A 144,179-nucleotide genomic window follows, 5' to 3' on the forward strand; every position below is an offset into this window, starting at 1 on the left:
AAAACCAATGGCATTTCTCACAGAACTAGGAAAAAAAAAAAAAAAAAACCTCACTATTCATATGGAAACACATAAGACCCCAAATAGCCAAAACAATCTTGAGAAAGAACAATGGAGGTGAAGGAACCAACCTTCTGGACTTCAGACTATACTACCATCAAGACAGTATGGTACTGGCATAAAAACAAAAATATAGACCAATGGAACAAGGTAGAAAGACCAGAGATAAAGCCATGCATCTATGGCAATGATAATCTCTTCAGTAAGTGGGGCTGGGAAAAAACTGGACAGCTATGTGTAAAAAAATGAAATTAGAACACTTTCTAACACCATACATAAAGGGTGGGGAGAAAAGTGGGAGGGGATTCAAGATGGGGGGACACATGTATACCTGTGGCCAATTCATGTTGATATATGGCAAAAACTGTCACAATACTGTAATTATCCTTCAATTAAAAATAAATTTTAAAAAAGAAAGAGAGAGAAAGAATCCACCTGCCAATGCGGGGGTTCAATCCCTGGTCCAGGAAGATCCTACATGCCGTGGAGCAACTAAGTCTATACACCACAACTATTCAATCTGTGCTCTAGAGCCCATGCTCCACAATAAGAGAAGCCATCACAATGAGAAGCCCATGCACCACAACAAAGAATGGACCCTGATCTTCTCAACTAGAGAAAAGCCCACACAGCAATAAAGACACAACACAGCCAAACAAACATAAATAAATTCATTTTTTAATAAAAGCAGTCACATACTGAAAAAAGTTTCTTACAAAGCATAGAATTTATAGAACATTAGTGTCCAGGATATGAAGAGAGTTCCTACAAATCAGTAGTAATGAAAAACAAAATGCCCCAGTATGAATTGGTTGATGTATTTAAACAGTTATATATCACATGCACAGATATACCATTATGTCCACTACTGTGGGCAAAATCCCTTAGAAGAAATAGAGCAGCCCTCAGAGTCAATAAAAGAGTCTGGAATGAAGTACTTCAGTGCGGTCTCAAAAATGACAGAATGAACTTGGTTCATTTCCAAGGCAAACCATTCAACACCTAAGTAAACCAAGTCTATGATCCAACCACTAATGTCAAAAAAAGCTGAAGTTGAATGATTCTATGAAGACCTATAAGACTTTCTAGAACTATCACCAAAAAATATGTCCTTTTCATCATAGGGAACTGGAATGCAAAGTAGAAAGTTAAGAGATATCTGGAGTAACAGGCAAGTTTGGCCTTGGAGTACAAAATCAAGCAGAGAAAAGGCTAACAGAGTTTTGCCAAGAGAACAGACTGGTCATGGCAAAAACCCTTTTTCAACAACACAGGGGACAACTTTACACATGGACATCACCAGATGGTTAATACCGAAATCAGGTTGATTATATCTTTGCAGTCAAAAATGGAAAAGCTCTATACAGTCAGCAAAAACAAGACTGGGAGCTGACTGTGGCTCAAATCATGAACTCCTTATTGCAAAATTTAGACTTAAACTGAAGAAAGTAGGGAAAACCACTAGGCCATTCAGGTATGACCTAAATCAAATCCCTTACAATTATATAGTGGAAGTGACAAGTAGATTCAAGGGATTAGATCTGATAGAGTGTCTGAAGAACTATGGACAGAAGTTCATAACATTATACAGAAAAGACAGTGAAAGTGAAAGTTGCTCAGTCATATCTGACTCGTTGTGACCCTATGGACTATACAGTTCATGGAATTCTCCGGGCCAGAATACCGGAATGGGCAGCCTTTCCCTTCTCCAGGGGACCTTCCCAACCCAGGGATCGAACCCAGGTCTCCTGGATTGCAGGTGAATTCTTTACCAGCTGAGCCACAAGGGAAATCCAAGAATATCAGAGTGGGTAGCCTATTCTTTTTCCAGGGGATCTTCCCAACCCAGGAATCAAACTGGGGTCTCCTGCATTGCAGGTGAATTCTTTACCAACTGAGTGAGTTACAAGGGAAGCCCAAGGCAGTGATCAAAACCATCCCCCCAAAAAAGAAATGCAAAAAGGCGAAAGGAGGAGGAGGCCTTACAAATAGCTGAGTTAAGAAGAGAAGCAATAAACAAAGAAGAAAAGGAAAGATATATCTATTTGAATGCAGAGTTCCAAAGAATAGCAAGGAGAGATAAGAAAGCCTTTCTAAATGAACAATGCAAAGAAATAGAGGAAAACAATAAAATGGGAAAGACTAGAAATCTTTTCAAGAAAATCAAAGATACTGAGGAAACATTTCATGCAAAGATGGGCACAATAAAGGACAGAAATGGTATGGGTCTAACAGAAGCAAAAGATGTTAAGAAGAGGTGTGCAGAATACCCAGAACTATATAAAAAAGATTTAATGACCCGGATAACCATAATGATGTGATCACTCATCTATAGTCAGACATCCTGGAATGTGAAGTCAAGTGGGCCTTAGGAAGCATCACAACAAACAAAGCTAGTGGAGATGATGGAATTGCAGCTGACCTACTTCAAATCCTTAAAGATGATGTTGTTAAAGCGCCACACTCAATATGTCAACAAATTTGGAAAACTCAGCAGTGGCCACAGGACTGGAAAAGGTCAGTTTCATTACACTCCCAAAAAAGGACAACGCCAAAGAATGTTCAAACTACTGCACAATTGCATTCATTTCACATGTTAACAAGGTCATGCTCAAAATCCTTCAAGCTAGGGTTCAACAGTATGTGAACTGAGAACTTCCAGATGTACAAGCTAGATTTTAAAAAGGCAGAGGAACCAGGGATCAAATTGACAACATTTATTGGATCATAGAGAAAGGAAGGGAATTCTGGAAAAATATCTACTTCTGCTTCATTGCAGAAGCCTGGCATGCTTCAATCTGCTGCTGCTGCTGCTAAGTCGCTTCAGTCGTGTCCAACTCTGTGTGACCCCATAGATGGCAGCCCACCAGGCTCCCCTGTCCCTGGGATTCTCCAGGCAAGAACACTGGAGTGGGTTGCCATTTCCTTCTCCAATGCAGGAAAGTGAAAAGTGAAATTGAAGTCGCTCCATCGTGTCTGACTCTTAGCGACCCCATGGACTGCAGCCTACCAGGGTCCTCCATCCATGGGAATGCTTCAGTCTAAGAGGTCCCAAAGAGCAGGACATGACTAAGAGACTGAACAGTAACACTATGAGCCAAATATTGTGCCAGGTGCTAGAGATAAAGGTTTGAGCAGCATATGCTTACCACTATTTTGAAGCCTGAAATCTGGGATAGAGGAAGAACATTAACCAATTAATGTACACATGCTTCTAGAGTTAGGACAAAGATGAGGAGTGCCCCCCAAAATATAATGAGAGACCTGTGGTGTAGAGAGTTAGGGACCATGCCCTATCAGAAGTGATATTTGAGTGAAGCCAGAAAAATAGTTTTATGAGTGCATTTATATGAAAGATCCAGCATGGGCAAAACTAGAAAGACCAGTAGTATACTAGTGAAAGTGACTACTGGCTGCTTAGGGATGGTGGATGGGGGACTGGAGTCGGTAATGACTAAAAGGTATGAGATTTCTTTTTTAAATGATTAAAATGTTCTAAAATTGACTGTGGTGATGGTGTGAAACTGTGATTGTACTAAAAATTATTCAATTGTATACTTAAATGGACAAATTGTATGATATATAAATTATGTTTCAACAAAGCTGCAAAAAGTTCTGCTAAAAATTTTGCTTAAAAAGAGCTTCCAAAAAAGTGGGCAAAATAACTACAGACATTTCACTAAAGAAGACATACAGATGGCTAACAAACACATGAAAAGTGCTCAACATCACTCATTATTAGAGAAATGCAAATCAAAACCACAATGAGGTAGCATCTCACGCCAATCAGAATGTCTGTCATCAAAAAGTCTACAAACAATAATGCTGGAGAGGGTGTGGAGAAAAGGGAACCCTCTTACACTGTTGGTGGGAATGCAAACTGGTACAGCCACTATGGAGAACAGTGTAGAGATTCCTTTAAAAACTGGAAATAGGACTGCCATATGACCCAGCAATCCCACTGCTGGGCACACACCCTGAGGAAACCATAATCTAAAGACACACATGTACCCCAGTGTACATTGCAGCAATATTTACTGTAGCTAGGACATGGATGCAACCTAGATGTTCATCAGCAGACAAATGGATAAGGAAATTGTGGTACATATACACGATGGAATACTACTCAGCTATAAAATGGAATGCATTTGAGTCAGTTCTAATGAGGTGGATAAAACTGAAGCCTATTATACAGAGTGAAATAAGTCACAAAGAGAAACACAAATACTATTAACACATATACATGGAATTTTGAAAGGTGGTAACGATGATCCTAAATCCAGGGTAGCAAAAGAGACACAGGTGTATAAAACAGACTTATGGACTCTGTGGGAGAGGGTGAGGGTGGGATGATTCGACAGAAGAGCATTGAAACATGTATATTACCATATGTAAAATAGATGACCAGTGCAAGTCTGATGTATGAAGCAGGGCACCCAAGGCTGATGCTCTGGGACAACTCAGAGGGATGGGGTGGGGAGGGAGGTGAGAGGGGTTCAGGATGGGGTGACACTGTGTATCCGTGGCTGATACATGTTGATGTATGGCAAAAGCCATTACAGTATTATAAAGCAATTGTCCTCCAATTAAAATAAATTAATTAATTTTTTAAAGTCCTCCAATGCTTCCAATTGTGCTTGTAATAGACTCCAAATCCCCAGCTTTAACCTACTAGGCTCTTGCCAGTCTCTCAGCTTTCAGTCTGGCACCCTATCCTCCAGTCACACTAGATTTTTTCTGTTTCTAGTATATCCCAAATTTGTCACCACAGTAGAGTTTTGGATTTAGTGTTTCTTCCCTGGAACTCCACGCCTCCACAACCTCTTTGGTTATTAGTGAATAACCAGACAGCCTCGTCCCCTTACTTCCCAGGTGCTCTAGGTCAGTGAAGTCCTCTTCCCTGGCCTTCCTTCCTACCCTTCCAATATGTATTCTGACTTACAATTTGGGATTAGCAACACTTTCTAAATATTCCTATTGTTAAGACCACCCAAGAGAGCTTTTATTGTAGGGCCTGGGTCCTCCTGGCAAATGCTGCGTTTGCCTGAGGCTTCCTCTCTGTAGATGTTAAGTTTCACACAGGATTCTGTAACTTTTTCTTCAGCAATAGTTTGAATTCAAACTCAGGTAATAAACAAGTTCTTAGCTTTTAGTGATATAATTAGGGAGAGTTATAAATGGGCAACCTAGCCCAGGAATGCTAGGACTGGTACCTTTGAGAAAAGTCATGACTACAAAAGTCCCATGAAGAGAAGCCCCTTAACACCCATCCTGGAGCAGACCTGTCCATGGACAGGCCTTTGGCTGTTGCTCGAACTTGTTGAATTTCTTCATGGTGTTCCTTCTCTATCTTGGGACTGGACGGCATAGACTCAATGTGTCTCAGGAAACTGCAAGCTGCAGGAGTGACAACTGCCTGTACTTTGTAGTCTGCCTAGCATGTGCGGTGTTAGCGTGGGCTGCAACCCTCTTGGTGCCTTTTGCCTTCCCACATAAGACTTCCTTTTATTATAATTATTAATATATCTGGTGAATCTGGCTTTCTGTGTCCTCAAAGTACAAATAACAGCTCTCACAACTGGAAGATCAGTCTTGAAGCAGTGGAAAGTTTATTTACCTGCCTTTCAGCAGCTGCCCTTCATCTCCTTGACTTTGCTGACTTCTGACTTCTCCCTGAGGACCTTATTTGTTTTTTAACCCTCTCAAGTGGAGGCTACATGTTTTTCACACCTCTCTTACATTAGGCTAGGCTTTACATTTCTCTATGGAAGCTACTTCTCCACTATTTCTTTCTCTCCCTTTTGGGGAAAAAATTAAAAACTGCTCCTTTGACCTTCATGCTCCTTAGGTGTACAGGTAACCATGTCTTTGTCACAGTCATCTGCCTTTTCCTAGTCCTCCCACTTTCATGATGGCTATAGCTTCTAGCTCAGCCTTCTGCACTCTGTTCCTACCATCATGCTCAAGGGACGACTCATTTAATATGATGAACCTCAGGTCCTTGACATTAACCTCCACTTTACCTTAACTACACATTCTTGAAGTCATATGTGAGAATCTGACATCACCTGAGATTATAGAGTCTCCAATTGCCCTGATTTCAAACACCCTATGTTTGAGTCACCAGCCGGGCCTTCACCACACTTGGTTTACTGTCCACAGTCCTATAATTTTATCGTTCAGATACCAACCTATTGGACTGCACCCTTTTCTCAGTTTCCATCATCTCCTTCCTGTCTTTACTTTCTGCGTTACCAGTTTATTATTGTTATTACTTCCTAAAAAGTATCTTTGATTCATTTCTTCTCTTCTTCTACTACACTTGTCTGGCAAAATCAACTCTAATTGAATCGAATTACCCACATCATCAGTGCCTATGCCTATGCTTCGTTTTATTGGGTTGGCCAAAATATTCATTTGGGTGTTTCCATAACATCTTACGAAAAAACCCGAACAGCTTTGGTGGCCCACCCAGTATCAACACAAACCTTAAACAGGCACCCAGCATTACCCAGAACGTCTTCTGCATTTCCCTTGGTAAGTTTGTTTTCCATTCCTAGACACGAGTTTCACTGCTTCTCCTTCTTTTCCCATGTGCCAACATGCAACCTCTGTTTCCACTCAGTGTTTAGAAAAGAACTGCCTCCATCATCTCACAGCAGCAAATCAATAGCTTTAATGACAGCTTTAGCCTTCTTCCCTCCTGACAAAAACGTGAGAGTATCCTAACATCTACATAAGGCCAACCTACAGTGGTTTATCATTAGCACTCTAACAGACTAACTGAACCCTCACACACATGCTACTCTGCTTTGAGCAGGTCTCTGTTCCTCCTGTCATTACTTCATTTATATGTCTCCTTTAACAAAACTTCTGAGAACAGCTGCTATACATGCTGCCTCTGTTTTTTCTCTTATCAATATCCACTGTGGTTTCTTCTATTTCCACAGAGGAAGCTTTAGCTGCAAATCAGCTTGTCTCTCAGTATCAAGCTTGATACTATTCCTCTGTTTCTTATGTGACAAAACTATCATGAATTGCGTATCTTTTATCAGACACTATGAATCAAAAACTATTCTCAAAACCCTAAAATAAACTACAGAAAGAAAATTCCAACAAAGTCAATCACACCTTTTGCAGAGCATAATTATGAGAAGAGTACCAGAACCCACAGTACCTCAGAGGCTGTTCAGTGTGATTTGTGCTGCAACACATTGACTGAAGGTTTACAGTTTCGTCTGTCCAGGGTTAACTGTCAGTGCCTTACTCTAAGTCCAAGAGCACTCTTAAAATATATCAGAACCAAGTACCATTATAGGAAATTAATGCTGACCGAGGCCAGGGTGGCTGGGGTGGGAGGTGGGCATGACAGTGCTGCCTACTCCTCCGGCCCATTCCTGGAATGCTGCTGGGGTTAAGCTGGGGCTCAGGCCTCAGTGATGATCAGCTGCTCCATCAAAGAAACTGCAAGAATTATTTTGGACTGCTACCTGCTACTCAATGCCAAGATGGTGAAACTTAAGGTCTCCATTCAGAAGAAGTAAGTCAAGAAAAACCCAAGGCTCACGTGCTCCTGAGCTGCTGTGAATGGCCTCGGTGTTCCTTACCACTGTTTTGTGTAGGATGTCACTGAGATCTCTGAAATGGAGCCTCCGGCTGCTGTCACTCTTGAGTTTCCCAGATGGGTTGGTACCTCAGTCTGCCCTACTGCAATGTGATAAAACAGGCGAACTGGACATACTTCTATGAGTATGAGCCCAGTTACAGATAAGACTTCTGCTTCACACTTTGAGAGTATTCAAACTGCTCTCATTAAAACCCATTTCTTGTCATCCTGGTGACCTCACACCCCTCAGATGTGAAGGCTAGGCAGGCCATTAGACTTGTGAGGTTCTTACATTTTTCTTTTTAGGCCAACAGACTAAAAGGAAGACAAAGTGTTAGCATTATTCTTAGAGGATGAACACTTCCTTTATGTGGACATAATAAGACAAGGTGAAGCTCCAGTACTTTGGCTACCTGATGTGAAGAGCTGACTCATTGGAAAAGACCCTGATACTGAGGGCAGGAGAAGAAGGGAGTGACAGAGGATGAGATGGTTGGATGGCATCACCAACTCAATGGACATGAGTTTGAGCAAACTCCAGGAGATAGTGAAAGACAGGGAAGACTGATGTTGCCCTTGACCTGTGGTTTATTTTAACAACAATCAAGTTAGGCCTTTTGAAGGTGATATTCAGTGGAATTAAATATCTTATAAAGGAATGGGATGTTTTTGTTAATAAAACTAATAGGACCAAACAGTTTGAATATGTAATTCTATAGATTAGAGCTTGTAAAATGGATTTCACTGAGTTATAAGCTCATTTGTCCATAACAACAAAACAATGTGGAGTATTATTCATTGAATAATCTAGGCAGTTCAGAATTTTGTGTATATCTTACATGATTATGAGTTTAAAAAAATATTTAATTCTGTTTAGAAATAAATGAAGTTACACCAAGAAAAATTTCATCTGTTATTGGTCATTTAGAAAGTATTTCAAGATGCTGCAGTACTAAAGAATTAACAATTATTATTTAGTATTACTTAGAATTTTGCACTTTATGGGTGTTTGAATGTTTTGGTTGTTTCAATACTGTATAAAGAGTATAAAATTTTTCAGTTACAAAAAGAATTAGTGTTGAGGGAAGGAAGGAGGGGCAAATAGGGGTAGTGGATTAAAAGGTACATATTATGTATAAAATAAATAAGCTACAAGAATATATGGTACAACACAGGTAACATGGTCAATTTTTGTAAAACTATAAATGGAATATAACCTTGTAAATTGTAGATCACAATTTCATATGCCTGAAACTTACATGATAATGTACATCCACTATACCTCAACAAAGGGAAAAAAAGAACCTGGGAAAAACTAGTGGTATATGGAACAAAATTAACTAAATAAGCCAGGCAATGTGCTTACTACTAGGGATGTAGAAATGAAATGACACTCCAGTCCCTTAAGAGCTCAAATTCTAATGGGAAAGACAGCAGACTAATAAGACAAGAGACTGGTTCCAAATAGGAAGAGAGAGTAAGTCAAGGCTGTGTATTGTCACCCTGCTTAGTTAACTTATATGCAGAGTACATCATGAGAAATGCTGGGCTGGATGAAGCTCAAGCTGGAATCAAGATTGCTGGGAGAAGTATCAATAACCTCTTTGCAAGGACATATTCTTCATATCTCTTATTTATATACCTAGGAGTGGAATTACTGGGTCATATGGTAACACCATGTTTAACAGTTTAAGAACTGCACACTGTGTTCCAAAGCAGCTATGCCATTTTGCATTCCCACCAGCAGTGCACAAGTATTCTGATTTTTCCACATCGTTATCAATAATTGTTATCATCTATTTTTTTTTTGATTATAGAAATCCTAGTGTATGTAAAGTAGTATCTCACTGTGAGTTTTTTTTTTAATTTATAATATTACTTTCAGGTGAACAGCAATGACTTAAGATTTTTACAGATTATACTCCATTAAAAGTTATTACAAGATAATTGCTCTATTCTCCTGTGATGTACAATATCCTGGTTTCTTGTCTATTTTATGCATAGTAGTTAGTATCTCTTAATCTTCTGCCTTTAATTTATCCCTCCCCATCCCCCTTCCATTTTGATTACCACTAGTTTATTTTCTGTGTCTGTAAGTCTGTTTCTGTTTTGTATACATTTGTTTGCATTATTTTTTAGATTCTATGTATAGGTGATATCATACAGTATTTGTCTTTCTCTGACTGATTTATTTCACTAAGCACAATATTCTCTAGGTCCATCTTCAGTGTGGTTTTGATTTACATTTCCCTAAAGACTAATGTTGAGTATTTTTTGGTATGTTTATTGGCTATTTGTATATTTCCTTGAGAAATGCATTTATATATCTTTTGCCGCCTTTGAATTGGGTTATTCATCTTTTATTGTTCAGTTGTAAAAGTTCTTTGTATATTTTGGATACAAGTCTATCACCAGTTATATGATTTGCAAATATTTTCTCCCATTATGAGTGGTCTTTTCACTTTCTTGATAGTGTCACTTGAAGCACAACAGTTTTTAATTTTGATGAAATCTAAGTTATCTATTTTTCTTGCTGTTGTTGCTCGTGCTTAGGTGTCATACTTAGGAAACTATCACCAAATACAAAATCATGAAGATTTACCTTCATGATTTCTTCTAAGAGTTTTATAATTTTTGCCCTTCACTTAGCCCATTTTTTAAAACTTTTTATTTTGTTTTGGGGTATAGCTGATTAACAATGCTGTGGTAGTTTCAGGTAAACAGTGAAGGAACTCAGCCATACATATATATCTATTCATTCTCTCCCAAACTCCTCTCCCATCCAGGCTGCCACATAACATTGAGCAGAGTTCCATATGCTATATAATAGGTCTTGTTGGTTGTCCATTTTAAATATAGCAGTGTGTATGTCCATCCCAAACTCCCTAACTATCCCTTCCCCCATCCTTTCCCCCTAGCAACCATAAATTCCTTCTCTAAGTCTGTGAGTCTGTTTCTGTTTTGTAAGTAACTTCATTTGTTTTACTTCTTTTTAGACTCAACATATAAGGGATGTCATACAATACATCTCTGTCTGACTTACTTCAAGCAGTATAACGCTCTCTAGGTCCAACCATGTTGCTATAAAGGGCATTATTTCACTCTTTTTAATAGCTGAGTAATATTCCATTGTATATATATACCACATTTTCTTTATCCATTCCTCTGTTGATGGACATTTAAGTTGGTTCCATGTCTTGGCTATTGTAAACAGTGCTGCAATGAACACTGGTGTGTGTGTGTGTGTATATATATATATATATATATATAGTTTTGGATCATGTTTTTCTCTGGATGGATGGGCTTCCCTTGTGGCTTAGCTGGTAAAGAATCCTCCTGAAATGGCAATGCAGGAGACCTGTGTTTGATTTCTGGGTTTGGAAGATCCCCTGTAGGCGGTAAATGCTACCCACTCCAGTATTTGGCCTGGAGAATTCCATGGACTGTATAATCCATGGGGTCGCAAAGAGTCAGACACGACTGAGTGACTTGCACTTTCTCTGGATAAAGTGAAATCCCAGGGTAGGGATTATAGGATCATATGGTAACTCTATTTTTAGTTTTTTAAGAAACCTCCATACTATTCTCTATATGCAAATAACTATCATTGTGTCTTTTCCCATATCTTTGTATTCTTTCTTTTCTGCCCATTTTATATTGGCCAATATTGAATAACGGTGGTCGTAGCAGGAGCCTTACTCATCCCTTGCCTGAGTGAGGATGTTTCTAATGTTTCCTCATTAAGTCTTGTGGATTCAGACAATTATCATTGAACTAAATCTTAAAACGATGCAAGAGCAATCCAGAGAAAGTGGTGGAAGGAATTGTGGGGGCATTTGTATCAGTTGGGAGGAGGACATTCTTGTCAGGGGTAATAGCATGAGCAAAGACTTCATGTTGAGGGACAATAAGGGTATGTGTAAAAAACAGCAAGAAATTTTGTGTTGTGTATCATAAATTTTAAAAGTAGAGAATAGGGAGAGAAGAGACTGAGGAGCTAGAGAAGGACCAATCCTACAGGATCATAATGGCCATATTAAGAAATTTGAATTTTATTCTTTTTACTTTGGAAAGCCATGAAACGATTTCAAGTAGGGTGTTGACACTGTCTCTGAGGGTCTTTATCATACCTTTTTTGTTAAAAGATGTTTAATTATTTTCATGTTTACAGTATGTCTGACTAGGTAATGAATCAATAGGAATTCCAGAAACACAGCAAGATTCTCTGGTACTTTCTTACTGTTGAAAGCATCTCCTCGGTCAGAAAGGCCTTCTGTCCACTCTAAGTCAGGTAAAGCATGACTACGTGTCCCCTGTACCAACTGCGGTCAAAGCATTTACCAAGTTGCTTGGTAAATGTACAAGCAATTACAAGTTACTGTAATTGTCCACTGGCTCATCTTTCTTTCTCTTCTGAGTTCCTTGATGCCACGAGGAATGCTTTTTATTTCTGAAACCCATTGAGGGTATATAATGGAGCAGATTTAATAAAGGAACAAATAAATGTAGTTGTGGGTTGGCAGGGAGAGAATTATAGAGGAGTTAGGAGAAGTAATGTCATACAGATCATTAAGGACAGAACTGGTTAGAAGACTGTGTCTCAGGTCTCTCTTTGCTCCCTCCCTGTACCTTAAAGTTGCTGAAGTGGGTAAAGGTGCTTTTATACCTTGTGCAGTCCTGGTGCATGGAAAAGCTTTATGGCATTATTGGACTCACACTCTCTAGCTCTCCCTGAACTCTGTTATGCTGTGCAAATTGGATGGGGCATGCAGTTCCTCTCTATCCCTTGTTTGCTGCTGAAAGCCTGGGTGGCTGGGAGCCATCTCTCTGAATAAAATAGTCAGACTATGGGGGGAAAGGGAGCGAGCCTATGAGTAATGACGTGCACAGAGTTCTGGACAAAGCCTTTAAATTTCATGATGAGCTCAATAAAATGACTTCAGGATATTTTAATCCCACAGTTTTGATCCCATGTTTAGGAACAAAAACATTTACATCTCTGAAACTAACTTGAAAGTGTATCTAAAAAGTTTTTTCCAGAGAAAACCTCATTAAATAAATTTAACATTTTTATCAATTTTCTGCACCTTACAGTTAATTGTTTCAATTATTCCCCATCTTTACTCTGATACAGTGCTGTTGCTGTTGTTCAGTCACTACGTCATGTCCAACTCTTTGTGACCCCATGGACTACAAAGTGCCAGGCTTCCCTGTCCTTTATTATCTCTCAGAGCTTGCCAAACTCATGTCCAGTGATGCCACCCAACCATCTCATCCTTTGTCACCTCCTTCTCTTCCTGCCCTCAATCTTTCCTAGAATCAGGGTCTTTTCCAATGAGTCAGCTCTTCCTGTCAGATGGTCAAAGTACTGGAGTTTCAGCTTCAGCATCAGTCCTTCCAACAACCAATCAGAGTTGATTTCCTTTAGGGTTGACTAGTTTGATCTCCTTGCAGACCAAGGGACACTCAAGAGTCTTCTCCAGCACCACAATTTGAAAGCATCCGTTCTTCAGCGGTCAGTCTTCTTTATGCTCCAACTCTTACATTTGTACATGACTACTAGAAAAGCCATAGCTTTGACTACATGGACCTTTGTTGGCAAGTTGATGTTTCTGCTTTTTAACACCCTGCCTAGGTTTGTCATAGCTTTCCTTCCAAGGAGCAAGTGTCTATTAATTTCATGGCTGCAGTCACTGTCCATAGTGATTTTGAAGCCCAAGAAAATAAAATCTATCACTTTTCCCACTATTCCCCCATCTATTTGCCATGAAGTAAAGGAACTGGAAGCCATGATCTTCTTTTCTGAATGTTGAGTTTTAAGTCAGCTTTTTCACTCTGCTTTTCACCTTCATCAGGAGACTCTTCAGTTCGTCTTTGCTTTCTGCCATTAGAGTGGTATCATCTGCATATCTGGGGTTGTTGATATTAGTCCCAGCAATCTTGATTTTAGCATGTAAATCATCCACTCTGGTGTTTCCCATGGTGTTCTGTGCATGTAAGTTAAGTAAGTGGGTGATATGCAATATGCAACCTTAATGTACTTCTTCCCCAATTTTGAACCAGTCCATTGTTCCATGTCTGGTTCTAACTGGTGCTCCTTGACCTGCAAATGGGATTCTCAGCAAACAGGTAAGGTGGTCTGGTATCCCAATCTCTTCAAGAATTTTCTACAGTTTGTTGTGATCCACAGTCAAAGGCTTTAGCATAGGCAATGAAGCAGAAGTAGAAGTTTTTCTGAAATTCCCTTGCTTTCTCTAGGATCCAGTGAAAGTTGGAAACTTGATTTCTGGTTCCTTTTCCTTTCCTAAATCCAGCTTGTATATCTGGAAGTTTTCAGTTCATGTACTGTTGAAGTCTAGCTTGAAGGATTTTGAGCATTACCTTGCCAGCATGTGAAATGAGCACAATTTGCATGGTAGTTTGAACATTCTTTGGCATTGCCTTTCTTTGGAATTGAAATGGAAAATGACCCCCAGTCCTGGGAAACACTGCTGAGTTTTCCAAATTTGCTGGCATATTGAATGCAGCACTTTAACAGCATCATCGTTTAGGATTTCAAATAGCTCAGCTGGAATTCCATCACCTCCATTAGCTATGTTCATTGTAATGATTACTGAGGCCCACTTGACTTCACAGTCTAGGCTGTCTGGCTCTAGGTGAGTGATCACACCATTGTGGTTATCCAGGTCATCGAGAACTTTTTTGTATAGCTCTTCTGTGTTTTTGCGCCTCTTCTTAATCTTTTCAATTTTTAATGGTGACAAGCATTTTTTATACTAAAATCAATCTTTTTATCTGCATCATGGTCTTTCATGACCACTTTTCCTGCCAGGCTCAATTTTGCAGGATCCAAATTTTGTCAGTTTTCATTCTATTAAATATTTTTTTATAGTCAATTAGTTAAATCTATGATTTTTCTAGTAGTCATGTATGGATGTAAGAGTTGGACCATAAGGACGACTGACTGCTGAAGAACTGGTGCTTTTGAATTGTGGTGCTAAAGAAGACTCTTGAGAGTCCCTTGGACTGCAAGGAAATCAAAGCAGTCAATTCTAAAGGAAATCAACCCTGAATGGTCATTGGAAGCACTGGTGCTGAAGCTGAAGCTCCAATACTTTGGTCACCTGATGCAAAGAGTTGACTCATTGAAAAAGACTCTGATTCTGGAAGAGATTGAGGGCCGGAGGAGAAGGAAGTGACAGAAGATGAGATGGTTGATGGCATCATTGACTCAGTGGGCATGAGTTTGAGCAAACTCAGGACAGTGAAGGACAGGGAGGCCTGGCTTGCTGTAGTCCATGGGATTACAGAAAGTTGAACACAACCTAGCAATTAAACAATAAATGTATTGTCAGTTTTCACTACTTTTAGTTGTCTTGTCTTATTTTCTGTCATATTTAATTTTCCTAAGTTAATTGGGAGTTTTCAATGTTACCAATTGTTCAGTCGCTAAGTTGTGTCTGATTCTTTGTAATGTTACCAGTACAATCTGATTGTTTTCAAAAGATTGTTTAAGACAGTGTCATGCATGAAATTAGAGCTTTCCCAGTGTTATTATGTGGGAACTGGATAAGAATTGCATAGTTTGGGTTTACATCTGGAAGCAAAAAGCAAGATAAATGAGAATCTGGGTTTTCGGATGGTTCAAAATAATAGAGTTCAAAGAACATGCTTTGTGACAAATATGCTGGCTTTTTAAAGTTAGAAATCTTTGTTTTGTATTGTGCTAAGTCGTTTCAGTCTTGTCCGACTCCTTGCGACGCTAATGGAACATAAGCCCACTAGGCTCCTCTGTCTATGGGATTCTATAGGCAAGAATATTGGAATGGGTTGCTGTGTCCTCCTCCAGGGGATCTTCCCAACCCAGGGGTTGAACCGCAACTCTTACATCTCCTCCATTGGCAGGCAGGCTCTTCACCACTGACGCAACCTGGGAAGCCCCACCAGTATTGAGTTGGCCAAACATTTCCTTCCGGTTTTTAAGTTAAAATGAAAGATGCATTTTTTAATTTTCACCAAGAACTTTATTGAACAATGTACTCATTGTTCACCACCATTTTGTTCCACTACCTTCTGCCATTTTTTCAGACAATGATGGAATTCCATCCTCCCCAGACTTTTTATCTCTTTGAGCAAAGAACTATTCCAGGTGCCTTTTACAGTCTTCCAGGGAACTGTAAAATTTTTCCATTAAGAGAATTTTGTAAAGACTGAAATAAATGGACATCCAAAGGTACACTGTCTGGTGAATACAATGAATGAATCAGAACTTTCCACCTAAGCTGTAACAGCTTTTTCTTGGTCATCAAAGAAACATGTAGTCTTGCATTGTCCTGATGAAAGGTTATGCCTTTTTTGTTGACTATTTCTAGATGCTATTCATTGACTGCTGCCTTTAATTGGTCTCTTTTGTAGCAGGTACTTGTTGGAATTAATCTTTTGGTTTTCCAGCAGGAGCTCATAATAGAAAACTCCCTTCCAATCCTACTTTATATTCAATATCACCATCTTTGGATGAAGATGGGCCTTTGGTATGGTTGGTGGTGGTTCATTTCCCTTGCTCCATGATCTCTTCCATTCCACATTGATGTACAGTATCTACTTTGCGTTGCCAGTCACAATTTGTTTTAAGAACAGAATACTTTTTATGTCTAAGTAGAGAACTTCATGTGGAAATATGGTCAAGAATTTTTTGTTTTCATTTAACTTATGTGAAACTCAAACATCAAAGTAATTAACATAACCAAGCTGGTGCAAATGATTTTCAATGCTTTATTTGGATATTTTGAGTATGCCAGCTATCTCCCACATGGTATAACATTGTTTGATAACAATTAATGTCTTGATTTGATTGTTGTCAACTTCAACTGTTCTACCAGATAGTGGAGCATTGTCCAGCAAGAGATTTTCAGCATAAAACTTTGCAAACCACTTTTGATATGTTCAATCATGGCATTTTGTCCATACACTGCACAATGTTTTTTTTTTTTTTACATTTCAATTGCATATTTACCTTTCTTGAAACAATAAAGCATAATATGCCAAAAATGTTGCTTTTCCCTTCCATCTTCAATATTAAAATAGCTACACCAATTTTGATAATTTTTTAAAATGTACGTGACAGCACAGGTGTCACAGTATAATGTAGCAAAATTGTTTCAAATAAAGTTAAAGACAAGGAAGTGCTACTAGAACCATCTTACACAGAAGAGCTACTAGAGTCATCTTACACAGAAGAAATGTACAAAAAAGCTCTTAATGACCCAGATAACCATAATAGTGTGGTCACTCACTTAGTCAGACATCCTGGAGTGTGAAGTCAAGTGGGTCTTAGGAAGCATTGCTACGAACAAAGCTAGTGGAGGTGATGGAAATCCTAAAAGATGATGCTGTTAAAGTGCTGCACTCAATATGCCAGCAAATTTGGAAAAGTCAGCAGTACATGAACAGAGAACTTCCAGGTGTACAAGCTGGATTTAGAAAAGGCAGGGGAACCAGAGTCAAATTTCCAACATCTGCTGGATCATAGGGAAAGCAAGGGAATTCCGGGAAACATCTACTTCTGCTTCATTGCCTATGCTAAAGACTTTGACTGTGTGGATCACAACAAACTGTGGAATATTCTTGAAGAGATGGGAATACCAGACCACCTTTCATGCTTCCTGAGAAACCTGTATGCAGGACAAGAAGCAACAGTTAGAACTGAAGATGAAACAATGGACTGGTTCAAAATTGGGAAAGGAGTAAGGCAAGGCTGTATATTGTCAGGCTTCCCTTGTAGCTCTGTTTGTAAACACTCTGTCTGCAATGCAGGAGACCCAGGTTCGATCCCTGTGTTGGGAAGATCCCCTGGAGAAGGAAATGGAAACCCAGTCCAGTATTCTTGCCTAGAGAATTCTGTGGACAGAGGAGCTTGGCAGGCTACATACAGTCCATGGCTCACAAGAGTATATTGTCACTCTGCTTATTTAACTTATATGCAGAGTACATCAAGCGAAATGCTATGCTGGATGACTCAAAAGCTGGAATCAAGACTGCTGGGAGAAATATCAACAACCTCAAATATGTAGATGATACAGGCATAAAGTGAAGAGGAACTAAAGAGCCTCTTGATGAAGGTGAAAGAGGAGAGTGAAAAAGCTGGCTTAAAACTCAACATTCAAAAAACTGGAAGATCATGGCATCTGGTCCCATCACTTCATGGCAAACAAATGGGAGAAAAAGTGGGAACAGTGTCAGACTTGTTTTTCTTGGGCTCCAAAATCACTGTGGACTGTGACTGTAGCCACAAAATTAAAAGATGCTTGCTTCTTGGAAAAAAAGCTATGACAAACCTAGACATTATATTAGAAAGCAGAGATGTCACTTTGCCAACAAAGAGGCATATAGTCAAAGCTATGGTTTCCCCAGTAGTCATGTATGGATATGAGAGTTGGACCATAAAGAAGGCTGAGCACTCAAGAATGGATGCTTTCAAACTGTGGTGTTGGAGAAGACTCTTGAGAGTTCCTTGGACTGTAAGGAGATCAAACCAGTCAACCCTAAAGGAAATCAACCCTGAATATTCACTGGAAGGACTGGTGCTGAAGCTGAAGCTCCAACACCTTGGCCACCTGATAGGAAGAACTGACTCCTTGGAAAAGATCCTGATGCTGGGAAGGATTGAGGGAAAGATGAGAAGGGGACAACAGAGGATGAGATGGTTGGATGCCATCACTGACTCAATGGATATGAGTTTCAACAAACTCTGGAGATAGTGAAGGACAGGAAAGCCTGGCATGCTTCCGTTCATGGAGTCGCAGAGTCAGACACGTCTTAGGGCCTAAATAACAAGAAAAAAGAGCCATCTTATGGAAAAAAACTGAATGAACATTTTCGTCAGCCCAAAAAATGTGAAAGACTTATGGTTTCTGTACTTTCTTGTTATTCCATTTTATTTTTTCATAAATACATGAAAATTTCTCTAATAAGGTAATTTTCCCCCAGTTCTTCTAAGGGGATTTTCTATCTAATGCTCTTCTATTCAAGGTCTCCTGTATGAATTTCTTTATGGTGGGATTTGGGCTTTTCTCATAGCTCAATTAGTAAAGAATCCGCCTGCAATGCAGGAGACCCTAGGCCAGCAAGATCCCCTGGAGAGGGGATATGCTACCCACTCCTGTATTCTTGGCTTTCCCTTGTGGCTCAGCTGGTAAAGAATCTACCTGCAATATGGGAAACATGGGTTCAATGCCTGGGTTCAGAAGATCCCCTGGAGAAGGGAGAGGCTACCCACTCCAGTATTCTGGCCTGGATAAATACATGGACTGTATAGTCCATGGTGTTGCAAAGAGTTGGCCATGACTGAGTGACTTTAACCACCACTATGGTGGAATTTTGTTTATGAAAATAATCTTTTTTAAAAACTTAATTAATTAATGACGTGTAGAGTCTTCATTTCTACTCAAGGGCTATTCCTTAGTTGTGTGTGGACTTCTCATTGTAGTGGCTTCTCTTGTTGTGGCCAGGTGCTTGTAGGCTGAATAGTTGTGGCACATGGGCTTAGTTGCCCCCAACATGTGGAATCTTCCCCAACCAGGGATTGAACCCATGTCCCATGCATTGGCAGGTGTTTTCTTAATCACTGGACTACCAGGGAAGTCCTATGACAATAATCTTCAAAGGCCTTTTTCAAATTTCACATTGAGGTCCAGGAGAAGAGTAAAGTTAGATTTATTTTTGCAGTTGATTTCAGATACTGGACGTGAAACAAACAAAAAAACCAACAAAAAAACTTGACTATCCATTTCTATTTACCTTTCTCAAAAAAAAAAAACCAAAAAACCAACACTTTAAAAAAGAGAGATTATAAAACAAAGTTCTGAGGAACTGATGAAGCAAGACAGGGCTTGAACTCTAGGATTCCAGAATTAGAACTATCTAAACTCCTTATATTGTCTCCCTGCTTATTTAACTTCTATGCAGAGTACATCATGAGAAACGCTGGACTGGAAGAAACACAAGCTGGAATCAAGATTGCCAGGAGAAATATCAATAACCTCAGATATGCAGATGACACCGCCCTTATAAGAAAGTGAAGAGGAACTAAAAAGCCTCTTGATGAAGGTGAAAGAGGAGAGTGAAAAAGTTGGCTTAAAACTCAACATTCAGAAAACGAAGATCATGGCATCCGGTCCCATCACTTCATTGAAAATAGATGGGCAAACAGTGGAAACAGTGCCAGACTTTATTTTTTTGGGCTCCAAAATAACTGCAGATGGTGAGTGCAGCCATGAAATTGAAAGATGCTTACTCCTTGGAAGGAAAAGTTATGACCAACCTAGATAGCATATTGAAAAGCAGAGACATTACTTTGTCAACAAAGGTCCGTCTAGCCAAGGCTATGGTTTTCCCTGTGGTCATGTATAGATGAGAGTTGGACTGTGAAGAAGGCTGAGCACCGAAGAATTGATGGTTATGAACTGTAATGTTGGAGAAGACTCTTGAGAGTCCCTTGGACTGCAAGGAGATCAGCTCTGGATTTCTTTGGAAGGAATGATGTTAAAGCTGAAACTCCAATACTTTGGCCACCTCATGCGAAGAGTTGACTCATTGGAAAAGACTCTGATGCTGGGAGGGATTGGGGGCAGGGGGAGAAGAGAACGACAGAGGATGAGATGGCTGGATGGCATCACTGACTTGATGGACGTGAGTGTGAGTGAACTCCGGGAGTTGGTGATGGACAGGGAGGCCTGGCGTGCTGCGATTCATGGGGTCACAAAGAGTCGGACACGACTGAGCGACTGAACTGAAACTTCCATTCTGGAAGAGCATTTGGTTTGGGGAGCGCTCAAAATACCATAAGATCTGATAAGAGTAGAGCACAGATCTTCACCACCTGCCTATGAACTATTGCTCTATTAATGCTTCATAGTACATCCTCCATTGTGGCCATCTTGCTGTTGCCTTGAGGCTTAAATAAACAAGTAAAGGTTTTAAAAGCTATCATTTTTTAGTGGGTAATTGCAATGGTTCCTCCAGTTAGGATACATTCCTGGTAGGGTTGAGATAGGAGTTAGTCTAACCTGCTGTGGAAGCACGTAAATTAAACCAGCGTTTTTCATATTTTTTGGTTTCAGAACCCACCCCTATACGCTCTTAAAAATTACTGAGTTCGTAGACTTTTTATGTGGGTTAGTTACATGTATTGATATTTAGTGTCTTAGAAATTAAACCAAAGGACAATTAAGAACATTAAAAAAATAACGAAATACATTGTTAACATAAATACTTATTATGAAAAATACATACTCCAACAAAACTTAATGAAAGAGTGGCATTACTTTAAATTTTTGCAAATATGCGCAATGTCTGCCTTAGTAGAGAATGGCTGAATTCTCGTATCTGCTTCTGCATTAAACTGCTACAAGTTGCTTCGGTTGAAGGAGACGAAGAAAATTTAGTCTTAGGCAGTAGCAAGAACTGGAGACCCTCTGAAACGTCTTGGGGCCCTGCAGGAAACCTATGGCCACCGTTGAAAGCTGCTGAGTTAGATCAGGAGGCCTGTCGAGTCCTGAAAGCAGAGAGGATAGCTAACATGCCCAAGCAGAGAGCGAGGCGGTTCACGAGCGGACTGTGGTGCAGGGCCAGCAGGGATCCCTCGGCTCGGGGTCGGTCGGTTCCGCCGTCGCCCGCCATTCTGGGACCCATGTCCCGTTCATGAAGAGCAGCGCAGGCGGAGAGACGTGCCCGTCAGTATCACATTGAGCGAGCAGTCACCGAGCCGCGGAGGAGAGAGCGCGAGCAGCTCCAGCGGGCCCGCGGGCGGGCCGCGCCCTCGGAGGCCCGAGGCCCGCAGCGCGCAGGCGCGGCGCTGCCCCGGAACGGTAAACAGTGCCGTCACGTGACACGGCCACGCTCCAGCCGCCGGGCCGCCGCCGCACGCAGATGGCCTCGGGGTCTCGCGCCGCTGCACGGTCCCCACGAGGCGCGCTCTGCTGGGGCGCTGAGCGGCGGCGGCTGCACGAAGGCTGAGGAGGGCGGCGCGGAAGCCGGGGCGCCGGGGTTCGCGGCGTCCGGCTGGCCGTGAGGAGGAAGCGGCCTCGGCAGCGACGCCTGCGTCCCGCGCGTACCCCCTCTCGGCGCGCCGGCCCCCTCCTCCGCGCGGCACGGCCACCATCTTCCCTCGCTGCCTGAGGTAGCGCTTGTCGGCGGAGCTGGTGAGTGGCGGCGCGGCGGCGGCCGGCGACGCGCGGCCCTCCCCTTCTGCCCCGCGCCCCGCGGCCTCCCGCCCTCCGCCGGCCGGGCTCCGCGCTTCCTTCCCGCGCAGACCGGGACGCCCCCGGCCTCTTGCGCAACGCCTCGGCCTGCCCGCGCCGCCTCGGCCGCCCGGGACCGTTTGGGCCGCGGTGGCGGGGCCGCCCGGCGAGGGTCGGGCCGCGGCCTTCCCGCCGGCTCCGCACCCCCGCCTCGGGTGAGTCCCGCCGCCGCGCGGGCGCTCGGGCGGGGAGGCGCGGCGGCGCGGCCCGGAGGCCCAGCCCGCAGGCCTCGCCCCGGCTCTGCAGTGTAGAGCCTGGGGCCCGGGTCCGGCCGCGGAGCCGAGCTGGGTCCCCACCGCCGGGACTCGGGGTCGGCGCTCCATCCTCCCTCCCGCAGCTGCGCGCTTTTGTGGTCGGGCCCCAGACTGTCGCCTCCTTTTGCATAGTTTGAAGTGAGGAGGAGCCCGGAACCTGGCCTTCGACAATACGTGTAATTTAATGAACCACTTGTCGACCCGTGGGTGTTAATGGTGCTAAATAGCTGGTCACCTGACCGGGGGTGGGGAGGACGGAGAAAGGGGGAGAATGCTGGTGCCGCACAGCGCCCTTGCTTCTCCCCAGCCCTGTATCGCGGGGTCCGAGGGTTCGTTCCCATCTTTGAGTTTTTAAATGCTGTTTTTCAAGACTCTGATTCTAAGAAGAGTGTGTGATTATTGGTGCTGTTCAGGAATTATTTGCATGATCATGAATAGTGATTACTGTAGACGGCAACAACGCTTTAATATCTTCCCGGTCCTAATTTTCATTGCGTTTATTGATAATTTAAAATGAAACAGGTAATAGAGCCTTTGCAAATGCGATTTTTACCTAGTTATTTTAAGCTAGTTGGGGGGTGGGGAGGTACTTAAATACTACATTGTTTTTATTTAGTTACTATTTTGGGTTCGAACTTGTCTTCCCTTTTCTAAGCTGGTTGAGATCTTCCAAAATTGTTTCCATTACTTATTCATTAGCTACCATTTTTTGAATCTTGAATGAAGTATTTGGGATTGAGAAAATGTTTGTAGATGTGTTTTTCTGGTAGGCGAGAGAGGAGTCAAAGAACCAGGACATTTTTGCAGCATTCTTATGTTATTGAACTTGTATCTTCATTCTAGAGCACACATGGTGTGTTGTGAATATTATTGTTTCAAATAGTGATTTCTTTACCATTATTACCACTTAGACCTTTCCTTTATTATTTCTACCCAGTTTCTGTTTACTGGACATATATAACGATATTGAATTTTCCCTCCATCAGCATCGTCGTCATCACTATTTTAAAATATATACTCCATTTCCCCATGATAGTAACAGAATTGAAGGAAGTACTTTTTCACAGTTCTTATTGTGCTGATGAAAACAGTAACAGTTCAGTCAGTTCCTTAGCAGCAGAAAGACATCCACTCAACCGAGGTGAGCCTCTTGTTAAGTATGCAGAACTACAACCTTAGAGTGTAAGCTTTATTTGGTAGCTGTACCGGAGATTTGTGAGGAGTTAGTGATGGATGGAGGAGCCTGGTAGGCTGCAGTCCATGGGGTCGCAAAGAGTCGGACACGACTGAGCGACTTCACTTTCATTTTTCCCTTTCATGCGTTGGAGAAGGAAATGGCAACCCACTCCATAGTTCTTGCCTGGAGAATCCCAGGGACGGTGGAGCCTGGTGGGCTGCCGTCTATGGGGTCGCACAGAGTCGGACACGACTGAAGCGACTTAGCAGCAGCAGCAGTAGCAGTGATGGGACAAGTTTCCCCGTTTCATGCAGCCATTTGTTGAAGAACATGGAAATGTAACTAATACTGCTTTTGCATCCATTGGGAGGATAGTGAATTTCTTAACGATCGCACTGAATTAGTTACGCGTTCAGTGCTCTTGGGATAGACGTCAGATACCTGTCTAGCTGATTCTGTGACATATTCGTCTGTTGCATACTCAGATAAGTCAAATCTATGAGAAGTGGTCTGTGTAAATGTAGGTGAAAAATCACATTGGTTCAAAGCAACGTTCAGGATGGAGATATGTAAAGGAAGTTGTCTTTATTTATTTAAACCGTAATGTTAAAATCATAATTATTTTGAGTACTAGAATCGGAAAGGGTTGATAATTTTTGACTTTATAATAGCAGTTAATAAAACTTTTTAAAATTAATTTTTCACTGAAGGATAATTGCTTTACAGAATTTTGCTGTTTTCTGTCAAACCTCAACATGAATCAGCCATAGATATACATATATCTCATCCTTTTTGAAACTCCCTCCCATCTCCCTCTATAGGTTGATACAGAGCTCCTGTTTGAGGCAGTTAATAAAATTATTTTTGATGAAAGTTAGTTTTGGGTACTAAAATATAAATAATGGTTATCTTTCTTGACATGGTAACTTTTTACCTTTTTGATATCTCTTGGTTACTTAAAGGTGTTTTTTTTTTTTTATCTTTACAGAGATATCTCATGAAATCTTTTTTAGTTAATAATTTTTAAGGATAATAATCTGGAGGTAAGATCTTTATTATATTTTAATGAGGAAATATAGTTATTGATTAGCCTCTCAGGTTTGTGGATCACCACCAAAGTGTTAGGGAGTGCAAGGTTCTTGAAGTGCTGACTTCTAAATGTTTTTATTCATTTACATTTCATCAATTCTTTTGGACTTGTGGTTGCTGGATTTCTTTCTTGGAACAGTACATCTTAGGCTCTGTTTCTTTCATTTTTTAGAGCACCCTCTGAGAATCCTGTAATATCTTTTCAGAAGTGTAGATATCTTATTTTTTAACTACAAAAATGACTTGGCAAATTTTTACATATTTCTAGCACTTGCATTTTTAAGAACAGTAAAAAAAAAAATTCTACTTTAATGTTGCCCTTTAATTACGTAATGATATTGACAGTATTGATTTGATTCAAAATATTTGAGACTCAGGTACTATTTGTATTCTCATGGAATGTATTCTAGGTTGAGAAACCAGATTCAGATGGGCGCTGTTAAATCATTGAATTAGAGTTAAAAGAGAAGATATTTTAAGAGTTACAAAACACATTGTATGAGGAATTGCCAATTGTATAGACTGGGCAGTTATTGCCATGGATTGTGTATTTAATCTAGATCATTTTTAATGATCAAGATTTAAATATTTAGAATCATTTGTATAATGGAGTGAGGGTGAAGAGAAACAGTTAAGCAAAAACTTAAATAGTATCCTGACATTTTATCTTTTGTCACAGTCTGACTTTATTAGACAGAATTTTGAATGGCATAGTGGATTGTACACAAAGGCTTAGGTTTTAATTCACTCATAATTTGTGTGAGATGGTCACATGAAAACATTCTAAAATTGTAGACTTTGAAAATAAATTGTGAAATTTGTGGTTCATCATTTCCACAATGATGATGTACACACTAAAGATATCTTTTATTTTTTATATGTAGGGAGTGGCTAAGTGCATATTTCCCAATTTATTTTGGAAGTGGGCATGTCACTTTGTTTTCAGTATTTTAAGGATTTCATTAATGATATAAAGATTGATATGTGTTATGCATGTAGACTCCATAAAGTATAGTAGGTTAAAAGTGCAGGCTTGGGAATCTTGCTGCCTGGATTCCAGTTTGGGTATAGAGACATACCTCTTTTATTGTACTTTAAACAGCATTTGCTCACTTTGAGTCTTCTATATCACATTTCGTTAATTCTCACAATATTTTAAACTTTTTGTCATTATTGTGTTATTGTTTTGTGATTGGTGTTGATGTTAATGTTGTCATTTTGGGTTACCACAAACCACAACCCTAATAAGATGGTGAAGTTAATTGTAAATGTTGTGTGTGTTCTGACGCCTCCACTAACTGGCTGTTCCCTGTCTTTCTCCCTCTCCTTGGGCCTCCCTAGTCATTGAGATGCTATAATATTGAAAGTAGGCCAATTAATAACCCTGCCATGACCTCTTAACTTTGCTAGTGAAGAGTCCATGTCTCTCAGTTGAAATCGAAAGTTAGAAATGACTGAGGTTAATGAGGAAGGCATGTTGAAAGCCAAGATATCTCCCAAAGTAGGCCTCTTGTGCCAAACGGTTAGCTGAGTTGTGGATGCAAAGAAAAAGTTCTTGAAGAAAGTTAAACGTGCAGCTCCAGTGAACATATGAATGAAGAAAGTGAAAGGACCTTATTGCTGATACAGAGAAGGTTTTAGTGGTGTGGATAATCAAACCAAACACAACATCCTCTTAAGCCAAAGTCTAATCTAGAGCAAGGCCTTAACTCTCTGCTGTTCTTTGAAGGCTGAGAGATGTGGGGAGACACAGAAGAAAACTTGAAGCTAGGAGAGGTTGGTTCACGAGGTTTGAGGAAAGAAACTGTCTCCATAACATAAAAGTACAAATGTGTGAAGTAGTGCATGCTGATGTGAAAGCTGCAGCAAGTTATCCAAAGGAACTAGCTAAGATAATTCATGAAGGTGGCTACCCTGAACAACAGATTTTCAGTCTAGTCAAAATAGCCTTCTATTGGAAGAAGATGCCGTCCTGGATGTTCATAGTTGGAGAGGAGAAATCAGTGCCTGGTTTTAAAGGACAGGCTGGTTCTCAGTTAGAGACTAATGCAACTGGTGACTTCAAGTTGAAGCCAGTGCTCATTCTAAAAATGCTAGGGTCCTTAAAAATTACATTAAATCTACTCTGCCTGTGCTCTGTAAATGGAGCAACAAAGCCTGGATGACAGCACATCTGTTTACAGGATGGTTTACTGAATATTTTAAGCCCACTGTTATCCTGTTGCTTAGAAAAAGGTTCCCAAGTGTCACTGCTCATTGACCTGGTCAGTGCACCTTGTAATGCCTGCTCACACCAACATCCGTTCTGCATTTTAACCCATAGATCATGGAGTCACTTCGACTTTCAGGTCTTACTTTTAAGAAATACCTTTTGTAAGGCTCTAGCTGCCATAGATACTGATTCCTCTAAGGGATCTGGGCAAAGTTAGATCAACGTTCAGAGGAGTTTGGAAGAAGTTGATTCCAATCCTCATGGATGGCTTGGAGGGTTTCAGAATTTCATTGGAGGAAGTAACTGCAGATGTGGTGGCAATAACAAGAGAACTAAAATTAGAAGTGGAGCCTGAAAATGTGACTTAATTACTGCAACCCTGTAATAAAATTTAAATGGGGGAGGTGTTGCTTCATCCATTGTTCCTTATGAATGAGCAAAGTCAGTGGATTCTTGAAATCTACTCCTGGTGAAGATGCTATATAGATTGAAATGACAATACAGGATTTAGGTATTACATTAACTTAATTGATAAAGCAGCTGCAGGATTTGAGAAGACTGACTCCAGATTTGGAAGAAGTTCTATGGTGTGTAACGTGCTATCAACAAGCATGTCATGTTACAGAGAAATTGTGGGAGGAAGAGCCAATCGGTGTATCAGATTTCATTGCTGTCTTGTAAGAAATTGCTGCAGCCACCCCAACCTTCAGCAGCCACCAGCATTGAGGAAGGACCCTCCATTTGCAGAAAGATTACAGCTTGCTGAAGTTTCAGATGATGCATTTCTTAGCAATAAATTATTTTTAATTGAGGTTTGTACATTGTATTTTTAGACATCATGCTATTGTATACTTAGTAGACTAGACTATAAACATAACTTTTATATGCAATGAGAAACCAAAAAATTGGTGTGACTTACTTCATTGTGTACAATACTCACTTTATTGTGGTGGTCTGGGAATTGCACTGCAGTATCTTTGAGGAACACCTTTCCTGGGTACATGACCAGGACAAGTTTTATATTTTATCATTGTTTTAGTAGTGGTACATTTATTTTTTCTTACTGCTACTATTACCACCTGTTAGAAATTTGCTAATAGTGAACATGCTTGGTGAATTGACAGCTTAATTGATCTACATAATGGTCTGGGCCTCGGTTTGCTCATTAGCAAAATAGAGTAATCTCATCTACTCTGTTTCTCAAGAGTTGTGAAAGACTAGTGAGATACGCATGCAGTACAGTTAGCATAGGGCCTCACACGTAGTACACGTGAAGTATGTGTTAACTTGGACTGCCATAGTTTTGATGACGAGCTGCTTGTACTATTTCTGTGGTTAATCCATAGTACTGATGCTTCCGATAATGACAATAGGGCATCATAGTTGTAAATTTTAAAGGTAACTTTTTCACTGAGGGCTAAGTAATTCTGCTTTTGCCAGTTTCAGCTTGAGGGTTCGTTTTCTAGGTTGTTAGGTCTTCTCTGATCTTAGTATGGCAGTCATCTTGGATTCTTAAATATTCTTTTTACCTAATAAATTCAGTAACAAAGTTATGATCCTTCTTTTTTTTGTTAGGTAGTTTTGCACATAGATTCTAACTAAAGAAACTGGACCCGAATTTGAAATGGGCTTGTAGAGCAGGTGATGAGGTTGCATTGCTTTGTAGAAATGTACGTTTTAGAATTATGTCAAACTACTCATATTAACCATTTAGTGATTTTTCTTGACTCTGTCCCGAAAGGATAATTTATTCTTCTTTAACATTGTTGTATTAATGGTGGTGAAGAACTGACCTTTGTGTCAGAGGTGGTTTTGAGTTCTGTTACTTACTTACTCTGTAATATTGGGTGTAACTTGGCTCAGCTTTAGCTCACCAAATTGTGTGGCTGTGAAGTTTAAAGACATTATATATTTAAGTTAGCTTGTTGCCTGGCACATAATAGTCCATGAATTTAACTGTAAAGAGATAATACTAGGTAGTGGTTAAGTGTATTGACTCTTGAATGAAACATTTGGGATTCAAATTTCAGCTCCATCACTGACTACAGCAAGTAATTTAATCTCTCTGATCCCAATTTTATTTATTTCTGTATAATCAGGATTATAATCTAGCATTGTCGAGAGGATTAAATTAGTAAGTGTAGAGCAGGATTTCTTAACCTCAGCACTGTTTTTTGGCTGGCTAGTTCTTTATAATGGGACTTTCCTAAATGCAGTGGAGTATGTTTACTAGCTGCCAGTATCATGCGTGCCCTCCAGTTTTGTTGACCGAAAATGTCTCCGTACATGGCCAAATACCCTCTGGAGAGGCGTAATTTCCTCCGCTGGAGAACTGCTGATGTGGAGCAGTGTCGACCAGAGCACATTAAGTTTTATATTTTATCATTGTTTTAGTAGTGGTACTTTTATTTTTTCTTACTGCTACTATTACCGCCTGTTAGAAATTTGCTAATAGTGAGCGTGCTTGGTGAATTGACAGCTTAATTTAAACTGTGGTGTAGGGCTTGGAAGGAACCCAGGGCCTTTGCATTTAGGTCTTTACTTGAATTGTTGTTCCCTATTTATGTGTGGATCACTCCCTCATTTCAGGTTTTGGCTCACATGTTGCCCTTGTTAGCAAGGCCTTCATTTACTGTCATACATAGAAGGCCTTTCTCTTCTCACCACTGTTACAGTGTTTAATTATTCTTCATAGATTTTATAATGTCCTGATACATGTTTGTCCCCTCCTCTACATTCTTATGTGCATGCGCACACACACGACTTTAATAGCTTTAGTGGTTTATTGTTAAGCTTACTATGTGTGTGTGTGTGTGTGTGTGATTTTTTTTTTTTTTTAAAGAAAATGTGATAAAATACATAATTTTATTTTGAGGATATTTCTGAGAGTTTGGGGTAGTTTTAATTCACTCTTAATAAAGGGGATTTTGGTAGAAGTGTAGTTTTTTTCCACTGATGCTTTTTAAATCTTTTTGCATTTTGTGCATGCAGGAAACACTTAGAAAACAATATATGTTGGTTTTATCCGTGTAAACAAAATTTGGCTGCACTGTAATTCTCTTACAGATGAAACAAATGGGAAATATCTTTGGACTCAGATTCAGCATGTTAGTACTAATACTTATTTTTGGTTGTATTCTGAGTCTTTCTAAATCTTCCATTAGGACCAAACTCTACCTTTCATAGTCAGCACCTGCTGTTCATCTGTTTGAAGTAGTCCCTGGACTGTTAGGACCCAGCTCACATTGCCTGCTTAGCCTTTCTTGGCCCCATGGATTTTACCTTGCTCTGTGGTGCCATCTAAGCCCTTGAGTTTGACCCTTTCATATTTTGTTGTGATGTTTGCCTGTTGTCATATCTGTTTATATGTTTATACTTCGTTTTGCATCATAAGTTCCTTGAATTTGATAATAGGGTTTGTTTTCAGTGGTATACTTATGATAGTACTTTATAGTAGATACTTGATAAATACATGCATAGAGGAATAATTTTGAATTAAGAAATTATTCAATTCTCTGACTTATGAATCTTATTGTCATATTTGAGGTGTGACTGTGAACCCCAGAAGTAGTTTCTGATTTTAATATATATGTATTCCCTAGTTAATATCAATTTAATTGCATAAATACCTTTCATTAGCATCTTAAAATATATCCTGGATAGGTAGGTTTGTTATGTTTTAATTATTAACTTTGTGATGCCAAATATAAAGATGCATTTAAGTACAATTTCAGTGTAAGAAACAGGAATTTGTCTATTTATTTATTTTTTGGCTGCAATGCCTGGCTTGTGGGATCTTAGTTCCTCTACCAGGGATCAAACCCCGGGCCTTCAGCAGTGATCCTCCAGAGTCTAAAAACTCTGGTCTGGTTGTGTGTGTGCTCAGTTGCGTCTGACTCTTTGTGACCCCACAGACTGTAACCTCCCAGGCTTCTCTGTTCATGGGATTTTTCTGGCGAAATAATGGAATGGGTTGCCAATTCCTTCTCCAGGGGATCTTCCCCACCCAGGAATTGCACTTAAGTCTCCTGCATTACAGGTGGAGTCTTTACCACTGAGCCTCTGGGGAAAAAAGGAATTCCCAGAAATTTGTTTAAATCAAGCAATTTGTTTAATTATAATAAAAGGGACACCAAATCATCTCTTAAATTTCTCCTTTATTGGATCAGTTATCTTTGTCTATCTGCATGGCTAGGTATTTCAGGACATTGTATTTTAGGTTAGTGTTCTTTGGGTTTTTTTTGACCTTATTTTGAAGTAGTTTTAGATTTATAGAAAAGTTGCAAACATGGTGTAGAATCTAGTTTTCTTGATTGTTACACCCGACATAATGCTAGTGTCTTTTTTTTTTTTTTCCTTCAGTGTTTGTTTGACTGAATTGGGTCTTCGTTGCAGCGCTCCAGTTTTCCTGTGGCTCTTCGGCTCAGTAGTTGCAGCCTGGAGCTTTGTTGTCCTGAGGTCTGTGACATCTGAGTTCCCTGACCAGGGATCAAACCCTGTCCCCTGCATTGAAAGGTGGATTCTTGAAGTCCTAATGCTAATTTTTTTTTTTTAATCAAAACTAGAGATTAACATTACTATTAACTGAACTCCAGATTTTATTCTGATTTCACCAGTTTTTCCACTACTCTCTTTTTTCTGTTCCATGATCCAGATCAGGATACCACATTGCATTTAGTAGCTTAGGGTATTTGTGTTAAGTAAGTTAATATTTCTACAGTTGGCTAACATTTGTTTTACAATTTAGCATGGAGAGTTTTTATTTTTGATACTGAGTACTTGATACATAAAACTGATTTTTAAAAAAAAAATGATTTATACTTCCAATCAGTGTTACTTTCGAGACAATCTTGCCATATGGCTGTATATTGTGATTTTTTGGCATTGTTTGGAATTGGCTCCAAAGCCTGTTGGAACAACTTACGAAATTCAGTCTTATCAGTTTATAACAATTGCACAAAACACTTCTGTTGAAATTGTCTTGTTTGGACCCATAAGTTTGGGGTGCTTTATACCATATTTTGTCTTGTAAGATCCCCAGTTGCCTTGACACATTCAATGTGTCTTGGTAACTGCTTAGTGATCACTTGCTGAATAAATTAAAGATATTAAAGAAATGTAACTTTGCTATACTGGTCTTTCTCGACTTTTACGCTGTTTTCCTAATCTGCTTATTTAATCCAGGGCAGCATACTTTATAAGTCATACTAGTTTTGTCCAAAAAGAAAAAAAAAATTGGAGAATTAGGTTCACCCATCTTATATACAGTGTGCTTTACTTTTTTTTTTTTTAAATTGATCTTTAAAGACTAAATATTGTCTTCTGTTGAAACTACCATGTATACAATAGATAGCTAGGGGGAACCTGCTCTTTTGTGCCGCGAGCTCAGCGCGGTGCTCTTCGGTGACCTAGAGGGATGGGATGGGGGCTGGGATCCGGGTCCAGGAGGGCGGGGATATATATGTATATACGGCTGATTTGCTTTGTTGTACAGCAGAAGCTAATACAACATTGTAAGGCAACCATGTCTCAATTAAAAAAAAAAAAAGCGGCTATACCAGAGGTTCTGAAGAGTCTTTTTAGTAAAAGAGTTTGGGATGGTTCAGTAGTAGTATCACTAAAAAAAATATTGCTTGTTTAGAATGGGCTGGTCTTCGGTGTAGCTCGGTGATTTCAAGCTGTATAACTGAATGTCGTGAATGTACCCCAAATGCACATGATCAGAAATTGGTGCAACAAAGACTGACCTTGGGTGAAATTTGTAGAATTTCCCAAACTTGTGTTGCTGTGGGAATAAGTGCATAGTTAGTAGATTCAACATATAAATTTATAAAGAAAGATAACTGTTTCTTGAATTGGAATTGCCTTTTTTTCTTTGTTTCACCTGGAATGCAACTCTGAAGAGGAGTTTGTTTTGGCTCGTGATTAACTTTGGATTCTAGCATATTCAGATAAACAAATTTGTTGGTAGTTCTAGCTAATTTGTAAACATTTAGTAACATTTTTGTGAATTATGTTTAATTACCAGAAATTTATTATACTAAAATTTCTTTGGAATCTAAAAATATATTAGTGGAAGTATTGAGGATGTATGATAGTTGAACCAATTGAACCTTTCTTAGGTACTGAGATTAGATAGCTTCAAGAAATTAAAACTGTTCCTGACTTTTCATCACTATTGTAGCTCAGTTTTCTCTAAATGTTGTAATTAGAGAATGCATGTAAGATAATCAGTAAAATAGTTAACATTTTGGTGCTTTGTTAATATTTCAGTGTAAATAATTTGCAAAATTTGAGAAGAGATACTGAAATCTTATATTTAGAAGAGGATCAACTTTTGTAAGAGGCCATTTTTTTCCTTTTCTTTAAATTTTAAATTGAGTTGCAGTTAAACTGCATCCATTTAAAATGAACAGATTGGTGAACTTTCATGGGTATGTGTACTCAGTCAAATTTCAGGGTATATGTACAGTCAAATTTCAGGACATTTTCATCATCCTTCAGAGTACATTCCTGTTATTTGCAGTCAGTCCCTCTCTTATCCAAGGCCCTAGGCAACTACTGATTTGTTGGAAAATGTTTTTAAAAGAAGAACCTTAAAGGAGTCAAATCTAGTTGGAAAATGTTTTTAAAAGAAGAACCTTAAAGGAGTCAAATCTAGTTAGTTTCTACCTTTGTAGAAGGCTGTCTTTCTACCAGTATGAAAGGGTTAGAGTTACAGCAGTGGGCCATATAGCCTTAAAATCTAGGTTTGGATGTTTAGGTCTGACTTCAGGGAATATGTTTAAATGCCTTTTGTTTCCAAAACTAGGATATTAATAGAGTCTGTTATTATTATCACTGGGAATAAGTGAATTAAAAATGTAGGTAAAATGTTTAGCAGCATATAATATACACCCAGTAAGTTTGTAGAGTGTTTTTGAACTCCCTCTTCTCATTTTTATAGGATAAAGAATTCAAGGACAGTTTGAGGAAAGTTTGGTAGAATTGGAGCTAATGTTTGTAATTTTGAAATCCAAGATGTTGTAGGTTAATTAGTGGAATTTTCTAGCTAATTAAATATTACTAGATCTTATTTCGGAGAAGGCAATGGCACCCCATTCCAGTACTCTTGCCTGGAAAATCCCATGGACTGAGGAGCCTGGTGGGCTGCAGTCCATGGGGTCGCTAAGAGTCGGATATGACTGAGCGACTTCACTTTCACGTCTCACTTTGATGCATTGGAGAAGGAAATGGCAACCCACTCCAGTGTTCTTGCCTGGAGAATCCCAGGGACAGAGGAGCCTGGTGGGCTACTGTCTTACAGGGTCGCACAGAGTCGGACACAACTGAAGCGACTTAGCAGCAGCAGCAGATCTTATTTAGTTGACTCTTCCCTGTCACCCAAAATACATTATTAGTTCATTATTCTCTGAAACCAATAATAATTCAGCTTTTGATAATTAAGGCTCCTCTAGAGCTTGAAATGACCTTTGTTGAGCAATGTCTAGGTACAGTTTGAATAGGGGATTAGCTTGATATCTGTATGAGCCCCACATAGCTCACTAAGACAAATTTAAATCGGATACATTTCTTTTCTTGACATTTATTTTATCTTAAAAGGGATGCTCCCTCCAAGTGTGTGTGTGTGTGCACATCTGTACCTGCGTGTGTGTAGTTTTTTGAGTTTTGATTTGTTGGGTTTAATTAATAGTTTCTTTCCATTTTTTTCTTGTTGTCCCACAAAAAAATTTTTGTGTTTCTTTAAATAATTTAAATGCATTGTAAATAAAGCAAGGGTGTTTACAGTTTTAATAAATATGGGACAGTACTTTAAATGATTTGATTTTAGTTCTTTTATATGACCTTTACTAATAAGCAGTGTCTGAGTCTTAAATTTGAAGAGAGTATGGTTAAAAACATATGGTTTTTATGATTTAAACCATGTAATTCTTTCAAATGTGTCAAGTTAATGGACTATATATTCATAGGTTTTTTCTCTAAAATTAATTAAGTGAACCTTCAATAGGGTCTCTGTTAAAATGAAATTCTACATGCATGATGGAGAAACATTGTTTACCAAAGATTGGTTCTACATGTCCAAATGTATATTCTAAAAGCAGTGAGGATTTTTTAAAAACAATTTAGAAATAACCTAAGTGTGTTCATAGACTCAAAACTATTAAAATAATTTGGTTTTAGGTGATTATCAGTTGATAGCTTTATTTCTTATGGTATTTTTTTTGTCTTTCTATAGGGCTGAAAGACACACAGAAGTCTTCATGGATATAGTTGATACATTTAATCATTTAATTCCTACTGAACACTTAGATGATGCCCTATTTCTAGGATCCAACCTGGAGAATGAAGTCTGTGAGGATTTTAGTACAAGTCAAAATGTCTTAGAGGACTCGCTGAAGAACATGCTCAGCGATAAGGATCCTATGCTAGGATCTGCAAGTAACCAGTTCTGTTTGCCTGTTTTGGATAGCAATGATCCCAATTTCCAGATGCCTTGTTCAACAGGTAATTCTTACTTTTTTTTTTTAGTCTGCAATTTAAAATAAAAGGAATTTTCAGCAGTTTTTTTTTTTTTTTTTTTTTTTTTTTGATGAGGGTAGTACATTTAGGATTCTTTCCTTTGGATTTAGAGCTCCTTTTCTAGTCATCAGAATTAGAATTTAAATTTTCTTCCAAAGAATGTGGAGTTATCTTTGAGGATGTTGTGGCTATAGATAGGGTAACTGTAATTTATTATCCAGAATGGGATGCCTTTTTTGAGAATCATAGGGGGTGCTGTTAATAATTACATTATGACAACAGGTATAAATTGGGACTCCTAGCAGATAGTGATTGCCTCATAAGTTGCGACGTGATGTCATCCTACATCTGTTGGAGTCAAGGGAAATGGCTGAATTGACCTTTCCCAGTGCCCATCCTAGCTCTTATTGTGTGTTCCCATTTCAAGTCTTTTAGTATTTTGTACTTGTGTAATATCTCAAAAACCAGAGAAAGAGCTCTAGGCCTGTGCTGTCCAGCATAGCAACCACTATCCACTTAACTGTTAACCACCTGAAATGAGTCTCTCTTAGTTGAGATGTGCTATAAATTGCACATTTTATTTTAAACATTCATTGTGAATAAAAAGATTATAAAATGTTTCATCAAGTTTTAAAAATGTAGATTACATGTTGAGGTGATATTTTGGGTATTTTTGGTTAAATAAAATATTAAAATTAATTTCACCTGTTTTTAGTTTTTTTTAAGTGTTTCCTTGAAAATTTAAAATTACTTATGTGGCTTGCATTATATTTCCACTGGACAGATGACACTTCTTTCGGATCTATAGTTGAAGTAACTGAAAGTAACTTTCAGAGGATAACTTTCTGTACTGCTAATCAAATTCTTAATAAGAGATTACTTCAGAGATCATATTAATATGTGGAAAAATATGTAGGTTTTTTTTAATAAAGCAGAGAAAATATTACAACAAACTTTGGAGCAATTAGCTATTCTGTAAGCTAAAATTAGACAAAGGAAAAACAGCTTCACAGGGAGAAGTTAGGTTTTTAGTTCAGGTTTATGTGGTAGTGTTCTGTTTTGCAATGACTCAAGACTTACGCACTACAGTTTTTCAGTAATTTTCATTACCTTTTTAAAATTTTCTACCTAATGTTTTGATATAACAATACTTAAAGTTTGGATTAGGTGGCCTGCTATTTATTTGTAAATTTTTCAGATTACTCTGACTCAACACTTTGGCTTCTAAGAATCTTTCATTTTAACAACTCTTTAATACTGAAGTCTTTTGAATTGTTTGCTAATAATGGTGTATCTCTGAATTATATACATTATGTTGTGTTATCGCATAGGTTTACATTGTTTTTTGTTGTCATTGTATTAAATGTTTTAAGCTTTTAAAATTTTGTTTTATGTATGCATTGTTCCTGTGTCAGTACAGTATATCTAATTATTGTCAAGCACTTTTGACACTGTTTGGTTATATGCACAAAGTTTCACAGCTTAGTCTGATTTCAAGAAGAACGATTATTGAATACTTAAATGCTTATTACTAGAAGTACAGTTACCCTTAAGGATGTTCTATTAGGCCTGGAACTGGCAAATTTATCTTTTAGTCCCTGAGTAATACTGGTGTTCTTACTTACAGTCTTTTTTTAAAATTTCTGTTGATGTGAAAAGTTTTTTTTTGCATATGAAAAGTCTCTTTGGCTGAATATTTCTTTTGCTAATAGAAGACTTAGAACTCTATATTAAAATACTTAAATTTTTTTGAGTTCTGGTTAATACTTGTTTACAATTTCATTGTAAACTTTTAACTTTTTTATTAAGAACCTACAAATAGAAATATTTTCTAAATTTTCCTGTTTTGTTTGCTACAGTTATTTATCTTGGTTTTAAAGGAAAACTGTGTTAATATATATGGTATGCATCCATACACTTTGAAGATATGTAAGGAAATATGTGTGGGAAATTTTAGGATTATAAAGTTCCTTGTAGGATTGCTTAGATTTCATTGTGCCATAAAGCAGTGGATTTATCTTGGATTGTTTCAAAATTTCTTTGGTCCTTTGGGATATTTGGTTCAGTAAAAGGCCAACATATTTTCTAATGACAGCAGAGTGGAAAACATTAAAAAAATTTTTTTGTAAACTATTTAGTGAAACCCTATTGTAACTTTAAGCTGTTCACAGACTGCCTCAGCTTTTTGATATAAACTAAAAAGGATAAGCTTCTTAGCCAGATGTTTGTACTTGGCTCTCTAGGTTTTTACTAATTGTCTTGACTAAAGCTTTGCTGGATAATGGCTCTTTAGTATTTCTCAGGCCATCGAGAGTTATAGATTATGGTTATTTTGTATCCTTTGTTTTAACAGTGCAAAAGATAGCAAACAATAGCTGCTGTTTTGTTCTCCTATGCTGACATAGATTGGTTGCTGTAGTTGTTAAAGAGCTACTGTTGAATGTCTTCCATTATATTTCTTATATAAATTTTTCATTATATTTCATCATCTCCAGAAATCCTAGAGAAACTTTAAGTTATAAAAATAGGAAAGACACATGGAGGATCACCTTTAGTGCGTCAGATGCCCAGAGTTAGGATGCTTACTGTTTAATCTTGAGAGATAACCAGTAGATTTCTGATCCTCTTTTGGATGCTTTTGACTCTAAAAGTATTCATGTAAATGTAGTGTTTGCATATGGTTTTTAGATTTGCCTGGTAATAAATTTAAAAAATATTCTAATAATTGAGGAAACCCTTTAAATTTGGAAAGTGTTTGATCTTGATGAACAAACCAATTATTTGTATTCTTAAAAATTCTTGTTATCTTTAAAATAAAAGTAATATTTTCCCAAGTAATAGGTTCAAGATATTGACTATATTGGTTAAATATACTACATTAGGAATGTATTAAAAATCATTGAAGTGCTATTTGAAACACTGACATTGTCAGTATAATAAATGTTAATTTTATCTTTTACTTTACAAACAACCATGATTCATAAGTGTGAAACAAATCTTGTATTTATGAAACTGTTTCTTTATGTGATAGAAGAGAAATGTTCAGTGGCTGTAATTTGATTTATTTCCTTGAGACCAGGAGGAGGAGGGATGTGCTGTAGATAATATGGATATTCAGAGCACCCTTTCATTCAGGTAGTGCTTGTAGCTACTGCATCCTTGTGTGAAACCAGGATGTCCTTTCCAGGCTATATCATTACTTAAAAAACCATCATTGACTGAATTAAAAAAAAAAAAAAGTCCCTAATGTAGCATGGTTTTGGAGATTAAAAGCATCAAACAGTCATTGAATTCAATAGCTTACATATTTGCCAAGAGGTGATTCATATCGTGTGGTTAGGTGTTTTTTCAGTTGTAAAGAAATTCATATTGTATAGTTTTTTCAGTTGTAAATTTCTTCTACCATATATATGGGATAGTCGTTTCCTATCAAGAATGCCACTGGTGATTTATGACATCAAGTAGAGTTGTTTAATAAGAATTTTAGCTTGTGCTGCTTTTCTTCTGAGCAAAATATTGTTAATACATGTTAAGACTAGTTTTACAAGCTTCTCAGCAGTAATGTGATTTGGGCCTTTTTTTTTTAACACACAAATTTTTAACTTTTAAACATAGTCCTGTAGTTAGGGGCTCCTTCATTATTAAAGGCAGAATTCATCTGTGTAATATTAAAAAAATTATGGTACTTGTTCTGAAAAGATGATTGTTCTTTTTGCATCACTGAGATTTGTTTAAAAGGTATTTACAGCTTTTTATGGCTTCATGCTACTCTTGGACAACATTTCCAGTCAGTACATTGAACTAAACACAATGGACCCCTGGTTCAATAAGATTCAGTTGTCAGATAGTAGTTTTTGTTTTCCTTATTTGTACGTTGTATGTGGGGGCAGCAGACAGTGCCGATTTATTACATTTGCAGATCCAACTTCACATACTCATTTGTTACATATTTGTACTGGGGTCTTTTTTCCACTAATATTATTTTTCTGAATAGTAGTGTTCACTGATTTTTTTTTTTTTTTAAACTTCTGTGCTTTAGTGAACATCTTTTTGCTGTTGATCTTTTGAGTTACACTTGAACAATAAAATACAAATTTAGTACATGTAAAGTAGCTATGCAAATGAAATGACAGTATATTGGTCACGACAAAATGTATACCCTTTAGTTGAATGTTAGTAAAGAGTAACTGATCAACCTTGTAAGAACATTCATAGCCTTTAAGAGTAGAGATTTTTTTCTGTTGAGATTGATGATTAATATTATATGCTTTGAGTTAGAGGGGTTTCAGTGAAATTTGGGTGTGTATGCATGCTGAGTCTTGGGACCCCATGGGCTGTAGCCTGCCAGGATCCTCTGTCCGTGGGCTTCTCCAGGCAAGGATACTGGAGTGGGCTGCCCGTGCTTTCCTCCAGGGGATCTTCCCAACTCAGGGATCAAACCCACGTCTCTTATGTCTACCTGCATTGACAGGGGGTAGTTCTTTACCACTAATGCAATCGGAAGAACAAACAAAGGAGAGGCAAACACCTTGTACAATCAGTGGAGAAGAGAAAATACTGGAAAGTGGAAACAGTAGGACAAAACAGCAGCCATAGATTTTTGAAAGTTTGTCACTTGGACAAGAGATTTGACTTTTTTACGAATAATGGGAAAAAGAGGGGGCAGAGTTTGATTGGCTGAAAGGGAGAACTTGGGATTCCTTCAAGATAGAATGATAGGTTCCCTGGGGTTATGGGATTTATGCCTTTGCTGGGTGTGACCCCCTTGGCCCAGGTCTTTCATTGGGGCATTTTGTCCCATAGAGTTTCTGTTAGGTGACCTTTCATGGCCAGTGTACTCCCAGAGTCCTCTGTCATTGTCTGTCCCAACATAAAGTGCCTGTTGTTTCTTACTAAAAATTAAATTATGTTTACTTTAATACTAAATCTTGTTTGTAGACTTAATGTATTTCATTGCTTCTTTAAATTATTTGAAATACAACTTGAAAAGCATAGTGTTAACTACTTTTATGTAAGCAACTTTCATTGCTCTTAATTCACTGTTTCTTTCCGTCTTATTTCTTATTCCCTCACTGTATTCAATTTAGACATTTTAAATAGATAGTCAATTCTTCACAAACATGTATTTTTCATTAATCATTGCCACAAGTCATCCTTAACTACCAAAATAACAGAATTGAACTCAGATAAATAAGCCCTTTAACACAAACATTAAAATGCCAGTTTCTAAATTCAGAAAATGAAGAGAGGAAATTTTTGGCCCAACCAGAGTTTCCCAGTTTACGGTTTTAGTTGGTATATTTTGTGGCCTTTCTGTTTTACCTCTGTTTGATTCAGTTGACTTTTGCTTTTATTAGTTTGATGTAGTATAAAGCAGAACATATTTTAATTTTACTTTACATTGACTGAGCATTTACTTTTCTGTCTTTTAAGTTTAAAATGTGGAATAAAATTAATCATGTGTTCATCACTGTATTCCTAGTATCTTTTGGTTTCTTCCTTTCCCCTGTTACTTAAAATTTGCTCTGTGTTATCATTATTTTTAGTTTCTGGCTGTCCTGGGTCTTCAGTGCTGCACACAGGCTTTCTCTGGTTGCAGTGAGTGGGAGGCACAGCCGTGTGCAGGCTGCTCTTTGCCGTGGCTTCTCTGGCATGGAGCGCGGGCTCCTGGGTGGGGGCTTCAGTCAGGGCTCTCAGGCTCTGTAGTTGCAGCTTGCAGAATCTAGGACAGGGGCTCAGCAGTTGGGGTGCGCTGGCTTAGTTGCCCTGAGGTGTGTGGAATCTTCCAAGACCAGGGATTGGCAGGCGAATTCTTTAAACACTGGACTACTAGGGATGTTCCAGTGTTGTTATTTTTTAGCTTGCATTTCTAAACTGTTATAGAACAGACTTCTTTACCTACGGTCCTGGGCAGACTTCTGAGTTTACTGAAACTACCTGCTTCCAACGCCCTCTGTCACTGTCCTGTTCTGTCTGTGTTTGCCGTGCTCCAGGCTTGTACACCTGTCATCCCCAAGTGTCTCTGCTCTCCTTGAGTGAAGCTGTTGTTTTCCTGGATGTCAGTTTCTTTAGCTATGCCCTCTTTACTTAATGACATCCTTAGTACATTTCTAATAATATTACACTTGACTAATAATTTGCCTTTGTAGAAACAAAATTGAATATCACTTACCTTAAAATTTTGTAACTGGTATTCCTGATGGGTTGGCTGCTTGGGTTTGTATGAGGTTTGTTGCTTTGTTAGGTGGCCTTTTCTGTACCCTACCCTGCTTTCAGTTTAGTTGCTCAGTTGTGTGTGACTCTTTATGACCCCATGGACTGCAGCATGCCAGGCTTCCCTGTCCATCACCAACTCCCAGAGTTTACTCAAACTCATGTCCATTGAGTTGGTGATGCCATCCAACCATCTCATCCTCTGCCATCCCCTTCTCCTCCCATCTTCAGTCTTTCCCAGCATCAGGGTCTTTTCCAATTAGTCAGTTCTAGCATCAAGTAGCCAAAGTATTGGAGTTTCAGCTTCAGCATCAGTCCTTCCAATGAATATTCAGGACTGATTTCCTTGATTGGTTGGATTTCCTTGCAGTCCAAGGGACATTACTAGCAAATCATTACTTTGCTAGTGTGTGAGATGAGCGCAGTCGTGCGCTAGTTTGAGCATTGTTTGGCATTGCCTTTCTTTCGGATTGGAATGAAAACTGACCTTTTCCAGTTCTGTGGCCACTGCTCAGTTTTCCAAATTTGCTGGCATAGTGAGTGCAGTTTCTCCAGTACCACAGTTCAAAAGTGCTCGACTTTTTTTTAAGTCCAACTCTCACATCCAAACATGGCTACTGGAAAAACCATAGATTTGACTAGATGGACCTTTATTGGCAAAGTAATGTCTCTGCTTTTTAATATGCTGTCTAGGTTAGTTGTAGTTTTTCTTCCAAGAAGCAAGCGTCTTTTAGTTTCACGGCTGCAGTCACCATCTGCAGTGATTTTGGAGCTTAAAACAATCAAGTCTGTCACTGTTTCCATTGTTTCCCCCATCTATTTGCCATGAAGTGATGGGACCAGCTCCCGGTCTTGTTTTTGCTGACTGTATAGAGCTTCTCCATCTTTGGCTGCAAAGAATATAATCACTCTGATTTTGGTGTTGACCATCTGGTGATGTCCGTGTGTAGAGTCTTCTCTTGTATTGTTGGAAAAAGGTGTTTGCTATGACCAGTGTGTTCTCTTGTCAAAACTCTGTTAGCCTTTGCCATGCTTCATTCTGTACTACAAGGCCAGATTTGCCTGTTACTCCAGGTATCTCTTGACTTCCTACTTTTGCATTCCACTCCCATATAATGAAAAGGACATCTTTTTTGGGTGTTAGTTCTAGAAGTGGGTGGGCCTCATCAAATCAGTTGAAGGCCTGAAGAGAAAAAAAAAGTAGGGTTCCCCAAGTACGGAATTTTGTCTCCAAACTGCCTTCGAACTCAAGCTGCAACATCAGTGCTTCCCTGGGTTTCCGGTCTACCCTGCAGGTGCAGGCTCACTAGCCTCTGCTGCTGCTAAGTAGCTTCAGTCGTGTTTGACTCTGTGCGACCCCAGAGACGGCAGCGCACCAGGCTCCCCTGTCCCTGGGATTCTCCAGGCAAGAACACTGGAGTGGGTTGCCATTTCCTTCTCCAGTGCATGCAAGTGAAAAGTGAAAGTGAAGTCGCTCAGTCGTGTCCGACTCTTAGTGACCCCATGGACTGCAGCCCACCAGGCTCCTCCGTCCATGGGATTTTCCCGGCAAGAGTACTGGAGTGGGGTGCCATTGCCTTCTCCGTCACTAGCTTCTACAATTATACAAAACTTTTCTTAAGATTAAAAACGTCTCAATCAGTCAGGCAAGCAATCTCATGTGCTCTCCATACACACACATTCCATTTTCTCTGTAAAATCTGACGAGAGGTAGGAGAGATTTGCAAACTCTGAGAAGTCTGCTAATAGGTTTATTACTAACAAAACTAGCAATATAACTTATGGGTTAAGAAATTTTGAACAGAAGGGAAGAAATGCCAACTGACCACAGAAGAAACAAACAACAGGGTAAAATTTAACACTGACAAAAGCTAGAGAGCAATACACAGGATTCTGAAATCCATTAAGTAAGAATTACTGGGTATCAGAAATTTTATATCCATTATGGCATGATAGAGGGTACTGACAGTGAGTTAGGCCAGAAATAAGGAATTAACTTAAGGACTAAATACTGAGAGGTCAACTTCACGCCTTCCCTGACTTCAGCACCCAGTAAAGCCGATAGCCAAGCACTGAACTCCAATCAAGGAAATATCTTCTTAACCCTAAACTGAAAGAGAATGAACAAGCTGCAGGAAACAAGACCACAACCTCATAATAATAAGGAGCCTCTCTCCCTGGCATTCAAAGATTCTTAAAATAACCATAGGATTATCCAGTTAAAGCCCACTTACCCCACAGCAAAATTTAACATTAATTTTCTATTTCCTCCTATTTTAAACAAGCAACCAAAAATAATCACTTAGGGGAAGTCTGCAGCACTATGGGAAATATCAAAATAAACAAATAGAAAAAAACAAATTTACACTATAAAGAAACTCTTACTATATACCTATCCCTGGAGAAGGAGAGGGCAGCCCACTCCAGTATTCTCACTTGGAGAATCCCATGGACAGAGGAGCCTACGGTCCATAGGGTCGCAAAGAGTCAGACATGACTGAGGCGACTTAGCACAGACACATGCACTATACACCTATGACAACAGAGGACTTTTTAAAAATGTTACAGATAAAGAGAACAGTTCTCAGAAACAGTAACTGTCAAAATTAAATATTTAAAGAGATGGAAAATATGTCAGTGAATTTCTGAAAAGACACAAAGCAAAACGATGGAAAAGATGCAAGAAAGAGATAAGAAAAATGGGCAATTAATTCAGAAGGGCCACCAGCTACTAGGAGTTTGCAGAAGAAAACACGAGAAAACTTCCCAGTACTAAAGGGATCACTCTTCAAATGAAAAGGCCCACCAAGTGCCAGCAAAAATAAATCAAAGACTAAACACTAAAAGATGAGAACATCCTAAAGCTGGTACAGACTGTGGCTCACATCATGAACTCCTTATTGCCAAATTCAGACTTAAATTAAAGAAACTAGGGAAATCCACGAGACCATTCAGGTATGACCTAAATCAAATCCTTTATGGCTATACAGTGGAAGTATAGTGAGAAATAGATTCAAGGGATTAGATCTGATAGAGTGCCTGAAGAACTATGGATGAAGGTTCGTGATACTGTACAGGAGACAGGGATCAAGACCACTTCCAAGAAAAAGAAATGCAAAAAGGCAAAATGGCTGTCTGAGGAGGCCTTAAAAACACCTATGAAAAGAAGAGAAGCAAAAGGCAAAGGAGAAAAGGAAAGATATACCCATTTGAATGCAGAGTTTCAAAGAATAGCAAGAGGAGAAAATAAAGCTTTCCTCAGTGATCACTGCAAAGAAATAGCAGAAAACAATAGAAGGGGAAAAACTAGAGATCTCTTCAAGAAAATCAGAGATACCAAGGGAATTTTTCATGCAAAGATGGGCACAATAAACAACAGAAATGGTATGGACATAACAGAAGCAGAAGATTTTAAGAAGAGGTAGCAAGAATATGCAAAAGAACTGTACAAAAAAGATCTTCAAGACCCACATAATCATGATGGTGTGATCACTCAGCTAGAGCCAGGCATTCTGAAATGCAAAGTTAAGTGGGCCTTAGGAAGCATCGCTACAAACAAAGCTAACAGAGGTGATGGAATTCCAGTTGTGCTATTTCAAATCCTATATGATGATAAAACTGCTGCACTCAATATGCGAGCACATTTGGAGAACTCAGCAGTGGCCACAGGACTGGAAAAGGTATGTTTCGTTCCAATCCCAAAGAAGGGTAATGCCAAGGAATGCTCAAAACTACTGCACAATTGAACTCATCTCACACACTAGCAAAATTCTCCAAGCCAGGCTTCAACGGTATGTGAACCGTGCACTTCCAGATGTTCAACTTAGATTTAGAAAAGGCAGAGGAACCAGGGATCAAATTGCCAACATCCGTTGGATCGTCGAAAAAGCAAGAGAGTTCCAGAAAAACATCTACTTTTGCTTTATTGACTGACAAAGCCTTTGACTGTGTGGGTCACAATCAACTGTGGAAAATTCTTAAAAGAGATGGGAATACCAGACAACCTGACCTGCCTCCTGAGAAATCTGTATTCAGGTCAAGAAGCAACAGTTAGAACTGGACATGGAACAACAGACTGGTTCCAAATCAGGAAAAGAATACATCAAGGCTATATATTGTCACCCTGCTTATTTAACTTACATGCAGAGTATATCATGAGAAATGCCGGGCTGGATGAAGCACAAGCTGGAATTGAGATTGCCGAGAGAAATATCAATAATTTCAGATGTGCAGATGACACCACACTTATGTCAGAAAGCGAAGAAGAACTAAAGAGCCTCTTGATGCAAGTGAAAGAAGCAAGTGAAAAAGTTGGCTTAAAGGTCAACATTCAGAAAACTAAGATCATGGCATCTGGTCCCATCACTTCATGGCAAATAGATGGGGAAATGCTGAGAGACATAATTTTAGGCTCCAAAATCACTGCAGATGGTGACTGCAGACATGAAATTAAAGGACACTTGCTTCCTTGGAAGAAAAGCTACGACCAACTTAGACAGCATATTAAAAAGCAGAGACCTTACTTTGCCATCAAAGGTCTGTGTAGTCAAAGCTATGGTTTTTCCAGTAGTCATGTATGAATATGAGTGTTGGACTGTGAAGAAAGCTGAGTGCCGAAGAATTGATGCTTTTGAACTGTGGTGTTGGAGAAAACTCTTGAGAGTCCCTTGGACAGCAAGGAGATCATCTAGTGCATCCTAAAGAAAATGAGTCCTGGATATTCATTGGAAGGGCTGATGCTGGAGCTCCCAATACTTTGGCCACCTGATGCGAAGAACTGATTCATTTGAAAAGACCCCACTGCTGGGAAAGATCGAGGGCAGGCGGAGAAGGGGACGACAGAGGATGAGGTGGTTGGATGGCATCACTGACTCAATGGACATGGATTTGAATAAACTGTGGCAGTTGGTGATGGACAGGGAGGCGTGGTGTGCTGTGGTTCATGGGGTTGGAAAGAGTCGGACACCACTGAGCAACTGAACTGAACCCACATTATGTACAATAATCTGCTTCACTCAAACTCTGTTGTTTTAAATCTCATGTGAAAAATACCTTCACAGTCACATTTAGGCTGGCACTTCACTAAATATCTGAGTACTGTGGCATAATAAAGTTAATTCAGAATATGATATTCTTTGAACTTTTACAGTTAGTTTATATGTGTTGTCATGAAGCTAGTTATAATCTCAAGATTTTTGGGAATGTCATTCATATAGGGAGTTTGCAGGCAGTCAGCTTATATAGTCCCCAGGTCTTTTCTCTCAGGGATTAGATATAAAGGAAGTTGATGAAATAGTTAATACCATGTGAATGTTAATGTGCCGGGTACTGTATAAAAGTACTTTGCTAGTGTTATCTCTTTGCTGTAGATAAGTAGAATTAATCCCATTTCATAGCTGAATAAACTGAGATTTTGAGGTAGTTAAGTAATTTCCAAAATTTATGAGAAGTCATAGTACTTGAACTGGAGTAGATTTTCTTTCTGCCTTCAAGTACATGAGTGCTCTTAAGATTAAGACTAGAAAAATTAGAAGATGTTTTCTTTTTTTGTTTTTTAAAGTTCTGTTAAAAGATCCAAGGAGGTGGTAGTAGATATTCAGTACATTTTTTAACTGGAAAAAAAAAAGTACAAAGAAGGGAGAGAAGTAGGGCTCAGTCGTGGGACCAGAGATTAAAGTAGTAAATAAAGTACTGTCTACAGGTGGGGCACTGCTTTGGCTCTCAGATTTTTCAAAGTTGTTGAAGAGGAGAACAGTGTAGGTAAAAACAAATCCAGTGCCCAGGGAAAGGGAAGCTATTTCTGATATTAAAATTAGACATTTCATTCACAGTTTGATTGTGATGTGATATGATAAAAGAAAATCCTTAACATATTTTAAGTGAACATCGGACCTTTTCTTGTGGTATCCCTCAATGTGTATCCCAGTAGAATTACAGGGACTAATGGAATGGTCTGACCTAGTCCTAGGTTCGATATTAGGTTATTTTTCAGACAACTCATCTTGGATATCATTTTCAACATCAAATTTCTGAGTATATTGATAACTTATCTTCTCTGTCTGAGAACTGTTGGCAATGCAATGATCTCTCACCTTTCCCCTTCTTTTTTGCCAGCTAAGTGCATAGAGAAGCTTTATTTATAAACAAACTGGGCTTTGATGGGATATGAAATTTTAAAGGCACTGGTAGTGACATCTTTGTGAATAGTAGGAGGCTGCTCTGCCCTCCCTGTGGAGAGGAGGACAGAGTCAAGATTTTTCTCAGAAAATGATTTTGGATTCTCTAACGTATAAATAGGAGAAGCCTAATTTCAGACGTAAGTGAAGATCATTTTATAGCCCATGGTTAAACTGGCAACTTGTTGAGTAAAATTCATAGTCTTCTAACCCCTTTAGTTCCAGTATGTTATTCTTGCAGTTTTCTTCCAGTCAGGCAGGATTGCAGAATCCTTTGTGGCCATTGTCACCATGAGCATTGCCTGGATTCTGTTTGAATCGGTTTAGCCCTGTGCTTTCTACTTCTGCCACTTGTACTTTTTCATACTTATTCTGTTTGCCTTAGTTGAGAATGTTCTGAAAAGATTTCTGGACTGGAGCTACTGTTTTTGGTACTGTCCTTTGTGATATCTTCTTCCCTAAAATACTGTTTTTCCTTAATTTTGAATTTTTTATCATAAACTTTTGTCTATGTCTCTAGGTCATCTTGAATGATAATTGATTACTCAGTTTATATTTACATAGCAAAGAGGTAAATTGTCATGGTATGATTATTTAGAAGTTTACTGAAATCAAGGAATCTAAAACGATGACATTGTTCTAAACACAGTTTTACTCCTTTTGCGTGGTAAAGCTGTTTTCCTGTAACTAGAGTTCAAGATTAGGATGAGAGCAATTTACTGGTTGGCTTGTACAACTCCAGTGAGTACCAGTCAGAGAATACAATGTGAATGATGCCCCTTTGAGTGGATAACAGCTTGGGGTAGTTAGTTAAAGGGAGTGAACATTAATTTCTATTTTTGGCATCCGGTCCCATCACTTCATGGGAAATAGATGGGGAAACAGTGTCAGACTTTATTTTTCTGGGCTCCAAAATCACTGCAGATGGTGACTGCAGCCATGAAATTAAAGACGCTTACTCCTTGGAAGGGAAGTTATGACCAACCTAGACAGCATATTGAAAAGCAGAGACATTACTTTGCCAACAAAGGTCCATCTAGTCAAGGCTATGGTTTTTCCTGTGGTCATGTATGGATGTGAGAGTTGGACTGTTAAGAAAGCTGAGCGCCAAAGAATTGATGCTTTTGAACTGTGGTGTTGGAGAAGACTCTTGAGAGTCCCTTGGACTGCAAGGAGATCCAACCAGTCCATTCTGAAGGAGATCAGCCCTGGGATTTCTTTGGAAGGAATGATGCTAAAGCTGAACCTCCATTACTTTGGCCACCTCATGCGAAGAGTTGACTCATTGGAAAAGACTGATGCTGGGAGGGATTGGGGGCAGGAGGAGAAGGGGACGACAGAGGATGAGATGGCTGGATGGCATCACTGACTCGATGGACGTGAGTCTCAGTGAACTCCGGGAGTTGGTGTTGGACAGGGAGGCCTGGCGTGCTGCAATTCATGGGGTCGCAAAGAGTCGGACACGATTGAGCGACTGATCTGATCTGATCTGATGCTTTCTTTAACAGGAGAAAAGGTACAGCTGAGAAATCTCATTGTAAGACCACTGGTTTGGAAATGTAGGCTAAAATTTGATTTCTGTCTGTGATTATTGAACTACTACCTCCTGGTGGTGGTGTACAAAAAGAGAAAACTATTACTTGTATTTTAAGTCAGAAAGGCAAGGTATTTTTTTTCTCTTGTCAGAGCAAAAATCGTTTGATAATTTCATCAGTTTTGTCAGAGTCTGGAAATTTTTTTTGTTGTTGTTATTTAAAGATGTAGAATTCATAAAATATGGCTGGTACAATATTTTGAAGAGAATACTTGTCAGATTTTAAAGATATCTTAAATTGTACTTAAAATACAAGAAGAACATAACAGACATGATTCAGTTTTGAAGATATATAAATTTGAAGTTTCTCTTTAACAAGGTTTAAATGGTCATATTTTCAGATTGGCTTTTCATAAGTTTTTTAAGCCCGTAACTCTGTTGTTTTAGAATATACTAATGCAGTGAGCCTAACCTGTGAGTCCTAGTTTTGTGCAGAGGTATGAAAGAGAAGTGTTTTTAAATCCTTTATCCTACAGTATTTTGAAAATTATGTGTTATGCTTCTTGTTGATCATCTTTTATTTTCTGAATTCTCTTACCTTTCTACCTCTTCCTTTCTTCTCAGCTGAATTCCTTTCAGCCTCATTATTTGCAGAATGTTTTTTTTCCCTCCAGAATTAATTGCTTATTCTGTCTATAATGAAAATTAGTTTTTATACCTTATCTGGATCATAGCTCAGAATTAAAGCATGTAAGCATATCACATTTGTATATAGCTAATTTTTTCCCTTTTTTCAATATTTATTTTTAATTGATTATTGGTTTACAGTATTGTTTTGATTTCTGTCATACATCAACATGAAGTAACCATAGCTGCACATATGTCCCCTCCGTCTTGAATCTCCCTCCTACCTCTTACCTGTTCCTACCTCTCTAGGTTGTTACAGATCCCCAGTGTGAGCTCCCTGAGTCCTACAGCAAACTCCCATTGGCTGTCTATGTACATATGTTAGTGTATAGTGTCCATGCTGCTCTCCATTCATCTCCCCCTCTCCTTGTTGTTCCCCACCCTTGTCGGTAAGTCTGTCCTCTATGTCTGCATCTCAATTGCTGCTCTGTTAACAAGTTTGTCAGTACCATGCTTCTAGTTGCCATAAGTATGTAGCTAATTTAAACAAGACTGTTAGCTCCTTAACAGTTCCACAACTATTTGCATTATTAAGTTTTTTCTTTTGTAGGTGATTTTGCAAGTAATTATGTTGGTACATATTAACGTAGTGGAATAAAAAAGTTTTATGGCACTGTGTGTGGGTAATGGGTAGTATTCTTTGGGCAGAAAGGCTAGTAGTCTATGATTTTGCAATTTGATAGACTAGGGTTCTTAATTTGATAATTTTTTAATGTGGTACCAAATGATAGAATATACTTGTAATTATCGAATATTGTTCCATGTTAGATGAGCGAAAGTTGGTACTTAGCTTACTTATTAATCAACATGAATGGCTTATAAACAGCTTGTTAATCTTTAAAGTGGTAAATTATTTTGCTTTGTAGTTTGAAAATAATTTGGGTATAAAGAAAGCTAAAGATCCTTGCTTTCTTCATCTTGATTTTGATTTTCTGTTCCTTTATCTAATTACTCCGATAATTTTATTCTAATTTTTTTCCCCATCAGGGAGAAAATGGAATTATGAAATCTCTCAACTTTTTACTTTGCTATCTTTTGATAGTGAAAAAGGAATTCTGATAAAAGAGCTGCACCTGCAGTTCTTATGAGATCTTGACAGGACTGTTTGACTGTCTTTTATTGGTCACAGAGAGAGATTAGCTTGTTTTAGGGCCCTACCCCTGGCCTGCCCTCCTTATCCTGGAGATGAGTGTACCTGCCAGCCAGAGGAGTTGAATTTCATAATTCTGTGGCAGTGGCTGCTGCTGCTGCTGCTACGTCGCTTCAGTCATGTCCGACTCTGCGCGACCCCATAGACGGCAGCCCACCAGGCTCCCCTGTCCCTGAGATTCTCCAGGCAAGAATACTGGAGTGGGTTGCCATTTCCTTCTCCAATGCATGAAAGTGAAAAGTGAAAGTGGTAAATCCCTGCTATTAAAAAATTAGGAAAATCTGGTTACTTGGATTTTTCCATATCAAAGATCTAGGCATCCTTGGTCTGCTGGCTGACCCTAGAAGTGCTTTATCTGTTCAAGGCTTTCTGTTCTTTTCCTGGTTTGTTGCTGTCATAGATTTGATTCTTATGAATTGTAACTCACTGGGTCATCTTGATGAAAAAGTTTTGGCCTTTTGGCCTAGGTTTAGGTTCAGCTGGGAGTTACAGGAAACTTCTAAGTAACAGTGGTAATAAAGGAATGCTGCCAGCAGAGAACCCACTTCAGTATTGCCTTTGTGATGGAGTTGCTTCACCATGAGTCACCCCCTCTTCCCAGGGCAGTCTGCATCCAGTTACTGTGCTATGGGGGTACAAAAGCTGGTGCCATCATAACAACTCCTGATGACTCACCTCAAGAAGTGATGATTGAACTCAGGAAGATCCCCCTCAGCTTTTGAGCTCCCCCCAAGGCTGGCTGAGGCCTTTGTTCCTGCTGTACCACATCCCAGCTTTTCCTTTGTTCCATCCCTGCTTCCTCCCTTCCTTCTGTAGACGTCTGTCCCAAGAGCATTCCCCAGTAAATCTTGTGCATGGCATGCTGATCTTCCCTCTGTCTGGCTTACTGGCATAGAGTTAAATACCACCACCTGTGTTAGATAAGTGCATCTTGAAAAAAAATAATTTATTTTGTCATGAAATAACTCAGAAGAAAGTAGCCAAGAGCTAATGGGGCTCCACAGTGTCAGGGACTTAAGTTCCCTCTTCCTTGCACTATCAGGTATGATCCTTGGCTCTAGAGTCACTTCATAGTTTGTGATGGCTCTTCCAGCTGTTGGGTTGGTGCCTGGCCAGTAAAAGGGAAGGTAAAGGCATGCCCCCTTCCTTTTATGATCACCTCCTGAGAATTGCATGTACCATTTGTCCTTTTATTCTGGTGGTTGTTACTTGGACAGTGGCCAGATCTGATAGTAGGGTAGATTGAAAAGTGTAGTCTTAATTTGGATGACCATGTGAAATAACAGGAATTCATGAATGAGGAAGGAAGGCTGAATGGACATTGAGCAGCTGCTAGCCAGTGGGCTCAGGCACAGTATCTTTAGTTCACTCTGTTCAGGTGCTGAGATCAGGACCTGTTTTTCATGATAGGTCTGTGCCAGCTCACAGATCTACCTGGGTTTAAATACTTGACCTGTTTTCAGAACTGAACCTGATATACTCTTCAAAGATTTTTTCCTAGGGTGAGTGTATGGTTTTCACTCCAAACTAATAGAACATGGTCTTAGTTTGTAAAATGACTTTCCAGGTAGCTCAAATGGTTTAGAATTTGCCTGCAATGTGGAGACCTGGGTTTGATCCTTGGGTCAGGAAGATCCCCTGGGGAAGGACATGGCAACCCACTCCAGTGTTCTTGCCTGGAGAATCCCATGGACAGAGGAGCCTGGTGGGCTACAGTCCATGGGGTTGCAAAGAGTCAGACACAACTGAGCAACTAACACACTTAGTTTGTGAAATTTAAGTCTTTGTTCATAGATCATCATCACCTGCTCATATAAAAAGTTTTAGCCCGAGAATGATTCTTGTATTGTGGCACCCTGAAGAGGGGGTGGGTGTCAGAATTGTTGCTTCTGTACCCGAGGCTTCATTTCATTAAGGGATGGTATCCAAACCTTCTGACTGTAAATGTTTATCAGTAAAACATTTTAAAGTGCCCATTCATCCTTATATGTGTGTTTATATACTTGTCCTACTTTGTTGTTGTTTAGTCACTCAGTTGTGTCAGACTCTTTGCGACCCCATGAACTGCAGCATGCCAGACTCTTCTGTCCTCCACTATCTCCCAGAGTTTGATCAGATTCATGTCCACTGAGTCAGTGATGCCATCCAGCCATTGAATCCTCTGCCACCGCCTTCTCCTTTTGCCTTTAATCTTTCTTGGTATCAGGATCTTTTCCAGTGAGTCAGCTCTTCTCATCAAGTGGCCAAGTATTGGAGCTTCAGCTTCAGCAGCCATTCTTCCAATGAATATTTAGGGTTGATTTTCTTTAGGATTGACTGGTTTGATCTCTTTGCCATCCAGGGAACTCTCAAGACTCTTGTCCAGCATCACAATTTGAAAGCATCAGTTCTTCAGCACTCAATCTTTATGGACGAACACTCACATCCATATATGACTACTGGAGAAACCATAGCTTTGACTGTACAGACTTTTGTTGGCAAAGTATGTCTCTACTTTTTAATATGCTATCTAGGTTTGTCATAGCTTTCCTTCCAAGGAGCAAGCATCTTTTATTTAATTCCTGTAGTCACTACCTAGAGTGATTTTGGAGCCCAAGAAGATAAAATCTGTCATTGCTTCTGCCTTTTCCCCATCTATTTGCCAAGAAGTGATGGGACCGGATGCCATGATCTTCGTTTTTTGAATGTTGAATTTAAGCCTGCTTTTTCACTCTCCTCTTTTCACCCTCATCAAGAGGCTCTTTAGTTCCTCTTCACTTTCTGCCATCAGAGTGGTGTCATCTGTATATCTGAGGTTGTTGATATTTCTTCTGGCAATCTTGGTTCCAACTTATGATTCATCCAGCCTGGCATTTCACGTAATGTACTCTGCATGTAAATTAACTAAGCAGGTACCTCGTCGTACTCCTTACTCAGTTGTGAACCGGTCTGTTGTTCATGTCCGGTTCTAACTGTTGTTTCTTGACTTGGAAACACATTTCTCAGGTCAGGTGATCTGGTACTCCCATCTCTTTTAAGAATTTTCCACAGTTTGTTGTGATCCACACAGTCAAAGGCTTTAGTGTAGTCAGTGGAGCAGAAGTAGATGCTTTTTTCTGGAACTTCCTTGATTTCTCCATGATCCAACGGATGTTGGCAATTTGATCTCTGGGTCCTTTGCCTCTTTGGAAACCCAGCTTGTATGTCTGGAGTTTCTTGGCTCACATACTGCTGAAGCCTAGCTCGAAGGGTTTTGAACATGGAAATGAGCATAGTTTTATTTATTTTAAATTTATTTTTTAAATGCGGAAAATTGCTTTACAATGCTGTATTGGTTTCTGACATATAGCAACACTAATCAGCTTTAATTGTATATACATCCCCTTCGCCTTGAGCCTCCTCTCCCCTCATCCTAACCCTCTAGGTCATCACAGCATCAGGCAGGACTCCTTGTATTGTATAACAGCTTCCCACCAGCTGTCTATTTTACACATGATAGTGTACAAAGTCAGTGCTACTTTCTCCTTTCAGTTCACCTTCCCCTTCCTCTGCTGTCCCCACATGTCCGGACTTCACATCTGTATTTCTATTCCTTCCATGCATACATAAGTTCATCAGTACCATTTTTCTGAATTCCATGTGTATGTGTTAATGTATGATATTTATTTTCCTCTTTCTGACTTAGTTCACTGTGTATAACAGGCTCTGTTTCATTCATCTCACTACCACCGACTCAATCTATCAGTGGATACCTAGGTTGCTTCCATGTCCTGGCTATTGTAAATAGGGCTGCAGTGAATTTTGGGGTACACGTGTCTTTTAGATTTGTGGTTTTCTTAGGGTATATGGATTAAAGAATTAAACATAAGACCACAAACTATACAGCTCTTAGAGAAAATCATAGGCAGTACACTCTTTGACATCAACTACAGCAAGACCTTCTGTGACCCACTTCCTAAAGAAATGGAAGGGGAAGAAAAAAAAATCAACATAACCTAATAAACATAGACGTTTTTCACAGCAAATGTTTTCTGTAATGGCTGTATCAATTTATGTTCACACCAACAGTGCAAGAAGGTTCCCTTTTCTCCTTATCCTCTCCAGCATTTATTGTTTGTAGATTTTTTGATGATTGCCATTCTGACTGATGTTGATTTGCATTTCTCTAGTAGTGATATTGAACGTCTTCTCATGTGTTTATTGGCCATCTGTATGTCTTTGGAGAAATGTCTGTTTAAGTCTTCTGCCCATTTTTTGATCTGTTTGTTTTACTGATATTAAGCTGTATGAACTGCTTATATATTTTAGAGTAATCCTTTGTCAGTTGCTTCCTCTGCAATTATTTTCTCCCATTCTGAGTATTGTCTTGTGTATTGTTTGCTTTGATGTGAAAAACGTCTATGTTTATTAGGTTATGTTGATTTTTTTTTTTTTTTCCTTCCATTTCTTTAGGAAGTGGGTCACAGAAGGTCTTGCTGTGGTTGATGTCAAAGAGTGTACTGCCTATGATTTCCTCTAAGAGCTGTATAGTTTGTGGTCTTATGTTTAATTCTTTAATCCATTTTGAGTTTATTTTTGTTCATGGTGTTAGGAAGTGTTCTCTTCATTTTTTTACATGTAGCTGTCTAGTTTTCCCACAGTTCTTATTGAAGAGGTTTTCTTTTCTTCATTGTATATTCTTGCCTCCTTTTGCAAAGGTAAGGTGCCCATAGGTGTGTGGGTTTATCTCTGGGTTTTCTGTCTTGTTCCCTTCTGCTGTATTTCTGTTTTTGTGTCAGTACCATACTGTCTTGATGACTGTAGCTTTGTCATATAGTGTAAAGTCAGGAAAGTTGATTCCTACAGCTCCATTTTTCTTTCTCAAGATTATTTTTGCCATTTGGGTTCTTTAGTGTTTCCATATGGGTCTCCTGGTGGCTCAGCTGAAAGAATCCACCTGCAATGCAGGAGACCTGAGTTTGGTCGCTGGGTCAGGAAGATCCCCTGGAGAAGGGAATAGCAACCCACTCCAGTATTTTTGCCTAGAAGATTCCAGAGATAGAGGAGCCTGGTGGGCTACAGGCCATGGGGTTGTGAAGAGTCGGACACTGCAAAAATTTTAATAGTCATTTCCCATTTCATTGAAATTACTGTGAGCAGTCTGTTTAAAAGTTTTTAAAAATATATGTAAAAAAAGCTACATTGATGACATCCTTGAGTATTGCAGAATGCTGAAGGCAAACAAATGCCATTAAAGGTGTCAACTTTTTTCATTTTATGAAATTCTTTTCTCTCATGAAGCTAGCAAGGAATCCTGTCAGTTTGATTAAATTTTGGTAAAGTTTAATTTCTTTTTAGTTTTTAACTCAACAATATACATAGAAGTATTTTCTCTCTGGACACAGATTGATTTTGTATGCACTCCTTTAGGTCTTCTTAGGACACCACTGGCAAATGTATACTTAAGTCTAATGAAAGCTCTTATACAGGTGTCTGTTGAAAGAAATGGTAATGCATTTTATTTAGAGGCAGTACTGTTTGAATATATAATGACTATTTCTTCATACCTTTCCCCCGAAATGTTTTACCAAATGTTTTGTTAAGTGTTTTGTTTGCCTGACAAACTTTAAACTTCATTAAGAATCGAGGAACTCCTAGTAAAATGTCAATATTTGTAGCTCATTCAGTATATTAATATAATCCTTGATCTCACCTTGGTGTCTTACATGTATTTTTCTTTTGCTTAATTTTTCTTATCTTTTTTCTTAAAGATATTACCTTGTATTGTATATCTTTTTAAAAGCCACTTTAAATCTGTTTTGAAAAAAGATGGACTATAAATCACTTATATGCTGTTTAGATATCTTAATTAAGGACGTACTTTCATCTTGGCCTTTTTTTGTCCTGAAACTTTGTAGTTTGAAAACTGAAGACATACTGAAGCAAAGAATAGTAGAATATACACACATTTACCCATCACCAAGATTCACCTCTTAATGTTTTGCTGTATTTTCTGCATCTATTTATCAGTTTACTTATTTATCCAGTTCTTCTGTCCAATTAGTTTAACTTCACCATGTATTTCCAGAAAAAGGATTTCTACATAGCAGTGTCTACACTGAAAAAATAGTTTCCAAAAATCTCGTACGTATCCATATTCAGATTTGCCATTTTCCCCCTAAATACCATTTTCACTTGATTTGCAGTCAAGGTCCTAGTGTTTAGTTCCATATCTGAGGCCTCCCACACACTTTTCCAGTGGTACTGACTTTGAAGAGATAAGACCAAAAATGTCTATAAGGATTATGCCAAGTTTTGGATTGTGTGTGTGTGTGTGTGTGTGATGTCAGTTGGCTTGTTCCTCTATTTCTTCAATTTCCTGTAAATTGTAAGTTAGGTTTTAAATAAACTTGATGATATTCAGGTTAATTGTAATTTGGCAAGACTCATGGATGAAACTATGTAGTTAATATTACATCACAATAGAAGTTTTACACTGTTTAGTTTTGATGTTAAGTTTTGTTGCCGGGTTAAGGTGGTGGCAGCCAAAGCTCTCCATCCTGAATATTTGAGTTATTAGCAAGTAATTTGTAGGGGTATAACTTTGCAGTATGGAAATATTTAGTTCCTCAAATAGCCTTTATGGTTTTGTGCAGCTGTTGATGGTATTTGGTGGAATCAGTTATAGCAAATGATGATTTTCTAGTTCTGTCTTTTACATTTTTTATTGTTACTGCCATTCTTCTGGTTAAGACAAGTTTTCCTCCTATTTTTTCTAGGTTTAAGGCTTAACAGTGATAGAAATCTTTTTAATCAAGTTTGATACACACAAGTCACAGGATAATTGTCAAACAAATGACTTTGACTAATGGGCAAGCAATGTTGTCTTTAATATGGAAATATTCATATGATATTTTAGGAAACTAGGTATTGCGTGTAAAAAATTTCCAAAGGAGCAGATAGTTTTAAAGCCATTTTTTATTTTAACTACTTTGGATGGGTCATTTTCTAAAATAATTAGATAGCGCTTCCTTTTTAAAAGACAATATAATGAACATAATTTAACTGTTGATTGCATTATCCTAGGAAATAAATTATTATATAATTCATTATTAGGGGCTTCCCAGGTGGCTCAGTGGTAAAGAATCCATCTGCCAATGCAGGAGCTGTAGTTTGATCCCTGGGTTGGGAAGATCCTCTGGAGAAAGAAATGGCAACCCACTCCAGTATTCTTGCCTGTGAAATCCCATGGACAGAGAGACTGGCGGGCTGCAGTTCATTGGGTCACAAAAGAGTCAGACACAACTTCGTGACTGAGCACACCATCATTCATTATTAGTGTTATCCTTAGGTATTGTGTTAGTAGGTGGGACTTTCGGTTCCTACATTAATTGAATCTGAGACAAATACACCTGGAAAATTTTTTTTAATGGTTTACTTCTCTTTTTTAATATGATGTCTGTGGACTTCATGGTGTATCTTTCTCAGACATGTGGTGTATTCTCTCCATCTAATTTGAGAGTCCAGGAAACAGATTACTAGAAATGTGTGAAATAAATGTAAGATTGTCCATGCTTATGGATATAGGTGTCTTATAAATGTAACATGTGGCAGAAATAAACTTTAGTAGTTTTTCTCTAAGGACTTCTATTTACTTGATTTTCCTTAGAAAGGGTTCTAGAATTAGAATTTTAACTAAAATGGACTTGGTAAAGGATCTCTCAGTCCATTATTGCTCCAGGAGCCCAGAGGGGCTATTGAAGATAACAAAGTATTTACTGACTCAAACTTATATTGTAGAATGGAATGAGGTATGTTTTATGCTATATAGTTGCTTGAAGCTAAATATGTAAAATATTAATTCATTTTTTACTCATTATGACTCTTAACCTAGGTATATGTAAGTTTATCTACTACAGTTATGTTTATTAGAATTCATTACTTATATTTTCCAAGTTACAGCAATTCTTTTATGTGTTCTAAATTTACTGCAAATTGATACTTTTTCTTTAAGTTTTTAAAACTTTTCAGTTTTTTGGTACAACTGGCATATAAAGTTGTATGGTATTTTAAATGCATATCTTGGTGATTTGATACACATTGTTAAAGAATTCTCTCCATCTAGTTAATTAGTATATCCATCACTTCATATATTTACCTTTGTGTGTGTATGTATGATAAGGACATTTAAGTTCATTTCATCCTGTATAATTGAAAGCAGTTTCAGTTATGCAATAGAGTGGTATTGAATATAGTCACCATCCATGCTTTTACATTAGCTCCTTAGACCTTAATCATTTTACAGCTGAAAGTTTGTACCCTTTTACCAACCTCAGTCTCATTATTTCCCCTGGGAAACTACCTTTTTACTCTTTTTGTCTAAGTTGGACCTTTTTTTAGATTCCGCATGTAAGTGATTGCTGTGTAGTATTTGTGTTTTCTTTGTCTGGCTTATTTCACTTTCTGCAGTACCTTCAGGGTCCATTCGTGTCATCCCTAATGGCAGGATTTCTTCTTTCTCATGACTGAATAATATTCTACAGAGTATATATTCCACATCTTTATCTAGTCAGCCTTTGTTAGATGAGGTTGTTTCTGTATCTTAGCTGTTGTAACTAATGCTGCAATGGATGTGGGAGTGCAGATATCTCTCCAATATCCTCTTTTCATCCCCTTTGGATATACACCCAGCAGTGAAATTGCTTCATTGTATGGTAGTTCTAAATGCTTGTTCAGTCATGTCCTGCTCTTTGAGACCCCATGGACTCTAGCTTGCCAGGCTCCTTGTCCATGGGATTATCCCGGCAAGAATACTGGAGTGGGTTGTCATTTCCTCCTCTAGGATATCTTCCCAACCCAGGGATAGAACCCATGTCTCCTGAATTGTGAGGTGGATTCTTTACTGGCTCAGCGGTAAAGAATCTGCCTACAATGCAGGAGTTGTGGCAGAAGCCGTGGATTCTATCCCTGAATTGGAAAGATCCCCTGGAGAAGGAAATGCAATCCACTTCAATATTCTTGCCTGGAAAATCCCACGGACAAAGGAGCCTGGCAAGCTAGAGTCCATGGGGTCACCAAAGAGTCAGGCAGGCCGTAGTGACTAAAATAACAACATGGTATTTCTATTTTTAGTATTTTGGGGAACTTCCATAGCGATTGCAGCAGTTGACATTCCTGCCAACAGTACAAGTGTACTTTTTCTCCACATCCTTGACAACACTTATATTTCTCTTATTTTTTTTGAAGATAACCTTTCTGACAGGTATGAGGTGATATTTCGTTGTTGTTTTTATTTGCATTTCCCAGATGATTAGGGATTGTTGGCACCTTTTCATGAATTTATTGGCCATTTATTTGAATGTCTCCTTTGGTAAAATGTCTATTTAGTGCTTCACTCATTTTTTAATTGGATTATTTTCTTGCTGTTGAGTTGAATGAATTCTTCATATATTTTTGATACGAACCTCGTATTAGCTGTAGGATATGCAAGTATTTGCTCAGGTTCTGTAGGTTGCCTTTTCATTTTATTGATGGTTTCATTTGTTGTGCAGAAGCTTATTAGTGTGATGTAGTCACACTTGTTTATTTTTGCTTTTGTTGCTTTTGCTTTTAGTGTCAAATCCAAAAAATTACTGCCAAGACCAATATCAGGGAGCTTTTTCTCTTATGTTTTCTTCCAGGAGGTTGTATGTTTTCATGTCTTATGTTCATGTCTTTAACTCATTTTGTGGTGATTTTTGTGTGTGGTATAAGATAGTGGTTTAGTTTCATCCTTTACATGAGCTATTCAGTTTTCCCAACACCATTTATTGAAGAGACTACTACTTTGTGTATTTTTGGCTCTGTTGTCATAAATTAATGACGGTGTATGCATGAATTTGTTTCTGGGTTCTCAGTTCTGTTCTGTTGATCAGTGTGCTTGTTTTGATTGTTTTATGGTATGATGGATATATGGTATGTATGATATAGTTTGAAAACGGTATAGCTTGAAAACAGGAAGTATGATGTCTCTAGTTTTGTTCTTCTTTCTTAAGATTGCTTTGGCTGTTCAGGGTCTTTTGTGGTTCCATACAAATTTAGGATTGCCTATTCCATTTCTGTGAAAGAGCCATTGGAATTTTGTTAGGAAATGAATTGAATCTGTAGATTGTTTGGGGCATGTTATTAATAGATATTTTGTTGTTCAGTTGCTCAGTAGTGTCTGACTCTTTGTGACCCCCATGGATTGTAGCCCACCAGCCTTCTCTGTCCATGTAATTTCCCAGGCAAGAATACTGGAGTAGGTTGCCATTTCCTTTTCCATTATTAGCTATGTTCTTCTCCAAATATCTAAAACATTAAAATGTAGCACAGGCAGTGAAGATTTCATTTTTGGTAAATTTCAGTCTTCAAAACCAATAGCTTTATCTTTGGTTTTCTAAATTCTTGATGTTCTTGATGAAGATTCTTTAATCTTCATCTTTTAAAAAATATACATATAATTCTTTTTCCACTTGATGCAGTTTACTAGATACCCCAGTTTTTCTTTTAGTCTTCACATCAGCAAGAATATCAATAAGAAGATGAATTAGGTTGTTCAGTTAAATTCAACCTAGTGAAACTGCTCTGTTAACTTTGTTCCAGCATCCACTTACAGATATATATCCAAAAGGAATGAAAACAGGGACTTGAATACTTGTACAACAATGTTCACAGCAGTATTGTACCCAACACCCAAAAGTTATAAACAACTCAAGTGTCTGATCACTAAGCAAAAGCTGATTTCCTCCTTGATACAAAGCATCACAGAGCACGTCCACATCATTATTTAGTTTGGACAGAAAGAAAGAATATCCCTGAGGAGATTCTGCCAACTGTTGTTGTACCAAAGAAACATCCTGTTTTAGTTTCTCGGCCACTTCTCCAGATTTCCATGGGTAATAATTCTTTTTTCCTATTTTTTCCTTCTAAAAGTCGATAAAGCCTGTGAGTAGAATAATCCTTGGTATCAAAGGTATTCCCAGGATTTATCTGCTGAGATACTGATGGGTCTGTTAGCGTTTTCAGTCACAGCTGGGGCATCAAATTACTTTGACTAAGTACTTGAACCAAGTTTTCAAGCAGACAATTCATGTCCTAATGCTTTCTCAATTCAGTTTCATGTGATGATTGTACATGTTCAAATGATGCCTTTTGTTTTATCAGCTGATTTAAAAATAACTTTTGTCTGGCTGTGTAATAGTCTTGTTTACTCTGCAGATCAAATCTCCCTTTCCAATTGGCATATTCAATAACTGAACACTTTTTTTTTTTTTTACCATAGCAGGCAAAAATTTTGTCTTTATGTGAATGATTTGTTCGTCAAGTATCAGAACTTCACTGTTGAAGCTAGGAATTTTAGCATCCATATTATCTTTGCCAAGAGCCTTGCTAGTGAGGCTATGAAGATTCTTCTTTGCCCATTTTATACTTGATTTCAAGCTCAAATTATTTGCTTACAAGTGAATTAACTGATGTTGAGCAGAAATGTATGTCAGCTGAAGTCCATAGCAGCCCAGGAGATGACTTTTACTGATATTATATACAACATTAAGTAGAATGTAAACTCCATGAGGGCAGGAATTTGTCACTGTTTTCTGATATATCTGTAATTCCTGTAACAGCAGCTGAAACATACAGTGAATGTTCAGTCTTAAGCACAGCTTGGGTAAACAGATGCATGAATATATACAAAAATTCAAGGTTTCCAAATTTTTATCTCAAGAGATTAAAACCACCTTATAAATCTGACTCCAATCAGGAAGTTACCATGAGTAACAAACAGAATAACAAACCTCTACTCCATATCACCATTCAGGTATGATCTAAATCAAGTCCTTTGATTATACAGTGGAAGTGAGAAATAGATTTAGATAGAGTGCCTGATGAACTATGGACGGAGGTTCGTGGCATTCCACAGGAGACAGGGATCAAGACCATCCCCAAGAAAAAGAAATGCAAAAAAGCAAAATGGCTGCCTGAGGAGGCCTTACAAATAGCTGTGAAAAGGAGAGAAGCGAAAAGCAAAGGAGAAAAAGAAAGATATACCCATTTGAAAGCAGAGTTCCAAAGAATAGCAAGGAGAGACAAAAAAGCCTTCCTCAGCGATCAATGCAAAGAAATAGAGGAAAATAACAGAATGGGAAAGACTGGAGATCTCTTCAAGAAAATTAGAAGTACCAAGGAACAGAGATGGGCACAATAAAGGACGGAAATGGTATGGACCTAACAGAAGCAGAAGATATTAAGAAGAGGTGGCAAGAATACACAGAAGAACTGCACAAAAAAGATCTTCACAATCCAGATAATCATGATGGTGTGATCACTCACTTAGAGCCAGACATCCTGGAATGTGAAGTCAAGTGGGCCTTAGAAAGCATCACTACAAACAAAGCTAGTGGAGGTGGTGGAATTCCAGTTGAGCTATTTCTAATCCTGAAAGACGATGCTGTGAAAGTGCTGCATTCACTATGCCAGCAAATTTGGAAAACTGAGCAGTGGCCACAGAACTGGAAAAGGTCAGTTTTCATTCCAATCCCTAAGAAAGGCAATGCCAAAGAAATGTTCAAACTACGACATAATTGCCCTCATCGCACACACTAGCAAAGTAATGCTCAAAATTCTCCAAGCCAGGCTTCAATAGTACATGAACCGTGAACTTCCAGATGTTCAAACTGGATTTAGGAAAGGCAGAAGAACCAGAGATCAAATTGCTAACATCCTCTGGATCATTGAAAAAGCAAGAGAGTTCCAGAAAAATGTCTGTTTCTGCTTCATTGACTATGCCAAAGCCTTTCACTGTGTGGATCACAATAAACTGTGGACAATTCTTGAAGAGATGGGAATCCCAGAACACCTGACCTGCCTCTTATTGAAACCTGTATGCACGTCAGGAAGCAACAGTTAGAACTGGACATGGAACAACAGACTGGTTCCAAATAGGAAAAGGAGTATGTCAAGGCTGTATATTTTCACCCTGCTTATTTAACTTATATGCAGAGTACATCATGAGAAACGCCGGGCTGGAGGAAGCAGAAGCTGGAAACAAGATTGCTGGGAGAAATATCAATAACCTCAGATATGCAGATGACACCACCCTTATGGCAGAAAGTGAAGAAGAACTAAAAAGCCTCTTGGTGAAAGTGAAAGAGGAGAGTGAAAAAGTTGGCTTAAAGCTCAACATTCAGAAAACTAAGATCATGGCATCTGGTCCCATCACTTCATGGGAAATAGATGGGGAAACAGTGGAAACAGTGTCAGACTTTATTTTTTTGGGCTCCAAAGTCACTGCAGATGGTGACTGCAGCCATGAAATTAAAAGACGCTTACTCCTTGGAAGGAAAGTTATGACCAACCTAGACAGCATGTTAGAAAGCAGAGATATTACTTGCCAACAAAGGTCCATCTAGTCAAGGCTATGGTTTTTCCAGTGGTCATGTATGGATGTGAGAGTTGGACTGTGAAGAAAGCTGAGCGCCAAAGAATTGATGCTTTTGAACTGTGGTGCTGGAGAAGACTCTTGAAAGTCCCTTGGACTGCAAGGAGATCCAACCAGTCCATCCTAAAGGAAATCAGTCCTGAATATTCATTAGAAAGACTGATGCTGAAGCTGAAATTCCAATACTTTGGCCACTTGATGTGAAAAACTGAATCATTTGAAAAGACCCTGATGCTGGGAAAGATTGAAGGCAGGAGAAGGGGATGACAGAGAATGAGATGTTTGGATGGTATCACCGACTCAATGGACATGGATTTGAGTAAACTCCGGGAGTTAGTGATGGACAGGAAAGCCTGGCATCCTGCAGTCCATGGGGTCTCATTGAGTCAGACAGACTGAGCAACTGAACTGAACTGAAAGGAACTCCATATCACAGTAGCATTGGCTGACTCCTTCCAGAACTCAGAGTAAGAATCCTTATAGTTTTTAAAAGCCAGAGATTATAAGGAAGTATCCCAGCATGAAACAGGGAAACAACAGAAAAACTACCTGCTCAGAAAGATAGAATTAGTAATGCATCAGAGCTAAAGCTGCAATACAACAGATAAATGTTACTGTGTAAAAGAAACTTTGACATTAAATAGAGATTAAAAACAATCTTAATTGCACCAAAAAGAATAAAATACCCAGGCATTGTATTTGAGTTTTGATGCAGTTAGATTATGTTTTCAGTCTTCTGATGTTAATAGGAATTACATTGGTTGTTATAGGAGTTACAGACATATCAGAAAACAGTGTCAAATTCCTGCTGTCATGGAGTTTATATTCTGTTTAGTTTTGTGTAAACTATCATTAGAGTCTTGTCACGGGGTGCTATGGATTAAGGATGTTAATCAGTTTTACATACTGAAAAATATGTAATTCTCTAAGAACTTTTTGCTTAACCTCATTTGTCTCTGGTTTTCTTTTATGTTTGAATAAAAGCAAACAAAATATTATAGAACGAAGTGCCTTGTTAGGATCTGGTTCATTGCAATGTGAAAATAAATAAAGCTAAGATCCATATTATAGGAGAATTAGTCACTTCTTTTCACCCAGTTCCGGTTTATGGTAACATTCTCATTAAAATGCATTCCAAGCACCAGCAGCATGTGATTCCACAGTTGTAAGGTGTAATGATATGGCAAAAAGTGGTTGGTGCTCTTTGTTCATTTAAGAAAACAGTTGTTGGGTGCCCATCATGTGCTGGAGGATACAGTTGTGTTTGAGACAAAATCCCTGTTCTGGAGCTTCCAAGTAGAATGTAAGGTGATAGAGACTGTCTGGTTGGTTGTTTGGTGGCCAGCACCATCTCAGAGAGTTGGGCTGGTTACGGCAGGTCTGTGGGTGGAGGTGACCCAAGAGAAGCAGTGTGCTTGGACACATGTAGTGGCCAGCCTTTTGAAGATCATGGGTTCCTAGGTAAGGGAAGAACATTCCTTGTAGAGAAATAGCAAATGAAAAGTATACTTAATTTAAGTGGTTGTTAGTTAATCCTTTTGTCAGATTAAAATAATTCAATGTTAATAAGTAGTTCTACAGTTGACCCTTGAGCAGTGTGATTTAGGGATGTCAGCCTTCAGCACAGTCAAAAATCTTGAGTATAATGTACAGTCTGCCTTCCATATCAGAGGTTCCTTGCTGTCCACAGTTCCTCTGTATCTGTGGTTCCAAGTTCAGAGGTTGAGCCAACCATGAGTCATGTGATACTGAGTATTTACAGTTGAAAAAAAAGTTGTGAATAAGTGGACTCCCACAATTCAAACCTATATTCTTCAAGGGTCAACTTATAGTATCTCCTTGGGTTGTGCTTATAAGAATACCTTAATATTTAGTTTTTCGGCCAAGTTGAGTCTGTAATTAGTGGATTATGTAAATCAACTGTAAGACAGTGATTTCCAAACAACCAAGGAACAGATTCTGAAGCAGCTCAGTACTCCCCAGTACCCACTTAACACTCCAGTTTAACTTAACTCTTAAGTTTTCTGGAGTTGGCTGGGTTGGTGGCCAAGTGCCTCTTCTATGTGCTTCTTAGAATTATGGAGTGGAGCTAATTCAACTGAAAAATTGTTATGTACATTTTGATATTTTTCTTAATTTCATAATGTTGCCTGATAGTTAAAAAAAAAAACAAACAACAACCCTTTGGTACATTTTTTTGCCCTTATATCCTATACTTAGGTACATATTTAGATATTCATGAAATCAGATACTTAGGTATTTATGATATTAGGTTTTTGTGTTTTCTGATTAGGTTTTCTTTTTAAAAAACTTAATTAATTAATTAATTTGACTGTGCTGGGTCTTAGTTGTGGCACATGAAATCTATTTCCTTCACCAGGAAACAAACCTGGGCCCCCTACATTGGGAGCATGAGGTTTAGCCACTGGACAACGAGGAAAGTCCCCTCTGATTAGGTTTCTATTTTCTGTATTTCGTGGATATGATATGTAATTAACATAATGGAGTATCTCTTTTTCTCTGTGCTTGGTAGAAGGCTGAAAGAGTCTCTGTCAAGGTCCTTAGAATTGAATTTCAGTGTTAGCCACATATCATCTTTTATATTTATTCATCAGTATAGTTGTCTTGCCCTATTCTTTTTGTGTGTTTACTACAAACTCCTGGAAAGAATTTTAATGCTCTCACCCCCAGTATCTCTCCTCCACATTCTGATTTCACTCTCATCAGCTGCTCTGGGTTGCAAGCAGTGTCACTCTGCCAGATGCGATTTTTGGTTCACCATTCCTGGTTATTCTCTCACCTTCTTGTCTTCTCTCAGTTTCTTCTGATTCTCCTCTTCATCTTCTTGACCTCTAGGCACTTGAGTATTTCAGGATTCAGATTTTAAGCATCTTCTCTATTTCTACTCACTTTTTATGGTGAATTGAAAAGTGAAAATGAAAGTGAAGGTCGCTCTGCTGCTGCTGCTGCTAAGTCGCTTCAGTCGTGTCCAACTCTGTGCGACCCCATAGACAGCAGCCCACCAGGCTCCCCTGTCACCGGGATTCTCCAGGCAAGAACACTGGAGTGGGTTGCCATTTCCCTCTCCAGTGCATGAAAGCGAAAAGTGAAAGTGAAGTCGCTCAGTCGTGTCCGATTCTCAGCGACCCCATGGACTGCAGCCTACCAGGCTCCTCCGTCCATGGGATTTTCCAGGCAAGAGTACTGGAGTGGGGTGCCATTGCCTTCTCCCCCATGGACCTGCCAGGCTCCTCTGTCCATGGAACTCTCCAGGCCAGAATACTGGAGTGGGTAGCCATTCCCTTCTCCAGGGGATCTTCTCAACCCAGTGATTGAACCCAGGTCTCCCACATTGCAGGTGGATTCTTTACCCTCTGAGTCACTGGGGAAGCCCTAATTTTATGATTTAAAACACGCTTTGTAATTCAGCTCTTAAATATACATGCTCCAGACTCCTGTATTTACTTCTTTGGCTGTCTGTTGGGCATTTTAAGCTTAATGTATAACACTGAACTCGTGGTACCTGCTTCTCCAACTCCCAGTTCTCCTTGTACCACTTAATGCCTACAGTCTCCCTCATTTCTAGAAATGTTAACTTCTTTGGAGTTGCTTAACAAAAAACATTGAAGTCATTTTTATTTCTTTCGTGTTCTGTATTCACTTGATCAGCAGATCTGTTGGCATTGTTTTTAGAATATATCCAGACTCTGGTATCTCATACAGTCTCACTTAGTTCACTGCCACTGTGGTTTTAGTCATTAGCATTTCTCATCTGGATTATTGCATTAGCCTGGAAGTGGTTTCCCTGCTTCTGCCTCTGGGGTTTCTGTCCCATATGTTCTCAGAACAGCATCTAGAGTAATCTTGGAGAATTAGATCCTATCACCCTTTTATTCACAGTGCTCTGGTCCCTTTCCATTTCACACAAAGGAGAAAACTAAAGTTCTCCTGGCCTATGAGACTGAGCCTAGCTTGCCCCTTGTACCTTTCTATTTTTACCTGCTCTTCTCCCCCTTTTTGCTAATCTGGTCACATAGACTTACCCCCATTCTTCTGTTCTTCCACCATCCTGGGCATACTCCTGCCTCAGAGTCTAGGTACTTGATGTGCCTTCTAACTAGAAAGCTACTCCCTCAACTTGTTCTGCTTTTGCTGAAAATTCACCTCAGCATTGCTATCCCCAGGCTCTTTCTGGCCTGAGCAGTGAGCTTTCTCCTGGCCTGGAAGCTCTTGTGCAGGAGACAACCAGTACCAGTATCCCCGGCTCTCCCTGGCCTCTCAGTTTAAAATTATAGACCGCTGTTTGTTCCCTTCTTTGTACTCCCCATTCTTCCCTTTTGTTGATACACTATGTATCTTTTTTATTTGTCTCATCCTAGTTAAAAGGAAGCTTCATGGCAACAGTTTTTAACATTTTTTCTGTTTTATGGAAAACATCAAAGCAGTGAAGTGAAGTGAAGTCACTCAGTCATGTCTGACTCTTTGCGACCCCATGGACTGTAGCCTAACTAGGCTCCTCAGTCCATGGGATTTTCCAGGTAAGAATACTGGAGTGGGTTGCCATTTCCTTCTCCATCAAGGCAGTGAGACTAGTATAATAAATGAACCCTCATCTACCTGTTACTTATACAGTTAGTTAATATTAATAGTTCTTCTTTTTCCATTTAAACCCCACTCACTTCTCCTTCAGCACAGTTCAGTCACTCAGTCGTGTCCAACTCTTTTTGACCCCATGGACCACAGCACACCAGGCTCAGTCCTCCTTACCTCCCCTCAACCAAGATTATTTTGAAGAAGAGCTCAGAAATCATATAATTTCATCTGTAAATATTTCAGTACGTATCTCTAAAATAAAAGAATTCTTTATTTTAAAAAAAATTATCAATATTATCGTGTCTAAAATAAAGATACTTTTTAATGTTTCCAAGTATGCAGTCAGTGTTCATTTATTTACCCAGTTCCCACACATTTTTCTTTTTACGGCTTGAATTAGAATTGAAATAGGTCAATATGTTCATATGTTCATTTGGTTGCTATGTGACTTTAGTATGTATCAGTCTATGTAAACGCTTACCCCCTTATGGTTACTAAATGGCCTCCCAGCTGAATCCTCCTGCCAGTGCAGGAGGTGCAGGAGAAATGGGTTCAATACCTGGGTCAGGATGTTCCCCTGGAGAAGGAAATGCAACCCTCTCCAGTGTTCTTGCCTGGGAAATCCTATGGACAGAGGAGCCTGGAGGGCTATCGCATAGGGTCTCAAGGAGTCAAACACAGCTGAGCGACTGAGCATGCACACACGATTCTATTTCTAATCCCTTACTTCTTCACGTTTAGCGAAGAAACCGGGTTGTTTGTCTTGAGAATTCTGTGTCATTGGTATCTGGAATAATCTATGCCAGCATGTGACACATAGTAGGTGCTCAATATTTTTGAATGAATTACTATAAAGGTACATAATTTATGGTATTTTAGGATGGAATTAAAATGCTCAAAAGTTAGGGAATGATCATCATCTCACTTTTATAATGTGATAGAATCATTTTGGCAATAAGAGAAATTATTTTGACAGTTGGGGAGGGGTCATAGTGAAGGGTACTTAGGGCTACAGAAAATGGTTTGAAAAATAATTATAGTATCTGCTAAGATATTATAATGGCTACTCTCTTATGTTTTCAGTCAAGCATTCAGTCAGGCACATGTTAGTATAGTTTTTACAGTAGCCTTTCAGTGGAGGGAGATACTACCTACATTTTCCCAGTGAACTGAGGTTCAGTGGGAGAAGCAGAAGGAAAGTGAGTGGGTGCTGAGCATTAATGTTTTTCTTCATAAATTTTATAGAATTAGGCACAATTTTTTAAAATCAGGTACATGTATAACTTTACAAAGGAAAGATTTAAAAAGTGGCACCAGTGATTATGTATTTTTGGGGGAAATTCTTTTTGACAAAGTGTTTTTAATGTGATATGGATTAGAAAGTATGAATAAGAAGGAGGAGAAAGCTGCTTTCTGAAATACCTATCGTTGTATTTTGGTGTATGTTTTATTGGTATGTGTGTGAGAACATAAAGTTTGGGAAGCAGTTTTATCATGTGCACTTCTTTCCCTCAAATAATATGTCTTTAACATATTGAAGGTTCTAAAGATTTGCAGTGAAAAAACTGTTTAAACTTCATTTAACCTTTTAGTCTTTTAGATTTAGATTTAGTCTTTTAGTGTCTTTTAGATTTGTTTGATAGAAACTCTATTTCTGTGAAATACTAATCAGTTTTTCCCAAAGTATGAATTGTTTGACAAAAGTCGAAATATTTGTTTAAATATTTGACAAAAGTGAAAATATATGTTTAAATATAAGACTTTAGAATGTGTTAAATTTCAACAGAAAGGATGGATAATTTAATCCTGTTGGAGTAACTGAAGACAGTATTCTGAAGAAAAATTAGATTATGAGAAAATCGGAGAAGGCAATGGCACCCCACTCCAGTACTCTTGCCTGGAGAATCCCAGGGTTGGGGGAGCCTGGTGGGCTGCCATCTATGGGGTCGCACAGAGTTGGACACAACTGAAGTGACTTAGCAGCAGCAGCAGCAGCAGCAGCATGAGATAATACTAAAATAAAGGTAAACGAGGGAAAATACTTGCATTAAATAGGTAACGCAGATATTACACACAGAGTTCGTATAAATTATTGAGAGAAAAACGCATTAAGACAAGCCTAGAAGAGAAGGCCGAGCTAAAAAAAAATACAGAAAAGCAGTATGTATGTCAGGCTTATAATAACCGTGTTTCTTTTAAAAATCTGCAACTCAGTAAGTTCTTAATTGAGACTTAATATGAAACTTTTTGCGCTGTAAATTGTTCATACTCTTTATCAAAAGTCATGTGATGAGATTGAAAAATAGTAGAATATATAAATTTGCCTTCTTTGACTCAGTAAGCTTGTGTTTTTAAATTTATTGTAAAGAAGAAGTTTAAGAGGGAAAAAAGGTAGTAGCATTATTTGTATTTTTAAAATTATTCACCCCCAAATGACTCATTGTATATATAACACACAAATTGATGATGTGTGTCATAACGTGGACTCTTTTTGGAAGGAGCGTGTGAATCATCCATGAAGGAGACACTTTCTGAAGGGAGGCCCTTAGAGGCTGAGTGGTGGTCTGCTGCTGTGTTAGAGGAGAAACCTGAGGGGGCTCTGTTAAGAGGATATATCTGTGGAAGTTTTTATTTTACTTCAGATCACAAACTCTGAAATAGATACATAACCTTTATCGTTGTGACTTTGCAGAGAGACCATGCTTTTTAGGTTTTTCTCAAGTCTGATAATTAGGGCCAAGTTTCATAATAGAGGAGATAAGTTCCTAGAAGCAGTGGAGTTTGGCCTTTGTACTGCCAGCGTGAGTTGAATTAAGGCTTGTCAGATGTGATGTCTCTGCAGTACTGTGGTTCTCCCTTCTGTATGGTGTAAAGTGACTTAAACTTACGCCAGTTTTAAGAAATTTAATAAATTTTACTTTAACAAGGGAACATTTCACCTAAAAATGGGCACAATAAGGGACAGAAACAGTAGAGACCTAGTAGACACTGAAGATCAGTAAGAGATGGAAGGAATACACAGAAGAACTGTACAAAAAAAGATCTTAATGAACTGGCTAACTATGGTGGTGTGATTCTGGAGTGTGAAGTCAAGTGAGCCTCAGGGATCACTGCTGTGAAGCTAGTGGATGCAATAGAATTCTAGTTCAGTTCAGTCGCTTAGTCGTGTCTGACTCTTTGTGACCCTGTGGACTGCAGCATGCCAGGCCTCCCTCTCCATCACCAACTCCTGGAGCTTACTCAGACTCAGGTCCGTTTGAGTCAGTGATGCCATCCAACCATCTCATTCTCTGTCATCCCCTTCTCCTGCCTTCAATCTTTCCCAGCATCAGGGTCTTTTCAAATGATTCAGTTTTTCACATCAAGTGGCCAAAGTATTGGAGTTTCAGCTTCAGCATCAGTCCTTCCAATGAATATTCAGGACCAGTTTCCTTTAGGATGGACTGGTTGGATCTCCTTGCAGTCCAAGGGACTCTCAAGAGTCTTCTCCAATACCACAGTTCAAAATCATCAATTCTTTTGTGCTCAGCTTTCTTTATAGTCCAACTTTCATATCCATACGTGATTACTGAAAAAACTACAGCTTTGACTAGGTGGACCTTTGTTGGCAAAGTAATGTCTCTGCTTTTAATATGCTCTCTAGGTTGGTCATAACTTCACTTCCAAGGAGTAAGCGTCTTTTAATTTCATGGCTGCAATCACCATCTTCAGTGATTTTGGAGCCCCCCAAAATAAAGTCTGTCACTGTTTCTGTTTTTTCCCCATCTGTTTGCCATGAAGTGATGGGGCCAGATGCCATAGTCTTAGTTTTCTGAATGTTGAGTTTTAAGCCAACTTTTTCACTCTCTTTAACTTTCATCAAGAGGCTCTTTAGTTCTTCTTTGCTTTCTACCAAAAGGGTGGTGTCATCTGCATATCTGAGGTTATTGATATTTCTCCCGGCAGTCTTGATTCCAGCTTGTGCTTCATCCAGCCCAGCATTTCTCATGATGTACTCTGCATACAAGTTAAATAAGCAGAGTGACAATATACAGCCTTATCAGTCTGTTGTTCCATGTCCAGTTCTAACTGTTGCTTCCTGACCTCCATACAGATTTCTCAGGAGGCAGGTAAAGTGGTCTGGTATTCCCATCTCTTCAAGAATTTTCCACAGTTTGTTATGATCCACACAGTCAAAGGCTTTGGCATAGTCAATAAAGGAGAAATAGATGTTTTTCTGGAACTCTCTTCCTTTTTCTCTGATCCAGCAGATGTTGGCAATTTGATCCTCTGGTTTTTCTGCCTTTTCTAAATCCAGCTTGAACATCTGGAAGTTCATGGTTCACGTACTGTTGAAGCCTGGCTTGGAGAATTTTGAGCATTACTTTGGTAGCATGTGAGATGAGTGCAATTGTGCAGTAGTTTGAACCTTCTTTGGCATTGCCTTTCTTTGGGATTGGAATTAAAACTGAACTTTTCCAGTAGTAGGATTTCCAGTAGAGCTATTCAAAACCCTGAAGAATGATGCTGTCAAATTGTTGCACTCAACATGTCAGCAAATTTGGAAGACCCAGCAGTGGCCACAGGACTGGAAAATGTCGGGCCTCGTCCCAGTTCCCAAGAAGAGTAGTAAAGAATGTTCAGACCATCGGACAGTTGCACTCATCACCTATGCTAGTAACGTCATGCTTAAAATCTTGCATGCTAGGCTTCAGCATTACCTGAATCAAGAACTTGCAGACGTCCGAGCTGGGTTTAGAAAAGTCAGAGGATCCAGAGACAAATTGCCATTCCCTGGATCATAGAGAAAGCAAAGGAATTCCAGAAAACATCTACCTCTGTTTCATAGACCACGTTAAAGCCTTTGACTGTGTGGATCATAGAAATTGTGGAAAGCTCTTAAAGAGATGGGAATACCAGACCATCTTACTTGTCTCCTGAGAAACCTGTATTTGGGTCAAGAAACAGAACCATGTATGGAGCAACAGATTGGTTCAGGATTGAGAAAGGAGTATGACAGAGCTGTCTGCTGTCACTCTGTTGATTTAACCTATATGCTGAGCACATCATGAGAAATGCCGGGCTGGATGAGTTACAAGCTGGAATCAAGGTAGGCGGGAGAAACATCAGCAACCTCAGATATGTGAATGATACCACTCTAATGGCAGAAAGCGAAGAGGAACTAAAGAGCCTCTTGATAAGGGTGAAGGAGGAAAGTGAAAGCTCCAGCTTAAAACTAAATATTAACAAAACTAAGATCATGGCATCCAGTTCCATTACTTCATGGCAAATAGAAGGGGAAAAGGTGGAAATAGTGACAGATTTCCTCTTCTTGGGTTCTAGTATCACTGCAAATGGTGACTGTAGCCATGAAATCAGAAGATTATTGCTTCTTGGCAGGTAAGCTATGACAAACCTACAAAGTGTGTTGAGAAGCTGAGACATGACTGCCGACAAAAGCCTGTATGGTCACTGTGGTTTCCCCAGTGATCACTTATGGCTGTGAGAGCTGGACTGTAAAGGAGGCAGAGTGTCAGAAAAATTGATGGCTTCGAGCTGTGGTGCTGCAGAAGACTCCTGAATGTCCCTTATACAGCAAGGAGATCAAACCAGTCAATATTAAGGGAGATCAACTCTGAACACTGGAAGGACTGCCGCTGAAGCCTGAAGCTCCAGTATTTTGGCCACCAAATGTGAAGAGCTGATTCATTGGAAAAGTCTCTGATGCTGGGAAAGATTGAGGGCAGAAGAAGAGGGCATCAGAGGATGAGATGGCTGGATGGCATCACTGACTCGATGGATATGAGTTTGAGTAAACTCCGGGAGTTGGTGATGGACAGGGAGGCCTGGCGTGCTGCGATTCATGGGGTTGCAAAGAGTTGGACACAACTGAGCGACTGAACTGAACTGAGAATAAACAGGGATTTGAAAAGAGAAGAGATTCTATGTCACTTCTTTCTATTCATTTTCTTAGTGGAAGTTGTTGGACTGAACTTTCCAAAACTTAAATATCTAATTGGATGGGTTTTACAAGAGACTGTTCATTTTGTACTCTGATTTACTTTAATCAGACAAATGGATTAGAAGAAAGAAATTTCAGGTACATTTTTAATGGAAGATTTGTTCTCGGAGGAATTGAGGGGAAAAAGAATACATAAATTGTGATGGTGGGGTCCATGATAGGGGAGACTGTGAACCAAAGTTCACAGTTGCTAGGTGCCAGATTCTGTTCTAAGCCCTGCACTCACACTGACATAATAATTACAGTGCACCGCTGACCACTAGCATGATCTCTGCTTCATAGAGCAGCTTGAGGCACAGCAAGGTTAAGCAGATGAATTGGTTTTGGGGGGCGTACTGCCTGAGAGCCCTGGAAATGTTGAAGACAACCTAGAGCTTGATTTTTTTTTTTTTTTTTTTTTTTTGCTTCTTGGTGTTATGGAGAGACCAGTGTGATTGTAGCACTGTGAGTCAGTGGTCAAGAAGTGAGGAAAGTGGGTGGGGGCTGCTCTTATCTGGATCCCGGAGGCCCTGGCTGGGATTTTGAAAATGTATCTGAAGTGTGTGAACATACATCTGTATTGGTAAGGTATGGAGGATAGAAGAATGGTAACATGATATAACTTTATATTTTGGAAGAATCTAAGATATAGTTATGATGTCTGGAAAACAAACTGTGAGTATGAGTGTGTTTCTGTGGCGGGTGGCCGTGGAGGATCCTGGGACACTGAGGGGCTTGATGGGAGATGATGGTGGTGTGGGGAGAAGGTGAACTGTGGGAGTAGTCAGTGGTGATCAGGCAGGTGATGTGTTTTGTAGATAGAGCTAGCAGGTTGAGCTGACCCTTGAATGTAGGATATGAGGAGAGAGGCGCTGGGGATAGTTCTAGAGCGTTAGCATTGAGCGGCTGGGTTCCATTACCGGGACTGTTTTAGGAGGGCAGTTTTACTGAGGGGAGGGGAAATGGGTAGAATCGGTGTTTCTTTTCTATGTTGACATTGAGATACCTGTTTGACAACCTAGTGGACATGTCAGATCACACTCTTAGGAGGTCATATGTGAGCTTGGAGCTGGGGAATATAACTTTGAGAGTCAAGCGAGTATATATGGACTGGATGAAATCATTTAGAGAGAAGTGAGTACACATAAAGGGGAGATGGGAAGACTGAACCTTTTAAGTCCTTTGGTGTGTGATACTTTCAAGAAGAATCTATAAAGGGTGTTGAGAAGTAGACAGGGAGGAGTGTGTGATGTTCAGAAATCAAGTGAGAAACGGGTTCAGGATGGGTAGAGGGGTCAGCTGTAGCTGCCGGAAAAAGGGAATAAGGTAAAACCTAGTAATTGACCTCCAGATTTGTCTTTGCTAAATCCTGTTGATCCTGCTGTGCAGTATAGCCCTAAAATTCAGACTGCTGTTTTATAATCCTGGCAATGAACACTGTTAATCAGGTTTTAATCACTTTTCTCCTGGACTGTTTTTTGAATTATTACTTTCTCTCCTGATTACAATACAAAATGCATGTTTATTATAGAAAATATACAGTGATTGAAGCCCCGCTTCCCCAATTCCTTATTCCACCTTACCACCAGATAGTCACAGATAACCTTCCTTCCCCTATCCATTTCTATCTCTTCATACATGTATGCATATAATGCTTAACTTTTGCTTTTTAAAATAAACATGGTAGAACTAATTATCTAATGTTAGAGATTCTCTGAGAATGTGTATGAATGTGTGGCAGCATCCATCATGGTGGAGTAACCTTCTAATGGAACTCCCCACGTTTCCCCCAATTATATCTTAAATGAGTCCTGATGAATTTTCCTAAGATAAATTCTTCTATAAGCCTTTAGTACATATAGCATAGTGATAAAAAACATGGACTCTGTTTTTGAGAGTAACCCATGCATATAGCAGGAAATGTGGAAAATAGGGAAAAAGTATATTATTTTATAGAATAATTGTTGTTATAATTTTCATCCATTTCTTGCTGATCTTTTTTTTTTTTTTTTTGATTTGTTTAAATGTGCATGCACAACATTTTGTTTGTCTGTTACTAACAAGGATCACACTATGTTTTCTAGCCAGCATTTTTTCATAATTTATTCTGTCTTCTATACTTATATAATATTTTGGTCAAAGTATATAAGGAGTTTCATAATTCTGTTTGTTGTCAAATTGCTCTTCAAAAGGATTGTACCATTTGAAAGTATATTTATAAAGAATTTTGTTCTCTTTAAATTTTTAGGATAGACCACTTTCTTGTTGAACTCTTAAATGAAGTTCTACTTGGATACAAAGATGAGGACTAGATAACTTCTTGAGGTTCCTTCTAACCCCTAGGATGAAGATAATAACTAACATTTGTGTAGTGCTCTAAAGTTACAAAGTGAGTTCTCATACATCATCTAACTTGATCCTCACAACAGCCCTGTGAGGTAGGTAGGACAGGTATTGTTGTTCTCGTTTTAGAGATAAAAGAAACTGGTAGAGAGGTTAAGGATTTGGTCAGGTTTTATTTAAGTGTTTTAGCAGGGACTTGAATCCAGGTCATATGTCTACAATAATCACGTTCTTTTCACAAGATTTTATACAACTGCACATTTAGAATTGCTGTATGTCAGCTAGTAAAATGACATTTGTTCGGTACAGAAATAAACCTGTTGATAATTTAAATACAGTGTCTTGCATTCCTTTTCCATGCCTCCTCCCCTGCCATTAAATGAATGACACTTTTTTGATTAGGGGAAGGTAACTTAATTATATAGTTATAGTAAACGTCTACTGTTTTCCCCAACTTGTGGGGGGAGGGGGAAGTTACGTTGTGTTTTTCATTCTGTGTGTGTGTGTGTTTGCGTGCGCATGCACTTGATGTAACTCAAAAGTATATCTCCATTACTTAGACTCACACATGTAGCATAAATGTCTTCAAGGAATAGATTACAGCTAGAACTTGAATCTTTTGGTTCTAGCATGATCCTAGAATTGCAAGCTTTTCAGGGTATTGACTCTTTTTTGTACTTCTTGAACCAAACTTGGGATTAATTAAGTACTCCAGGTGTAGCTGCTTACGATGTTCACAGAGGTACAGTGAGTGATAAGTGAGAGTGTGTGACAGTGGAGGGCAAACCAAGAAGAATCACAGCTAGTCTTCTCTTTGACCAGTTGCCTCATAAGGTAGAAGTTTGTAAACTGAATTGGGAGCTTGTTAGTGGCATTATCCCATTTTAGGAAACTGTCTCACAGTGTTTTCTGTACTGCCTTTAAACACAACATCACCAATATTTAAAAAAATTTTTGTTTTGTTTTGTTTTTTCCTAGTTGTTGGTCTTGACGATATTATGGATGAAGGAGTTGTTAAAGAAAGTGGCAATGATACCATTGATGACGAAGAACTGATTTTACCTAACAGGAATTTGAGGGACAAAGTAGAAGAAAATTCAGTGAGATCACCAAGAAAATCACCTCGTTTAATGGCACAAGGTAACTCTACCAAAGAGACCTAGCTAGAAAATCAAATGAAGGGACAGATGTGATCGAGTGTAAACTTGCTGAGCAGTGATAGTATTTTCTTGGTGTTTGCTAACCTGAGGCATTTTGATCATCAGTTTTGAGATTGTATCAGTCTGTTGGTATGATTTTAAAAAAATTTTCGTTGAAATTACACATGATTCAGAGAGTTGACTAGTACCTATGAGTTTCCAGTACTTGCCATCCTACTACTTTTTTCCCTTTTCTCAGAGAAAACTTTGGTTTTATTAATTATTGTTACTTTTTTGGTATTCCATGTCTCTTAAGTAACACGTGTATATTGCTACTTCTTGACTATTCTGATGATTGTATTTATTGATTTCCCATTCTGGATGGTGAATTTAGCACTCTTTTCTCCTCTTGTTCCCCCATGAAACAAAAGTATATTTTCTCATTTTTCTAATAGATAATTTCACAAGATCAGTAGGAATTACGTTATTATGAGTCAGTATGCTGTTAGTGATGATCCTTTTAATAAACTGTTCTATACAACTTTGTCTTTCTGATTTAATAATTGATCATTTGCTTATTAGTTTACACGTTTGCACACACAGCTTTTAATGTACATATCAGTAATTACACCCTAACTACTCTGCCAGTGATCTGAATCTTTTCTGAATATATTTGTGCATATCAGGCATTCTGTCATTTTCATCTTGCTGAGGAAAGTGTCTTTGGGGACCTTGTGATCTGCTGCTGTGTGTAGTGCTATGTTAGCCCTATGTAAGCTAGAGGTGTGGCTCTTGTCCACAGAGCTCCCTTTACTAGTCTTCTGAGGATTCTGTTCTGTATTGCAGTTCCTATTTACTTTTCTTTGGTTTAGCTCCTTCGTTGGCCTCTTCTAGTAGTTTTGTGAGGAAAAGGAGTATGTATATATATATATTTTTAAACCTTGTATGTTTGCAAATGTATTTATAATCTGTTCTCACATTGGAATCATAGTCTGATTAAACATAGAATTCAGGGTTGCAAATTGTTTTTCCTCAGAAACTTGAAAGTGATACTCTATTTTGAGTCTGGGAAAATCTCTTGAATTATTTCACTGATTATTTTCCCCTTTATTTTCTCAGCTCTTGTTTCCTGAAACTCCTGTCATTCAAGTATTAGATAGTAGGGATGGACTCTTCTATTTTCTTCACTTATCCACGTCTATCTTCTTCCTCTTCTTACTGAATTTTTCTCATGTTTATCCATCAACTTTTTCATCAAATTCTGAGTGTTCTTTTTTTGTTTTGGGAATAATGTTTTTTGTAGCATTTTGGCCTTGTTTCACGCATGTGGTATTTTATGTTGTCTTTCATAAGGTACTTCAGTTCAATTCAGTTCAGTCGCTCAGTTGTGTCCGACTCTTTGCGATCCCATGAATCGCAGCTAGGCCCTCCCTGTCCATCACCAACTCCCGGAGTTCACTCAGACTCACGTCCATTGAGTCACTGATGCCATCCAGCCATCTCATCCTCTGTCGTCCCCTTCTCCTCCTGCCCCCAATCCCTCCCAGCATCAGAGTCTTTTCCAATGAGTCAGCTCTTCGCATCAGGTGACCAAAGTATTGGAGTTTCAACTTCAGCATCAGTCCTTCCAATGAATATCCAGGACTGATCTCCTTCAGAATGCACTGGTTGGATCTCCTTGCAGGCCAAGGGACTCTTAAGAGTCTTCTCCAACACCATAGTTCATAACCATCAATTCTTTGGCGCTCAGCCTTCTTCACAGTCCCAACTCTCACATCCGTACATGACCACTGGAAAAACCATAGCCTTGACTAAACGGACCTTTGTTGGCAAAGTAATGTCACTGCTTTTGAATATGCTATCTAGATTGGTCATAACTTTTCTCCCAAGGAGTAAGTGTATTTTAATTTCATGGCTGCAATCACCATCTTCAGTGATTTTGGAGCCCCCCAAAATAGAGTCTGACAGTTTCCACTGTTTTCCATGAACTGATGGGACCAGATGCCATGATCTTTGTTTTCTGAACGTTGAGTTTTAAGCCAACTTTTTCACTCTCCTCTTTCACATTCATCAAGAGGCTTTTGAGTTCCTCTTCACTTTCTGCCATAAGGGTGGTGTCATCTGCATATCTGAGGTTATTGATATTTCTCCCAGCAATCTTGATTCCAGCTTATGCTTCTTCCAGCCCAGCATTTCTCATGATGTACTCTGCATATAAGTTAAATAAGCAGGGTGACAATATACAGCCTTGACGAACTCCTTTTCCTATTTGGAACCAGTCTGTTTTCCATGTCCAGTTCTTACTGTTGCTTCCTGACCTGCATATAGGTTTCTCAAGAGGCAGGTCAGGTGGTCTGGTATTCCCATCTCTTTCAGAATTGTCCACAGTTTATTGTGATCCACACAGTCAAAGGCTTTGGCATAGTCAATAAAGCAGAAATAGATGTTTTTCTGGAACTCTTTTGCTTTTTCGATGATCCAGCGGATGTTGGCAATTTGATCTCTGGCTCTTCTGCCTTTTCTAAAACCAGCTTGAACATCTGGAAGTTCACGGTTCACATATTGCTGAAGCCTGGCTTGGAGAATTTTAAGCATCACTTTACTAGCATGTGATATGAGTGCAGTTGTGCGGTAGTTTGAGCATTCCTTGGCATTGCCTTTCTTTGGGATAGGAATGAAAACTGACCTTTTCCAATCCTGTGGCCACTGCTGAGTTTTCCAAATTTGCTGGCATATTGAGTCTGCACTTTTCACAGCATCATCTTTCAGGATTTGAAATAGCTCAACTGGAATTCCATCACCTCCACTAGCTTTGTTCGTAGTGATGCTTTCTAAGGCCCACTTGACTTCACATTCCAGGATGTGTGGCTCTAGGTCAGTGATCACACCATCGTGATTATCTGTGTCGTGAAGATCTTTTTTGTACAGTTCTTCTGTGTATTCTTACCGTCTCTTCTTAATATCTTCTGCTTCTGTTAGGTCCATACCATTTCTGTCCTTTGTTGAGCCCATCTTTGCATGAAATGTTCCCTTGGTACTTCTAATTTTCTTGAAGAGATCCCTAGTCTTTCCCATTCTGTTGTTTTCCTCTATTTCTTTGCATTGATCGCTGAGGAAGGCTTTCTTATCTTCTTGCTATTCTTTGGAACTCTGCATTCAGATGCTTATATCTACTTAACAGTGTTTTAAACTTTTTAAAATTTCTTCTCCTTTTTCTTTTATTTTTTTGCTTCTGTCTTTCATGTTGAGAGACTTTCCTAAAATGTCTGATCATTGGTAGCTTGCTCAGTGTTTAATGTTTTGTTGACTGTGAGCATTCGCTATGGTAATCTGGCTGTGTACCTTTTTGGAAGAATCCCTGATATTAGAATTTAGATTGTTAGATTACTAGCATACATGGAAACCCTTTAGGGAAGCTGACGGGGGCATCTCAGCTTTCAGCACATAGAGATTCACATAATCTTAAAAATTTCAGTGTACTTTACAGCCACTCTTATTTGTGCTTAATGTTCCTTAGTCTTGAAACTGTTTTTATACTCCTTATAGAGTAAGCCTCTGGTCTTGGATAAGAAACTGGGAAGAGCACTTGCCCAGTAGATGGACAGAGGAGAGTGAGCTTGGGGTCCAACTGCTTCTTAAACAGCTTGGCTTTCAACTCCTCATGTGAACTGCCTGCCTTCCTCCCTGCTTTAGGATCATCCGGGGTCACCAGTTCCTAAACCTTTGGAGATGCCAGTGGTGTTGGTTTGGCCAGCCCTGCCAGTTAGTGTTTACCTTGGGGGGGTTTTCTGCATCAGTGTTTGATCATCTTTTGTTTGGCTTCCTAAATTGTCTGTTTACTCTTATTCTTCCTTTTCTTTTAGATTTGTAGCTTTTGGATAGTTTTGATGTGGGGTTTAAGAAGTAAATTAACTGAGATGTATATATTTACTTATCTTTTCCTCACTTTTTTTTTTTAATTGGTTATTTGGTAGGTATTTGTGACTTTGAGAAATGAAAGAATAGAATGAACATTACAGACAAATAACGATAAATGTGTGGCCTATGTAGTCTGGCTTCAAACTAAAGCAGTTCATAGTTAGAGGAGATAGTTAAATTATCCTTTGCTAAGTAATCAATTACTATTGGAAAATAGCTTTTGTTTAAATACCTTCACAGTTGTATGTGCTATTCATTTATCAACCACTTAGATAATGGGTTTTAAACGTTTTTCATTTATTTCAGGGCAGATAAATATAGTAGAGTTATAAATTATTACAGACTGCCTTCAAAACTTTAAAAATCATCAAAGTATTGATAACAAATCATAAAAATTTTAGTTATTTAAAAATGTTCATGTATCTGAGCTTGAGTGGTTCATAATCCAGTAAGTAATTTTTTAAAGTTGTTGGGTACCTACCTGAAGACTAGATATTTTACCAAGTCTTGGGGGGATTAGGAAAGGTCTCTAAGGCTAGGATGACCATATAATTTATAATCCAAACGGGGACACTTGAGTGTCGTGACTGCAGGCATTTTCTAGGGAAGTTAGAGACGGAGGAGGACGTGTAACGCCTTCTGTAAGACAGTCACAGCTCAGGGTCAGTGATATGTGACAAATTAAGAGAATGTTCTAAATTGCATTGTAGGGTTTTGTGTTAAAAAGGAAAGAGGCTTTTTTAAATTGGTGACTTTTAGTTTTCCTGCAGAGTTGATTCAGAGGTATTGATATGCGTAGGCTTGGATATATAGCTCCTTATTTTGTATTTCAGTTTGTGGGTTGTTTTTCTGCTTAGTGAATTGTTATATTTTTTTCTTAGTGAATTATTTAGCTTTCTTTCCAATTTCTTTTCACTTTGTGTTTCTGTTTTCCTTGGAGGATGTATCCAGTAAATTATTTTCATACTTTCCTCATTTTCCCTTCTGAAACATTTTCTTGGTTTCAATCTTTTTAAATATAATTTCTTTTTTGGTTGATCTGTGTACTTCAGTGTATATTTGACTTCTTGGTATATTTAAACTAGTCAAAGTAGATTGAATGCTAAAATGGAGATACAATGGAAGTACATTTATAAGGGTATTAGAATTCCTTTGAGGCTGTAATGAAACTCACACAGATACTATTGTGATAGATGGTTTAGTTCAGATTTAATTGGCACTTGAATTTGTTTGGTTTTATATAAAGGTATTTAATATTTAAAACTGTATGATAACCTTGTTTGAAATGGGTAGTAATATAAAGGATCTTAATTTTAGTCTCAGCTTATTTTTATAAAAAGGAAACTTGATAAAAAATATTTGTCTTATTGTAAAGTATAATATCAGTATAAATTTTATAGAGGTTTTTTTCCTGCCTCAGAGTTGATAGAACTTTGATAAGTATAAAATTTAACATATCTAAAATATGGTCCGTCACGAGTAGATATTTAGTACATTTTCATTGAAATGGGAAAATGAATTTTATAGCTCAGAATAAATTGCACTGAAATAAAAATAAAAACACATGGCAACATAACTAAGTTATTTTTATTTATTTTTTTCCCTTGTGATAGAACAAGTAAGAAATTTGCGACAAAGCACTATTGCCAAGCGTTCAAATGCAGCACCTTTAAATAGCACAAAAAAGGCATCTGGGAAGACTGTGTCTGCCCCTAAAGTAGGCGTGAAACAACCAGAAAGGTGTCAGATTAAAGAAGAAGCTGGTACATCACCGAAATCAGAACACCAAAAAGAGAGCAGAAAGAGCAACCGACACAGTGGACAGGTTGAAGCAGCAGTTTCATCTTGTCTTGAAATGAAGGATGAAGCTGGATTAGATTCTGAGCAAAAGTGTAATAATCAGGGAGAAGCAAATGTGCCATCTCATGAGTTAAATTCTCCACTCCTTTCAGAGACTTGTATTAATATTGAAGAAAAGAAAAGTGAAACTCTGGAATGTAAAACCAAGTCTGTTAGCCCATTATTTAAGTTTTCAGATAAAGAAGAAAATGAACAGAACGATTCCATTTCAGGTAAAATGGATGAGACTATTGTTGAAGAAATGAAGGCAGAAGAAGTTGAACAAGAATCAAAGGTGACAGTTAAATTACCCCACAAAGATGACAGTGTCAATAAGGAACCTGCATCTTGTGATGCTTTCTCTGGCAGTCCTGCTTGTACAAACCCAAACAAGACAGAAAAGAACTTTGTCAGTTTGTCTGGTTCTGTGGATAAAGTAAATGAATGTAGTTTGGAATTGCAAGATAGCATGAAAGTTGCTGATAAAGCTAAGAACTCCCCTCTATTTCAAAGAAATGAGATAGAAATGGCTTATTGTAAAGGTACAGAGTCTAATGATAAGCAATTGGAGGGCACCAGATTTAATAAATCAAACTTGGAGGTGGTTAATACTGGTGCTTTTGAACCAGAAAGTAATACTTTAGAAAATGCTATTTGTGATGCACCTGACCAAAATTCAGAACAGTTGAATATTGTTGAAGGTATTAAAATGGAGTTTCATGAAACAGCAACCCTTCAGGATGATAGAGATAGCCAGTCAAGTAGTGTTTCTTCCTTAGAATCAAAAAACATAAAATCTAAACATAAAAAACCTGTAATTCATCCTAAGCAAACCTTGACCACAGATACTCAGAAAAAAGTTGCTACAGTAAAGCATGAATTAATGCATAACAAAACTAAAGCTAATGTCAAAAGTGTGAAGCGGAATGCTGATGAATCAGAATCTAAGCAGAATTTTCATAGACCAGTCAAAGTGAGAAAAAAACAAGTTGATAAGGATTCAAAGATTCAGAGTTGCATTTCTGGGGTTAAATCTGTGAAAAATCAAGCTCATTCTATATTCAAAAAAACATCACAGGATCAAAATTTAGTACAGATTTCCAAACCCTTAACTCATTCTATGAGTGATAAACTTCATGGTCACCCTAGTTGCTCTAAAGAACCTCACCATCCTGTACAAACTGGACACTCATTGCAGGCCAGTCAGAAACAGTGCCATAATAAGCCCCAGCAGCCGACTCTAGCCGCGAGAACCAATAGTCATGCGAAGGAAGAGCTGGAGCATGCAGGTGGTGGAGAACATTTAAAGGAAGAAGAAAAATTGAAATTAAAAAAACCTGAGAAGAACCTACAACCCCGCCAAAGAAGAAGCAGCAAAAGTTTTTCTTTGGATGAGCCACCATTGTTCATTCCAGACAACATAGCTACTGTAAAAAGGGAAGGCTTAGATCATAGCTCTTCATTCGAATGCAAATATATCTGGACTCCCAGCAAGCAGTGTGGGTTTTGCAAAAAACCACATGGCAACAGGTGTGTGTGTGTGTGTGTGTATGTATGTATGTGATATGTATATTAAAGAGAAATTGCTGTTTTATAGAGTGAGATTAGTGGGAGAACTTTTTATAGAAAGATGATTTAATATGCAAAGACTTTTGCAAAAACAAAAAGCCCTCCTCAGTCCTGGATGATAGAAAGATGGAGCCACTGAGTACATCAGTATTCTAGAACACTTTAAAATACATAGTCTGACCAAAAACTGATATATATGGAATTGTTTTGTCATTGTAATCAGTTAGACTATAACTTAGTCATTGCATCTTAAAAAAAAATCAGAAAATTTTTATAGTGCTTTGGGCCTGTAAGTTATATGTTATTTTGTTTGGCTTGAAAAGAATTAGTAATAAAATGTGAAGGGCATAATGGAAATTTTATATATACATACACACATACACTTTTGTTTGTTTATTTTTAATGAAGCAGTTACTCTGACTTAATACTGCTACTTTATAACTATCAAACTTGACTTTAGAATGAAATTTGATAGCTAAAACAACTATTAAATTACCCAGGGGAATTTTGTATGTAACATGGGATGGAGTGAAACATATATTTTGTTTTTTGCTATTTTAGTGATTTGGATTTCCTATGAATTCTCCTTTTTTAGGAGGTGATTTTATAGTGCTGCCCTTGACATTCTTTCCACAGGACTCAGTGTTATCCCTAGTTTTATGACACTGCCATCCTCTCCGCTTCCCCTCTGCCCCGCTCCCCCTTGTATTTTTTATTTGCTAGCTTTTTCAGAAAAAGAGAACAAGAGATGAAGTGGAGTTTTCAGCTACAAGATTATCCTGTTCAAGTGTTGAGATTGCTGATGGAACTTCTAACAACATTGATATAATAAAAGAACATTATAACTTACACATTGTAATATTATCTTTACTCATGAAGTAAATGTTAGTATGAAAATGAAACTCTTTAGGGAGGGACAGTTTAGTGCAGTGTGCTGTAATACATTATTTGGTGTGGAAGATGGTGGTTGGGAGTTGCTGGGGCTGTTCTGTAAAAAATAACTTCCTTCATTTGTGATTCAGCCTGTAGCCTATTTTTAGTGTCAGCGGTTACTTTATAACAGCATATTCCCAGTTTTTAAAACTTCTGACTTATTTGAATATAGTGCTACATTTGCCCTCACTTTTGTGCTCTTTATGCTTTTTTGTTTGCTTGTTTAAAATACCTTATTAAAATATTCTAAAGTGGGCTTAAGAGAATTAAGGGCTGGATGGTCCTTATGTATTTTAGAAGACCTTGTTTCTTTGCAAGCATCTTCTAAAACTGATCACACTGACGTGTTGTCAGAGTAATCAGATAGAAGCCTTAAAGTGAATGAGTTTCTGCAATGAAACTTTGGCCTAGAGTTGGAAGCCATGGTATAAAGTAGCTTTTTTGAGATAACTTCTGTTAATGATGGCCTGGTCCTCAGGAGTTTGCCCAGGCTTTTGAATGAAGACTGTCACTTCACCAACATCAGTTATTTTCCTAATATGAAGATTTAGTGTTAAGTCTCATTGTTCTTTTACCTAAAGCTGCCTTTTGGATCTACCCTATAAAACCTAGAATTTCTTTGCCTCCATCTGGAAAATGACCTAATATTCTAATATTAGATGTGTAGGGATTTTGAGTTTACCCTATGTAATTGAAATGAATATTATAATATTGGAAAATCAGTTTTGGAAGCAACATTTCTCATTACTTCAATTATGTGAATAAAAAAGTTTAAGTTATTGTTTTTTTCTTTACATGTTAATTAGCCTTCACTACTTTGATATGTTCTGCTTGTATACACTGAGGTTACTCAAAAAAATGCAACCGCCATGTAGCATGTAATTTTCCTAGTTTAATCCATGTGTAAGTACATGAATTTATTAGGTAGGACATATGTGGAAATGATATTCATCCATTTCTTTCATCTCATGCACTAGCTACATTCAGTAAAAACTATTTGTTAATGTGACTTTTTTTTTTAGCACTTGTGACATATTTATTCCTATAAAGGTTATTTTATTACTTCAGCATTTTATATATAATGCAACTGAGGTTAGCTTCATGTTTATGCTTCCATTTGGAAATTATATTTTTAAATACAGATTTGTTCAGTGTGTGGCCAAATGTAATATTTGACCTTAAGAAACTTCTGTACATGTCCTAAAGGCAGTAAGCATCGACTGCCTTACGGTTTACGCTTCATCCTGTTTCAGCTTCCATTTATTTTCCGGATTCTCCTTACAGCTAAGGCATATTCATTATTGTAAAAACCAGACTATTTAATCCTTTTTTTAAAAATTACCTTTGAACTTCTTTTTAAACATAAACTAGTTGGCATTTTGGAAGGAAGAAATCTTAGTCTTTTCACAATACCTATGTTGTAGTTTCTAGTATTCCCTCCCTCTCCAGGTGACATTTGCATCTTCAGTTTGTTTTACACTTTCTTGTCCAGTTTTAAAAGATTAGCTCATTGGATGAAATTTAGAAACAAAAAAGTCTACTTAGCATAATTGAGTCATAGCTTTAAGCAAGAAACCTTTTTCTTAAAAAAGGAAATTTTCTCTTAGTGATTCTGGCTTTTCTCAGGAGTTTACAAGTTTGATAAATATTTTTCTCTGCAGATTATAGATTGTTAGTGACAACAACAATAATTTAGTGTTTATGTGGAAATCATTTTATTCTAAGGAAGAGTGAGTACATGTACATTCACAGTAATACAGTCTCAATTACTTTTATACTTAGAACTTGATGGCTCATCTTAAAATAGCTCTGTTGTTAGTTTGTGACTTTTTAAGAACAGGAATTCTCAATGTTGCCTTTGTGGTTTGCTCTGAAGAAACATGGAAATTTTCTAAGAATATGTTTTAATTTGTGCCAACAAGATTAGAATTAGGATTACATTTTAAACTGTTTAAATTATAATAGGATTTAAAATTTTGTGTATGAACATATAACAGTAGTAGAACACAACAGATATTTTTAAAGTTTTCCATTTAACTGATTTCATGCTGACTTGGTCCAGTTAATTCAGAGCTAAACTTCACATGTTAATTGTTTTTGGTGAAATATTTAACACCCAGGTTATAGTCTTCTTTGAGTGATTTTGTCTGTTGGTGATGAGAATTTCAAGGACAGAGCAGAAAGTAGGAGAGTATGTTCACTATTTGATCCATACTCCATTTTTAAGCCATGAGGAATATCATGAAAAGGGAAGACAATGTATCTTCTCTTTTTTGAAAAGCCATTTAAAAATATATATATGGTTAATAAAGTTTGTAATACTGCTAATTATTTCCTTTTTTGAAATTCTCCAGTTTCATTTTCCAGTCAATTATATTTTCCCTTAGGACATGGTAATAATATACATCAGTGTAATTTTTTGGTTTTTCAGAATTATATTTAAGTATATTACTTACATAAAATATAAATCATTAAGATTACATCTGTGGTTGGCACTTTAGTTTTGAGATTTGTTTTTCAGAGCTTCTCAAGTTCGAGGAGGTATTTCCAGAATAAACTTGGGGTATGGTGATATAGTGAATACATTCTACATAATAAAGTGACTCTTCCCTGGTCAAATAAAGATTTGAAATTTCCTAATATGTGCTTTATAGTTTGTTAGTTAGGTTTGGATTTGAGACAAAAGCATAGCCATGGTCATAGTTGAAACTATTCCAGGCTTGCTTTGAAGAAATTGTTAATATAGCTGTGATGGGGAACACATTAGCTTTCCTTCAGTATTTCAAAAGAATCAACCTAGGTAGTTATTTTCAAGAAATGGGAGTTCTTACAACTTTGCAGTCTGAAATAGAAGAACTTTTCTATTTTTTAAGCTTTGTATTTTTCTGTTGGTTATATGATCTGTATCATTGAAACATGCAATAGACCTATCTAAAATCTTCCATGCCTAGAAACCATTTCTATCTTGCAGACAAATACCACATTATTAGAAAGTTTTCTCACTAGGGCTATGAATCCAAAATATTCTGTATTTTTACTTAATGCGTGAGTTTTTTGTTTTTTAATTTGTGTTTTTCAGTGAATTTTTTTTTTTTAATGAACCATGGAAGAAATGGTGACTTAACCCTAAAAAGCTAGCATAAGTATCACCACTTCAAGAATGGTGAATTACAGACATGAAAAAACAAAGTTTCCTTAGTGCACAGCAGTGGTTGGTCCACAATATAGACAAGGGCACACGAGATGGAAGAGTGGAGTGGTCTGCAGTCAGGGACTTGATTTCAAGATATCCTGCAAGGTTTGAAACTCAGTGCTCTGAATTTTATAGTCTCTGAGTTAAAATAGGACCTTTGATTATATTTAGAGAGAGTCAGCTATATCACCCCATATATTACTTTTAGCATCTTACTGGACAATAGGTTTTTAAAAGGAGTTTTACACTGGCATCTGTTGCTGCCAGCTGCTTTATTTTACCATTTCAGTTTGTACTCGTGGATTATGGTTTAATATGCAAGTCTACTGTGTTTCAAATGTCTGTAATTATATGTTTGTAGGGCTTTTGTATGGAGAAGGCAGTGGCACCCCACTCTAGTACTCTTGCCTGGAAAATCCCATGGACAGAGGAGCCTGGTAGGCTGCAGTCCATGAGGTCACCAAGAGTCAGACATGACTGAGTGACTTCACTTTGACTTGTCACTTTCATGCATTGGAGAAGGAAATGGCAACCCACTCCAGTATTCTTGCCTGGAGAATCCCAGGCACGGGGGAGCCTGGTGGGCTGCCGTCTGTGGGGTCGCACACGACTGAAGCGACTTAGCAGCAGCAGCAGGGCTTTTGTAAATAGGCATTTGATCTAATATAACCTCTTCTATGATTAATTAAGTACAGTAACAAAAAAAATTTTGTCATTGGTGGTGGCACTATTCTTATCAAAATCAGCACAAAGTTTTTAGATCATTAAAGAATGTATTTAAATTCTCCTAAATCTTTCAGATATACCATGAATTACTAATCTGAAGAAGAAAAAAAGAAAATGTTAAACATAATTAAGTGAGCTTTTGTCATTTTCTTAACAGTGGGTTGAAAAGTATGTGAAAAAGATAATTTCACCTTTAAATTGCTGTTTATGCATCTGTTTTGCTATATTATTCTAAAGTAATTCCAGATATTCTAAGTTAAGCAAACTTTTTAGAGTGGTAAATATGCCCTTAGACTTTAATTGGCTAGTGAAATTATTTGTTAGATAAAATGCAGTAAAGGGCAACTACAAGGAGACTGTTTGGAAATTAAAGAAAACTCAGCCTGAATAGTAATATCTTCATGTTGATACACTATTGGTCATTATTTGGGAAAACAGGTTTATTATCTGAGGTACAAGGTCAAGTAGTAAACTCACACTCAAAAGTATGTAAAAAATTCTTAAGCTAAATCAGTCTGACGTGATGAACCAGAATATTTTGAGCTCTAAGAATAGTTATATAGTTAAGGTGGTTAATAAGGAACAGTCAGTGAGGCTCAGTTAGTTTTTGAGTTGCATTTTTGTTGCATCTGGTTTTTCTTTTTGTCAGTTAAATTAGTTGGGTAAGTGACTCCAATTTTATGTATAAATTCAGGTCTGTGTGGTAAATGTAACTTGGATAGGTTGAATGTCAAAGCTTATCACCCTTCTCAGTGGAGAAATACCCTTATTCTATATGTTAATTATTCCATACAGTATGCAGACAGACCAGTTGCCCTTTGTTTTTATCTTTGTATGCTCCACCAACCTTCCCCCCCCCCCCCACCTCCCCCCCAGTATTTTCTCACTTTACATTAGAGGGGAAATACTGACTTCTTTAAAAAGTTTCATTTTCATACAATATTCTTTTCTTGGAGAACTTTGACACTGTTGAACTGATAAAATGTGTAAGGACAGAAAACATGCACAATACCACAATACAAAAAATTCAATTTAGGCTCACTTGGCATTGGTTTTTTTAGAAAATGTATCAAATCAGAGTGTTCTTTTTTCTTTCCAGGTTTATGGTTGGCTGTGGGAGATGTGATGACTGGTTTCATGGTGATTGTGTTGGGTTAAGTCTTTCTCAAGCACAGCAAATGGGAGAGGAAGACAAAGAATATGTGTGTGTAAAATGTTGTGCTGAAGAAGATAAAAAGACTGAAATAGCTGATCCAGATATTTTGGGAAACCAGGCTAAAGTTGAAATCCATAGTGAAGATAAAGCAATGGAATATGAAAAGCTTGGGTTACCAAAGCACACTACAACAAATGATAAAACCAAGTATGTAGATGATACAGTGAAGCACAAGGTCAAAATTTTAAAACGGGTGAGCTTCTCATTATGCATTCTTTTTATTTAAGAACTTGTGTAGACTGAGAATTTGAAATTTTTTAGATTTCACTGTAGTGTACATTTTCACATTTATTTTTCCACAAAAATGAAGGTTTACTTAAAATGTTTTGCTAGTTTTGGTGAAACCAGTTAGTGACATCTTCGAAATACGCAGATTTATTCCTTAAGTCTTTGGTATTTGGATTTTCAGTGGTAGAATGTGTATGTGATCTTGTGGGGCTAGATACAAATTGTGCTTACTGAGAAGTTTTTCTAAAAAGCTTTTCAGTCCATAAATATCTGTGAATCCTTAAAACCACATTTGGAATTATTATTTTCAAGTGCAAGAGTTCTCTGTGTAAGGAAATGTAATCTTAATTCTTTTGATTTTTGTTCCCAGTATTTGCTTGGAAGCCTTACTTCATAATTTCTCCCTTATAATGTGGTGTCTTAAAAAGTTAGTTTCCCCTCATCTTTCATTTTCAACTACCGTATTTTCTAAATAGAAGTTTTAAGATATTTAGTCAGTTACAGGAGAAGTGTATAAAGGACACAGCCTTTTATCTAATTAAGTTTTATTTTCATTGTCTACCTTTTTTATACTATGATTTTTTTAATCATTGGTTATTCTTATAGGTAGCTCTAGGGAGGAAACACTGGTAACAAACATATATGGATGGTCAAATATAATAATTCCAAGATACAGTGAACACAAGTTATAGAGTTGGAAGGAGCCTTGGAAATTTTTTAGTCTGACCATTCAGATTGAAGAACATAGGCATGTTTTCTCTAAAACTTTCTTATTTACAAATGCAGTTTTTCCAGACATTCCTTATGTGACAAATCTGGATTAAATTCCAGTTTGCCAAATCCTTGTGGCATCCAGCATTTTCTGTCTGCCAAGACTTTCTGAGAATTAGATTATGTCCTCATAATATTTACTATTTTTCTGTTGATTTGATTAGCACCAAAGTAATGGATAATATAGAACTGAGTGCCGTCGCAGATGGTTTATAGCAAGCCTTTGGGAAGGTTCTTTTAATGTTTAATCATCATTTCTTGGGTACAATTTCTTGGCCACTCAGAAATATAACTTATTGTTTTGTCATAGAAAACCTCCATCTTGTCTAAAAAGACATTATAAAGCATTAACACTGAGTGTTTTAAGAACCCTCTAGCCAGTCTTACCAGATATGGAATTGAGGTTAGTCTGATTTCATAAATAAATACATGAATGAAGTGATTACTGCTTTCTTTTCTTTTTCATGTTGAATTGATGAATCTTCTTTGAACTACTCTGAGTTTAGTTTATGGAATATGCTTTTAAAAGATCACTTCTTCTTATTTTATATTGAACTATTTATTGAGTTCCTATTGTGTGCCAAGCATGATACCAGATTTGAGTATGTATCCCTGATTGAAATATGTTCCTGCTCTCAACTCTAGTTGGAGAGGTAGAAAATAAACACAAGTAAATAAAAAAGAGGATTCCCAGTCCAGAGAAAATCAGTTTTTTGGTTTTTTTTTTTTAGTATACTGTCTTCCTAAAAACTATGATTTTATTGCTATACATAATGTTCTTATTAATATGATATTACTTGTTTCCAAGGGTCTCCAAATTCTGGCTTCATTTGTAGTTTTTTGTGGGTTATAATTGTAGCTACACTGAACATTTGATACTTTTATAGGTAAATATGACTTGGTTCTAGATAGTAGTAAAGAAAAATATAGATAATTGATACCTTTACAATTTCTCCCTGCCATTCTTTTTTTTCATATCTACATCTGACGAACGGAAATCTTATATGTAATTTTCTTTCTAGTACAATTATTGGGAATATAATCTCAGTGTTTTTTAGTTCCTTTTTATAGACTACTGTGTGTTCTGCAGAAAATAGGTACTTAACAGGTGGGTTTTGGAAGAAAGGATGAAGGTCCTTTTTGCTGTTGAGAGTTATGTGTATCTTCACAGAACAGTTACTGGGCCAAAGACTGGGGCATGATCTTAAAAAGTTGTCATACTAATTAGGTTTAATTTGTTTCATCTATATACTTATGAAGGTTGCTTTGTATTTTAAAGGTAGTTTAGTAGTTTTCATTCTAATGAATTAAATACTGTTTTTCCTAGGAATCTGGTGAAGGCAAAAACTCATCAGACTGTAGGGATAGCGAAATTAAAAAATGGCAGCTAACACCTTTTCGAAAGATGGGACAACCAGTGTTACCTCGGAGATCCTCAGAAGAAAAAAGTGAAAAAATGACAAAAGAGTCTACAACCGTTATTTGCACAGGAGAAAAAGCTTCAAAACCAGGTAGTAAGAACAGTAGAAATTATTGTATACTAATGTGTTTATATTTTAATGGCAAGAAAAATAGTTTAGGTGATTGACTTTACTTTGAAATAAGACATTATTGTTTGGAATTCTTGAGAAGTACTAACAACCTCAGTAAGATAAGACCCCTGCCCTCATGGCATTTAAATACTAATGGGAAATTACATATAATAGGGAGACAAATAAAATAATAGGGAGACCAAAAAAATTAGAGAATTTAGGCACTGAGGAAAAACTTGAATAATGGAATAGAGAGTCAAGGTCAAGGAGAATGGGAGGAATTTGTTTCAGAGAAAATGGAGGCAGTGGGATCTGAAGGAATACAGAATTGTTTTGGAGGCAGGAATCCACAGAGGGCACTGCAGAGCTGAAGGCTTTGAAGTGGAAGCTGTCTGCATTTGAAGAGCAAGAAGGTTCTTGTGGAATGGTTAGAATGTTAAAATACATGAGGGGTAGAATGGTGGCAGAAGGTGAGTTGAGAGAAAATTAAGTAGAAACTCTGAGGCCATGACAGGAGTTTATTGTTTATTCTGAATAGAGTGGGGAGCCTTTAGAGGAATTTATATGAGGGAATGCTGGTTCACTGTTTTTTGTTTTTTTTTTTTTTTTTTTTTTTTTTTTGTGGAGACTGGACTGTCAGGGAATAGGAGAGAAGGAGAGTAGACTGGTTAGGAGTCTACCAGGATCTAGGAGAAAGGATGGTAGCCTGAAACAGCACAGTAAGGGTGGTAAAGGTGGTCAGGTTCAGATACGTTTTATAGTAGACTTGATAGAACTTGGTGACAGGTTAGATGTAGCTAGGTGAAAGAAAAAAGAGTCTTAGCAGATGATTAGATCAGTGTTGGTGTTCTTTGTGGAGATAAGAGAGATTTGGGGAGGAAAAATTGAAAAATTATGTTTTGGGTATTTTGAGATACTTCCTAAGAGATCCATAAGGAGATATTTAGAGTAAATCTTTGGCTGATGAGTCTGGATTTTGGGCCATGCAGTATAAATTTGGGATTTAGTGGTGCTTAGTTGTTACTTTAAAAGCATGCACTTAAATGTGAAGAGCTACATAGCGAGTTTGAGGATGAAGGAACAGAAGCAGAAGCCTCGGGGCATGTCAGCATTTAGAACTTGGGCAGGAGAGAGGCTCCAGCAGAGGAGATCAAGAGATGGCCTTTGAAGTAAGAGAACCGAGAGACCAGGGCGACCTGGAGGCCAGGTTAAGTTCTGAGAAGAAGGTAATGATCAACTGTCAGATGCAGTCCAGATAGCTATTTGGGCTTCCCTCATACCTCAGTTGGTAAAGAGTCTGCCTGCAATGCAGGAGACCTGGGTTCGATTCCTGGGTTGGGAAGATCCCTTGTAGAAGGAAAGGGCAACCCATTCCAGTATTCTTGCCTGGAGAATCCCATGGGCAGGGGAGCCTGGCAGTTCACGGGGTCTCAGGAATCAGACATGACTTAGCAACTAAACCATCCAACCAACCAGTGGGGACAAAAGCCAGTTGTAGTGGTGGATGGAAGAATGGAGGGTGAGGAAGTGGAGATGGTGATTGTGCATAACTCTTCTAGGAATTTTGCTGTTAAAGGAAATAGAAATGGTGTAATGACCTGAGTGACTTGAGGAGGATATGAGGTCAGGATTTCTCTTTAAGGAGATAACATGTTTGTAAGGTTATTGGGAATGATCCAGTAGGGAGAGAATTTGATGAGGTAGGAGAGAGATGATGGTTGAGGTTCAAAGTCCTTGAAGAGGTCAAAGGGGATGGGATTCCCCCAGAGGGGTTGGTCATAGGAAGGGACAGCTGATGCCCTGTAATGGTAGGAAGGCTGCATGCAGAAGGAGTGGGGACGTGTGAGTGAAGTTAGTAGGTTTGGTGATGGGAAAATAGGTTACATTGTTTTTATTTCCTTAGTGAAATATGAAGTGAGAAAGTCAGATGAGGTTGAAGTTGGAGAGACAGGTATTGTTGGTTTGAGAAGAAAGAAGAAAAAGCCTAAAATACATGTTTTGGAAAGTGGGAGAGCAAATTTAAATTCTAGGACCTTTTAATAGGATTAGGGCAGTACATTGAGCTATCCACTTGAGATTTTTAGTTATAAATTTAAAGTGAGATCTGTTAGCACCGGTTCTTGCTTTCTCCAGTTATCTTTAGCTGTTTGTAGGCTATTTGGGTGAAGGATAAAAGTTAGCTTTCACCAGGTTATCGTTTTTGCCAATGTAGATGTTTAAAGGAGAGAGAATAAAGATGCTAAGGCTACAAGGGAAAGGTACATTTTGGGCTATCTGATCACATTGTGTGGATATATATAAAAATAAAATGAACTTTCCTGGTGACTCAGTTGTAGCAAATCTGTTTGCCACTGCAAGAGACATGGGTTTGATCCCCGTGTCAGGAAGGTCCCCTGGAGAAGGAAATGGCAACCCACTCCAGTATTCTTGCCTGGAAAATCCCATGGACAGAGGAACCTGGTGGGTTGCAGTCAATGGGGTCGCAGAAGAGTCAGACAAGACTGAGTGACTAAACAACAACATATATATTCCCTTCTCCAGGGGAACTTAGTTTCTAAGTAAAAGTCATTTAGAACTTTTTTTTTTATGTATAATTGCCATATAACATTAGTTTCAGTTGTACCATATAATGTTTTGATATATGTATATATTGCAAAATGGTCCACTGCAATAAGTTTAGTTAACATCTGTCATCATACATAGGTTAGAATTTCCTTGTCAAGAATATTTCAGTGTGGTATATGGATTCTGATCTAATGATTTAAAAAAAGGGATTTTTTTTTTTTTTTTTTTCTCGTGGCACATAGGATCTTAGTTTGCCAACCAGGGATCGAACCTGCACCCCCTGCAGTGGACACACAGAGTCTTAACCCCTGGACCACCAGGGAAGTCCCTAAAAGTAGTGATATTTAATCAGTCAGCTCTGTTATAAACTTATATTGTACATTAAAAAGGAAAATATTTTTTTAAAAGCAGCTTAGTGAGTTTTGATATCCATTTAAATTAGGTGCTCATGAGAAGCAGGAGATAAAGAAGAAGAAAACTGAAAAAGGACTGCCTGGTGTGCATCCTCCAGCCGTTCCTGCTTCCAAGCCTTCTGCAGACCAGATCCGACAGAGTGTCCGGCATTCTTTAAAAGACATTCTTATGAAAAGGTAACACACATTGATAATGTAGAAGATTGAATAATGTACGCTTCATGTATTTGAAAAATAATTGAGTTATTCTAATTTTAAGACTTACAGACTCAAATTTGAAGGTACCAGAGGAAAAGGCAGCAAAAGTTGCCACAAAAATTGAAAAAGAGCTTTTCTCTTTTTTTCGGGACACAGATGCTAAATATAAGAACAAATATAGAAGTTTGATGTTCAATTTGAAAGATCCTAAAAACAACGTAAGTATATTTTGTTCATGTCTGGACCTTTATGTTCCCAGCTTTCCTACTGAGCACATACACAACACGTAGGGGTTAATAATTTAACACAATAGATCTATAATTTATTTCTTGACGTGAGACCAGTAATTTTAATAAAGTCTTCTGCTATTGAATTGAGTTACAAATTCTGCACAGTGGTGACTAGTGTTATACAGTGTCTTTTAAAATATAAAATACTAAATATGTCTTAACCTGATTTATGTGAATTCTTTCCTTTATGTCCTTTGTTTAATTCAGTTCATTACAAAATTCATTCCTATGTAATCTTCAAAAATCTGTTAAGGCAAATTTTATAACACTATAATTAATACTTTCTGATTTAAATTTGAAAGTAGAGCTACGCTGCTTAAGAAAGTAATTTACATTTTGATTAAAAGGTAGCTTTTAAAATATTGTTATTAATTTAAAAATGACTTTAATTTTAAAAATCTTTTAGCAGTGGAGTAAACTTTAATTGAATACCTGATCTTTTCCTAGGGTTTTTTATTTGGGACTTAGAGACTGTGGGTGTAGATTCAAACTCCTTAAATATTTGCTTAAGTTTTACAAGGTTTTCACATGAGTGCAACAATTTGTGTAATGATACTTGCTGTAAGTGTGACATGAGATATTTTCTTGAAGTCTTCTAACTACTACTTAAGAAAAATCTTCATGTAAATTCTGCTGTCATGGTCCAAGGGATCAGATACTTTTTGAATTATATAATCTAAAAACTTTTCTTCAAGTAAATACTTATTTCCTTTAGGTTTTTTCTTGTAATTGGTTCTTCGCTTGGGAGTTCCCACAAAGCCTGTTAGGGTTTAAAGATGTGAAGTTTTAAGAATATGAAAGACTGTATTCAGTAAAGTTCCTTTAGGCAGTAGCTTTTATGTAGTCATGGGTTGGCTGTTGTGATAGTGTGTGTCCCTGGGAAGACTTAATACAATTTTGGATAGGTGTTGTAAAAACTTCACCACCATACATGCTTCTCCATTATGTGTTGATTTTTATACAAAATGTTTATTTTGCTGCCTTATTTGATGTTTCTAGAACACAAGGCTGTCATTTATTCTATTTGTAGTAGGTGATATGTGAATCATTAAACATTTATAAATCAGATTTCAAAATTGCATCTTTATGATAAGTTTCTATACAGCAGCTTCTCCTTCTTTTAAAAATGTTTTCTCTCCTTCCCATTTTTAAATACCTCCAGATATTATTTAAAAAAGTGCTGAAAGGAGAAGTAACCCCTGATCACCTTATAAGAATGAGTCCAGAAGAGCTAGCTTCTAAAGAGTTAGCTGCTTGGAGACGAAGAGAAAACAGACATGTAAGATTATCTATGAATATGTGTTTGTCTATATTAAAACGTACATTTTTTAGCCACAGAGAAAAGGTATATACACAGAGGAAATTAAACTCAGAGTACACAGTTACAGACCTTTTGTTCTGTACTTCTCATTACTTATCCTCCATTACTGCTAAGTTGCTTCAGTCGTGTCCGACTCTGTGCGACCCCATAGACTGCAGCCCACCAGGCTCCTCCGTTCATGGGATTCTCAGGCAAGAGTACTGGAGTGGGGTGCCATTACCTTCTCCGCATCCTCTGTTAGCTTATTCTTAAATTTTTTCTGTTTGCTTTTCTGTTCTGCTTTTTCCTCATTTTCTCCAGTTATCAGCTTACATAACCTTATATTTTGTAAATCAGAACGGTGGAAAAATTGGTCAGTCTATTCTCACTCACATTTGCACATTTCGCAAACACAGTTTGAAGATTATGAATTTTGGTAATTTGTAGAGCCAAATTAAGTCAGAATGAAAAAGTTTATGTTTATAACCCCATAATATTCAGTTTCAAATATCAAATGCTTTGAAAAATAAGGGCTTCTTTTTCTCCTGTTACAAATTTATTTATAAAATGTGATCCTGAAGTGTCATTTATGAAAGTTCATAGTCACAGAAATACTTTTTGTTAAGTGGCAATGTTCCAGATGTAACTAGTGTATTATATAACATATGTAGTATGTGCACCGTATTGCATTTTGAAACTGAAAAATCCTGAAAGTCACCATGCCAAGAGTTTTCAATTGGGGTTTGTGAACTTGATATACCTTTGAAGGTGAGGTGAATATGTATCTTTGAGTTACTGTGACAGCAAGATAGCCACATTATCCCATGTTTTTTATTACAATAAACTTAGAGTAGTAGCCCTTTATTCTAGAAAATACTGATTCTTTATAGTTCATATTAATTGTCCATGATATACTTGATCTTAAGCCTCCAAATTGATTTTCTACCAAATCTGGTTTGAAGTGCAAGAGGCCTTAATTTGATTGATTGCACTTATTCACATCATTCACATATTTCTTTACTTTCACTCTGTGTAATTTCTCTTATTTTGCAAATAGTATCACAATTTCCTTTTTTCCCTCTGAATCCCAAATATGCACATGCCTTGCTTCTGCTTTGAATCTATGCCTACAAGTATCATCTTCATTGGAGACTTCTTTCTTTGAAGGAAAATTTGCACTTAACAATGGCAAGACAAGTGACTGGACCTGTCTTTCTGCTGTCAACTTCCTTTTACTAGTTCTTTCTGCACTTACTTGTTTATTATGTTTTATTGCTAAGCTTATTCACTATAACCAAGTATGTTCTGTCAATAGACCACTGATGGGGGACTGCCTGTTTTTGTTATTTGAGTAAATTACTGTTCTGGGGAGTGTTAGAACATCAGGTTAAGAACCTAAGAGGAACTTGTTCTCATTTATTTCTCTGTGGCAGCTGTTAAAATAGTAGATCAGAAAGCAGATTTTAAATGTAAATATTATGTTTCATCACTTTGCAAATAACATTGCACTTCAGTTGCCTCAAGTTACTATACATTGACCTGGAGAAGGAAATGGCAACCCTCTCCAGTACTCTTTCCTGGGCTATAGTCCATGGCGTTGCAAGAGTCGGACACGACTGAGCGACACACACATACACACACACACTATACATTGAAACCTTTCTGGGTTGAGATATGAGGTCTCATTCTTACCTTGAAACCTTTCTGGGCTGAGATATGAGGTCTCATTCATAAAACCCTAGCACTTAAAACAGTCTCTGACGTTTGCAAGTACTCAGTATATATATGTTTTTTTACAGACAAACTAAAGGTTAAAAACCATCTATGATTTTAATTGTAAAGTATTTCTTTAAAATATTTCCTGTTAGACCATAGAGATGATTGAGAAAGAGCAGAGAGAAGTGGAAAGACGACCTATCACAAAAATAACACATAAAGGTGAGATAGAAATTGAGAGTGATGCTCCAATGAAAGAACAGGAGGCAGCCATGGAGATTCAGGTAAATGATGATGATAAAAATAGCATGTTTTATAGTGCCCAAAGCATGAGGATTCAGAAAAGGTTTATTTGCCTAATATTCTTAAAGCAGAAAAAATAATTTTTTAAACTGTGTTTATTAGAGTAGTTTGATGGTTTTTTGAGAGTGTTTAAAGTATTGTTTCTCTCTATGAAGCGTACAGACCACCTGCATCAGACACAGACAGTTAAACACTTGATAAGGTAGATTCCTAGGGTCTTTATGATTTAGAAGTTTTCTTAGTAGGCCTTAAACTCTGTAGGTGCTTCTTAGGCAGACTGTACTTTGAGATGTGGTGTGACTTTTCTTATTTTCAAATATCAGTGAGGTAATAATATGAAATCTTATTTGAGGCCTTGGAGAATAGGAATGTTAGAGTTTTTACTCCATTTTATGTCATAATTAATATCTAGCACTTATTTTTTAAAGAAATAGTGAGAAACAACATATGAATGGGACAGTTTCATTTTGGGGAAAAAATAGCAGTATGAAATACAAGGTCATATATAACTGAGACCAACTTTTTTCTATTAACCTAATTTTTACTTTTACTTTTGTTAGGAACCTACAGCTAATAAGTCAATGGAGAAGACAGAAGGATCTGAAAAACAAAAAGGAGAGGTTGACTCGATGTCTAAAGATACCACTAGTCAACACAGACAGCATCTTTTTGATCTTAACTGCAAAATTTGCATAGGTAATCGGAATTATTTCTTCCTAAAATCTTGCTTTCATTTTGAAATGTGGACACTTGTGATTTAAGTTGGTTTTTGTTTCCCTAGTGTTGGTGTGAGTCAGTCTATGACTTAAAGGGTAGTAGTGAAATCAGTTTAGTGAGTCATGACTTGCATTTCAGAACAAACAAAAACAGAAATTGGGAAACATCACAATGAATTGCACTGATAAAGATAAGTGCAATTTTGAGAGACTATGTTGTTCAGTCGCTCAGTTGTGTCTGACTCTTTGCTACCCCATGAACTGCAGCATGCCAGGCTTCCCTGTCCTTCACCATCTCCCTGAGCTTGCTCAAACTCATGTCCATTTAGTCGGTGATGGCATAAAACCATCTCATCCTCTGTCGTCCCGTTCTCCTCCTGCCTTCAATCTTTCCCAGAATCAGGGTCTTTTCCAATGAGTCAGCTCTTCGCATCAGGTGGCCAAAGTATTGAGTTTCAGCTTCAGCGTCAGTCCTTCCAATGAATATTCAGGACCGACCTCCTTTAGGATAGACGGTTGGATCTCCTTGCAGTCCAAGGGACTCTCAAGAATCTTCTCCACCACCACAGTTCAAAAGCATCAATTCTTTGGCTCTTGGCCTTTATGGTCCAACCCTCTACAACCATACAGGACTACTGAAAAAAACTGTAGCTTTGACTATATAGACCTTTGCTGTCAAAGTTATGCCTCTGCTTTTTAATATGCTGTGTTGGTTTGTCATAGTTTATCTTCCAGGGAGCAAGCGTCTTAATTTCATGGCTGCAGTCACCATCTGCATTGATTTTGGAGCCCAAGAAAATATAGTCTGTCACTGTTTCCATTGTTTCCCCATCTATTTGCCATATTACAAAAAACTCCACACATGCATATGTACATGTATTACACACATTACAAACACACGGGTATTTGGAGTGTGTATGTATGTTTATGGATCATGATATAAAGTATACTTTATAAAATACAATGAAAACTACTGAAAACCTTCTTTGGTAAGCCATATTAAAGATTTTAGTCTTTTATCTAAGAGCAGTGGATAGTGATTGAAGGGTGTTTATCAGGGGAGTGACATGATCAGATTGGAATTTTGAAGATTTCTTTGACTTTGAGTAGACATTATGGTGAAGGAACCTAAGTGGTAGACCTTTATGCACTGGTGCAAGACGGAGATGAAATGGTTTTATTTAAAGTGGGCGCATTGGAGGTGGAGGTGAGTAAGCTTTGAGATACTCAGGTAATACTGATAGAATGTTGGAGACTGACTGGATTTAGGGCATAAGAAATGGGGATGTGGAGAAAAGAAAATGGAATGTGTTGAGAAAGTTTATATTCAGTTTATTGGGAGCGATGGAGGATTAAGAGTTTTTTAAATTAACTCTAGAGTTGTTGCTCTCAGTTTTAATTTTTTTACTGTGGTATGATTTTGTTCAGTAAGATGAAAGATTCTTTAGGTTAATCAGTATGCTGTCCTCCATCACTGTATTAGAGACCGACTGAAATGTATTATAAATTTGGTAACTTTCTGATAATAGAAATAATGTCTTCTAGGAATGGTGTGTTCATATTTTTACAATGTATACCATGGTAAAGACTTAAAGACAGGGTGTTTTTAGATATTGTTATCCCTGAAGAAAGCTATCTTATAGTGTCATAGTATTTTTAGTATACTCATTAGTTTGTTTTGTCTGAGAAAAATCTTAGTAATTTTTCTATTATTTTGAATCTATTAATTTCTATTAATTTTAATGATTAACATTGTAACATTTATAATCAATATTTAGTTTAATATTGTAATATCTCAGATTTAATGGTAGCCCACAATACATTTGTTAAACACTACTAGACTTGACCTATTTTTAGAAAGGTGGAATGATTTTTTTCTTGTGGTTCTGTAGGTAAAACTAGTGTCATTTTCTAAACTTTACTAGTGTTTTTCATTCTTAGTAAATAACTAAGTCACTTTGCAGTATGCATATGTCATGAATTGCTGTTGTATGTAATATGATGTAGTATACAGATTTGTTTTACTTGGTCTTCACATTACCTCTCAAGACTGTTGGAATTTGGTGTAGTTTAGTTTAAAAAATGTTTGCTAGGGGATCAGACTACCTGTTTTAGGGTATGGTTATAATGTTTCCTTTTCAAAAGCTTGTCTGAGTTGTTTAAGGTTCTCTTTTTCCACGTCAATAAGAGAGTGTGTTCCATAAATCATTGTGAGAAATGATGATAGTTAAAAACTACCCCCGGTATGCAGCAGTGCAGTCAGGGAAAGTGAATAACTCTAGAAAGTGAAAATGGATAAAGTTACAGAAATTTCAGTTTACAAAAGTGGTCTATTTTGGTGTTTTCTGGCTTTAGGTCGAATGGCACCACCTGTAGATGATCTTTCTCCGAAAAAAGTGAAAGTTGTTGTTGGCGTGTCTCGTAAACATTCAGACAATGAAGCAGAAAGTATAGCAGATGCTTTGTCTTCAACCTCAAATATTTTGGCCTCTGAATTCTTTGAAGAGGAGAAACAAGAATCTCCAAAGTCAACATTCTCTCCTGCTCCACGGTAATTTTCCCTTCATTATAAATTCTAATCTTTATCCCTCTTTGCTAGATTGTACTTGGAAGTCTTCAGAAGCAGAAAAGTGACATGTTTCTTAAGAAAGGAACCTTTCTTTTGAGATGGTAACTGTACCTTCCTTTATTTTCAACTAATTGAGATTTTTAAAGACTCTAAAAGTTAGAATTGAGTATGTGCAGACTTGACTTTCGGAGAAGGCAATGGCACCCCATACCAATACTCTTGCCTGGAGAATCCCGTGGATGGAGGAGCCTGGTAAGCTACAGTCCATGGGGTCGCTAAGAGTCAGACACGACTAAGCGACTTCACTTTCACTTTTCACTTTCATGCATTGGAGAAGGAAATGGCAACCCACTCCAGTGTTCTTGCCTGGAGAATTCCAGGGACGGGGGAGCCTGTTGTTCTTCTGTCTATGGGGTCGCACAGAGTCGGACATGACTGACGTGACTTAGCAGCAGCAGCAGACTTGACTTTAAAGCTCTCTTTCATTATATTAGTCCTAAGAGGCAAGAAATAAGTCTTTCCTAAAAGGCAAGAATTAAAGAAAAATTGCTTGCGTTTCTCTGGACCCCATTAGTCCACCTAAGCCAGTCTAGAAGAAAATCATGTAAAACATGACTATGTTAATATGAGTATGTTTTATGAAATGAAAATATAAACTCTTTAATCATAGCTTTATGTACTTTGGCCTTTTGATTCATTTATTTACTTTGGCTCTGCTGGGTCTCTGTTGCTGCATGTAGGTTTTTTCTAGTTGCAATACATGGGCTTCTCATTGTGGGGGCTTCTCTTTGTTGGGGAGCATGGGCTCTAGGCATGCAGGCTTCAGTAATTGTAGTGTGCTGGCTTAGTATTTGTGGTGCATGGTCTTAGTTGCTCTGCGGCATGTGGGATCTTCCCAGACCAGAGATCAAATGTGTGTCTCCTGCTTTGGCAGATGGATTCCCAACAACCGGACCACCAGAGAAGTCCTACTTTGACCTTCTTGATATGCTAAAGTAGAAATACTTGATGAGCAAGTAGAATATACATTTATCATGAGCAGCTCTTTAGGCTGAAAATTTCTCAATGTCATTTTTTTTTAGTCCAGAGATGCCTGGAACTGTTGAAGTTGAGTGTACCTTCCTGGCTCGATTGAACTTCATCTGGAAAGGTTTTATCAACATGCCATCTGTAGCAAAATTTGTTACCAAAGCCTACCCAGTATCTGGTTCCCCTGAATACTTGACAGAGGTACTGTAAACTTTTCTGCTCTTCTATGCCTGGGTTGACATATATGTTTCTGAAGGCAAAAGGCAAGGAAACAGCATAATAAAATAATAAAAATATTTATTTTCATTCATGGTAAAAGTATTTATTGACAGTGACTCTTAAACATTGAATTAATGTAATTACAAGTTCACAAGTGGAGTTTCAGAACTATAGAAAGTTGTTCTCTGAAAGTTTTAAATCCATGTCTTACTCTTTCCAAGATGTACTCACTATATCAATTAAAAATTAATGGATATTTTGCATGGATATCTAAGTTTTTCTTGAAATACAGACTTACATGAAAGATTAACATGTTTATGGCCTCCAGTGCTAGTCTGTTGGGAAGACTTTTCATTATTAACAAGTCTTCTGATTCCCCTATTGCTTGTATTTCCACAACTTCATGACTATGGTTCTTACCTGCCCATTTCTGTGAATGAGGTAAAGACCACAGTTGAGCCTTGAGTAACATGAGTTTGGACTACTTGGGTCTACTTATACATGAATTTTTTCAATAGTGAATACCACAGTACCACATGACCTTCAGTTGGTTGAATCCTCAGATGTGGAACTGTGAATACAGAAGGCCGACTATGTGTTACACTGAGATTATCTACTGCACAGAGGATGGGCACCCTTAATCCCCATGTTGTTCAAGGGTCAACTGCCTAGTTGAAACTTTCCAGCTAGTTGACAGTCCTGAGGTCAGTGACCGTGGTTGCTGCAGTGGTGCCTTTGGTTGATTTTATACCTGAGACAATAGGAAAGGACTAGTAAGCAGTATTTGTGGGAAATAAGCAGCTGTAGTACTATAGTATATACAATATTATATCAGTAATATGATAAATGAGAAAGTATGACTTTTTAAAATTCTTTTGAATAGTTTGTACTTTTCTGTGTTTATTCAAAAAGGAAAATAAATCAGTATATGTGTACTGTATTTTTGTTGAGATTACGTTTTGCTATTATGCTATTTAACATTAAATTTTCTATCCATTCTCAGTCTGCTGACCATAAAGGCAAAGTTTTGCCTATAAGACATAAATCTTACATATGCCTGTTTTCTTTTAAGACTAAGATAAACTCTTCTTTGTATTAGAATGAAATTAATTTAAGTCAGTGTAATATTGCCTATCTAATCTATCAACTTATTTGTCTAGTTGTGTTTTTGATTAATAAACAACTTAGTTATTACTTTTGCATATAGTTTGCTTGGGAAGTAATATTTTAGACACATTGATTTTATATGAAAAAAATTCAGTAGACCCATTATGCTTTTCTTATAGCATAATTAGTCTTCTAAATTTCTAGATCAGTCCACAGTGAAAATAACGCTTCTTTTAAATGAAAAATTAAGTCCTAAACTATGGAAACCTTTTGATTTTAAACAAAACTATTATTCTTTTTTCTGAGCCGGTTTATATGCAGTTGTTTTTCAGAACTCCACCTCTGCTTCCTACTTATTTCTAGTTTGATTTGGACTAAAATTCCAAATAAACTATTTAAAGCAATTAATTATTTAAATGTAATTGGATTAATATTGATCATGATTTTTCTGTCTTCATCAAAAAACAAATATACTGATTAAAGTTTCAAATATTCTTAACTACATACCTCATAATTGATTTTATGTATAGTCCTCTTTTCTTAGAAAGATTGGGCCTTTAAAAAAAAATGAACCTTGCATTATTACAATATTATTCTCTTCTGTTCAAAAGTATACTGTATAGTTAAACTTGATAACTGCTGAAATCCAGCTGTTAGTGATTAAGGCATACCCCAGTTCACTATCACCAAAAAAAAAAAAAAAGATGGGGAAAACAGTGCCCCCTAATATTCTGAAGTCTGCTGTACTCTTGCTGGGTTGTCAGAATGGGATGCTGGCATTGCTGCTTTTTCTTGACCTGAGATTCTTTCTTAATTGTATTTGAACATCCACCTCAGTTATTTGGAGTTGACATTTGAGGTAAAGCCTAATTGCTCTCCCTATATTTTCTTATATTCATTGATGTATTTTATAATCTTTTTTTAAATCACTTTTTCAAATTAGTCTTGGAGCTAAATTTGTATGAAGTATAGATATTATAATGAAGATAAACTGTATACATTGATCACCTTCATTTTTTACCACAGGACCTACCAGATAGTATTCAAGTAGGTGGTAGGATATCACCTCAGACAGTTTGGGATTATGTGGAAAAAATTAAAGCCTCAGGAACCAAGGTGAGGAGAACTTTTTTCTCTCTACCAATAGGTGAAAATATTTGAAAAGTAAACCACTGAGATTTCTTATGCAAGGTCCCCTAGGGAGGACCTATATTGACATAATATGCCATTGGCTAAGGCTCAAACCCATTATTCCTTTAGTTTTTTGTTTTTTTTTTTTTCTTTTCCCACTTTTGGTATGCTGTCTCAGTGATTTCTATCATTGTTTTGAAAGGAATGTTTTAGAATAAGTATTGAGATTCATTCTGGAATGTTGCCTTGCTGTGATTATAGACATTTGTTTTGGTTGGGGCACAGGCTAAGCTGTTGAGACAGAGATCCTAAAATACAGTGGCTCAAAAAAATAAACTTTTCCTGTTATGTTAGGAGGTAGGTCTGTAATTCAGAGTCTTTCAGTTGTTAGATCATTCATGGATTGGGCTCTTCTGTCTTATTGTTTTTAAGACTGTGGCCCTTAGCAATCAAGCAAAGTCAAAGCTGATTATCAGCTTCAAGTGGGGGAAAAAAGAAAAATGGCTGTTGAGCTGTTTTAAAAGCAAGACCTGGAATGTGCAGTTTTCTTTTCACTTCCTCTAACTGCCATTGGCAAGAGCTTATACTGTATTAGGCTGGGAAGTATGATCTCTGTTGGATGGCCATGTGCCCAACCGAAGGTTAAGAGGGCTCTCTAGTAGGAAATGAGGAGAATAGATATTGGGATATAGTTAATAACCTTTACAGCAATATTTCTCTTTTTCTTTTCTCTCTATATCTTCTATCATTTCTTTAACTCATAGAACACTGCTACACAGGAATATTTAATCATTAGAAGAAATCATTTTTCTCTCCAAGGATGTTAATACTCAGCATGTTACAGACATTCAAAAAATAAATCTTGAATAAATGAACTTTAATTTTTTTCTCTTATGATCAGAAGTCTTTAGTAAGGTTAGTAATCAAAATGGATGCTCTTTAGCTGAAAATAATTTTTTTTTCTAATATAGATTGTTGAATTTAAACTGATACACTGTTAGAATACAGATAAAACTTTGAAGCACTATAAAAAAAAGTTTTATTTATTTGCTTTCACTTTCTTATGATAGTGAAAATCAGGAAAGTGTTGGGAAATATTACTCTTGGACATTTGGGGAATTGCTTTTCATCTGCCCCTTTATTATCACAAATACGGCATAGTGTGCCTCCATCTAGAACTGACCAAGACACTGTCACAGTTATTGCCTCCAGATAAGGGCATTCGAGGTGACAGATCTAAGAGTTGGAGCCTTAGTCCAGCTCACTCACTGTCCTCCTATGGTCTTGCATCAGTTTAGGCTTTGTGGTTGACCTGACTCTCCCCACTTTTTGATTGTATACTTTCATGAAAAAACATCTGTTTTTCATTCTACCAAGTTAACACCAAATTGGGACTATTTTTTTTTTTTTAATCTGAAACAAAGCCAAGAACTCAGAGGCAAGCAAATAAGTTTCTGAGTATGCCAAATGATTTTATAAAATTTATGGCCTATGTGTATTTGAGGTCATTTCACTCAGCCCCCTTTATTCCTAGATTCAGTTCCTGTAAGTTGGAATATCAGTGGACTTGTGCATTTCTCTGTGTTTGTAATAGTGGGGCAGTGGTGGTGGCTGCTATTAATTTGCAGTGTGCTGAGAATATAGACAGTCCTCTGTAGAAGTTATAACATTGGAAATAGGACTTGGTATACATATCAAGACATGTGGCTTTAAATATCTTCTTTGCCACTGATAAGTGTGTCACCTTGAACAAATTAATTACTTTAGGACTGAGTTTCTGTGAAACACTTTCAGATAAAACAGATCCACCTCTGATCACCAAAGATCAGCACCAAAAGATCAGCAAAGATCTTTTCCTAAAAGTTGTTTCCTTATAGTATTCATATCTGCATTTAAGTTGGTCAGCCATGTTATTACTTGGTAAGTGTCAGAAAACACAATAGATTTTTATAATTGAGAATGGTATTTAAAACCAAGCTATTGTTTAGGTTATTAATTTTATTATTTGTTATTTTCTTGAATAGGAAATTTGTGTGGTTCGCTTCACACCTGTGACTGAAGAAGATCAAATTTCTTATACTTTGCTGTTTGCATACTTCAGTAGCAGGAAGCGCTATGGAGTGGCTGCTAACAACATGAAGCAGGTCAAAGACATGTACCTCATCCCTCTGGGCGCCATGGATAAAATCCCACACCCTCTCGTGCCCTTTGATGGACCTGGTAGGTATCTGTTTCATTAGTAGAATTTGAATGAAATGGGGTGAGAGGGCCCGAGTGGGAAAGCTGAGCCTGCTTTCCTTCTTGGGACTTGGCCCTCAGGATCTGCCCAGACAGGAACAGGCACCTGTTTAGGAGACTGTAGTAAGCAGAATTTTACTCTTTATTATAATGGTTGAAAATGACTCTTGATTGATGTTTTTGATTCTGTACAGGCCTTGAATTGCATAGACCTAATCTGTTGCTGGGCTTGATTATTCGTCAGAGGCTGAAGCGGCAGCACAGTGCTGGTGCTGGTGCTGGTCGCACAGCTGAGACGTCTGACAGTGCACCGGTGACAGTGCCACCTGACAAGAAGAGCAAGACAGAAGTATCCACAGAGGGGGCAGCAGAGGAAGAAAGCGACTTTTTTAATTCTTTTACAACCGTATTGCACAAACAGAGAAATAAGCCTCAGCAAACTCTTCAGGAAGACCTTCCAACAGTCATTGAACCTTTATTGGAAGTCACCAAACAAGAACCACCAAAACCTTTAAGATTCCTTCCTGGGGTCTTGATTGGCTGGGAAAATCAACCTTCTACTCTGGAATTGGCAAATAAACCTCTTCCTGTGGATGATATCCTTCAGAGCCTTTTGGGCACCACTGGTCAAACATACGAACAAGCTCAGTTAGGGACAGAACAAAACACTCTTAAAGAAATTCCATTTATAAATGAGCAAGCTAATCCAAAAGCAGGGACAATAGATACAGGAGAAGCAACTGGTGGTGAAGCCAAGGAAGTGAAAGTTAAAGGAGATAACCCTTCAGAATTGACAGATAATGCAGTAGGAGAAGAGACGTCTGCACTGGGGGTCTCTTCAGTTTCTGCTGGGCCTTTGACAAGTCTTAGTCTCAGAGGTAAACCACCAGATGTTTCTACAGAAGCATTCCTAACAAATTTATCAATTCAGTCAAAACAAGAGGACACTGTGGAAAGTAAAGAGAGAGTGTTAAAACAGCTGCTACAAGATCAAGAGAATAATTTACAAGATAACAGGACTTCAAATACTAGTCCTCCCTGTAGATCTAATGTAGGGAGAGGAACTGTAGATGGTAACGTGAGTTGCAGTGAAAATGCTGTTACTAACATGACAAGGGCCCCGCAGTTTATCAACCTGAAAAGGGATCCTCGGCAAGCAGCTGGAAGAAGTCAGCAGGTGACTACTCCTGAAAACAGAGAAGGAGAAGGCTGCCGTCATGGAGAGAAGCCGCCGCTGCCTGGCCCATCGCACTTAACTGAGCAAAGCAGCGTGGAGGAGAAGATGCCTTCTGTAGAGAAAAGCCCCTGTATTCAGCACAGTGATGATTCAGGAGCTGTACAAGACTCACCATCAGTAGAAAACATACAGTCTTCTCAAGTGGAACAAGCAAAACCCTTACAGGAGATTTTAATGCAAAATATTGAAACTGTGCATCCGTTTCGAAGAGGATCAGCAGCAGCAGCATCTCATTTTGAGGTTGGAAACACATGTCAATCTGAATTTCCTTCTAAAAGCATCAGTTTCACTTCCAGAAGCACCAGCCCCAGAACAAGTGCAAACTTTTCACCCATAAGGCCACAGCAGCCCAGCCTTCAGCATCTCAAGTCTAGCCCACCTGGGTTTCCATTTCCGGGACCTCCTAATTTCCCCCCACAAAGCATGTTTGGATTTCCTCCACATTTGCCACCCCCATTACTTCCCCCTCCAGGCTTTGGCTTTGCCCCGAATCCCTTGGTTCCCTGGCCACCTGTTGTCCATCTGACTGGCCAGCCGCAGCGTATGATGGGTCCCCTCTCACAAGCGTCAAGGTATCTGGGCCCACAGAATTTTTACCAAGTTAAAGACATTCGGAGGCCGGAACGGCGCCATAGTGACCCTTGGGGTAGGCAAGACCAGCAGCAACTGGACAGACCATTTAACAGGGGTAAGGGGGATCGTCAGAGGTTTTACAGTGACTCACACCACCTGAGAAGAGAGCGCCATGAGAAGGAGTGGGAGCAGGAACCCGAAAGGCACAGGCGCAGAGACAGAGCCCAGGACAAGGACAGAGACAGGAAGGGCAGGGACGAGGGTCATAAGGATAAAGAGCGGGCGCGGCTGCCTCATGGGGAGCGTGGGGCGGATGGTAGGGCGAACAGGGAGAGCAGAAGTGCAGACAGGAAGCCCGACAAGCCGAAGGGCGAGGACCAGGAGAAGGACAAGGAGCGGGAAAAGAGTAAGCATAGAGAGGGAGAGAAGGACAGAGACAGGTACCACAAAGACAGGGACCACGCTGAGAGAGCTAAGAGCAAGAGGTAAAGCCGGCGGGCGGCTACAGGGGTGCATTTAATAACTGTTCAATGTCGTGTCTTTGAAACTTCATGACTGCCTGCTAGGATCGTGCCATCTTTTGAATTTTTAATATTGGTGGTTTGCAGAAGAATAAATTGTGTGTGTTGGTGCAGAGTGCTCTGTGCCAGTGCTCATCATCCCTTCTTCATACCAACAGCCCTAGTTACAGGAACTTAATATTTTTAAAAATTTACATTGCTGTATATTCAAAGATTTGTTTTATTAATATGCAATAAAGGCTTAGAAATTTTAGTTTTATTCCTTAATTGGTAAATATGGTTAACTGTGGAATATATTTACCACCTCTAGTGAATGTCCTTTCTATAATGACTAATTTGAGAGTAATGTGTACTCTGTAAGTTTGTTTTAAATTGCACTGTTTTTAAAGAAACTCTAGAGGAGCAACAAAAAGCCAAGCAACTTCATAATCAGATTATATTAATCATTTTGTTCGGCAGTTTTTGACCAAGAATCAGAAGCCCAAGGAGTACATGTATTGCTTTTAATCTGCACTCACTGAAGGCGTTTATTATTGTGCTACAGCTTTGTGGTAGTCCATTATTCTCCTTTTCTTTTTGGCTCTTCAGAAACTTGAATACTTAAGCTTGTACATGATTTTGTGTTTTGCTATCCTTTTTACTGTAAAATGTAAATATTTTAAGGAATATTTTGATTCTAAATATGATAAAAGAATTTCTCACCTATTTTGTGTGTGTGATTTGAAATTCAGTAGTAAAAGAGTTTCTTCTTTGAGGCTTTAAATACCTTTAGACATTGTTTTTCTGTTACTCAACCAAGAGCATTATAGGTTGAGTAAGATGAGGGGAAAAATGATTTCTTTATCTTAGATTATAGACTATTGAGATAAATCATGTAGTTCTGATGAGACTAGAATTTAGAGCTACTGCTGAAAAACTGCAGCTGTAATCCAGTTTATAGGTATGTTTCTAAAAACTGGTGCACCGTCAAAATTTGATACACTGACTAATTATTGTAAGACCATAGGACTTTTATTTAAGAGAAACGTGAATCTCTTTGTAAAATGTGTAATTAGCCCTAGCTTGTTTGGGAAGCAAATAATTATAATGTTGTATGCTCATTTTTCTTGAAAGCACAGGTAGGCTATTGTTAATCCAAACCTAAATTTATTTCCACCCTTAATTGCATAATACTATATTGATTGCTTTAAAGTAGTAGCTACCAAATGATGCTAATCCTTGAGACCAAAAGGAGAGAAAGAAAAGCCAGTATTTTTATTTACCTGTATTAGTGAAGAAAAATGCACATGACTTCACAAAATTAGGAAGATAAGTTTGTTTTCCTAAAAAGTTTACAGATAATGGGTTTTGAAACTGAATCAGCCTTGCTGGTTTTAACTGGAGAGAAAATGAGTGGAAATTCAAAACCAAATCATTTTGTCTAATTTGCAACAACTTAAAATCCCTTTTTTTTTTCATCCTTATCTGATGAAATTTATCATCACCTGGAGTCTGAAACAGGATTGCCTGGTGACTCAGATGGTAAAGAATCCACCTGCAGTGCAGGAGACCTGGGTTCATTCCCTGGGTTGGCAAGATCCCCTGGAGACGGATATGGCAACCCACTCCAGTGTTTTTGTTTGGAGAATCCCCATGGACTGAGGAGCCTGGCGGGCTACAGTCCATGGGGTCGCAAAGAGTCGGACACAACTGAGGGGCTAATCACAGCGTACAGCACAGGTTCTGAAACAAGAGGATTTGTATTTAAATAAAAGGTTTTTTTTTTTTTTTTTTTTTTTTTTAATTTGCACTTTTTCTTTTGGAAACTAGCTTGTTAGAAAACAAATCAGTGCAGATTAAAAAAAACTAAGGTCAGTCAGCTTTTGCATCATTATGAAGAAATTGTTACTAAGTTTTACCAAGAAAAAGCCCCCAAACCAAAGAAACCTTAGGTTTTTTATTTCACATATAATTATCCCTTGGTAATCAGTGGGGAACTGGTTCCTGGCCGCACCCCCCCCCCCCCATACCAAAATCCATGGATGCTCAAGTCCCTTATATAAAAGGGCATAAATTTGCATATAACCTATGTACTTACATACTTCAAATCATGTCTATCTAGATTACTTATAATTTTGTAAGTCTAATACAATGTAAATACTATGTAAATAGTTGTAAATATGAGGCAAATGCTATGTTAATAGTTTGCAGTGTACAGTAAACTCAGGTTTTAGTTTTTGGAATTTTCTGGAATTTTTTCCCCCCATCTGATGTTGAATTCAAAGACGGAAATCCACAGGTGTGGAAAATCAACAATTTGTATCTCAGTAAATGTGCTTTCACTGATCCAACTGATCAGACAACAGGTTTCTTCTGCAAGATACAAGTAAAGAAGAATGGGTTAACCAACTGAGGAAAGCCTTTAAGTCAGTTTTTGATTACTCTTAGCAAATAGTTTTTATACATATAGCTGGGAAATGTAAAATTCTTTGTTCATGTCTAGTAGAATCATGGTAGATTCCATGTAGCTCTCTGTTAGTAATGACCATCCTCTGGGATTGCAGGGCTACTGAATGCTGGAACCAGGTCTCTTAACCCCGGGGACTGACTACTGTGGAGAGTAAGTATGGATATATTGAGTATTTTGAGAGGGTTTTGTGAGAAAAGAAAGGGAAAATGAGAAAAGTTTTCAGTGAGGAGCAGTAGCTCCAAAGCCATTCTCATGCTTTGTCTTACCTACCAACCTCCTTACACAAACTAGTGAAAGTCATCCCTCTGTTTCTCCTGTTTTAAGAAAAGCTTGGTCTTTAAAAACAGTTTGATGCTTTAAAAAATTTAGAACAATCGTATGATAGTTTAAACACTTGTTAAATAAAATGTACCAGGATGTCTCAGTGCTTACCAAGTCCACTCCTTGTAATCCTTGTGTCTGTAAGAAAGCCTCTGTGTACCCTCTGTGGGTCAGACCTCATGCTGAGTGCTTTATGTGAACCTTGGTCAGCCTGCAAGGTGAAGACTTATCTTAGAGCTGAGGAAACTGGTACTCAGAAACCGGTACTGCCCTGAGGTTATATTGCTGTTGTCAGAACTTGAGTCCTAGCTCAGTTCTACTTTTTCTCCGAAGTCCAGTGGTTTGGTTGTTCTCTGACGCTGGAGAACGGAAGAGGGACAAGCCTCATGAATGCACTTACCTGTCACAGCCCTTTTTCCTGCTGTCTCATCTACCTGTGGACCACCCGTGCCTCAGAGTGAGCAAGAAGACATGGCCAAAAGTCTATGGGTTCTGTACAGATGTGCAGAGTTTGTATTCATTTCAAACCCTCATTTGCCAGTCGTCTTTTATTAGTTTCCTTTTGCTGCTGTGACAAATTATTACAAGTTTAGTGGCTTGAAATCACACAGATTTATCTTACACTTCTATGAAGTAAAGTCTGATGGGTATCTCTGGTGTCAGAGGGTGCATTCCTTATCTGGAGGCTTTGAAAATAACTCATTTCCTTTCTTTTTCCATCTTCTGGAGGCCACCCGCCTACTTTGCCACATGGCGCCTCTCTCTGTCTTCCAGATCAGTGACATGAGTTTTACTCTCTGCCATGTCTGACCCTTCTTATTTCCTGTTCCACTTTTAATGACCCTTGTGAGCACAGTGGGTCTATACAGATAGTCCAGGACAGTCCTACTTTATGGTCCACTGATTAGCAACTTGAATTCCATCTGTGACCTTAATTCTCCTTTCCCTGTGTAACCTAGCCTATTTACACATTCCAGGGATTGAGATTTACAACTTTGAGGGCCATTATTTACATTATTAACTTGCTTAAATTGTAGTGAACGAGATCTTAATTACAAGTCTTTTGGAGTTATAAAACATCTCGGTTCAGTTCAGTCGCTCAGTCGTGTCTGACTCTTTGCGACCCTATGAATTGCAGCATGCCAGGCCTGCCTGTCCATCACCAACTTCCGGAGTTCGCTCAAATTCACGTCCATCTAGTCGGTGATGCCATCCAGCCATTTCATCCTCTGTTGTCCCCTTTTACTCCTGCCCCCAATCCCTCCCAGCATCAGTCTTTTCCAATGAATTAATTCTTTGCATGAGGTGGCCAAAGTACTGGAGTTTCAGCTTTAGCATCATTCCTTCCAAAGAACATCCAGGACTGATCTTTAGACTGGTTGGATCTCCTTGCAGTCCAAGGGCCTCTCAAGAGTCTTCTCCAACACTGCGGTTCAAAAGCATCAATTCTTCGGCGCTCAGCCTTCTTCACAGTCCAACTCTCACATCCATACATGACCACTGGAAAAACCATAGCCTTGACTAGATGGACCTTTATTGGCAAAGTAATGTCTCTGCTTTTGAATAAAACATCTAAGGCCATGTAAATGCTTAAAAGTTAAGGAAAAATACAAACGGTAGGGAAGAAAATGGAGTGACAAGCTTCTTGAATATTAACATGTTTTTGTATGTGTGATAATTGTTGATTATGTTTATTGCCCTTTGTGGTCATTAGTAAGTAGCAACCTGACCTAAAGTTTTCGAGGGATCTGAGGAGATGGATATAATGCAACTGATGTGTTCATACATTGAACTATTTGCTTTAATAAGACCTGGTTCTTCATCAGCAAGCTCCTAGAATGCACAGAACTTGATTTATGCCCAGCCACTGTTAAAAATACTGAAAACAGCTATATGTAACTGTACCGGTTAATAAGTAGTTTGCTTTCCAAAGCAAATCATGAGTAAAATTGGTGACTTCTATTATGAAGGTGCTAAACACCCTGATTTTTTGATTTGTTTCGTAAAGAATTTCATTAATTCATGTGTAGAGCAAGAGGGTACATGAATGTGTGAGTTGAAACACAAAAATTATGTAAATAGCTAGAAGTGTAATTTCTTGGCTAAGGTGTTTCAGCTTACTTTAAAAAATGTTCTCATGTTTATATTCATCACTTTTGTTACAGAAGCATCATGCCATTTGTAGTAAAATTATCTGAAAGTTTTTTATTATTTTTATTGTGTGCTGGAAAAGCATGTCACATAGGAAATCATCCTGAACACTGTCATCACTTTAGGATAGCAAAAACAAATGTTGATAATTTACCACATGAAATTTTGGATTTTAAGGTGAAAAAATATTTTAACCATTTTGACCTATGAATTTTACCGACAGACTCTAGGTTGCAATTTTCAGTCTTGTGCCTATTCTTCAGGCATTTGCTCAATTCTTGGAATTCAGTGGTGGCAGTACCCTATGCAGTGCTTGCAGTGAGGTATAGAAGGCATCTGAATGTAAGATGCCAGCTGTGAGAAGCAGCAGTTCTCAAAGATAACTAGTTTCAAGACCCCTTTATACTCTTAACAATTACTGAAACCTCTAAAGAGCTTTTGTTTTTATGAATTGTCTATACTTAGCATATTAGAAATCAAAATTTTATCATGAGCACTTTATTTTTTAAATTATTTATCTTAATTGGAGGCTAATTACTTTATAATGTTGTAGTTTTTTGCCATACATTGACATGAATCAGCCACTGGTGTACAGGTGTCCCCAATCCTGAACCCCCCTCCCCCTCCCTCCCCATCTCACCCCTCTGGGTTGTCCCAGAACACCAGCTTTGAGTGCCCTAATTGTAAAAATAAATACTTGTTTGACAGTAATCTTACTCTGTGTTAATATTTTATATAATATAACTTCCAAGCTAAGTCAATTTAGTTAATAGAGTGGTGGTTTTCATATTTGTACATCTCTAATATCTGACTTAAGATGGCTGGACTCTCTTCTGTATTTAATGTTTAGTAGTAGTGTCATTTTGTTCAAAATATGATGAAGGAAATCTGACTTCCCATGGATTTGTTGTTGAGAAAGGAATCACTCTTTTTGTGGATTCCCTGAAAATATCTAGGGGTCCTCAGGGGTCCTTCAGCTATACTTTGGGAAGTGACTCTTTAAAGAAAAAACCCAATGTGAAGGGTGTGTGATTTAGGCAAAGCCTTCATAACCTTCCTAGAACAACTTTCTTGCCTTTATGCATAAAATGTGTACATTTAAAAGTCAGCTATTAAAAAGAATTTAGAGCATTTGTGATCTCAATAATTCCAAAGTTAAATGGTATGGACTAAAGCAGATTTATGGCAGTTTTTCAGCATATGTTGGAGTTGTGTGGTTTCTGTTAAAACTTTTGAATCAATGCATAGAGACTTTGCAGTTTTGCCTTACATTATATTTTGCTCACACATTTTTGAATGTTGATGGTAATAGTATGGATGGGGGCATTTGTATCTCATCAAATGACACGAAAGTTCTTAACTTTCATTCTGGAGCTTTTCTAAACTAGCTTTCTGATTGCAGTATAGGGGCAAAAGTAAGTAAAAAAAAATCTCAGATTTTGCAGTGATAAACTGTTCACTTAGCTTGTTTGTATAGACTGGAATCTGAACAGGCAGATTTTGCTTTTTAATAGCACTCGGAAGTTAAGTGTGCATCAGTCCTATGTGTGTAAAATCTTTTCTCCATTTAATAGATAATTATAGAGTTTTTCTTCTCAACTTTACACATGCTCCTTATTACTAAGATTTTTTTCCTCCTTACTGTCGTGTTCTACCTGTTAGTACTTTCTGTCAGTCATGTGTTGTCAGGTGGTTTTTTTGGTGGCAAAATTGTCGTAAATCCCAAACTGAAAATGTTAAGTAACAACAGCAATGATAACTACCTCGCAGTCTAAATAGAGGGACGGTGCAAATGTTTACAATTATGTTAGTAACGGATGTTTGGGCAAAATGGACTTCCTCAGTTATGCTTTTAAAGGTACAGATAGCAGGACAAAAATTTTCAATAACATTATTCGGAACCTATTTTAAGCTCAATTTGGAGACCTGTAGAATTGAATGCTGCTAAGTCACTTCAGTCATGTCCGACTCTCTGTGACCCCATAGACGGCAGCCCACTAGGCTCCTCTGTCCCTGGGATTCTCCAGGCAAGAACACTGGAGTGGGTTGCCATTACCTTCTCCAATGCATGAAAGTGAAAAGTGAGTCATACAAGTACATGGCTTAAAATGTCAAGAAATTCTACAAGGTTTATAAACAAAACCCAACAGTGTTAGCACTGCTCTCCAGAAGTAACTGCTTTCAAATCAGTTAGACGTTTCTTAGGATATTTGCCTTTATATTTGTGAGTGACATGTATATGCTTTTTTTTTTTTTTTTTTACTTAAAAAAATGAATATCTTTTGATAACTTGCTCTGGAAGACAAAGATTTAACCTTTAACAGCCAACTCGCCTTTCCCCCATTTTCTGCCTCCCCACAATCACTCAGTGATTTTTGGCTTACTTAGGTTCATATTCAAATTTCACATTATTTCAATTGTAACTATTCACAGCTGAGCCATGTAATAGACTATGATATTTCCTTTCTTAATTTAAATTTTTCCTTTGGTTAATACCTTTTACCTTTTTTTATTTTTCTTTGTATCACTAATTTATTCTCACCTAAATTTCATTTAAAAACAATTTACAGATGAATAAACACTAATGGAGTGAAAACCAGGACTCAGATAAATTGGATGTTGGATAAAATGACCAGAGTCTTTTCTTCAGCTATATTTTATAAGCTTATATAAAAAGAACTTAACATTTAAACTACTTCAGGTAATAGAAAACAGTTGATTCCAGTAAACAGTATGCCAGAGAAATAACTATCAATACATTTATATATATATATGTATTATATATTTAAATTACTAATTTGTTAACCTAATCTGATTCATCAGCATTACAAACATTGTATCCTGATTTAATTAACTTTTTTTTTTTTTTTTGTATCCTGAAAAAAATACATCTTTGATTTTGCCAGCAAAATTTCTTTTAAAAATCTCTTGAGTAACAATATTTACCTTTTGGCCATATTCAAAGCCTCCTAGATAACAAATACCTTCATAGGTTAAAGCAACACATTTTTTGTTTGTATCAGTATCCTCAGAATTAGGTTGTCATCTAGGTAGGCTTTAATAAGAGTCTGATTTTGAATTACGATTAAATGGTGCCATTTATTACAACAGAATGTCCCATTGCTATAAATCATAGATACAGAGATACTTTCTCCTAAGTTAACTGCTATTTTCAAGGTCTGATTGTGGAGGCCAATTGCTAGAAAACCATTTTCTTCATTTTGAGCTTTTCCTATCCATACAATTAAACCTTCAGTTTCAGTAGTACCAAAATTGAAGGATATAGTAGTGAACTGAAGATTTCTCATTCTGTAATCTGGATCAATGTATTTAATGTAAGGATTAGCCATGCATTTTGCAGTTGAAAAGGAAGTATTGTTTTCACAATACCATCCCACCCAACCCAGAGCACAAACAACTGTAAGAAAATAATTGGTCAGGTATACATAGAGATTGGTGGAGGCAAAGATTATTCAAACAGTACAGACTGGTCACATGTGTTTCCAGCCCAATGTGGCAAGCAGCTACAAGAAAAAGTTGTGCCATTTACTATATATTTACTCCTATTTTTGCACACATTGTATCCACAGGCTGTCCCATCACAGTCACCTACATTTGAGCCACCTTTTGCTCCTAATTCAGTTAATTGTAATTCTTGATTATTTATAATAACTTCCCAGACACAACCTTGGAAAACTATGGGTTCATATGTTGTTGCCATGGGATTTATAAAATTTAAGGATGATGTTTCTTCAATGTAGAAATCAGTATTTGTGTCCAGGGAAGCTCATCTTAGTCTTGACGTTTTCTTTTCTTTTTTTTTTTTTTTAAATATAAAGCTTGTTCATAATTTTTAATGAAAATTTGTTTATAAGAATGAACTAAAAATACAGAATATTAGTAATTCCCTTAAAATGAGTAACACTTTTTTTTTTTTTTAGGTAAAACTTGGGTTGGCTATAATTTTTTTTTTTAATTTTACAATACTGTATTGGTTTTGCCATATATCAACATGAATCTGCCACAGGTATACACGTGTTCCACATCCTGAACCCTCCTCCCTCCTCCCTCCCCATACCATCCCTCTGGGTCGTCCCAGTGCACCAGCCCCAAGCATCCAGTATCATGCATTGAACCTGAACTGGCAACTCGTTTCATATATGATATTATACATGTTTCAATGTCATTCTCCCAAATCATCCCACCCTCTCCCTCTCCCACAGAGTCCAAAAGACTGTTCTATACATCTGTGTCTTTTGCTGTCTCGTATACAGGGTTATTGTTACCATCTTTCTAAATTCCATATATATGCGTTAGTATACTGTATTGGTGTTTTTCTTTCTGGCTTCACTGTATTATAGGCTCGGTGTGGTACATATACACAATGGAGTATTAGCCATTAAAAAGAATACATTTTACATTTTCTGTTACATTTATCCCACCCAAATCCAGGTAGCTTTCTGCACCATCTCTTCCTGCTTTAATCACATGCCAAGTACTTCTATTAATAGTACTTTTTGGAGAGTTTCTAGAAGGATGGTTCTGTCACCAAGATTGTAGCTGATTTGAACAGAACCATTTACTAAAGAAATACGTAAAAAATCACCTCCCTCACTTCATCAGAGTAGTTCTTCAGAGTGATTTCACAGTCCTGGCTCCCAGGTTTGAAGTCCTCAGAAAATCCATCAAATAAAAGTGGAGAAAGAAAGAAAAAACATTAAAATAGTTACTCTAATTAAGACTCTTGCCCTTTTTTTGAGGGGGGGGGGATTACAAATTTTGATCACAATTATGTTAGTTTTTTTTTCCCATGTTTGGATCAAAATACATCTATACATTTATACTCATATCCTGTATTCTTTTGTTCTGGAGTTGGCCCTATTTGTAAATGTTTCACAGTGAAGGAGTATATTGTGGTACCAAGTTAAAATGAGGTTTTTCTTTTAACTAGTTAAGGGTGAATGTGTAAAGAAATAAATTGGATGCTTTATTCCAAGGCACTGATGCTTTTTTTGATAAGATTAGGTTAACAAATTAGCCAACTAAATATATTATATATAAATATAAATATAAATGTATTGATAGTTATTTCTCTGGCATACTGTTTACTGGAATCAACTGTTTACTATTACCTGGGTGAGGGGGGATAAGTGACTGGAAAAAATGCACAAACTAAAAGGTGAGAATTCTGTTTTATTTGATGGATTTTCTGAAGACTTGAAACCTGGGAGCCAGTACTCTGAAATCACTCTGAAGGACTATTCTGATAGAGTGAGGGGGCCAGCCAGGATGTAATCAACGAAGACCAGGTAGTCAGAAGATCAGAAGAGTACTGTTAAAGAAAACCCGACATCTCAAGGAAATAAGTGCTTTTCTATGTATGGGAAGATGCAAGAGTCTGGGCTCAATGAAATCATTCCTTTGATACACATGTCAGCTATCTGGGGCCAAGTATCCTGGTATCCTGTCCTCATCTTGAGTCTTCAGCATGCACTGTTGGCTCATCAACTGATGGCTAGATGGTGGGCATCCTGTTCCTCAGGGCTCGCCTAGGGAGGCTGTCATGTGATGGCTGGATGGTTGCAACATCCTGTTTACTGATAAGGTAGCAGCATTTCTCCTTCACATAAGTGAGCAGTTAGTGGTGGTGCTATGAAAATCCTGTATCTTGGGCTTGCCTGAAGTTTCAGCCATGCTCTTGGCATCAAGTTTTATCTACAAGTACACAAATCTCTAGTTGAACTCTGCTTGAGTTACTTTAAAGGCACCTCAAGCTTCAAAGTTTCTCTCAAATCTGTGAACTTCCTTCCATACACCTGGTCTTTCCAAACTCACTCAATCCACCCATTTTCCAAATTTAAGTGTGATCATGGCCAACCTAGATAGCATATTAAAAAGCAGAGACATTACTTTGCCAACAAAGGTCCGTCTAGTCAAGGCTATGGTTTTTCCAGTAGTCATGTATGGATGTGCGAGTTGGGACTGTGAAGAAAGCTGAGTGCTGAAGAATTGATGCTTTTGAACTGTGGTGTTGGAGAAGACTCTTGAGAGTCCCTTGGACTGCGAGGAGATCCAACCAGTACATAATTGTGATCCACACAGTCAAAGGCTTTGCTATAGTCAGTAAAGCAGAAATAGAAGTTTTTCTGGAACTCTATTGCTTTTTCTATGATCCAGTGGATGTTGGCAATTTGGTCTCTTGTTCCTCTGCCTTTTCTAAAACCAGCTTGAACATCTGGAAGTTCACGGTTCACATATTGCTGAAGCCTGGCTTGGAGAATTTTAAGCATCACTTTACTAGCATGTGAGATGAGTGCAATAGTGAGGTAGTTGGAGTATTCTTTGGCATTGCCTTTCTTTGGGATTGGAATGAAAACTGATCTTTTCCAGTTCTGTGGCCACTGCTGAGTTTTACAAATTTTCTGGCATATTGAGTGTAGCACACAGCATCATCGTTTAGGATTTGAAACAGGTCAACTGGAATTCTCTCACCTCCACTAGCTTTGTTTGTAGAGATGCTTCCTAAGGCCCTCTTGACTTCACATTCCAGGATGTCTGGCTCTAGGTAAGTGATCACACCATGTGATTATCTTGGTCGTGAAGATCTTTTTTGTACAGCTCTTTGTATTCTTCCATCTCTTCTTAAACCTTTTCTGTTATGTCCCTACAATTTCTGTCCTTTATTGAGCCCATCTTTGCATGAAATATTCTCTTGATATCTCTAATTTTCTTGAAGAGATCTCTAGTCTTTTGCATTCTATTGTTTTCCTCTACTTCTTTGTATTAATCGCTGAGAAAGGCTTTCTTATCTTTCCTTGCTATTCTTTGGAACTCTGCATTCAAATGGGCATATCTTTCCTTTTCTCCTTTGCTTTTCGCTTCCCTTCTTTTCACAGCTATTTATATGGCCCCCTCAGACAGACATCTTCCTTTTTTGCATTTCTTTTTCTTGGGAATGGTCTTGATTCCTGTCTCCTGTACAAAGTCACTAACCTCCGTCCATAGTTCATCAGGCACTCTATCAGATCTAGTCCCTTAAATCTATTTCTCACTTCAACTGTGTAGTCATAAGGGATTTGATTTAGGTCATACCTGAATGGTTAATAATAGGTATTTAAGGTTCCTCCATATGTTCATGGCTTGATAGTTCATTTTCAGCGATGAATAATATATAATTATCTGGATGAATCACTACTTATTTATCCATTTACTGGCTTAAGGGCATCCTAACTACTTCCAAGTTTGGGCAGTTTTGAATAAAGTTTCTAGAAACGTTTGTGCACAGATTTGTGTGTGTGTGTGTGTGTGTACACAAGTTTTTAACTCGTTTGGTTAAATACCAAGGAATGCTATTGCTGGATCATCATAAGAGCATGTTTAGCTTTGTAAGAATTGCCCACTGTCTTCCAAAGTATCCGTTGCATTTTACGTTCCTGGTAGCAGTGAATGATCATTCCTGTTGTTCTACACCTCTGCCAGCATTTGGTGTAATTTGCAGTTCCTTTATGTTGGAGAAGACTCTTGAGAGCCCCATGGACTGCAAGGAGATCAGTCCTGGGTGTTCTTTGGAAGGAATTATGCTAAAGCTGAAACTCCAGTACTTTGGCCACCTTATGTGAAGAGTTGACTCATTGGAAAAGACTGATGCTGGGAGGGATTGGGGGCAGGAGGAAAAGGGGACAACAGAGGATGAGATAGCTGGATGGCATCACTGACTCGATGGATGTGAGTTTGAGTGAACTCTGGGAGTTGGTGATGGGCAGGGAGGCCTGGCATGCTGCAATTCATGGGATCGCAAAGAGTCGGACACGACTGAGCGACTCAACTGAACTGTATGACATATGATGGGGATCATTTTCCTCTGCTTATTTTCCATCTCTATATCTTTGGTGACGCATATGTTCACATCCTTTGCCCATTTTAAAATTGGGCTTTTCATTTTCTTGTAGGTGAGTTTTACAAGTTCTTTGCATATTTTCTATAACAGTCCTCTCTCAGATATCTTTTTGCAAATATTTTCTCCACAGTCTTGTGACTTGTCTTCTCACTATTTTGAAAGTGTCATTTGCAGAGCAGAAGTCTTTAATGATGTCCAACTTAATTCTTTCTCTCATGAATCCTGCTTGTAGTGCTGTATCTAAAGTCATTACCAAACTCAATGTTATTTAGATTTTTTCTCATGTCTAATAGGAGTTTTACAGTTTTGCATTTTATATTTAGCTCTATAATCCATTTTGATTTAATTTTTGAGAAGATAATGTCTGTCTAGACTTTTTTTTTTTTTTTTTTGCATATGCACATCTGGTTTTTTCAGCACCATTGTTTGACAGACTATCTCTTATTCCATTGTATTACTTTTGCTTTTTGTCAAAGGTTAATTTGTATGGGCTATATTTGTGTGGGCATACTATTTTATATGGGTTTCCCAGGTGGTGCTTGTGGTAAAGAATCCACCTGCCAATGCAGGAGATACAAGAGACGTGGGTTCAATTGCTGGGTCGGGAATATCCCTTGGAGAAAGAAATGGCAGTCTGCTCCAGTATTCTTGCATGGAAAATTCCATGGACAGAGGAACCTGTTGGGCTGTAGTTCATAGGGTTGCAAAGAGTCAGACATGACTCAGTGCACACACACACGCAATGTTTTATAGGATGGATATAAGTTAATTTCCTTAGCAGTTCCCTCACTGAAGGACATCTCAGCCATTTCTTCTGGCTTCCCATTCTATCTCTAGCTGCATGTGCCTCTGTCTTCTAAATTTTATAATTCCTCAGTGCTTTCCTCGCTTCCTACCTCTTTTTTCTTTCTATTGGTGATCTCTCATCTAGTTCTATGGACTCAAAAACCACATCACAGCTCCTGGAAATTTTGTATCTATCTAAACCTTTTCTCTGAGCTCAATCTCATGCAGCCATCTTTCTCACTGATAATTTGTCCTGGATGTCTCAGTCATATCAAACTTAGCATGTTTGAAATGGTACTGCTCAAAAATATTCCTCCCCCAGATTTCCTAAAATAAGTAAATAGATCCATCATCTTCTGACAGCTTCATGCAGAAAACTAGTCACCATAATTGCACATCCTAATTGCATCCAATGTTTCCTCTCCCTTTGACAGTATAATGCATCAGCTGATCTTGGAGATCCTATCTAGAATATCTATTTATGTTTGTCTTCAACTTTTCATTGCCATACTTCAGATTGAGGTCACTGTTATCTCTTGAGTCAGTTCAGTTCAGTCGCTGAGTCATGTCCGACTCTGCGACCCCATGAATCCCAGTACACCAGGCCTCCCTGTCCATCACCAACTCCTGGAGTTCACTCAAACTCACATCCATTGAGTCAGTGATGCCATCCAACCATCTCATCCTCTGTCGTCCCCTTCTCCTCCTGCCCCCAATCCCTCCCAGCATCAGAGTCTTTTCCAATGAGTCAACTCTTCGCATGAGGTAGCCAGAGTACTGGAATTTCAGCTTTAGCATCAATCCTTCCAAAGAACACCCAGGACTAATCTCCTTTAGAATGGACTGGTTGGATCTCCTTGAAGTCCAAGGGACTCTCAAGAGTCTTCTCCAACACCACAGTTCAAAAGCATCAATTCTTCAGCACTCAGCTTTCTTCACAGTCCAACTCTCACATCCATACATGACCACTGGAAAAACCATGGCCTTGACTAGACGGACCTTTGTTGGCAAAGTAATGTCTCTGCTTTTGAATATGCTATCTAGGTTGGTCATAACTTTCCTTCCAAGGAGTAAGCATCTTTTAATTTCATGGCTGCAGTCACCATCTGCAGTGATTTTGGAGCCCAAAATATAAAGTTTGACACTGTTTCCACTGTTTCCCCATCTATTTGCCATGAAGTGATGGGACCAGATGTCATGATCTTAGTTTTCTGAATGTTGAGCTTTAAGCCAACTTTTTCACTCTCCTCTTTCACTTTCATTAAGAGGTTCTTTAGTTCCTCTTCACTTTCTGCCATCAGGGTGGTGTCATCTGCATATCTGAGATTATTGATATTTCTCCCAGCAATCTTGATTCCAGCTTGTGTTTCTTCCAGTACAGCGTTTCTCATCATGTACTCTGCATAGAAGTTAAATAAGCAGGGTGACAATATACAGCCTTGACATACTCCTTTTCCTATTAGAACCAGTCTGTGGTTCCATGTCCAATTCTAACTGTTGCTTTCTGACATGCATATAGGTTTCTCAAGAGGCAGGTCAGGTGGTCTGGTATTCCCATCTTTCAGAATATTCCACAGTTTATTGTGATCCACACAGTCAAAGGCTTTGGCATAGTCAATAAACAGAAATAGGTTTTCTGGAACTCTGTTCCTTTTTCATGGTCCAGTGGATGTTGGCAATTTGATCTCTGGTTCCTCTTCCTTTTCTAAAACCAGCTTGAACATCTGGAAGTTCACAGTTCACATATTGCTAAAGCCTGGTTTGGAGAATTTTGAGCATTACTTTACTAGCGTTTGAGATGAGTGCAATGGTGCGGTAGTTTGAGCGTTCTTTGGCATTGCCTTTCTTTGGGATTGGAATGAAAACTGACCTTTTCCAGTCCTGTGGCCACTGCTGAGTTTTCCAAATTTGCTGTCATATTAAATACAGCACTTTCACAGCATCATCTTTCAGGATTTAAAATAGCACAACTGGAATGCCATCACCTCCACTAGCTTTGTTTGTAGTAATGCTTCCTAAGGCCCGCTTGACTTCACATTCCAGGATGTCTGGCTCTAGGTGAGTGATCACACCATCTTGATTATCTTGGTCATGAAGATCGTTTTTGTACAGTTCTTCTGTGTATTCTTGCCACCTCTTCTTAATATCTTCTGCTTCTGTTAGGTCCCTACCATTTCTGTCCTTTATCAAGCCCATCTTTGCATGAAATATTCCCTTGGTATCTCTAATTTTCTTGAAGAGATCTCTAATCTTTCCCATTCTGTTGTTTTCCGAGAGGAAAACAAAGCCATTTTGCTTTTTTACATTTCTTTTCCATGGGTATAGTCTTGATTCCTGTCTCCTGTACAATGTCATGAACCTCCATCCTTAGTTCATCAGGCACTCTATCTATCTGATCTAGTCATTTAAATCTATTTCTCACTTTCACTGTAAAATCATAAGGAATTTGATTTAGGTCATACCTGAATGGTCTAGTGGTTTTCCCTACTTTCTTCAATTTTAAGTCTGAATTTGGCAATAAGGAGTTCATGGTCTGAGCCACAGTCAGCTCCTGGTCTTGTTTTTGCTGACTGTATAAAGCTTCTCCATCCTTGGCTGCAAAGAATATAATCAGTCTGATTTCGTTGTTGACCATCTGGTGATGTCCATGTGTAGAGTCTTCTTTTGTGTTGTTGGAAGAGGTTGTTTGCTATGGCCCTAACGGTGGTGTCATCTATATATCTGAAGTTATTGATATTTCTCTCAGAAATCTTGATTCCAGCTTATTTCATCCATCCCAGCATTTTGAATGATGTACTCTGCATATAAGTTAAAAAAGGGTGACAAAATCTAGCCTTGATATACTCCTTTTCCGATTGGGAACCAGTCTGTTGTTCCATGTCCAGTCTAAATGTTGCTTTCTTGACCTGCATTCCTGGATTACTTATCTCAAAGAAAGAGTCAGGGACTTCTCTGGCAGTCTAGTTCCTAAGACTCTGAGCTCCCAATTCAGGGGGCAATGGTTTGATCCTTGGTCAGGGAACTATATCCCACATAGTGCACATGCGAACACACACACACACACACACACACACACGTTTGCCTAACAACTAAGCTTTGGACTTGGCAGATAGAAGGACAGGGCAGATTCTGTGGGCCAGGTAATATATGCTAATTGTATTGATCTGCTAGTTTTATGCCTATTTGTCTCCCAAGTCATGTATCTCCAAATTCAGCATGGGAAAGTGAAGGAGGCTGCAATTAAAAATACTAGAGATGTTTTTACTAAAGATTTTGGAAGACATTGAGATTTGAAAAAGTGCTGATTGGATACTCTTGAAACAAGCATAAAACAAAAAGGAAGAAACATCTCCACACTTTTGTAGAAAAGTCCACAGATGAGCTGCATCTCAACTCACAGTGAGTTATGGGAAACATTCCCAGCAGGAGGGTTGTCTGGAGGAAGTAGGAGTCACTAGCTGCAGGCTGAGGCAGTCCTAGTGGGAGTGGTGGTGGTGGGTGGTGATATGAACAGATTTGCAGGTATTAGGAGATAGCAAGCTTTATCAACACATCATCATTTTTCTCATTGCAGGTTTCAAAAGTGGTAGTTCAGTTCAGTCGCTCAGTCGTGTCCGACTCTGCAACCCCATGAATGGCAGCACGCCAGGCCTCCCTGTACATCACCAACTCCCGGAGTTCACTCAAACTCACATCCATCGAGTCAGTGATGCCATCCAGCCATCTCATCCTCTGTCGTCCCCTTTTACTCCTGCCCCCAATCCCTCCCAGCATCAGAGTCTTTTCCAATGAGTCAACTCTTCGCATGAGGTGGCCAAAGTACTGGAGTTTTTGCTTTAGCATCATTTCTTCCAAAGAAATCCCAGGGTGGACTCCTTCAGAATGGACTGGTTGGATCTCCTTGCAGTCCAAGGGACTCTCAAGAGTCTTCTCCAACACCACAGTTCAAAAGCATCAATTCTTCAGCGCTCAGCCTTCTTCACAGTCCAACTCTCGCATCCATACATGACCACAGGAAAAACCATAGCCTTGACTAGATGAACCTTTATTGGCAAAGTAATTTCTCTGCTTTTCAATATGCTATCTAGGTTGGTCATAACCTTCCTTCCAAGGAGTAAGCGCCTTTTAATTTCATGGCTGCAGTCACCATCTGCAGTGATTTTGGACTCCAGAAAAATAAAGTCTGACACTGTTTCCACTGTTTCCCCATCTATTTCCCATGAAGTGATGGGACCGTGATCTTTGTTTTCTGAATGTTGAGCTTTAAGCCAACTTTTCCACTTTCACTTTCATCAAGAGGCTTTTTAGTTCCTCTTCACTTTCTGCCATAAGGGTGGTGTCATCTGCATATCTGAGGTTATTGATCTTTCTCCCAGCAATCTTGATTCCAGCTTGTGTTTCTTCCAGTCCAGCGTTTCTCGTGATGTACTCTGCATAGAAATTAAATAAGTAGGATGACAGTATACAGCCTTGACGTACTCCTTTTCCTATTTGGAACCAGTCTGTTGTTCCATGTCCAGTTCTAACTGTTGTTTCCTGACCTACATACAAATTTCTTAAGAGGCAGATAAGGTGGTCTGGTATTCCCATCTCTTTCAGAATTTTCCACAGTTTATTGTCATCCACACAGTCAAAGGCTTTGTTATAGTCAATAAAGCAGAAATAGAAGGTTTTCTGGAACTCTCTTGCTCTTTCCATGATCCAGCGGATGTTGGCAATTTGATCTCTGGTTCCTTTGCCTTTTCTAAAACCAGGTTGAACATTAGGAAGTTCACGGTTCACATATTGCTGAAGCCTGGCTTGGAGAATTTTGAGCATTACTTTACTAGCATGTGAGATGAGTACAACGGTGCGGTAGTTTAAGCATTCTTTGGCATTGCCTGTCTTTGGGATTGGAATGAAAACTGACCTTTTCCAATCCTGTGGCCACTGCTGAGTTTTCCAAATTTGCTGTCATATTGAATGCAGCACTTTCACAGCATCATCTTTCAGGATTTGAAATAGATCAACTGGAATTCCATCACCTCCACCAGCTTTGTTCGTAATGATGCCTCCTAAGGCCCACTTGACTTCATATTCCAGGATGTCTGGCTCTAGGTGAGTGATCACACCATCGTGATTATCTGGGTCATGAAGATCTTTTTTGTACAGTTCTTCTGTGTATTCTTGCCACCTCTTCTTAATATTTTCTGCTTCTGTTAGGTCCCTACCATTTCTGTCCTTTATCGAGCCCATCTTTGCATGAAATATTCCCTTGGTATCTCTAATTTTCTTGAAGATATCTCTAGTCTTTCCCATTCTGTTGTTTTCTTCTATTTCTTTGCACTGATCGCTAAAGAAAGCTTTCTTATCTCTTCTTGCTGTTCTTTGGAACTCTGCATTCAGATGCTTATATCTTTCCTTTTCTCCTTTGCTTTTTGCTTCTCTTCTTTTCACAGCGATTTGTAAGGCCTCCCCAGACAGCCATTTTGCTTTTTTGCATTTCTTTTCCATGGGGATGGTCTTGATTCCTTTCTCCTGTATGATGTCACGAACCCTATTCCATAGTTCATCAGGCACTCTATCTATCAGATCTAGGCCCTTAAATCTATTTCTCACTTCCACTGTATAATCATAAGGGATTTGATTTAGGTCATACCTGAATGGTCTAGTGGTCTTCCCTATTTTCTTCAATTTAAGTCTGAATTTGGCAATAAGGAGTTCATGATCTGAGCCACAGTAAGCTCCTGGTATTGTTTTTGCTGACTGTATAGAGCTTCTCCATCTTTGGCTGCAAAGAATATAATCAATCGGATTTTGTTGTTGGCCATCTGGTGATGTCCATGTGTAGAGTCTTCTCTTGTGTTGTTGGAAAAGGGTGTTTGTTATGACCAGTGCATTTTCTTGGCAACACTCTATTAGTCTTTGCCCTGCTTCTTTCCGTATTCCAAGGTCAAATATGCCTGTTACTCCAGGTGTTTCTTGACTTCCTACTTTTGCATTCCGGTCCCGTATAATGAAAAGGACATCTTTATTGGGTGTTAGTTCTAAAAGGTCTTGTAGGTCTTCATAGAACTGTTCAACTTCAGCTTCTTCAGCATTGCTAGTTGGAGCATAGACTTGGATTATTGTAATATTGAATGGTTTGCCTTGTAAACGAACAGAGATCATTCTGTCGTTTTTGAGATTGCATCCAAGTACTGCATTTCAGACTCTTTTGTTGACCCTAATGGCTACTCCATTTCTTCTGAGGGATTCCTGTCTGCAGTAGTAGATATAATGTTCATCTGAGTTAAATTCACCCATTCCAGTCCATTTTCGTTCGCTGATTCCTAGAATGTCAACATTCACTCTTGACATCTCTTGTTTGACCACTTCCAATTTGCCTTGATTCATGGACCTGACATTCCAGGTTCCTATGCATTATTGCTCTTTATAGCATTGGACCTTGCTTCTATCACCAGTCACATGCACAGCTGGGTATTGTTTTTGCTTTGACTCCATCCCTTCATTCTTTCTGGAGTTATTTCTCCACTGATCTCTACTAGCATATTGGGCACCTACTGACCTGGGGAGTTCCTCTTTTAGTATCCTATCATTTTGCCTTTTCATACTGTTCTTGGGGTTCTCATGGCAAGAATACTGAAGTGGTTTGCCATTCCCTTCTCCAGTGGACCACATTCTGTCCGATCTCTCCACTATGACCCACCCATCTTGGGTTGCCCCATGGGCATGGCTTAGTTTTATTGAGTTAGACAAGGCTGTGGTCCTAGTGTGATTAGATTGACTAGTTTCTTGTGAGTATGGTTTCAGTGTGTCTGCCCTCTGATGCCCTCTTGCAACACCTACTGTCTTACTTGGGTTTCTCTTACCTTGGGCATGGGGTATTTCTTTACAGCTGCTCCAGCGAAGTTCAGCCGCTGCGCCTTACCTTGGACGAAGGGTATCTCCTATAGTGCATGTCAAAAAGAGAAATATGAAAATACCTGATTGACACATTTATTTCAGCAGCTGCTTTTTTCTTTTTCATTATGCATATTTTCCATATATATGTGTGTGTGTATCTATGTGTGTATGTATATATATATATATATATATATACACACACACACACACACACATACCCACACTCTGTATCTTGCTTAGTTTCAAGCATACTTTAATTTTTAAACTGTCAGTTGAGCTTACTCCTAGGAAGGAAAGTTATGACCGACCTAGATAGCATATTCAAAAGCAGAGACATTACTTTGCCAACAAAGGTTCGTCTAGTCAAGGCTATGGTTTTTCCAGTGGTCATGTATGGATGTGAGAGTTGGACTGTGAAGAAGGCTGAGCGCTGAAGAATTGATGCTTTTGAACTGTGGTGTTGGAGAAGACTCTTGAGAGTCCCTTGGACTGGAAGGAAATCCAACCAGTCCATTCTGAAGGACACCAGCCCTGGGATTTCTTTGGAAGGAATGATGCTAAAGCTGAACCTCCAGTACTTTGGCCACCTCATGCGAAGAGTTGACTCATTGGAAAAGACTCTGATGCTGGGAGGGATTGGGGGCAAGAGGAGAAAGGGACAACAGAAGGTGAGATGGCTGGATGGCATCACTGACTCGATGGACGTGAGTCTGAGTGAACTCTGGGAATTGGTGATGGATAGGGAGGCCTGGCGTGCTGCGATTCATGGGGTCACAAAGAGTCGGACACAACTGAGTGACTCATCTGATCTGATCTGATCTGAGCTGAGCTATCTTTGAATTTCCAAGGAGCCTGGAGTGCATGATCATTTTCCTATATAAAGTACAATTTTAAAAGGGAAAAAGGACTACCATGTCTCCCCTTGTCTCACTGTTTTAGTGGGAGTGGAGGTGGGTGGGCTGTTGTCTGATGCACTGGTACTCCCTAGATGAACGTTTTCTTTAATTGCTGTTCCCTCTCGACCCTCTAGACCTCTTTTTAGGCTCCCACAGTATCATGTTCTCAAATCGGGGACCCAAATAGTTGTGCTTCCATTTGGAGTGGCCTGTCAGAGCACTCGTAGCTCTATCTATAATTTTCAGTGCTTTACGTTTGTGCCTGTCAGAGGGTTTATTTTAGTTCAGTCACTCAGTCGTGTCTGACTCTCTGCGACTCCATGAACTGCAGCACACCAGGCCTCCCTGTCCATCACCAACTCCTGGAGTCCACCCAATTCCATGTCCATTGAGTCGGTGATGCCATCACACCATCTCATCCTCTTTCGTCCCCTTCTCCTCCTGCCTTCAGTCTTTCCCAGCATCAGGATCTTTTCAAATGAGTCAGCTCTTTGCATCAGGAGGCCAAAGTATTAGAGTTTCAGCTTCAGTATCAGTCCTTCTAATGAACTCCCAGGGCTGATCTCCTTTAGGATGGACTGGTTGGATCTCCTTTCAGTCCAAGAGACTCTCAAGAGTCCTCTCCAGTGTGTGGAGAAAAGGGAACCCTCTTACACTGTTGGTGGGAATGCAAACTAGTACAGCCACTATGGAGAACAGTGTGGAGATTCCTTAAAAAACTGGAAATAGAATTGCCTTATGATCCAGCAATCCCACTGCTGGGCATACACACCAAGGAAACCAGAATTGAAAGAGACACGTGTACCCCAATGTTCATCGCAGCACTGTTTATAATAGCCAGAACATGGAAGCAACCTAGATGTCCATCAGCAGATGAATGGATAAGAAAGCTGTGGTACATATACACAATGCAGTATTACTCAGCCATTAAAAAGAATACATTTGAGTCAGTTCTAATGAGGTGGATGAAACTGGAGCCTATTATACAGAGTGAAGTAAGCCAGAAAGAAAAACACCAATACAGTATACTAACGCATATATATGGAATTTAGAAAGATGGTAACAATAACCCTATATATGAGACAGCAAAAGAGACACGAATGTATAGAACAGTCTTTTGGACTCTGTGGGAGAGGGAAAGGGTGGGATGATTTGGGAGAATGGCATTGAAACATGAATAATATCATATATGAAACGAGTTGCCAGTCCAGGTTCAATTCACGATACTGGATGCTTGGGGCTGGTGCACTGGGACGACCCAGAGGAATGGTATGGGGAGGGAGGAGGGAGGAGGGTTCAGGATGGGGAACACATGTATACCTGTGGCGGATTCATTATGATATATGGCAAAACCAATACAGTATTGTAAAGTTAAAAAATAAAATAAAAATGTAAAAAAAAAAAAAAAAGTCCTCTCCAACACCACAGTTCAAAAGCATCAATTCTTCAGCGCTCAGGTTTCTTTATAGTCCATCTCACATCCACACATGACCACTGGAAAAACCATAGCCTAGACTAGATGGATCTTTGTTGACAAAATAATGTCTCTGCTTTTTAATATGCTATCTAAGTTGGTCATAACTTTCTTTCCAAGGAGTAAGCGTCTTTTAATTTCATGGCTGCAATCACCATCTGCAATGATTTTGGAGCCCAGAAAAATATAGTCAGCCACTGTTTCCACTGTTTTCTCATCTATTTGCCATGAAGTGATGGGACCAGATGCCGTGATCTTAGTTTTCTGAATGTTGAGCTTTAAGCCCACTTTATCACTCTTTCATTTTCATGAAGAGGCTTTTTAGTTCTTCTTTACTTTCTACCATAAGTGTGGTGTCATCTGCATATCTGAGGTTATTGATGTTTCTCCCAGCAATCGTGATTCCAGCTTGTGCTTCCTCCAGCCCAGCGTTTCTCATGATGTACTCTGCATAGAAGTTAAATAAGCAGGGTGACAATATACAGCCTTGACGTACTCCTTTTCCTATTTGGAACCAGCCTGTTGTTCCATGTCCAGTTCTAACTGTTGCTTCCTGACGTGCATATAGGTTTCTCGAGAGGCAGGTCAGGTGGTCTGGTATTCCCATCTCTTTCAGAATATTCCACAGTTTATTGTGATCCACACAGTCAAAGGCTTTGGCATAGTCAGTAAAGCAGAAATATAAGTTTTTCTGGTACTCTCTTGCTTTTTCGATGATCCAGTGGATGTTGGCAATTTGATCTCTTATTCCTCTGCATTTTTAAAACCAGCATGAAAATCTGAAAGTTCACAGTTCATGTATTGCTGAAGCCTGGCTTGAATAATTCTGAGCATTACTTTACTAGCGTGTGAGATGAGTACAATGGTGCGGTTGTTTGAGCATTCTTTGGCATTGCCTTTCTTTGGGATTGGAATGAAAACTGACCTTTTCCAGTCCTGTGGCCACTGCTGAGTTTTCCAAATTTGCTTGCATATTGAGTGTAGCACTTTCACAGCACTTGCACATCATCTTCCAGGATTTGAAATAGTTCAACTGGAATTCCATCACCTCCACCAGCTTTGTTCGTAGTGATGCTTCCTTAAGGCCCACCTGACTTCACATTCCAGGGTGTCTGGCTCCAGGTCAGTGGTCACACCATCATGATTATCTGGGTCGTGTAGATATTTTTGTACAGTTCTTCTGTATATTCTTGCCACCTCTTCTTAATATCTTCCATTTCTGTTAGGTCCATACCATTTCTGTCCTTTATCGAGCCCATCTTTGCATGAAATGTTCCCTTGGTATCTGTAATTATCTTGAAGAACTCTCTAGTCTTTCCCATTCTGTTGTTTTCTCCTATTTCTTTGCATTGGTCACTGAGGAAGTCTTTCTTATCTCTCCTTGGTATTCTTTGGAACTCTGCATTCAAACAGGTATATCTTTTCTTTTCTCCTTTGCTTTCCATTTCCCTTCTTTTCACAGCTAATTATAAGCCCTCCTCAGACAGCCATTTTGCTTTATTGCATTTCTTTTCCATAGGGATGATCTTGATCCCTGTCTCCTATACAATGTCATGAACCTCCGTCCATAGTTCATTAGGCACTTTGTCAGATCAAGTCCCTTTAGTCTATTTCTCATTTCCTCTGTATAGTCATATAAGGGATTTGATTTAGGTCATACCTGAATGTTGTACTGGTTTTCTCTACTTTCTTCACTTTCAGTCTGAATTTGGCCATAAGGAGTTCATGATCTGAGCCACAGACAGCTCCCGGTCTTGTTTTTTGCTGACTGTATAGAGCTTCTCCATCTTTGGCTGCAAAGAATTGAATCAATCTGATTTTGGTGTTGACCATCTGGTGATGTCCATGTGTAGAGTCTTCTCTTGTGTTTTTGGAAGAGGGTGTTTGCTATGACCTGTGCATTCTCTTGGCAAAACTCTATTAGCCTTTCTTTAAAATATATCAAATAGTCGACTTCAGTTTCTATAAGCTAGTAGACTAGATAGCATGGTTAACCCCATCTCCATCATGAAAATAAGTAGAAATGTTGGAGAAATTATTTTAAAACACCTTTTTAAATAAATTGATGATCTGGAAAGAAAGAACACTAAGAGGCCAAACAGATAATAACAGAAACAAAAAAAGTGAAAAAAATGGAAATAGAAGCTTAGTAAATATGATAAAATCAGATTTTTCTTGAGGTTATTTGTCAAGCCTGTTAAGCTTCAGAATTCCACTGTTCAAGGAAAAAATAAATTGTACTATACTTAAATGCTGCAGATATTAAAAAGATAATGAGAGATTCTAATGGCATATTTATGGCAATATATTGTAAGATTAAGAGAAAACAATGAATTCTTGAAGACATCAGATCAGATCAGATCAGTCACTCGGTCATGTCTGACTCTTTGCGACCCCATGAATTGCAGCACGCCAGGCCTCCCTGTCCATCATCAACTCCCAGAGTTCACTGAGTCTCACGTCCATCAAGTCAGTGATGCCATCCAGCCATCTCATACCCTGCTGTCCCCTTCTCCTCTTGCCCCCAATCCCTCCAAGCATCAGAGTCTTTTCCAATGAGTCAACTCTTCGCATGAGGTGGCCAAAATACTGGAGTTTCAGTTTTAGCATCATTCCTTCCAAAATAATCCCAGGGCTGATCTCCTTCAGAATGGACTGGTTGGATCTCCTTGCAGTCCAAGGGACTCGCAAGAGTCTTCTCCAACACCACAGTTCAAAAGCATCAATTCTTCAGTGCTCAGCCTTCTTCACAGTCCAACTCTCACATCCATACATGACCACAGGAAAAACCATAGCCTTGACTAGATGAACCTTTGTTGGCAAAGTAATGTCTCTGCTTTTGAATATGCTATCTAGGTTGGTCATAACTTTCCTTCCAAGGAGTAAGCATCTTTTAATTTCATGCTGCAGTCACCATTTGCAGTGATTTTGGAGCCCCCAAAATAAAGTCTGACACTGTTTCCACTGTTTCCCCATCTATTTCCCATGAAGTGGTGGGACCCGATGCCATGATCTTCGTTTTCTGAATGTTGAGCTTTACGCCAACTTTTTCACTCTCCTCTTTCACTTTCATCAAGAGGCTTTTTAGTTCCTCTTCACTTTCTGCCATAAGGGTGGTGTCCTCTGCATATCTGAGGTTATTTATATTTCTCCCAGCAATCTTGATTCCAGCTTGTGCTTCTTCCAGTCCAGCGTTTCTCATGATGTACTCTGCATATAAGTTAACTAACCAGGGTGAGAATATACAGCCTTGATGTACTCCTTTTCCTATACATCTTATAAAATCTGAATTAATAAAATTAAAAAAAACACATGGATATGTCAATAATAATTAAGGCAATTGAATCAGTTATCAAAATTTTCTGTCAGAGACACATCAGGCCAATGTGATTATACTAGTTCTACCAATTAAAGAGAAATAATTACCATCTTACACAAACTCTTCCACATACATGAAAGATATAATACTCTATGATTCATATTCTGAGTATAGCATAAGTCTGATATAAAACTCTGTGAAGGACACTATCAGTTTAGTTTAATTGCTCAGTCATGTCTGACTCTTTGTGACTCCATGGACTGCAGCATACCAGGCTTCCCTGTCCATCACTAACTCCCTCCCAGTTCACCCAAACCCATGTCCATTGAGTCAGTGATGTCATCCAACCATCTCATTTGTCATCCCCTTGTCCTCCTGCTTTCAATCTTTCCCAGCATCAGGGTCCTTTCCAATGAGTTAGTTCTTTGCATCAGGTGGCCAAAGTATTGGAGTTTCAGCCTCAGCATCAGTCCTTCCACTAGACTTCCACTGCAGAAGACAGTGGCAAACGACTTCAGTATTCTTGCCTTGAGAACTCTATGAACAGTATGAAGGACAGTATGAGTGGGGATAGCTATAGAGTGATCTCACCTAGCTGTTAGAATTCTAAACAGAATACTATCAAACAGAATCCAACTTTATGTGTAAAAAAGATATGTCATAATCAATTTGAGTTTATCACAGGGTTACAAATTTAATTTATCATTAGGAAATCAACCAACATAATTGACCATGTGTATGTATGCATGGGAGCTTTGCAACCCCAAGAACTGTAGTCTGACAGGGTCCTCTGTCAATGGAATTCTCCAGTCAAGAATACTGAAGTGGGTTGCCATTTCCTTCTCCAGGGGATCTTCCCAACCCAAGGATCAAACCCATGTCTCTTGAGTGTCCTGCATTGGCAGGTGGGTTCTTTACTAGCTGAATCATCAGGGAAGCCCAGATAACTCACTATATTAAAGGAGAAAAATCATATGATTATCTCAGTCTATACAAGAATACTTGATAAAATTCAACATCAAATTAATGATGAAAACTAAACAAATTAGGGCTAGAATTTTGTTTCCTATAAAGGGGGTTTACCAAATACCTGTAATAAAATTTACCATAATTAATACTGAAATGTTAAAAATATTCTTTTTAAGATGAACAAATTATGTGTCCACAAAAAGATATAATATGTATAAGGTTGGAAAGGAAGAAAAAACTGTCATTATTCTTAGATGAAATGTTTATTTATTGAAAAAAATAATCTTTAATAATATATCAAAATTGATAAGATTTAAAACTAGGTTACTTAAACTCAATATGAAAAAGCTAATTATCTTTCCATATATCAGTAAGAAAATGTATTAAATGGTTTAAAAATGTATAAATCTCACAAAACTCATGTAGAATTTTGGGGAGAGAACTATAAAACTGTAAAATTAAAAACATGTAAACAGAGACATATTCATGAATCAGAAAGGTAAAGCACTGTGCCCACAGAGAAGCAGCAAATGAGTCATGTGATATGATGGCAGGAGCAGATCACACTGGAAATTGTGAATTAACAAACAAATCAGAATATCTTCCACTAGCACAGGGAAGAGTGCAAAGTGTGTCACCACTAGAAATAGCTGGTTTGATGAGTATTTGACAAGGCCAAAAGAAGAAACCAACCAATAAGTAAAAGTTGCCCAGATTTACAAATTTGTCACAAATTCGAGTTAAAAATTTTCCTCCAAGTGTAAGTATGGAAACATTGAGGGTAGGAGGTGGCACTCATCAAATTAAATCCATAATCCAGTTCCTACTGCTGCTACTGCTAAGTCGCTTCAGTCGTGTCCGACTCTGTGCGACCCCATAGATGGCAGCCTACCAGGCTCCCCTGTCCCTGGGATTCTCCAGGTAAGAACACTGGAGTGGGTTGCCATTTCCTTCTCCAAAATCCAATCCCTGGATGTTTCCAAATTTGGACCCTAGTTGGCTTTTCCAGTTTTCTGAATTCTGTAACTACATAAATACCTTCCTACAGACTGACTGATATATAAATGTTATGGTTCTATAATACCTTCCTTCAGGACACAGCTCGGGTGTGAGTCTTTCGCTCGGCACATTACTGGTGTCACTGGTTTAGCTCTGCCTTGCCACCCAGACCTGGGGGACCTGTTGGGCCCTGCCAGCTTCTGAAATGCTCCAGGACAGGTCATTTAGCTGTTTGACCCTCCATTTCCTCACTTGTAAATTAGAGGGAATAATAGATTCTACCTCAGGGGGCAGTCCCAAGATGACAGAGGAATAGGACAGGGAGACCACTTTCTCCCCCACAAATTCATCAAAAGATCATTTGAATGCTGAGCAACTTCCACAAAACAACTTCTGAACGCTGGTGGAGGACACCAGGCACCAGAAAGGCAGCCCATTCTCTTTGAAAGGAGGTAGAACAAAATATGAAAGACAAAATGAGAGGCAAATGAGTTAGGGATGGAGATCCATCCTGGGGAGGGAGTCGTGAAAGAGGAGAAGTTTCCAGACAGTAGGAAACCCTTTCATAGGCATCTGTGGGGAGTTTTGGAATCTCAGAGGGCAACATAATCAGGAAGAAAAAAAAAAAAAAAAAACAACCCACAGATTATACACCTAACCGATGCCAGCAGAGAAGTAGCCCAGATGCCTGTGTCTGGCACCAGTGAGTGGGGGCTGGACAGGGAGGCGCTGGCTACATAATTGGTGTTTAGGGTAAGACCGGGCCTGGATGCCCTGAGGACAATCTGAGGGAGCTAATGTGAGACAGCAACCCAAATTGTGGGATCACCAGAGAGGGAGAGGAAAAAAGAACTTTCCTGTGAAAAGCTCTAACGTGCAGCCTGGCCTCAATTCTCAACGAAGGACTGAGTGAATACCAAAGGAGAGCTAGTCGGCTTCGTACAGTCCAAGCATCCTCCACCTAACTGTAAGCAGGCTCCTGGTTGCTAACAATGTCTCCCTGGGATCCTGATTGATCGACATCTTCCAGGAGTGTCACAGCCTGAGATTAGCTCCCCAGAGGAGACACATGACATATCTGAGACGGTCCTCTCCTAGTGCACCGCGGAAACTGAGCGGCCAGGACCCGGGAGGTGATTAAGACGCATGGTCCTCCTGGGACAGTGCACTTGCCAAACACCTGGTCGCCTGAGCTGCTTAGACCTGTAAAAGGCAAAAAATGCATGTCCAACTGAGTCTGTGCCCTTGCAGAGTACCCAAGAACCTGAGCAGCTTAGACCTGGGAAGTGCACAAAACACAGGGCCTGTTTTGGACAGTGCCCCTGCAGAGCACCCTGGAGCCTGAGCAGTAGGGACTCAGGAAGCACATGCTGCCTTGAGCTGGGGCAAACCTAGTGTGGTCCATACACTGCAAGCACTCCCCACACACACCAGCGATATTTATTTGCAATGTCCCTCCCTCCCCACAACACCCCTGAAAATAAGTGACCACCTTCGCCCCCTTGTGTCAAGGGAAAAATTAGACACTTAAGAGACTTGCAAACAGAGTAAGCCAAAATAAACAAGAGGGAACTGCTCTGGAAGTGACAGATGCAACAGATTAAAACCCTGTAGTTAACATTGACTAAGCATTGGAGGGGGCCTATAGACCTTGAGAACAAGTACAAACTGAAACCAGGAACTATCTGAAATTGAACTGACCCCACACTACCCACAACAGCATCAGAGAAATTCCTAGATATATATATTTTTACTATTACCACTTTTTATCTATTTTTTAAAAATTTAAGTTATTTACTATTCCTTTAAATTTCATTTTTATAACCTACTACTACCTTGCCAAAAAAAACCCAATTTTTATAGCAAATTTCATATATATAGTTTTTATGATTTTTGTGATTGTTTTTGTTTTGTATTTTTAATATTTTTTTAGAGAGAGTCTAACCATTAATCTAGATTTTTAATCTCTGCCTTTTGGTATATCAGTTTTGTACCTTTAAGAATCTAATCTTCAGCATTCATTTTCACTTAGGGGTGTGATTACTGGCTTGATTATTTTCTCTCCTTTTGATTCTCCCTCTTCTCCTCCAGGTCACCACTACCTCCTCCCTCCCCTCTCTCTTTTCTACTCTGTGAATCTCTCTGGGTGTTCCGGGCTTGGAGAACACATAGGGAACTGATTACTGGCTAGATTGCCCTCTCCCTTTTTGACTCTCCCTCTTCTTTCCTGGTCAACCCTATCTCCCTCCTCCCTCTTCTCTTCTCCATGTAACCCTGTGAACCTCTGGGTGTCCCTCACTGTGAAGAATCTTTTCACCATTCATCTAGAAGTTTTATTATCAGTGCTGTATGGATGGAGAAGTCTTGAGGCTACTGTAAGAATAAGACTGAAAGCCAGAGGCAGGAGGTTTAACTCCAAAACTTGAGAACACCAGAGAACTCCTGATTCCAGGGAACATTAATAAACAAGAGCTCACCCAAAAGCCCCCATACCTATATTGAAACCAAGCTCCACCCAAGAGCCAACAAGTTCCAGAGCAAGATGTACCATGCTAATTCTCCAACAAAATATGAACACAGCCCTGAGCATTAAAAGACAGGCTGCCCAAAGCCATGCCAAACCCATAGGCACCCCAAAACTCACTACTGGATACTTCATTGCACTCCAGAGAGATTCAGCTCCACCCACCAGAACACAGACACAAGCTCCCCTGACCAGAAACCTTGACAAGCCACTAGTCCAACACCACCACAGGGAGCAGGCTCCACCATAAAGAGGAACCACGAACTTCCAGCCTACAGAAAGGGCACCCCAAACACAGCAATCTAAACAAAATGAAAAGGCATAGAAATATTCAGCAGGTAAAGGAACATGATAAATGCCCACAAAACCAAATAAAAGAGGAGGAGATAGGGAGTCTACCTGAAAAAGAATTCAGAATAATGATAGTACAGATGATCCAAAATCTTGAAAACAAAATAGAGTTACAGATAAATAGACTAGAGACAAGGATTGATAAGATGTAAGAAATATTTAACAAGGACCTAGAAGAAGTAAAGAAGAGTCAATCAATAATGCAATAAATGAGATCAAAAGCACTCTAGAGGGAACCAACAGTAGAATAACTGAGGCAGAAGATACGATGTGAGGTGGAATGTAGAATGGTGGAAATAAATGTAGCAGTGAGGAAAAGAGAAAAAAGAATTAAAAGAAATGAGGACAACCTCAGAGACCTCTGAGACAATGCTAAACACCCCAACATTCAAATCATAGGAGTCCCAGAAGAAGACAAAAGGAAAGGGCATGTGAAAATACTTGAGGAGATAATAGTTAAAAACTTCCCTAAAATGAGGAAAGAAATAGCCACCTAAGTCCAAAACCAGAGAATCCCAAACAGGATAAACCCAGGGGGTGTTTCTGTTTGGGACAGAAACACGTATTAAGACACGTATTAATCAAACTAACAAAGATCAAACACAAAGAATAAATATTGAAAGCAGCAAGGGAAAAGCAACAACACACAAGGGGATCCCCATAA

At 38.4% G+C, this 144,179-nt stretch overlaps 2 protein-coding genes across 14 annotated transcripts; one reads left to right on the forward strand and one right to left on the reverse strand.

Moving 5' to 3' along the window:
• Positions 1–21,544: 21,544 nt before the first annotated feature.
• On the reverse strand, positions 21,545–22,558 carry LOC129619537 (translation initiation factor IF-2-like). Its single transcript, XM_055534724.1, has one exon. It carries the CDS (start codon positions 22,556–22,558, stop codon positions 21,545–21,547), a length of 1,014 nt encoding a protein of 337 aa, XP_055390699.1.
• On the forward strand, positions 21,727–118,126 carry PHF3 (PHD finger protein 3). Of its 13 annotated transcripts, none has more exons than XM_055534752.1 (17): positions 31,195–31,210; positions 34,932–35,200; positions 78,284–78,445; positions 83,976–85,731; positions 91,722–92,031; positions 94,165–94,348; positions 97,377–97,524; positions 97,607–97,763; positions 98,998–99,114; positions 101,004–101,135; positions 101,715–101,850; positions 104,226–104,421; positions 105,522–105,669; positions 107,821–107,910; positions 109,950–110,145; positions 115,038–115,093; positions 115,598–118,126. In XM_055534752.1, exons 2-16 carry the CDS (start codon positions 34,957–34,959, stop codon positions 115,079–115,081), a joined length of 4,020 nt encoding a protein of 1,339 aa, XP_055390727.1. In that variant the 5' UTR covers positions 31,195–31,210; positions 34,932–34,956; the 3' UTR covers positions 115,082–115,093; positions 115,598–118,126. The 13 variants fall into 13 exon arrangements, with proteins under 13 accessions (XP_055390718.1, XP_055390724.1, XP_055390721.1 ...); XM_055534753.1 differs by having other exon boundaries at positions 116,403–118,126; XM_055534743.1 differs by lacking the exons at positions 31,195–31,210; positions 115,038–115,093; positions 115,598–118,126 and adding exons at positions 21,727–21,864; positions 110,358–113,199.
• The last annotated feature ends 26,053 nt before the right edge of the window (positions 118,127–144,179 follow it).

The sequence above is a fragment of the Bubalus kerabau genome, chromosome 9, assembly GCF_029407905.1.
Source record: "Bubalus kerabau isolate K-KA32 ecotype Philippines breed swamp buffalo chromosome 9, PCC_UOA_SB_1v2, whole genome shotgun sequence".
In the NCBI taxonomy this organism is placed as follows: Eukaryota; Metazoa; Chordata; class Mammalia; order Artiodactyla; family Bovidae; genus Bubalus; species Bubalus kerabau.

Excerpts from the sequence above, each read along its gene's own strand:
- PHF3 (XM_055534743.1), top strand. The coding sequence starts at position 34,957 with ATGGATATAGTTGATACATTTAATCATTTAATTCCTACTGAACACTTA. Across the intron at positions 97,525-97,606 it reads AAAGACATTCTTATGAAAAG|ACTTACAGACTCAAATTTGA; the intron begins GTAACACACATT and ends TCTAATTTTAAG. Across the intron at positions 110,146-110,357 it reads CGTGCCCTTTGATGGACCTG|GCCTTGAATTGCATAGACCT; the intron begins GTAGGTATCTGT and ends GATTCTGTACAG.
- LOC129619537 (XM_055534724.1), bottom strand. The coding sequence starts at position 22,558 with ATGGGAACGAACCCTCGGACCCCGCGATACAGGGCTGGGGAGAAGCAA.